At 38.9% G+C, this 144,179-nt stretch overlaps 8 protein-coding genes and 1 long non-coding RNA gene across 14 annotated transcripts in view; 4 read left to right on the top strand and 5 right to left on the bottom strand.

The window, feature by feature from the left end:
• Nucleotides 1–17,501, bottom strand: part of pof1b (POF1B actin binding protein) — an 18,759-nt gene extending 1,258 nt beyond the window's left edge. Inside the window, exons 1-13 of the mRNA XM_056731929.1 lie at nt 16,985–17,501; nt 16,138–16,209; nt 8,182–8,393; nt 6,328–6,361; nt 6,077–6,157; nt 4,781–4,873; nt 3,391–3,504; nt 3,129–3,281; nt 2,805–2,924; nt 2,548–2,679; nt 1,031–1,101; nt 602–716; nt 1–119 (exon numbers count right to left, since the gene is read on the bottom strand). The exon at nt 1–119 is cut by the window's left edge and continues 1,258 nt beyond it. Coding sequence (XP_056587907.1) covers nt 114–119; nt 602–716; nt 1,031–1,101; nt 2,548–2,679; nt 2,805–2,924; nt 3,129–3,281; nt 3,391–3,504; nt 4,781–4,873; nt 6,077–6,157; nt 6,328–6,361; nt 8,182–8,393; nt 16,138–16,209; nt 16,985–17,377 — 1,596 coding nt within the window. The 5' untranslated portion in view covers nt 17,378–17,501 and the 3' untranslated portion in view covers nt 1–113. The remainder of the gene's footprint in view (nt 120–601; nt 717–1,030; nt 1,102–2,547; nt 2,680–2,804; nt 2,925–3,128; nt 3,282–3,390; nt 3,505–4,780; nt 4,874–6,076; nt 6,158–6,327; nt 6,362–8,181; nt 8,394–16,137; nt 16,210–16,984) is intronic.
• Nucleotides 17,502–21,613: 4,112 nt separating this feature from the next.
• slc25a14 (solute carrier family 25 member 14) lies at nt 21,614–32,013 on the bottom strand. 3 transcript variants are annotated; one of them, XM_056731630.1, is made up of 9 exons: nt 31,857–32,013; nt 31,182–31,280; nt 30,333–30,471; nt 28,069–28,163; nt 26,988–27,073; nt 26,797–26,892; nt 24,511–24,635; nt 24,205–24,418; nt 21,614–23,852 (listed from the first exon to the last, which is right to left on the bottom strand). In XM_056731630.1, exons 2-9 carry the CDS (start codon nt 31,243–31,245, stop codon nt 23,811–23,813), a joined length of 861 nt encoding a protein of 286 aa, XP_056587608.1. In that variant the 5' UTR covers nt 31,246–31,280; nt 31,857–32,013; the 3' UTR covers nt 21,614–23,810. The 3 variants fall into 3 exon arrangements, with proteins under 3 accessions (XP_056587608.1, XP_056587609.1, XP_056587607.1); XM_056731631.1 differs by having other exon boundaries at nt 31,182–31,277; nt 31,857–31,998; XM_056731629.1 differs by lacking the exon at nt 31,857–32,013 and having other exon boundaries at nt 31,182–31,412.
• Nucleotides 32,014–35,126: 3,113 nt separating this feature from the next.
• On the top strand, nt 35,127–38,205 carry LOC130407617 (glucose-dependent insulinotropic receptor). The gene is made up of 2 exons (XM_056730685.1): nt 35,127–37,788; nt 38,110–38,205. Exon 1 carries the CDS (start codon nt 35,822–35,824, stop codon nt 36,929–36,931), a length of 1,110 nt encoding a protein of 369 aa, XP_056586663.1. The 5' UTR covers nt 35,127–35,821; the 3' UTR covers nt 36,932–37,788; nt 38,110–38,205.
• rbmx2 (RNA binding motif protein X-linked 2) lies at nt 38,186–41,166 on the top strand. Its single transcript, XM_056730686.1, has 6 exons — nt 38,186–38,235; nt 38,807–38,922; nt 39,666–39,717; nt 39,842–39,971; nt 40,076–40,262; nt 40,567–41,166. Exons 1-6 carry the CDS (start codon nt 38,231–38,233, stop codon nt 41,055–41,057), a joined length of 981 nt encoding a protein of 326 aa, XP_056586664.1. The 5' UTR covers nt 38,186–38,230; the 3' UTR covers nt 41,058–41,166.
• A 2,653-nt stretch (nt 41,167–43,819) lies between these two features.
• On the bottom strand, nt 43,820–68,710 carry siah2l (seven in absentia homolog 2 (Drosophila)-like). The gene is given in 3 exon segments (XM_056730687.1): nt 43,820–45,992; nt 68,138–68,460; nt 68,463–68,710. Coding segments are annotated over 3 exon segments (978 nt in total). The 5' UTR covers nt 68,566–68,710; the 3' UTR covers nt 43,820–45,440.
• Nucleotides 68,711–71,310: 2,600 nt separating this feature from the next.
• taf9 (TAF9 RNA polymerase II, TATA box binding protein (TBP)-associated factor) lies at nt 71,311–75,747 on the bottom strand. The gene is made up of 7 exons (XM_056731203.1): nt 75,647–75,747; nt 75,165–75,246; nt 72,988–73,124; nt 72,758–72,892; nt 72,288–72,369; nt 71,760–71,870; nt 71,311–71,657 (listed from the first exon to the last, which is right to left on the bottom strand). The coding sequence occupies exons 1-7, from the start codon at nt 75,680–75,682 to the stop codon at nt 71,494–71,496; spliced, it is 747 nt and encodes a 248-aa protein (XP_056587181.1). The 5' UTR covers nt 75,683–75,747; the 3' UTR covers nt 71,311–71,493.
• Nucleotides 75,748–75,944: 197 nt separating this feature from the next.
• rab24 (RAB24, member RAS oncogene family) lies at nt 75,945–79,795 on the top strand. The gene is made up of 9 exons (XM_056731049.1): nt 75,945–76,435; nt 76,697–76,838; nt 77,465–77,533; nt 77,611–77,689; nt 77,818–77,885; nt 77,970–78,069; nt 78,174–78,224; nt 78,318–78,377; nt 78,645–79,795. Exons 2-9 carry the CDS (start codon nt 76,722–76,724, stop codon nt 78,707–78,709), a joined length of 609 nt encoding a protein of 202 aa, XP_056587027.1. The 5' UTR covers nt 75,945–76,435; nt 76,697–76,721; the 3' UTR covers nt 78,710–79,795.
• An 824-nt stretch (nt 79,796–80,619) lies between these two features.
• nsd1b (nuclear receptor binding SET domain protein 1b) lies at nt 80,620–99,136 on the bottom strand. 3 transcript variants are annotated; one of them, XM_056731386.1, is made up of 23 exons: nt 99,050–99,136; nt 97,749–98,306; nt 96,010–96,151; nt 95,747–95,919; nt 93,795–95,652; nt 93,605–93,717; nt 93,179–93,464; nt 92,835–92,935; nt 90,268–90,307; nt 89,584–89,753; nt 88,343–88,471; nt 88,145–88,268; nt 87,858–88,058; nt 87,282–87,461; nt 86,604–86,760; nt 85,572–85,777; nt 85,379–85,491; nt 85,032–85,301; nt 84,826–84,942; nt 83,901–84,042; nt 83,702–83,808; nt 83,033–83,231; nt 80,620–82,945 (listed from the first exon to the last, which is right to left on the bottom strand). In XM_056731386.1, the coding sequence occupies exons 2-23, from the start codon at nt 98,112–98,114 to the stop codon at nt 82,479–82,481; spliced, it is 5,661 nt and encodes a 1,886-aa protein (XP_056587364.1). In that variant the 5' UTR covers nt 98,115–98,306; nt 99,050–99,136; the 3' UTR covers nt 80,620–82,478. The 3 variants fall into 3 exon arrangements, with proteins under 3 accessions (XP_056587364.1, XP_056587365.1, XP_056587363.1); XM_056731387.1 differs by lacking the exon at nt 99,050–99,136 and adding an exon at nt 98,841–98,971 and having other exon boundaries at nt 97,776–98,306; XM_056731385.1 differs by lacking the exon at nt 99,050–99,136 and adding an exon at nt 98,841–98,971.
• Nucleotides 99,137–99,615: 479 nt separating this feature from the next.
• Nucleotides 99,616–110,196, top strand: LOC130408002 (uncharacterized). 2 transcript variants are annotated; one of them, XR_008904713.1, is made up of 5 exons: nt 99,616–99,727; nt 100,260–100,417; nt 101,826–101,988; nt 108,521–108,650; nt 109,977–110,196. It is a non-coding gene; the product is annotated as an uncharacterized LOC130408002 (long non-coding RNA). The 2 variants fall into 2 exon arrangements; XR_008904714.1 differs by lacking the exons at nt 99,616–99,727; nt 108,521–108,650; nt 109,977–110,196 and having other exon boundaries at nt 100,278–100,417; nt 101,826–102,324.
• Nucleotides 110,197–144,179: the final 33,983 nt, after the last annotated feature.

Below are 144,179 nucleotides of genomic sequence, written 5' to 3' on the forward strand. Positions count from 1 at the left end.
TCTAAATGTCAGAGTCATCAGCAGGAGGAGGCACTGAGGCGAGCGACTGGGGAGGCTTGAAGGCGAGAAAAAAGGAATGAGCGAGAACGAGGACTCGCAGGTCTCCCTTCTATTCAGTACTGTAAGAAAAATGCAGTTTAAAAATTATGATTTTAAGGCCAAAACAGAAGAACAAAGTATTCTGTGCATCTTATTCACTAACCATGAGCTATTCAGTTTCTATTCAGTTTGTCATTATTTTTTTATGCACAGACACCCTTTTATGTGATTCAGGAATATGGCGACTAGTCGCAAAACTTTGATGTATTTGCATGCTGCATTAGGCATTCACTCATTTTAACCCAAATAATGCAGGTAATATGCAAACACTGCATGCAAAGTTCCGTGTACACATTTACAATATCTATATTTACAAGTCTTGTCTGTGTTTCAGTTTTGATTATCTTGCTGTCACAGCGACATAAATAGTTGAGAAGTGTATTTTAGATATGATAAAACAGATTTTTTCTGAATATATGATTCTATATTATTCCTTACATTATAGATTTACATTAAACATGTCCCCTGCCCGAAAAAGTTCTTATGTTGCAGTTTAGATTACCCGTTTGGTTGAATGTCCCGTCGTCTCGATGACAACAGTCCTGCCCTCTTTAATGGGTGGGGTGTACTTGTAATCATCACTCAACAGACCCAGAAGAGGGTACTGGGTGTCGTATCTATTCCACATTAAGAGAACAGAGAACATATCAGATTATTCATTGCATTTAGCAGACACTTTTATCCAAAGCGACAACAATGAGAAAAACAATGAAGCAATTCATCAGGGAAATCATATGAGAAGTGCTACAAAGGTACAAAGTGTCAACAACTCGGAAACTTTCGGAAACTTTTATCAGAGGAAAAATGTTATTGATATAGTCATTCATCACCACTCTGCGAATGTGTGAAACTAGCAATTCAAAACTCAAGATTTTGTGTTAGGATAAAAAAAACATCCAAATTGTGCATGGAAGGAAAATCTCATACACACCTTTTGGTAACAATAGTTTTGCTAGTGCTGCTGGAGCTGTCACTCTTCTGCTGTTTGAGTCGTCTGATCTCCTGAGGGGGCAAGGTCAAAGGTCAGAATGAAGTGCTCCATTGGGAATGTGAAGAAGAATTTGTATTTCACACTTCCGGGTTTTTGACTTACAAAAACCCGGTCAAAAACCCATTGTTTCCGGGTTCGGGAAACAATGGGTAAACAATGTTCCTGTTACAGCAGTACCCAAGTCTAACAAGGGTGTTTGGATTAAATGCCTTTGTATAAATAATGTAAACAAGCTTAATACCTTATTACTACCTGTTTAAAGTTAAGATCTTAACATAAAACCCCCTGCAGATAAGAGGGGGGTCTAGTACTGAAGGATTGTCTTAATTTAAGGTTTGTACTGTTTATGGGACAGCAACCTGAAGCAGGTACTTAACTAACTTTAATGAACTGCGTATAATATATCCAGTGATGATGTTCTCTGTCTTATTTTATTTTTTATGACTGTCTGGTTTGGTTCTGCATTATATCGATAAAATAAATACAGTAAACAGTAAAGGGAGCACATTGTCCTGGAAAAACATCTCCCAATCCTTCCTGTCAGACACGCATCACACTTTCTGATTCAGAAAATTACAAAAAATGTCTTCTGTTGTGTGTTCTCGCTAGTGCTTCCGACATTATCAATAAATAAAATACTGTAAAATATATTGTATCAGATGTTTACACGCGTACATTGGATCATTGCCGCGCATTATGTATGGGTGTTTTATTAGGTCTGCTCTGTGTTATGTGATAGGGAAGTGAATAATTGTTTATGGATACAGTATGTTATAATAAACAGAAGACCATGATTATTCAGGAACATTAGAATCTTAGTGCCGTATTGAAAGCGACCCATTAAAACATCGGAGAAGGAAAATACAGCTGTTTATGGTAAGAATTTTATAATAAGGTCTAATTTATTAACATTAGTTAGAGCGCAATGCAATACGTATTCTTAACCTTGATTATTTTAAAGTTCTACATTTATTACATTTTTGTAACGTCATCAACGATAACTATCGCTCATGTCGCCGGCTCTTCATTGAAATTAATGACATCTGTCTAATAACTAATAACTACAATTATTAACTTAACATAATTAAACCCAAAATCTAAAAATGAAACAAAAATGAACGTATATATGAATATAAAAAATAATCAAATATTACATGATCATAATAAAATCACAAAAATTTTAACTAATATTAACATGATAGCAGAAAATATAAAAACAAGGCCAATTTAAAAAAAAAACAGTATACAAAATTACAATAAAACTGAAAACAAAACTATAATACCTGCTTCTCAGGTGTTTTTCAAAATGGCACATGTTTCATATGAAATATGAAAACGAAAGAGTTCTTAAATTTTTCCAGCAGGCCTCCGAGGTGTTTCTAGAGATTGAATGGCTGTTTTTTTAGGTTACTGAAAAAAGCCATACAAGGAATTGGTGCTCTTTGTAGTTAACGTACCTCCTCCTGGTGTCTGATCGTGGTCTCATGCTTCTCCATGCTGGCAAGAAGCTCTTTGATGTGCATCTCCAAGCCGCTGGTGTCAGTAGTGTGTGTTATGGTCCGCTCAGACTGGATCTTAATAATCTGAGACTAAAAAACACACACAAACGCTACATTACTCTAAACCGAAGCGTTTTAAAATGAGCAAAATAAATGACAGAATGTTTGAAATGTTGTTTGTTGGGACAGTGTGAACGTATCATTTTTTTCATTACCCGCAGGCTCTTGAGCTCTCTTTCCTTCTCCTCCCGGAGATCATTCAGCATCTGTTCGTAGTGTTTGGTCATCTCCTGTGTTTTGATCTGAACAGTGGAACTGCTGCACTGTCCTGCCAGCTGCGATAGAGACACCCGACCAACACATGAGAACAAAAAGAGGAAACAATTCAATTATATAAATTTCCATTGCATGATCTCTAGCTTCCTGTTTACAAGGAAGTTGTACGAAGAGACAACAGGAATTTACAGGATCTATTTACAGAAAACGACAGCACGCAAAAATGTTCTGTAACAATTTGTAAATGTAAAGTTCCAGCGCACCTTCTTCCTCAGGAGCTCATTCTCATGCTCAAGTGCTATCCTGCTGCCCTCCAGCTCTTTGATCTGGAAGTCTTTGCTGGGGTCTTTGCTCTGGAACATGATCAGCTGAGTCTCTAGTGAACGTTGAGCACTGTTACTCTCTTTTAGAGACGCCTAAGAAAGAAAGATGATTTTTTTTTCTGCAGCAGAAAATACAGTGTATCGTGCTAATACTATAACAATAGGAAAGTGATCAAGTTTGCTTTATAGTGACGCCCCCTACCTGCAGTTGTCTGTTGTGCTCACGGACGGTCTCCAGGAGTTTGTCATACTGCATGCCCTGATCTGCTTTAAAGCTCAGATCTCTCTCCAGTTCCTCCTTCTCGCTCTCCAACCGCTGAAAAACACACAGAACATATATCACTTATATAAAATCGATCATGGTTTATAATAGTCAAGGAACAAATTTTACACTTGTTTGTGCAGGTGTATCGAAAAGAGCTTGAATTTGTTAAGCTAACCTACCAATCGTTTCTTTAAATTGCGTGTAATATTTTTTCAGTAACACATGCAAGTTCATATAAAGATGCTAGTCATAACTTTTCTGGTTCGAAAGAGAACAAAAATCAGCTGAGCAAGACTGCACATTAAAAAATCTGTTACCTTAGCTCAAATCATTACAGGGATTTTATAATAATGTTTTTAATTTGAGCTGCTGGGTACAGTTTGCTGGTACAGTGTAAGTTTGACTTCATTTTATCAACCCACATAAAAAACATAAATACTCAAATAACCAGCATTTTTACGTTTGGCGAAAATAGGCAAAAGTGACCAATTTAATGATTAAGATATAATTATTGGATAAAATGAGTTAATTGGTTGTCCTTAATCCAGATAATCCATGATCAGACTCTTTAACTGAGTCTGATCATGCAACATCTGATGAGTAAACACTCGACTGGACGTCAGATTACAGCTTTATATATTTTGTCTACAATATTTACAGCTTTATATACTTATGCTTTACTTTATATATTTATAATATAAATAAATAAGTAAACTTTAGTCTATTATTGAAGTGAGTATTTTGCGATATGTGGAACAGGACTTGCAAGCCGCACTAATTGACAAAACCAGTTGACGTAGTTGCTATAAATCTGCCGCAATTTTTGGCAGAAGTGGTTGCTTTACCGGCTGAAAACATTCTTTTGGCGGCACTTCAAGGCTTTAAATTAAACAGAAAACGGTCCTTTGCTGATCGAATTTACCAAGAAAGCAGGCAGAATTTTTTATGTATACTTTCACGCTAATGTGAACGTGTAATAGTGTATCCTAGTAAAATATGCATGTATTATGTAATAATAAATAAAAACATCTTCTTTAATTCTTTTTTACAGCATGTCACACGCTTGTGAAACTTCATGCCAAAACAGAACATACACGCTCTTATAATGTTGAATGGCTGGGGGCTGAGGTGCAGATGTCACATCATACCCTTGAATCTGATTAAACAGGCATCACACCTTCAAAAACACAAGGTCAGCTCAAAAAAACAAACACATGCCCCCCAGGATGAGAGCTGATATGTTTCCTCATTGTATCTTCAGTGGAAACTGGGAAACTGGGAGATGTGAACTAGACATGATGCTGTTGGATGCAGATGTATTTCGTACCCTCAGATCGTCCTGCAGATGAACCAGCTCTTCACGCAGGCTGCTGAATGTGGTCAACAACAGACGCATGGCCTTATCAGCCGTCAAACGAGTCTAGACACAACAGAGGGAAAGATAGATGGAGAGAGTATTTAAAGAATTAAAAGGGAACACTTGAGATTGTAGGCTTTGTGTTAAAGAAACTATTTTATTTATTCAACCTCATTGTGTTTCAAACCAGTTTAAATGTTGTTGTTTTGCTGAACACAAAGAAAGATAATTGGAAGAATGTTTATAACCAAACAGTTCTGGGGCGCCATTGATTATTATAGTACAAATAACAACTGCAATGGTAGTCAATGGTGCCCCAAAACTGTTTGGTGTCCCACATTCTTAAAAATATCTTATTTTGTGTTCAACAGTTCAAAGAAATTTAAACACTAAATCACTTTTCCAATTTTGGGTGAAATATCCCACGTTTGTACTCAGTTAAACCTACTTATTTTTATGCTGATACAATATATTTGACACATGCACTTTCCAGCACTACAAACGGAACAGAACGTTGCAACATTTTAACTTACAGAGCTGCAAGTGCTTATCAATGTACACTGTATTGAGGAAAAACATTAATTACATTTATTCCGTTGTATTTATTTGTATATAATTACATCTCTCTACATCTGTTTGTATATCTATGTAAAGCTTTTGCATTCAACAATGCAAAATTGTAACCGTTATAAATAACTATACTATAAACTATACAAATTATAAAAAGTTTGAATCTAACAAAATTATCAACGTTTATTATATTATTAACCATGCATTTATAAAAAATAAATAAGATATATTTATAAGATATATGCCTGTCATAAGATATAAAACCCCCCCACAAATAATCTTGTTTTGTACATTTGAATTTGCTCATATAAATATGAAGAAACAAACACATGACACGTTCTGGGACCTCCCTTTTAATTTAGTCCATTTGTTCAATGCATTAACTTCCTCTTTTAAATGCGCTTGCTAGTTTACTTTCCCCATCGTCTTTCATTCCTAAGGTGTTAAACCACCTGTTTCGTTTGTTCAACTTCCTGTTAATGTATGCAAACATTTCCTGTAAATTCCCATCGGCGTTTATCATACTTTCCTTGTAAAATAAACAAAATGAGTATATGCCTCCGCTGAGCCTGCAGGGACATGTGTTCAGGGACAGGTTTATAATCTAAATAATAAATGTGTCTGTCTAAGGGTGGGGTGTACAGAGAGACGGGTGGGGCTGAGTGGGAGTAGATACTGCGACCGTGACGATCTCACCTGCAGCAGGTAGCGGATCTGTTGCTTAGTCAGTTCGGACACTCCTTTGGGAATAAGAGCCTCTATTTCTTCTTTCTCCACCTGTTTGGCACATGCATGGACAAGAATACGCGTGTTTAAAATCGATATAATTATGACACACTTTGATATATTTTGAAACAAAATTTAAGAGATTTTCCAAATTTGGCTAAAACACAAGATTATCACTTTCAGTAGACGCTACAGGATCTTAAGAACACGCCACTCCCTACCTTGTAGTCAATGGTGGGGTCCAAAAGGTGTTTCCTGTAGGAACAGAACAATACTAATGAGTCAAAATGGAGAAGCAGCCTTAAAGCGGAGGCGTCTAAAACTCTTACTGTTCTCACAATGAGTTGTAAGATGTTAGGCAGAAGATCTATTAACACATGAATCACCAGAGTGAACATTGCTTTGGACAAGATGTAGACTCATTTGAGAAAGTGCCTGTATTGTTCTCAGTCCATCATCAGATCATATGTCTGATCAGATAGTGATATCTTGCAGACTTGAATAGCTTTTCCCACACAATATTTGCCAGGCCTTCATTCATCTAGATAGCTGTTGACAGGTTTATTGGGCTGTTAAGGCATATCTGCAACTCCATCAAGACACGCGGCGAGATGTTACCGAAGATGGATGGTGCCTGTTGAATGCGTTGTTCAATCGCACGTGGTTCCAGCATTGTCATAGGACCTGAGGTTTCCCGCTAAAGGAATTACACACCGGGTAATGCCAAAAACACCCTACCGTGACATGACATACTTTAGAGTACTCCCTTGCTTCACCACAGACACCTGAATCAGCTCTTAAAATACTGAAAGAATGCCAGGCTACGCCTCATGTCTGGATGTGTTCCTTGTCATAGCGTTCATCTACATCATCATTTCATCATTATTTGATAAATTGTTGCCGTTTTTGCACTTCCGTCAGACAAACTACGACAAAAAATAATGCTTTTTTGTGTATCACTAGAAGGAAGGTAGTTATAATCCACGTGAAATTGAAGTTTTGTTGCTTTTAGTGCGAGTGTGTTAGCATTTAATAGTGTGCTCACCTAAGATCACAAAAATGACATTTGTATGATTTATTCACCCTCATGTCATTCAGAACCTGTTTGTGTCTCTTTCTTCTGTTGAACAAAGAAGATTTTTTTAAAATGTCTCAGTGGTTTTGTGTTTATAGGCTCCAATGGAAGTCAATTGGGGCCGATGTTGTTTGGATAGCAACCTTCTTTAAAATATTGTCTTTTGTGTTCTGAAGAAGTAAGAAAGTAATACAGGCTTGAAATGACATGAGGGGGGAAAAAATATGAAGGATTTTCATTTTTGGGTGCGTATTGAGAAGACTAAGGATGTTCAAATGTTGTCAGGCTGTGAAGCTAGTTATTTTAAAAAGAGGAGGAGCTACCCGATGCTTCCTGTTTCATTGAAATTTAGTCTTTGTCTTTGCTCGAAAATTTGTCATGAATTTTCTTTTTTAACACAGCGTAGAGACTCTCAATAATACAGCCGTGGAAAAAACTAAACATTTAAAATATATATATTTTAATGATTTCCTATTCATAGAAATGTGATTATGTAAAATCATTTTTGTTTCATTCAGTGAACTACTAACAATATTTCTCCCAAATTTCAAATAAAAATATTGTTTCTATTTTCATTTATTTGTAGAAAATGAAACCTGGAGAAACAGGTCAAAATAACACAAAATATACTCTGTATTTTTTCAGATCCAAAATACTGCAAAGAAGTTCGACTAATTCTTAAGCGATATAACAGTAGTATTTGTACATGTATTTAGGAAAACTTTTTTCCGTGTGAAAACCTTGATTTTCACCACAGTTTTTATGTGTCTTGTCACACTGTCTGTCATTCACAGTGCTCTTGGATGACTTTGTGTCACTCCTGAGGTTAGACTTTTTTTCTAATTCAACAGACAGTGGACTGGAATGACCAGAATACATCTAGAAAATTAAATCCTGAATAATAAAAATTGGGAATCCTCTCTTAGTTTTCCCCACGGCTGTATATTGTATTATGTACTGTATAGTCATGCTACATTGTAAATATAAAAGAAGCCTGCACCTTCCCCGGATCTTGGACACATGCTCTGAGATGCAAGTGTGAATGTCAATGTTCTTGCGGTAGACATCGGCAAGAAGCTCGCCAAAGAAGCGGTTGTCCATCTTGGCAAGAGGCTCCGACTCAATAAACTCAGTCATGTGAGTGTTCACGCTGCTCTTCCCATCATACTCCACGGTCTCCTCGTAGTGGCTGGAGGTCTCCACCAGATCGATCTGAAAAGAGCAAGACAGGATGTGTTTGCGTGACTCAACATTGGGTCGCGAATCCAATTCGCATCTCACATGAATTATTAAAAGCTTCGTGTCGAATGCAATATGAGATGAGTTTCCTCAGATACAATCCATTCAGTTCATATTATCCACCCGAGTAAACAAATGAGACACGTGATTACAACTACTCTTACCTGACGTGTGCAAAACATGTGACTCTTACATAACAGCACGTGGTTTGTGCATATTAGTTCAAACGGAGGAACAAGAGAGGCTAACTTCAGGAAATAATTATGTGATCCCCTACTGATTTTGTAAGTTTGCCTGCTTACATAAAAATAAAGGGTCTATCATTTTTATGGTAGGTTGATTTTAACTAAAACGGACATAATATAAAAATAATCAGGGGGAAAAAAGTTATATAAAGGATATAAATTGATTTGCATTTCAGTAAGTGAAATAAGTTTTTGATCCCCTACCAACCAGAAACAATTCTGGCTTCACAGATGGGTTATGTGCCTATATGGACCACAGATTAGTCCTGTCACTTGAAGAAAGTACTCCTAAATCAGCTTGTTATGTATATAAAAGATGTCTGCCAACAGAATCTGTATCTTCCATTCAACCTCTCAACAACCATGGTCCAGACCAAATCGGTTTTAAAGGATGTCTGGGACAATATTTTAGACCTGCACAAACCTTGAATAGGCTACAGACATAAGCTTGGTGAGGAGACAACTTATTGGTGCTATTATTTGGAAATAAAAGAAATGCAAAATAACTATCAAATGCCCTTGTTCTGGAGCTCCCTGCAAGATTTCCCCAATGGGGTAAAGATGATCACGAGAAAGGTTAAAGATCAGCCCAGAATTACATGGGAGAAGCTTGTAAATGAGTTTGAGAACCTAGTAAGCAAGCAAACCATTGGTAACACGCTACGCCACAATAGATTGAAATCCTGAAGCACTCGCAAGGTCCTCCTTCCCAAGGAGGCCCGTCTGTCTCGTCTGAAGTTTGACAATGAACATCAAGATGATTCAGAAAAGGTCTGGAGAAAGTGATGTGAGTCTAGGCATGGGCTGGTATGAGATTTTGATGGTACGGTAACCTTGAGCCAAACTATCACGGTTTCGGTGAGACCAAAATTGACTTTCTTCTTTGGGGGGAGAGAAATGCTGACTATTACCCCAACAAAAACCATCCCTACTGAGAAGCCCAGTGTTGGAAACATTATGCTTTAGGGCTTTATCTCTGCCACGGGTACAGGATGACTTCACCGCATTGAGGGGTTGAGGGTCGGGCAAGTGTACCGTAAAATCTTGAACGAGACCCTCCTCCCCCTAACTAGATCACTGAAAATGTGTCGTAGATGTGCCTTTAACATGACAAAGACCCAAAACATATTGCCAAGATAACCAAAGAGTGGCTTAAGGAGAAGCACATTAAATGTCATAGCCAGTCTCTTGACCCTAGTCCTATAGAAAATCTGTGAAGGAGCTAAAACTCCAATTTGTTGAGCGACAGCCAAGAAACCTTAAAGATTTATAGAGGAGTGGACTAAAATGTATCCTGACACATGTGCAAACCTGGTGACCAACTATCAGAAATGTCTTACCTCTGAGCTTGCCAACAAGGGTTTCTCCTTCAAGTACAAAGTTATGTTTTGCCCGGGGATCAAATACTTATATCACTGACTGAAATGCTAATCAATTTATGACCTTTATATAAAAAATCCCCAGATTTTTTTAATATTTTGTCTCTATCAGTTAAAAAAAAACTACCATAAAAATGATAGACCCTTCATTTCTTTGTAAGCAGGCAAACTTACAAAATCAGCAGGGGATCAAATAATTATTTCCCTCACTTTATAGACTGTAATGCATGCTGCATGAAACATGCGTCGGTCCACACCTTGACGTATAGTAAGATAACCACCACACCTCTCGATGAGATACTCCTGACTGACTTTTTAGACAAAGCTTATAAAAGCAGCACTTAAACATGTTATGCGCAATACTGAAGAGTTTAAAAGGTCATGACTTTGCATTGGTTGCATTGTGATATAGTGAATTAAGTTGTGAATGAATTTCTCCAATCACACCGATCAATTCAGATATAAATATAAAAATCTTCATCCATAACCTTCATTTGTTCGCAAACTGTACAGAAGTATTGTTGTTTTTGTTGGTTCAACTTTAAATGGTTGCCTTCAAATTTTAAGTTAATCTAAATCAATGAGCTCAATGAATTTCTCGATGAGTTGACAAAACTTGTTAAGTTGACTCATATTCTTTAATTGAACTAACTCTAAATTTTAAGGCAACCAGGTAACTTCTTTTTTTGAGTTGAACCAACATTTTTTTTTACATTGCAATCTAATCAGGATTGAGAGAAAGTTTAGCTTTCTTTTTATTAAATATGCATTTGTCAAAATATGAGAGCGACACATTACAACATCTTATATCCAAATTCACAATCAAATCTTTTTTAAAGATTTATTAATTTGATCATCATAATGATCATTCCTCATAAATCTTATCTTGGCTATTTGTCTTTTATTGCTATGTGTCTATCTAATATTTGAGATTGACTGATGGCATTGCATTCTATTAGCATTTACATTGGTTTTCTAAGACCGATTGATAGTGTAGAAGTGAAGCAAGACAGTGATGAACAGTTTTGTCAGTCCTGTGCTAAAGTTGAGAGCTGGGGGCGCGTTGAAGCGGTTGAGCTGGATTCCACTCATCTGTGACAGCCAATCAGATCAAGACAATTCATGCACGGTCTGGTTTCATCCAGGTTTATACAGGATCTTAGATGTAATTGTTAGTTACGCCCACATTACTTTAAATCATTAACTCAAGTGACAAATTTCATCTGTTTAATCACTTATTGGTTGAATTTTGATGTGAGGTGGGTTGTCATTAAATGCTGCAAACTATGTGAATGGTACTAATAAAAAGTCTCAATTAAATTAATATTTTTTAATTTTGGATAAAACAAATACACTTTCTTGACAGGATTTATCGCATTGACCTTAATGTCACAGCCGAAGGCTCTGTTAGGGCTGTGAATTCTCATGAATGCTGTTGTCATAACACAAGATGACCCCGAGGTACGAAACACCAAAACAAAAAAATGTACAAAAACAACCAAAATAGACAGAATATTACTGCAACTATTTTGCGTTTTAGCGAATATACTGTACATATGTCTGATGGTGTGACAGTAAAAATTTGGAAAATAGTTAATTATACATTATTTGATATAATTATTATATGGGTAGATGACGAATAAATCCTACATGTGTCCTATGGTGTGGCATATCAAATTTAGAAAAAAAACTGTTAATAGGTTTTATGTTACTAATATTTATCATATAAAACAGTATAAGAGAGACTTATCTTCAATGTTAGTTTTTTTCCAAAATGTTTGCCATCACAACATACCCAACTACCCATTTATATTTATCATATAAAATAGCATAAGAGAGATTTCATTGTAAGTGTTTTTATTTTTGCTGCCATAGATTAGAACAAATGTACAGTATTTTCAACTACCCAATCCAAATGCGTACAATTCACATCATACAAAACAAAACAGACACTTTTTTAGTGAATTTAAAACCGTGACTTCTCCAAACTGTGTTATACCTTGGGACCGGTATTGGAACCAATGCAAACTACAGTACACAAACTAAAGTTCTTATTTTACCAGCCTGTGTGTTCTCTGGGAATTAAACCAGTGATGTTTGCGTTGCTTTTGGCTTCTGAAGCTTATGAATGCATAGACAAGTTCTGTCCCATAAACCCAGTGAAATATGTGCAACACTTGCTAGGTTTTATAAGTATGTAAAACTGACCCAGAAGTTTGCAGGTGTCAGAAGATGTTATTGTACGCTTAGAGAGCATTATCATTAAGACAAGTGGTGGGTGTTTTTTTAAGGTGGGTGTGACAGACCTTGGGAACATTCCACACATTCTGTGACAGATCAAGCAAAACGCACCAATGACAGTGTCAACTGGGTGTGTGGACTTCAAACTGAAACCGGTTTGAAGTTGCAACAACAAAGGGCCGAGCCCAGTGTTTCTCCTGTTACCAAACTTGCAATCTTTTCCAGCAGGATTAACACAGCATGAATGTAGTTATGCATGAATTAAAGATTGTATCTGGGTGTGTATAGAAGATTAGAAAGATAAGAAATTATCAATGTTCATGAGCTGTACTTTGGACACTGGTTAGTTTTAGCGCCTGACAAGCCGCAGCATGTGGTGCACGCGGCAAGCAAGGACACATTAGAGCTTAACGCTTCCAGTTTTAGTGCCAGCAGCAAAACTAGCTAATTACGAAAACCAAATACTGCATATTTGAATTTTGACATATGCAATTACAAGAGTATGCACTTGTTTTTGTGCATCACATGGTTATATGGGTTATGGGCTTCAAACAAGATTTCAAGCAAAATTCCCATGGCCTGAACTCTGTTATATGCAAATTTCACATAGTTGTAAAAGTAACATTCCCACAGCACAGATGAGTAATTCAATATGTGGTTCCTCACTGCTAAAACACAGGTAGTATCTATCTACCTACCTGCCTAACTACCGTCTGTCTGTCTATCTATTTATCGAAAACATCTAATAAAAACGGGGAATCTCATCCCACAAAAAGTTGAGCAACCAGCTGTGTCTTCCATGTCCCTTCGGATGAGGAAATTCCAAAGGATTATGAGAAGACATTGTATAAAGACATTCATTCACTGAACCTGTGGTATGTCCTTTCTGGGCTATTGCTTCGTCCACAATACCTCACTGTCTGCAAAAATAGGTCAACGTGTGAGCCAAAAGCTTCTCTGTTTAAGTGTCAGGACAGCAGGTCAATGCTCTGGTCTACGGCATAATGTTTTCTGGATACAGAAAGCCGCTGAAGAGAGACTAAAGATTTATGACCTTAACTGTGGTTCTCAAAGGGGGGTGTTGAAAAGGGCCCTATGAAAAGGGTCTTCTCATGCTTAACATGGTCAACTTTTCAAAAATGAGTTGCGCGTATTACGTAGTATTTCTGTACTCGGTACACTCCCCAGCGATCGTACGTGATTCGGAAAGTTTTTTTCAAACATTTAAAACTGTTTTGTAACAACGTTTCTTAGTCCCTTATTGGGCAATTCTCCCGGAAAAAGCATGTGGCGCGGCCACGCGGCAGCAAGGAGAGCAGCAGGAGCATGTGAAGACGTCACTTCAATTGTAAGCAGGAGTGAGAGAGAGCATATGTTTGCGAATCTCAGGTGTTTGTTTGTTCACTGCATTTGGGTGATGAATGTTATATAAACTGTGGATATAACGCTGGATTTGGAGATTGTTTGAAACTGATGTCTGGAGCTGTCCTAGCGCTAAAAGATGCCGGACATGCGGTGAGTGAAACTGATCTCTGTGTTTTGCTGACAATGGGTGCACACGTGCTTTGGTTCAGCCTACCCCTCCCCGTATATTTTCGGAAACACTCGTAAATCTGTATCTATCTTTAATAAATGTGATCAAACTGAATACTCTTCGAAGATACGAAGTATGCAACACTAATCTTTAGGTACTCAAGATTAATATGAGATTGGCAGAAACCCTATGTGTTACCCCCGCTTTAAGCAATTCATTAGGTAACAGGGCATTTTTTTCTTGTCTAGAACGTTTTCGAGCAAACTGCTGGAACAAATATTATAAATGAAATATAGTGAGGGACATTTTTTGAAATATTGTCTGTTTTAATGATTAAACAATATCAATGAATGTGCCTCACGAGCACAATTTTTTTTGATGCACCCTAGTATGTCCCTGAAATTGCTGCTGTACCGACCAACCCTAAAATTAAACAAATCCTCTCAAACGCAGAATCTGACATGCATATTTCACACTTTCGTGACAAATTTCTCTACAAGTGCCACTCCACCACAATTACGTCTGAGGTTGTTTGGTTCAGGTCACAAGTCTATCGTTCACATGTCTATTTACATTCTTTATCTAAACGTTTAAAGGGATTCTTTACCCAAAAATTAAAATTCTGTCATCATTTAACTCACCTCCGAGTCATTCCAAAACTGAAAAAAAAAAAATTCTGATGAATACAGAGATATTTGAAAGAATGCTTATAACAAGACAGACTTTCCCCCCCATTGCCTACCATAGTAGGAAAAATACAATGGTAGTCAAAAGTGCCCCAGAACTGATTGCTGTCCGACATTCTTCAAATTGTCTTTTGTGTTCAACAGAACAAAAAAAACAAGATTGTTTTCTACTATGGGAGTCAATGGGGGGCAAAATCTGTCTGCCTATAAGCATTCTTCTAAATATCTTTCTCTGATTTCATCAGAACAAGGACATTCATTCAGATTTGGAACAACTCGAAGGTGAGTCATTTTTGGTTGAAGTATCCCTTTAAATGAATAAGATTTATACTAACTCAGTATTATGGGCATTTAGATTCTGTTGAAATCTGCACGTGTATTCTGCCAATAAGATTACTTCACATTAGTTCTTTTTACGGTACATGAATATTTTGCATATTTTCCTAAACTCTGTATTATGAAGCAACACAATTCAATTTCATAAAAAGACTACAACTGTATCCAAAAAAAGCATCTGCTTCTAAAATTGATGATCCCAGATGCATTCACTACACTCAATGCTTTTTTGCTTTCATGATCGTTCATACTCCGGTTACCGCAGAACGATGACATCATCATGATGACATCACATCGCAATTCCGCCATTTAAGACGAGTGCATAATTTCTAAACCAAATTTGTGTACGAAACTGCACACAGATCGTGGCCTCACAGCTCTTGTCCCAGCATGCCCACAAGCACAGCCTCACAATGACAACGGTCTCCACATCACAGCCTTGCTTTTCAAACTTGAGGAGAGGCCGACTCAAAGCTTGATGATTCATCCGCGTGTGGAAGACGCTACACCTCCATACGCTTAAACTGCAGGAGAGAACTGGCAGTGCCCTATACACAGATGATGTTTTAGGAATAAAACCTATAGAAATATCCTACATTTGATATATTAACCTTAATAAATAATCTCTTAAATTGAATGCATTTATTACTTAAACAGAATACAGATTGCTAATAGAATCAGAATGACCCCTGAACTTGACATCGCTTGCCAGTTAAGCGACAATAACCGTACCACCGTCTATTACTAATACTTTTAGGAATACACACATTAACACATTTCCAACATACACCAGTCAAACCACCTATCTGAAAGTTAACAGTTGCGATTTAAGGGCACTCCCTCAAACTGTTTTTTTTTTGCTAAATTATTGCAACTATTGCCAGACCCATATGGGCGTCGCACAGTCTCCTCTGGGAATTAGCAAGTCCATTCTTTCTGTAAGACACACCCTTAACCCTACAGGTACTGTACTTTCACTCAAACTCATAAATTATTATAACACTAGCTTGTGCGTGCGACCAGACACATGCTCAAGCCTGGCTAACACTTAAGCTGGTTCTCTCAGCCCAAGCCACAAGTATGAAAAACTGTTTTTATACATAGGTGAGAAATGCTTGTGGTCTACAGTACAGTATTTCTTAGTAAAAGCATGATGTCATCCATCTGGGTGTGTATGTTTGAGCGCTGCACCATACTAACCCTATGCATGCATGCAAGCTTGAACTGTTACCGCATGGGTCACTCACACCGAATGTGTCTGTACTGTATGTGTGCAATGTTGATTTTTAATGTTACCTCGGAAGGTTCAGGGCTCTTGACCGAACTGGAGGTGTGGCTGACGACAGATGAGGATTGTCCATTTGTTGTCTGAATACAGGACAGGAAACACAAATAAATCAGAAATGTAGATATACACCTAGAACACAAACTGTACTACTGCGCAACCCGTATGAATAAGACAGCGGTATACTCTAGTATTACTATAGCGCTGAATTAAAATTCATACTGTAGTGTTTTTAACATTACTATAATAAATATTAAAGTGTGCTATGGTAATTACTTGTTTATCAATTAACTATAGTTAATACTTCTGGAGTATATTTTAAAAAAGTTTGAAAGTTACTCTAACATACTTCAGCTTCTTATAGTAAATACTAAAGTAAAGTTGGCTACTGCAATACTTCATGTGTGAAGTAATATAACGTTTCTCCTTTAATGTTTCCAGAAAACAGCTGCACAGTAAATAATGACAGATCTTTTATTCTGATTCGTATTTACTCATATTCTATTGTTCATATATAACTAAATACTGTAAATGAATGTTTCAGTGCATTATTATATTTAGTGCATTAAATATTTTATTGTACATTACCTATTGACCTTTAATGGTGCATTTGGCATTAATTGATATTATACGGATTGATACTTTTATTTTGTAGTACAAATTAATTACACGTAATGCCACCGTCGCATTGTTTTTACTTAATATATTATAGACGTAATCCCTAAATAGGATGAGGAATTAAATTAAATAAACAACATTATCTCAAGTCAAAACATCTTAACTTTTACTCACACATTCATCTTTAAATATAATATGTCTAAATACATTATAATTTCGGTTAATATAAATGTTGCTTACAGTTTGTCTGTATTCAGTGTCGACGCTGCTGATGGTCACAGGCTGCACGTTCTGGACGTTCTGGACGTACACCGGTTGAACGTATCGCGTTGCTTGAGTATATTGCGGCGCTTGACTATAGTATATAACCTGCTGCTCCGGTGCGCGCTGTTGCACGGGTACCAGGTAACGCGCGCCCCCGTACATAACGTTCCCTTCCATCCCGCTGTTAATGTACTGAACTGGCTGCATCTGAGCTCCCGTGTAGTTTACCGTCCGGTAAGTCGTCGTACCTTCGCCGAACCCGACCGGAGCGGACGAGATGGTCGGTGAAGTCAAGACGTTCGGTGAGTTCTGCTCCGCGACGTTCATGGTTTTGAGAGTCGTTACGGTTTGGCTGTACGGAAAACTCATTCTTGCGGTGGCAAACTAAAGAGTAACTAACATGGATGTAGCAAAAGGTTGTGTGCCGTTAGTAAAGGTGTTGTTTCGATATGCGCACCGAAACCTAACTTCTGAAGTGTACAGGAGAGGAGGTGTTTAAATGAGAGGAGGCGGCTTCTCGCTACAGACCTCCCTCAGATCAAATGTCTGACAGCAACATATGGAGGTAAATCAGTCGCAAAATTTGCGAGCATGTAGATTTTAATTTGGAAACTTGTAAAGTAAGTTTGTGTGTTGTGTACCGTAATCTCAGTAAGGATGTGCACATCGATGCTGCAGTATCGATATATCGATACTCAAAAGATGCTATTTAGGTATCGATATTTTCACAAAAGTATCGATTATCTGGTTAATTACATCAATAGTTTCAGCGTAACTAAATGTTGTGAGCTCTGTGCATGCCGGTCAGTGACACTATGACTATGTTATGAAAGTACTAGCTCGCGCGAGAGTTTGACGTCACACACGGATCGGTCTCCGGCTGCGCAGCGCGGTCACATGGACGTGCTATTCAGCTACGTAACTTACACATACACAACACGCATGCATTGCACACCTCCGCATTAAACAGAGGAGAGAATTGCAAGATGGCTTAGAGGAAGGGCAAAAGTTAAGTTAATGTATGCACAGTTTATATGGTTTGTAATTGTATTAATTGTATTAAGATTTTTGTTAGTTAAACAATATTTTTTTCTTCAAAATACAGTATATTACAATACAAACAAAATGTTAAAGCCTAAGAAAAAAGGCCTGTTTAAAAATAAGACGGCAGTGAAAATATGCAGTTTTGTTGGTGGTATTTTTGTTTATTTTATTAAGATTTATGTTATTTAATCAATATTTTTGTAAGAAGGTTGTTAAAACATTTTATTTATTTGTTTAAATTACTTTTTTAGTAAATTTGTTATTAATAGCTAGTACAAGTATGTAAGTTTTCTTTAATTGTAATTATGTTTCTATTTTTAAAATATATATATATATATATATATATATATATATATAAAATAATCTTCATCATCAGTATCGATATCGGTATCGGTATCGGTACAATTTCAAGAAAAGTATCGGTATCGTATCGCATCAAAAAAAGGTGGTATCGCCCATCCCTAAATCTCAGCCATAGACGTCTGATGCATATTGCGCACTTTTTGGACACTTCAGCACCTTCGAAGTCGTTATCTGATTGGTTAAATTTCATAGGATTTCCGGTAGATGTGCGTATCGCGTTCTTTTATGGATCGCCTGGGCCCAGTTTTTCAAAAAAATTCATCTGGATCAAATTGATCCGGATTTGGAAATCCTATGTTTTGCTATCCAGGATCATGTGATCCATCTTACTTTCGTGCCAGTTTTTTAAACGAACATTGGATTGGATCACTGTGATCTAAATACCAATTTTCAGGATTACCAAATCCTGTTTACCAGAGCCTTAAATAAAACCAACAGTGTAGCCTACTGGTTTACCAAAGAACAACATGTAGGCAATATACCGGCGGTCACAAATAGCTGTTGTTTTTATTAATTGTGAGAAATAGAAACACTGTAATAAACAGAAATATGTTACATTCCTTATTTTGTTTAAATGTTAAATAACAAAACAATAATAATACTATCCAATATTTTATTATAATAAAATAATTTACAGGACAGATAGCAGCTCTTTCCATCTCTTCCTTTAGGAGATGTATTTCCATCTGCACATTTTTCTAGAAGCAACTCATATCCGTCACCACCCTGTTTTGTAGCTGAGAAACGTTATATGATGTATATATCATCAGTAAACATTGGTTTTGTGATCATTCACTTAAAAAAACCTCTCTGATTTTATTTGGTTTGAAAAATCACAACTGAATCCACCCTTCTGATGGGATCAGGATAATCCTGTTTTTTTTAAATCAAATAGATCTCAAACCAAGTCAAAAGTTTTGAAAAACCCAAAGGGCAGGTTTGGTCCAGATCAAATGTTAGATCGGATTACATGATCTGATTTTAGTTCGGAATCCCTCTTTTGCTTTTAAAAATCCATTTCCAAAAGTATACAAGGTTCACAGCAATCATTTTGTTGCTGCTAATTTATGGCAGGTTCGTGAATTTACACCGGTCTGTTACTATGGGGACATTTCCACGCCACTAAACATTAACACGGCTCAAGACGAAACGTGATTGGTTGCTTTGCCTGTCAGTGATATGGTCTATTGTGCGGTCCTTGGCCAAAGAAAGTGGCAATAAGTTCTAGACCTTCCGTATGAAGGTCTCGCGAGACTAGTGTACCTGGGTAGGGTTTCACCAGCCATTCGTAAGTTCTTTCTGAAACGTTAACGTTTAGTCCACACTTGAGGCTAATTTACTTCTAGCTAGTTTGTAACTAAATCTGTATGTTATTCGGTTGCACCATTTGGCAAAACGTAGCTAGTAGTTCGTAAGCTCCCTGTAAAGTAATGCATATGACGTTTACCTTCCACAATCCGCAGATGCTTGTTTTCTGTGTGTCAAAACCAAGTCTGTCACTTACCTAGAAAGCATTTGTGGGGTACCCCAAAAAAATGCTGCCCTCAGAATAATCGTTGAAAATTATTTTTTACTGCATTTTATTACAATACGTGCACTTACCCAGCCCCCCCCAAAAAAATTGTGTAATTGGACTAATATATATGTTAGGGATAAGTACAGTACGGGTACCTAGTAATTACACAGTTACGCAGTAAGCACATATTTTGCACGTGTAGAACAGGATTGTTAAATAAAGTGCAACTGAATGATTACTATAATCACATACCATGGTATTTACGTTACTTGAAGGTATGTCAAAAATGACACTTGTTACCTAGTTAAACACTGTTTGACAGTAATACAAATAATCAGTTAAAAACATTTTGTTGGTGTTTAATGCACAAAATTCTGTGGTGCTGGGTAGGGTTGCACCAGCCATTCAAGTTCTTTCTTGAACAAAGTCCACATTAGAGGCTTATTAACTACTAGCTAGTTTGTATCTAAATCTCTATGTTATTTTGTTGCACTACTTGGTCTTAAAGCAGAATGTATCCAGTAGTTCTTAAGTTCTACATAAAGTAATAATGCATAGTCGCATAATATGACGTTAATCTTCAATAGTCCAATAGCAGCCTTTGAATGCGTGAGTAAAAGTTGTGTTGAAACGTTATGAATTTCCAAACGTTTTAGATTTGATTTTACGTAACATAATAGTGATAAAAAAAATGAATTCTAACGTTACCTAATTATGAATAACACAATAGGTATTAAATATTTCAAATGAACAATATTAATAAACAAATGCTTATTAAAAACAATACAGCATAATAAAATCTGAATAAATGACATGTTATAAGTGATTTCATTTGACTGCCAAATGCCGTAATGAAATAAAACAGATGATTTCATTTTGATATGCACAACACAGGCAGATGGATACACACGGAGGCGCACTGGTTCAGTGATTCTGCCATTTTATTCCTACAGTTCAGTTACTCCTGAACGGGAGGCTTCCGTAAATATTTAGTTTATACGTAACGCTACTCTTCAACTAAGTTCAACTAACTCAAAAATATTTAGTGGTGCGTAAGTTGTAACTCAGTGCCCGTTTAAGTGAAAACTAGGTTAAGTTGTATCTTATGCAAAGCTGGTGCAACGGGCCCCAGGTGCAAAAATGCTGAATGTTTAGGCAACTTGTTCGACTTAATGCGGCGCCGCAAGATCCGACAGGCGGATGACATCAAACTCGCTCTCTCTGTACTTTGATGTCGACCGCCTTTTAGATCTTGTGACGCCGCATCAAGTTGATCAAGGCTTTAGTTTTGAAACATCACCCAGCTGATTGACCTAGTTAGACACTATAAAGATGTACAGTGATGTGAAAAGTACTTTGTTTTTTAATATAGACGGTTTCATCGGATGCAAACACATGGACCAAAGTTACCTTACGCTGTGTTTGGTTATCGATTTGGCTATAGCGGCTATTATTTTATTTTATCTTAATTTAAATGAATGAAAATATTTTACTCATAATTTATTACAATTAATATAATCAAAACTAATCAACAGATAGGCCTATAGATTCTTTACGAGGGTCAACCGGACGTTTCGTTTGAGCCACATAACATTCATGTTGTTGTCGCTGAAACTTGTCTGTTCTGATTTTCATGAAAATTGTGTTTTTTTGAGCAGGTTGTAAAGCCAATAAAACAAATATTTAGTGAACATCGTTTTTATTATCAGGGTGCACAGTTACATCAGACTAAGCAAAAAGGCATTCTTTTACAATTCATTGTCTATTCAAGCAACGGACCACAATAAATAATGCTTGTGTTCACCAAAGACCCTTCACCAAGGTGCAAAGACGAAGAAATTCAAAGGCAAATGCAAGCAGACAACTTATCCAGCAAAATAAAGAGCAATGCTGTCATAAATAAGCAAACAAACAAGGACATGAAGTCATTACATGATAGAATCGTTGCTTTGCCAATAACCAGTTTCCAAACTTTCTCTATGTGAAACATTTAAAAACATCAAATTCAGTTATTGATTATCAGATGGTCAATTGGTTTGTCAAATAAAGTTCTAAATGCATCAAATAGCAAACATGACTATGTCAGGTTTGTGACATTCATCATGCCTTGCATTATTCAACCAAATAAATATGAACTGAAAGAAACATTTATATGAAAAAAATATTTTGAGAAGTATTAAAAGCGCCAATAAATAAACCTAAAGAAACAATTCTGAAAACATACTAAACAAAATAAATAGCAAACTAAAAAACAACAGTGAGAGGACACGATTGAAATGATGTTCTCAATGGGCAGCTTAAAGTAAATTGCAGTAAAAACACTGGCACACATGGGTTAATGTGGTTCCTGGTCTTACACAAACATGGATTGAAGAAGTCTTCCAGATAGGAATACATCATGCATCATGCCATAGTCACCAATCTAGCAAAAAGCTACACTTTAAGAAAGGCAGTTCTCCCAAACAGAGAAACTCCCAAAGAACCCTGGCATTACATCTATTAAACCTTTTAAACTGAACCCATTCCAGTCATATAAAAGTTTGCCAATATAATGCAAGCAAACCCAAGAACGCTTGCTTTGTTTACTGTACAATTTGCTTATGATCATGTTAAAGGTTATGAACAACAGAGTACTGTAAATTATACCTGAAATAAAATTCATGTTTGGCTAGCACATCAGGAGGAAGAAACAAACCAGGCAAAGACATATAAAAGCAAGAAAAAGGCATTATATCAAACAGTGATAAATATGTAACCGTACTTCCCCAATAATAGTTTGTCACATTTTGAGAACTGAGCAAAAACAACAGTGCAGTATTGGTTAAATACATTAACACTTTGGCAATTCAACTTTCCCCACAAACTGAAAACAATCAAAATCTTTTACTGTCTTTTGTACAGTTGCAGTATTTACACAATTTGATGCCCGTCAAAATAATTGACAGTTTGCATGTGCTTCTTAGAACACAAACACACACAAACATTAACACTCGCTCTACATACGTGCACATGGCAATAATGATACTGCAGAAGAAAATAAAACGTGAACGTTGTAAATATCTTATGTGCAATATCACAGGTGCTTTTAGTTGTGTGCGCATTAAAATGAACTAAACTCTTGACCAATTCTTAAATGTATTTCAGAGGTAAAGCGCTCATCGGGCCTTATTCATGAAACACAGGCAGCACTGAAACATTCATTAAACCATTTTGCAAACATTTTCGATTTAAATTCAATTTGATTGTTTAAAAAAAAATTACACACAAATTTGTTCTGCTTAAGTTTATAAATAATGATCTCACATCACCTACTGTATAGTTCCCTTGTTATTCACTTACCCTGCAGATTTGAAACGCATCATTACTATCGTATCTGTAGTTTAGGAAAAAGCAAAAAGGCATTGTTCTTACTGAAGCTAATGCCAATAAATATCTTTATAATTTAAGCACCTTTACGTCTAACTTGGAGTGTATTTCCCAAAAATATTTCATGAAACAGCTTCTCCTTTTTACAGCATTCAGTTTAGCACTAACCTATTGCTCTACGTCGCCACCTAGCAGTGAGTCTTCAGTAACTTTCAGTACTACACAAAAACAGATGCCAGTCCCCCAGGCCAATTTCAGAATATTAGGCCTGTGGTTTCCAGTTTACCTCTAAGCACATATTACTTTCCCTAACACGGAGCAGCCAAAAGCTGCCAAGAGTGAAAAATAAACCATTGGGTGCAAAAGGGGTGTCTTAAAATACATCAAGCATGTACACAAATTCTTAAATAAACATACTCGTGGGCGAGTGATGGAGAAGAGATGATGGACACTAAAGGACAGAAGTCTCGCACACACAGACACACAGTCCAGCGAAGCGTCCCAGACTTTCCGCTACAATGAAAGTTTCTTCAGCTGTTCAAAAGTCATGAAGAACTGAAAGTCAAGTCAAGGACAGTACAGATTGTTATGGGCCTAAATTATTGAATCATTATCCATAGATGTTATTTACACACACATGTGTGACTGGACAAAAAATAAGGAGTAAGGACAGAGAATAATGCAACACATCACATCAAAGTGCCAAATATACTAACTTCAGGTGACTATGTAAATGTTAATGGAATACTCAGAGACTAAGTGTTTCTGGAATGCAAGAAGTCAATAATACTGATGTATACTTGGTGTGTGACTGATATAACTTCATTTTGCATTCCACTGACCTCTAGTGGTTGGCCAATGCAAACATCGTACAACTAAGAAACACATTCGCTTCCTGAAAGGATACAATGATGTTCCAGGGCCCCAGACGCAGCCAGTTGGGCCAGAAACCTTTGTAGAGGGCAAAGAAGCCCTCATTTTTCCAGGTCTGCATGAGTCCGTCTAAGGTGCCTTTATACAGCGTATTACCTGCGACAACACGCTGATTCATCATACGTGTCCTTACCACATCCACTGGGTTGGAGGCCAGTGCCCCTGCGAGACCACACGTGAAACTGGAACTACATAGAAGAAACAAGGAGTTTTGTTACTCATGATGTCAATGACAAATCTTTCAAACACAACTGATCAGATCTGGTCTTCAGAGACTTACATGAAATGTGTCAACACAGTGTCTCCCATGATGCCAGAATGAATCAAGTGCTTCTTGGAGATGTCATAGACAGGTAGCTCCACACCCACCACAATGGCCGCCCTTTGAGCTGTAGGAATGACACCCTGAAAAACACTCAAATATCTTAATATCATACACTGCTGGATCTCTGTAACTTCTGTATGTTGACCCATCAACTAACAAAGAACCTCATGACTGATCAGGGATAATCTACATTGGCAGCGAATGACAAAAAGCATCCCACACAGGGAGCTCTGACTCACAGTTTTTATAACAATAAAGTATGTTTATAACAATAAAGTATGTTTATAACAATAAATCTATGAGTCAACCTCTGAGGAACAACGTAGGACCCTACATGGAATTAGTCAAGATTGCACAAACATATCCAGGTCTAAGAGATAATATGTTATGTGAATCGCAGAGTTAGTGCGAGGCAAGCATTTGTATTTAAAAAAGTGTGTACAGTGAGTACATTTCTTCAGAAAATGATAAAAATGTTAATTTGGGGGTAAACTAATCCTTGTACTGAATTTTAACTCATTAGAACCCCATTCACACAGACCGCCGATCCCATTTTTCCCCAAAATTGCCAAAGTGCCTTCTGTGTGAATGCAAACGCATCACGGATTGATCCGAAAAGTGATTCTGGAAAGGGGACCTAGTGACATTAAAAGGATCAGTCCTGTAAAAAAATCTAATTAATAAAAAAACAGATCCGGAAAGCGCCCTGTGTGAACAAAAGGCAGAAACAATGCCGTAAAAGCTGTGTAGCGATGACACGCATCTATAATAAATCGTAACTAATTTGGCTATGAGTTTGGTTCCAACATGAGCTCAAAAATCATGTTTTTTTATTATTATTCCAATAAATATCAATCAAACTGTAGTTGTTTGGTTTTGATTTAAGCCATAATAACAAAAAATAAACCAGCTAACTAACACAAATACATGATAACATTATAAAAAACATGATTTTTGGAAAAAAAAAATCCAGAGTTTTCCATTTTGCCACCAAACTCTTCAAATATAGTTATGAGAGTAATTTTTGTTCATTAGTAAATCGAAAACATAAAAATAGGCCTACTATTTGTTATTAGCTAAATCATGGATGAATGCAAGAGTCCTAATAACCAAACTTAAGGTCAGATGCGAGAATAGTGTTGATACGCAATTACTTTCATCAAAACTATTAACACGAAAATACACAGTGCTTCAATACACTTAATTGCTTATCAACTTTGCTCAACGTGCCGTTAACAGCCTGACTCCAAACTTTCACCCGGACATTAATGTGCTTGTTTTTCTCAACAAAAACATTGTGAACAATATAAACATGATGATCATATATCGACCTAAACGTTTATTTGTGGTTTTTAAAGCATTATGTGCAATATGCTTTAGGCCCTATTTACAGGTTTTAATACGATCTATCTGTGTCAGCTCATTCCGAAATGGTTACAAAATCTAAATGCTAAAAATTTCTCGAACTTTGTTTAAAAAAAAAATTAAACTCACATATATGTACATTACATTAATGAAAAATGATTATACCTTATACCTTGTATTGCAGTTAGGCTATGTTGCAAAAATACTGCTTAATTTTAACTTCACAGCATTCAGTCATATTTTAACATTAAGGCTGTGTAAATTTGCACTGAACAAGACTTAACAATTTGCTATTATTTGTTTACACATGACATTTTTTATTTAGCTTAATCTTGTTGGGCTATAGCCTATCTTGCGTTCTTTTGCCTCATTCCTCTTTATATAAATAAAAAGTTTGTCATTTGCAAAAGGCAACAATATATGTTACAGAATAATAACATAAAAAGAGAGATTAATTAGGTCAATTTGGAACTAAATAAAGGAACGCAGTAAAAATAACAAATTGCGCTATTTAGCCACCTAAAATCGTAAATATCTTTCAGAAATCAACCCTATTTTCACAACAAAAAAAGGCTCATTACATTGCAGTATATAACATCAGAAAATCAGTGGCAGTGTGAATGAACAATCCCTTACGATCCCAGGACAAATTCCTGGACACATTTTCTGTGTATTTTCCAGGATATCTGCGTGAAAAGGCCTTAGGTTTTGTACCTTTTGTAAGCTGTGTCTGGGTCTGATTTAAGAATTTGATATGCAAATGAATGCAAATTCTGAAAAGGCCATTTTAATCGGGCTAGATTAATCACATATGAGCCAACAAGCTCTAAAATCTCATCTCCCAAGTGGACGAGATGTATGAACAGGAGCACTCACCCTCCACAATCCTCGTGTGCCCTCTGTCTGGTAAATGTTGATGAAGTTGGCCATCATACTGCCCTGTAACAGACTGCCTTGAGCCTGCATGCGAATCTGATGGAAATAAACAGCATGTCAGAGAAAAACAAACATGTTGTTGAAGGCAATAACTAATTATGTTTGGCACATCAATTCATTTATCCATTTACCTTCAGCACATCAGTGGGATTTGCCAAAGACGAGGACAGAACTCCAGACACCACCCCACAGAACACATTTATCACCATAGTCTCTTCTGAAAAAAAAACACACCAGCCATTACAATCAAAGGCACAGGAAGAAAGTCAGAAAATATAACACAACAAAAGCTGTTAAAATCAGAGTATTGTAAAAACAAGATTCCTCAATCTTTTACTTTGGATCTAGATTAGAACAGTAAATCCTTGATTGACATGACCAACTGTTAGTGTGGCTGTTCGTTTTGGCAGATGGACGTGCATTAGTACCCCCACAACACCAGGCAAAGCAAAGTCTGTATCACCGTATTTGATAAACAGTGGCTACATCCTTAAACAGCATTCAGACTGAAAGTACCAGCAAAAAAGACGTCCGGATACTTAATGTCTGCTTAATACAATAAAAAATCTTTACTTCTGGTTCGCCTGCAACCTTTCTTTGAGTGGTTATGGAGGAATTCAAGTAATATAGATGTTGTTTGTGGAGAAGAGATGATTCTGCTCCATGTCAGATGAGAATCCATTGGCGCCAGCTCGAGATAAGGTAATGCTCTGTCTGCCTGTCTCTTTGGCACCTTTTGTTTAGACTGCACATTAGTGATGGTGGTTAAACTGTGTTTTGGAAATTTCAGGTATTGGTACAGCTTGCCTTCATTTTTGTTATAGTGGATTTACTAAATCTCATTTTAGGTGTTAAACATAATTATGACTGGATTATGATAGATTTTCCATGCTAAATAAAGTTAAATTCTCTTGAAAACAACCATCTATATCTCAATCCCAACATCCAGAATCACCTACTTCCGCACTATACAGTGAGTGAAAATCAGTATTCTTACTGTATGACCCCAGCCTGCAAAGAATTGGTACAGCTTTTCACTAAAATTGGATTTAACTGTGGGTTACCCAGTGTAGTGCAACCAAATTCATATGTGAAAACATTTTGATGTTAAAGGGAACATCTTTTTATGGATTTACCACCCAAAGCCTTTGTTTACCAAATAATGATGGACAGAAAAAACAAGAGTATGATGAAAAGATTCTGCAAACGCACCTTCAGGGTGGCTGACAAACAGCTTCTTTAGCGTGTTGTATGTACCGATCTTGATCGTCCCGTAGGAAGCCTGCCGGAGGAGCGCAGGTGATATCCTAACAAATGCAGAAAAACATTAAGATAACTTGCAAGTATGCAGACTTGAGTTGAGTAGAAACCAAAACTATTGTATTAAATTAAAATAAATACTTTGTAAAAGGACTGCTCGATTGTGACAAAAATTATAATCATGATTAAATTGGCCAATATTGAGATCACAATTATTTAACATCATTACTTATTAATTTTGTAAACAATTAACAAAGTATTTCATGAATAAAAATAAAAAGCATATAAAATAAAAAAAGTGAAAATAGATCAAAGTATAAATGCATACATTAAAATAAATGAGAAAATCAATTATAAAATCAATTACATCAAGTATAAATGCATACATTGAAAAAACAATAAATTACATAGAAGTAATAATATCACATAAATTATGCCCTGCGATAAATAACTAAAAGTAAATCTGTTAATATTTACATTTATTCATTCAGCAGAATTTGCAGTAACAGTAAGTAAAACAAAACTCCATTGATTAACCATTTATGCATTGTTTATTAAAACTTTTTGCCATCGTTTCATAAAACATTGTCATCTTTATTTTCCTTTTTTCAAAAACAATAAGCAATATTTTGAAAATAATTTTGAAATTCATGCAAACAATTTGTGCTAAACAATTAACAAATTATAACCATTTTCAATAAATGTGCAGTTTATAAAATGGATTAGCATGTAAAATTACACTTAGTTTGTTTTTAGTATGATCTTGTGCATGTCCTGTACTGCCGTCCATAGGCAAAGTACAGTAACTACACATTTGGTCAAAATTGAGTTAAGGTCTACCAGCTGCTTTGTGACACCTGCTCGGTCTTGTGACAATGTCTCCTGGTTCAATCTTATTCCGTTTCTGAGAAACAGGAGTGTTAAAATTGCAGTAACTACAAAATCCAAGCTAATACTGAGGCATTACGCAGTAAGTGAAGTTACTGCGTTGTGGTTTTGTTGGCAGCCATAAAACTCACACAGAACCAACAAGCCACCAGCTAGCCTCCCATGGCACAATCCCGCGGTCAATGATGCTTGAACTTGCGTTAAAACACAAACGTCCAAAGAATATTAACTCCTGGCAAGGCAAATCACAGCTTTATAAAAAGGGTCAAATTAACTAGCCAGCCGCTATATCCACTCAGACACTCTTAACCATAATCCGATTTATAATTGCGTTGATGTTTGTCTATTCGGACATCTTCCAGGCAGATAATCCAATAGTACCGACAAGGGTTGCTCCCTCAAAAGTTAGCTGGCTCTGGTAAAGTTATTGTTATTTGCAAATAGCTAACAATAGCTCGCCTCCTCAGCAAAGTGAAACCCGACATGCACCTGGCATCAACAGAAGTAGCCATCAATCCAACTTTCTTCTTGTGTTTAATGACGAATACCTCCTCAGGATCATTATCACCACCTACTCGTTGTCAAATTAAATTTACATAGACGAGGAGTCTGAATTTTGGATTCAATCCGCCTGTGTTCACGATCCACAATTTGAAAACCCCGTTAGATCACATGATTGAGACAGAATAAGTCAGCCATAATACCCAACTCAATAAAACAATGGAGGCAACCGCTTTTATGATTATAGATTTTATTTCATAATCAGTAAATATAACATAAATGATTATTTTAATTATGATGTCCTGTCATATTTTTTTGGCTGGCTGGTGTAAAAACTTTAAAGGCATTTTTCTCAGTTTCTGTAGTTTCTCAGTTTGCGTAGTTACTGCACTTTGCCTTTGTAGGGCAGTGTAGTTATCTTTAGATTTAAAACTTTTTTTTTTTAAAGATTTAACCTGACGAATACAACAGCAAGTAACTAGTTACAAAATTTCTTGCCAAACACTGTTACATTAATATAAGAGATGATAGTTTGAAAGAAGATGTTCTCTTGTGCATAAATAGCCACCATCAAGTTCAACTTGAGCCATGCTGTTCATGCCGGTGGGCCAGGTTCACTTGACTCAGCCCGTTTACAGACCCAAGGAGATCATGCGTGTTCAATACCATCTATATTTAGTTTATTACACCTATCAGTTTAATTTAACACCCCTAAACCACAGCACAAGTTGTACAAATGTCCCCTTAACTGGAAACTAGATCCTGATATTAGCAGCCCTCAAGCAAAAAACTTGTCATGTAGGAACATGCAAATCATTAGCTCTCACCCAGAGTATAACGCCCGGATTCCCTCTTCCTGGCCGATCCTGAACAAAGCGTGGAACATCCCCCTATAGCGGACCTCCATACAGTGGGTCTGCCCTTGAACCTGAAGCCGTGTTTTTGTAAGATCGATGGGGAAAGTACCTGCAGAATTCAAGCAGATTCATTTTAAACCTTTATTAGTGTAAATATGTTACCTCAGCAATGACCTGATTATGTTCAGAAGTGTCATTTTATATTCCATCAAATCCCATGTTGTGTATTTGTCCTTTGTGCAACGGGACCCACTGATCGACGGGGAATGTTGTTTGACGTGTTCTGTATGTTTTATCACGCTGTACACAGTGTTCTAACAATCCCCCAAACCACTCCCCCAAAACTGGTCCAAAATCAGTTCAGTGTCTAACATATGCTAGTGTAAAAGTTGGACAGCTCTATGTTATTATTAATAACTATTATCATTTTTAACACTATAACATCAACATTTTGGGCGAGACAAAGTTCTAAGTAAAACCATTCATTCATTAAACATGTAAGATTTATACAAGATAACTGGGCCATTTTTCAAAATAAAAGGCTGGAGAGCTCTATACGACAATGCATTTCCAAATTGCAACTTGATATTAACATAAAAAATATAAATTATTAGTAAAAACAACCAGGTTTGTTTGATTCTGCATTACTTTCACCGTAACGCAACAATGTAGATCTGATGCGGACATAAAATACTTATGCATCTGTCAATTCCGATAGATTTTCTTACATTTAGTGGGAAAATGTCAACTATTTGAACGATATCAGAACTGGTTTCTAATACAGAGGAGGATGCGAAAACAGCAGGTGCACAGACTCACCGAATTCTGCGACAATTGAGGCCATCCCCCCAAAGACGAACGGCTTCCAGTTCAGATTTGCCATTTCTGTTGCGGCTCCTTCGACTTGATGGAGTCCTACTAAGAACAACAAAACCCCAAAATGATAACAAATGAGATCTTTTAATCTCACATTGTTGAACATAGCGCTGCCCGTCTGTATTACTGTCATTCCTTTGAGATGCATAGACAAATGTGCACCGGAATAAGACGGAGCCGCATTATAGATTCATTGCGAGCGCCATCGGAAATTTGCGGAAAACCTATTGGTCGGAAATTGTGTCAATCATTTCGTACGAGCTCAAGGTTGGTTGAAGCGACATACAGTTCAACCCATTTTTGTAGCAACACAGGCTGAGTGACAGAAGCAATGGCTCCCCTATTTTCTTCCAACCATATCGTATTTAACTTTTATGGTGGCTGTTTCAAACTAAAAACGAACAAGATATAAGCACCACCTGCACATATATAAGTAAAATAAGTCAATGTCGTAAATGTAGGATCTGAAATCACCGCATCCGGTTCAGTCTTTTACGTCTAGAGATCTAACGGCGTATAACTGTTAGCCAGTTAGAGGAGAACTACTCTTACAATTATAAAGTAGAAAACGGCTTTATAACAACGCTTTAGCCGATATCGCCTTATGAATTCACATACCTCAGACCTGGTGCTTCGGCCGCTTCTGTTACTTTGTTTTTAACTCCATCGTTTCGACCACATATTGGATTATTGTACTTTTCTGAGCGAAACTCAAGGAGCGAGGGCTGCTTTCAGTTTCCCATCATGTGGTTCAAACAGGAACTCATCTCGCTACCGGAAGTTTCCTCCCGGAAGTTTACGAGCGAAAAGAAATCGTGCTAACTATAAAAGTATGGTCTCTATAGTTTAACTACAAGTACCATGTGACACTATGGTAAGAGAAAGATTATAGAAGAGAAAGCCCGACCTGTAATATTTAATTAACAAATTGTAAAAATATATCGATAGTTTTAAATATTTGAATAGGGTTGAGCCTTCATATAAACTATATTTTATTTGGATTTTTTATATTTCATGTTCCGACAGCCGCAGTAAATAAATATAAAAAGTAGATGTACAATGTAAGAATGTAAGATATGTACACAATATTTAGTAAATTTATTTAATTTGTACACATTTTGAATCACAATATATATGATAAAAAAGTCCTTTATAGCACTCTTATCCCCATACACAGGATCAATGTAAATTAAATACAGAAGAAAAAATACTGTTAATTCAAATACTTTTCACAAACTGAAATGTGAACTCGTTTTGTTTGGTTAGTTTTTACTATTCCTTTCTCTTGTATAGCAATTAACCTTCAGAATTATAAAAGGCCATTTCATCGTTTTTTATGTAATTAATTAAACAACATATTATGACTTTCTGGTTTTCAGTGGAGGTTTTTCAGTCATACTTTTCAATACCAAATAATCTTAATCACATTTAGTACAAAGGAGAGTAAAACTCTTTTTTATTTGTAACAATGCCTCTTTGTTCAACCAAATAAAAACTTGTTATTCTTATGGTGTATGTTGGTAACTTTATACTGTTATATAGATCATTGGTTCGGCTTTCATATGGAACTGCATGTTGCATTTTCCTCCCCTGCATGAGACTATTTTCTCACAAAGACATTTGATCATCATCATCATTTGCAGGGAACACTTTGACCTGAAAAGAGATCAAATAAAAATAATATTACCTAACACAAATCAAATGGTGTAACATCTAATATGGTTTTATATAATGTATCCATATACGTAAAACATACAAACAAGCATTTTTTTCTTGTATTTTTTATAGTTCTCACACTCTTATGTATAGTTTTATGTTTTTAATACTGATCTGTCTCTTCATAACTCTGCAGATGATTGTTGTATTTTCACCTTCCCTTTTCAAGGCAGTCTCACAAAGTGGTGCGTGTGAACCTCATCACACGCTGGTACAGCTGCTGAACAACTGACGTCACATTCCTGTAACGTAAAAGAGATGTTGGCTTCCAAAAATGCATGCCTTTATGAGTTTCTACATTTCAAGTCAATCAAGTTACTTACACAATGGATTGACTACTTTGTTGTTCATTATTGTTCCTTAGATTTTTTCTTTAAAAACATTTAATGCTTAAATCTGGCATATGCCTCCCTACACAAAAAAAAGGAAAATGCTGCAATGAATTAAAATGTTGGATTAAAATAAAAAAACATACATCAGTTGCACATACTGTATTAAAGTTATGTTTAGTCAACATACATAAAAAGCAGCGGAAAATAATATATATTGAATTTTGACCAAATCAAACCACAGGAGTGACAGAGTCATCCAACAACAATGTGAAATAATAACAGCATGACAAGGCATAAAAACTATCCAGGCACATATATTTTTTTAAGTTATCCTAAATACACGTGCAAATATTAATGTTAGTGAATATGAAGTTGTTTTCTTTGCAGTATTTGAGGACTGAAACAATATTTTGACCTGTTTCTCTGGATTTTATCTTCTGCAAATAAATGCAAGTAAAAACATTTTTTCAGAAAAACTGAAAATAATTTTGAAATCATTTTTCTGCAGCTCCATATGTATAAGTTGCAAAACCTATGTTTGTAAAATGAACGCGAATTTTATATGTAGAAGGTTTTGATTAAAGTTATTATTATACAATTATTCTGAACATATCATTTTATATTCAAATATTTTTTGGTAATTTTACTTAAAACATTCATTTTATAAGTTAACAAAACAACATGTTTAAAAAAAGAACATAAGGAAATACACCAAAATGAAAACTTACCGGCCACCATGTGAGGCACTGTTATTTCTGTCTGGATGAAGGCAGAAGAGTGATGTAATGCAATACACACAGCACAACAGCATAGAAAGTAGTCTCCTTTTTAAAGACATCTTCTGTCCAGTCCTCTTAACAATCTGAGCTCAGATTCTTAAAACGTCCTTCTTTAGCCTGCACAAGGTAAAGATGGGCAGAGACGTGTTGAGGGATTGGCACACTTCACCACAAACACCACCCAAGAGCCTATGTGGGTATAGTGTAACAGAAGGGCAAAACAACTGCTGCCCAAAAGCTGCTTTGTATAGCAGTGAACAGTCTAGTAAAGGGATGAATAACATTGACACATTGTTGACTGGTGGGTGTCACGCTTTATTATGTAGCAGCGACATAAAAAGATCTTTCCTTCGGTCTGGGTGGAGGTTACTAAAAGAGGCGGCTGTATCATTGCGGTTAAAGGTAAAGTATAATTTTTTCTTTTTTTTTGCCAGCATAATGTACAGAGGTCACTATGCAAACATTTATATTGGTTCAACCGTATGTCATTCCATTCCTGAATGGTTTTCTGTCTTCTGCAGCACACAAAATAATATATTTTGAAGAATGTTTGTAACTTAACAACACTGGCCCTCATTTACTTCCTTTGTTTGGACACAAAACGATTTCTCAAACATTCCGGACATTTCTCAAAATATCTTCTTTGTGTTCTACAGAATAAAGAGCTATATAGTTTTAAAAATAAAATATATATAGTTTTTAACCTCATAAGGGGGAATAAAGAATGAAAGAATTTCTTTTAGGTAAACTTCCCTTCAACCAATGGGGTAGGGGGGGATTTTGCGTGACCAACAAGTGTGAGATGGGTTCATTATATTTCACACTTTCCCTTCAAAGTCAAAATAGGTGCTTCATACAACATATGAAATAAAAAACAAACATATTAGCTGCTATATTCATTTAAGAGGTTTATATTTTATTGTAAATATTAACTCACCCACGAACACGTTTTTATACTTATGGGTAATCACATGATGCTGCAGTCCGCCCACCTTATCAACCCAACCCACTCTCTCTCTTTTTTTATCTCAGTTTCTCTTCCTCTGTATAGTTTGTTCAAAGTTAGTGATCGATAGTTGAATACCACTGATGAACTGTGGAGAGAAGCTATTACAGCCAACAAAATGGACATAACAGCACTTTAGCTCTTTTTTTATTTCTAACTTGGCTTTGTCTTCAGACTAATGCAATCGAGTCAACACAGGAAGATGTCTTGAGAAACACAGAAAACAAGAATGACAACTTTTTTTCTTCTGGACTTTTTTCTTCAGCTAACTCAATTTTTCGGATATTCACGATAAGAATGGTTTTCTTTCATCTGCTTCTTATCACTGTTTCAAACAAAGAACTGTATTAATGCTCAAACAGCTACAGCCTCAAGTTCTTTTGAGGAATTCCTTAAATGAAAGCTTCAGAATGATGATTTACATCATATGATCAGCGTCGTCTTTGCTTTTCGGTAAAGTTTATCGGGTGCTCACAGACGTTCTCCTTCTGTAGGAAATTTGCTCTTGAGATGCATTGATGGAACTTGGAAGACAGCCAGACAGAACAAGGGTCGGATAAAAGAAAGCAGGGCAGCAAAACGGAGACAACATTTTACTTTACCCTATGGGAGCAAACAAAAATCTCCGGCCCATTTCCTCTTCTTTAAACCATCAGTATCTTCATCTGTTTAAAATCATATTCGTAACTTTAAAATGACTTGAGAGTAATGTAACTTTGTTGTGAATCACAGTAAAGTACATGTGTTGCAATGATGAAGCTTTTCAACGTGACTCGAGAGACTTCCGTGGAAAATATGAGAGAGAACTACAGAGCGACACCAGCGAGTCTAATGCTTACAACCCCGGCCATGACTGAAAATGTTTTTTTGTCCATGGGCTATATTCTTAGCGTGGGATCTGTTTTGATCATCTCCACCAACCTTCTAGTAGCCATTGCTCTGGGCCTGCTCATCCACAAGAAGAGCTGCCAGAGCTGGTGCTTTGTCCTATATCTAGCCATTGCTGACATCCTTGTGGGCTTGGCTATCACTGGCCTTGCCGCTGATGCTCTTGAAGGCCGCACGGCCTCCATGCATAAAGGCAAGTGTTTGTTACGCATGTGCTTCATCATTGCACCTTCCACTGCCTCGATCCTCACCTTGTTCTGTATCTCGCTGGACCGCTATGTGGCCATAAAGATGCCACTGCGATATTCGCAGCTAATGAGCAAGAAGATGGTCGTCGGGGCTTTGGTGCCCCTGTGGATGATCTCGGTCACTGTGGGATTCTTGCCTTACATTGTGAAACCAATGCAACGAAAAGACTATGACAGTGTTTGCACGTTCTTCTCAGTCATCGAGCCCCAGGGCATCAGTGTGATCTTCTGCTTGTTTTTCTTCCCTCTACTCTGTGTTTTCATTTATTTCTACATGGACATCTTGAAAATCGCCTGCGGGCATCAGCAGCGCATCTGCAGCAGGCAGGCGGGTTTGAGGTTTCTGCCGCCCAGCCGTTACTGGGGTCACGTAAAAGCCCTGCGGACTGTTGCCTTGCTGGTTGGCTGCTTCACACTCTGCTGGTGCCCTTTCTTTGTGGTCAGTGTTGTGCAGGTTTCATGTCCTAAATGTACACTTTATCACTTTTTGGAGAACCAGCTCTGGCTGCTGGGACTCTCAAACTCCCTTATCAATCCGCTCGTCTATGCCTGCTGGCAGCGGGAGGTGAGGAATCAGATTTGTGGGATCTTCACTAAAGTCAGAATGTGTTGCACGACACGCTCGGAAATGGCAGAGAGATGCCACATAGTCCATATAACCACCAGTCAGACACAATTTCATGGCAAGACGCTGCCCATCGAGTTAAAATACACAATTCCTTAAACATCCGGAAAAACATTCCCAATAGGGTAGAGCTCATTGGAAACTGTATGAGGTCTTTTATGTCCCTTAATGGATTTGGAGCCCTGAGTATCTTCACATGAAATAGAGCAGATGGCTCTGTTTGTTCTTCTTTCTCCCTGCACTCAACACATTCAAAATAACCAAAGCACTTAGCCTAGTTCTTGACCTATTTGGATATGTTTTTTTTCACTATCAGTCGTAAAATACAAACTGCATTAGATAAAACTCATATATACGTCAATGTGCATTATCCAATATGTGCTTAAAGATTTTATCTGTATATCAACAGTAAGTCATAGGTCTCATATAATAATAACAACATGCAACTCTTTTCAACATGGTGGAACTTTTATGTATGAAAAGTAATTGTTTTTTAAATATTTTATTATTAATATTGTTTAGTATTGTAGATTGTTTTGTGTGATTATGCGCATTACAGGTTTCGGCGGCAACAATATAAACAATCGTTATGTGGCCCAAACTTAACTTCCGGTACACATCTGCAAAGAATCAATAACTGTTGAGTATTTTTTTTAATATAATAAATTATTATTATTATTATTAAGTTAATATTACTATAAATTAAAAAAAAGAACATCATACCACAGCCAAACACCATAACCAAACACAGACCGGAAATTAACTACGGGCCAGGCGCCTGCTCCCGTCTTTCCGACAGAAAGCGTAGACGTGTCTGCCATCTTGGAATGGTCCTCTGACGTCACTCAATGTTGACTAGAATGCGCTAACACTAAACTTCACAACCATGGTTATTAAACGAGAGGGATTTCAATTCCCGAGAAATGGGATAGCCTAACCTTAAGTTGCTGTCAAGTGTAAGTGTAGCATATATACTGTTTGAGTGTATACAACAATAAATATAATTTCATAATCATACACAGTCACATGGATTTTGAGCGTTAACGGATCGGCTCGCACCCCTATCCAATATGGCGGACGAACTTTGGGGCCCATAGAAACAGATGCTAAATCAGCATCTACTTTTTAATATGTATTTATATACATTTTTATTTGTGCCAATAAAACTTGAATCTAAATATCAAACATGTCTTAAATATGAATTATTATTGTGCTTAAATTGTAAAATCATTGTAAATTTGAAACAATCGTTTTAAATCATGTGTTTAAATTGTAAGCTCAAGGTTACCGCTAAGGTTTTCTATACAAAAACTACAAATCCCACAATCGCCTTGTTCAAACCGGAAGAGTACCAGCGGAAACAAGTCGGTCGGCGTGACTGACTACGGACTACTCACAATGAAGTAAGTATTGCTTTGAATGTTTACACTTCATTAACAAAACACCCCAATATTTGCTGTCATTAATTTTGAGGATAAATATTTCTGAGATGCAGAGATACAAGGTATCTTATTATTGGTAACGTTAAAGGGTCTGACGGTGAAGTAAACTAGCATCGGTTTAGCAATGGGAAGCTAACCATCCCTGTAGTACAGTTAAGTAAAACAGACAGTGAATTTAAACAAAGGTTAAACAGTAAGTTTATAAAGCACCAACAAATACCAAAAAAATAGCATAATACAAAGTGCTTTGTTTCTTTTTTGGTCACACAGAGTAAATCATTCATTATTAACATACTAGAATAAAATGAACTGTAGAAAGTTTAGAATTCATGATGTCTGTCTAAAATGCACCTACATTAAAAATGTGAGTTAACACAGTTAACCTGTTGTTCTACTTCTAGTTATACACATGATGTTATATTAAATTAAGTTGTTGAATTTGTTATGACATATTATTTTGAAAACAAAGTTACTCTGGAAAACAAATACCCTTAATCCACCGAAACTGAATTTGTGACTCTGCTCAACACAGTCCTCTCACCAAAGTGAAGCTGATCAATGAACTGAATGAAAGAGAAGCTGATTTAGGAATCAAAGAGGCTGTGTCCTGGCATTCGGTGTATAAGGACAGCGCCTGGATCTTTATCGGTGAGTGGCCGGATTGCATTCACCAACTTTAACATTTGGATCGATGTTTTTAAGTGCTCATCCAAAAAACAGAACTTAAGAGCATAATCACACAAGTTCAAGATGCTTTTATAGGCTTCCATATAAATGGATAGTTCACACAAAAACTAAAACTCAGTAAACATACTCACCATGTTTTTGCAGAACCAAAAAGAAGATTTTTTTAAGAATGTAACCCAAACAACTCTGAGACCCATTGACTGAGACATTTCTCAAAATATCTCCTTTTGTCATACAGAAGATAAAAGAAAGAAAGTCATACAGGTTTTAACTAAAATGAGAATAAATGATGAAACAATATTTTGGGCTGAACTGTCCCTATAAAACCCAAATAGAGGTTTCATACTGCCAGATGGTGGCAGCAGTCAACTATTTCACTACCCACAATGCACATGATGCAATGCAATGATCAAAGTATTTCTCTAGGCGTCCTCAAGTGGGTCACGATGTTCAACAATGATTTGACCTTTTGTCATTTTTAGTTGTTTGTTTATAGCTGTTTATAAGTGTTTTTGGTCTCCTTACCTTTTAGCTTACAATCAGCTCAGATGTTTTTTCAAATGTTAGGACAAACCTAAAACAATTTCATGATATACAGAATCATTTAATATGATTTCTGTAAAAACAGAAACACAGAGCCATTTAGTACTGTAAACCTGGCAAGTCGCATTACATATTTAACATGCAAATACGGTCACTTGTAGGTGGATTCCCATACGAGCTGACAGAAGGAGACATCATCTGTGTATTCTCTCAGTAAGTCCTCCTTTAACCCACTTTTTCTTTCTGTATTTTAAAAGTGCACGTTTTTCTTGCCAAAGATGTCAGCATTCTTTTCTTTTCTCCCAGTGTAGCTTTAATCCTACTTTGTGAATCTCAGGTATGGGGAGATTGCCAACATCAACCTAGTCCGAGATAAGAAGACGGGCAAATCCAAAGGATTTTGCTTCCTGTGCTATGAAGATCAAAGGAGCACCATTCTGGCTGTGGATAACTTCAATGGAATCAAGGTAAGGAGCTTTTTCATCTCTTAGTATATTGTGTGATCACTAATAAAATCCATTATTAATCTGAATAGGTCAAATGTTGTTACTTTTTTTGGTGTCCTTCATAGATAAAAGGCCGGACCATACGTGTAGACCACGTTAAAAATTATCGACCACCTAAAGACACAGATGACATTGATGATATCACAAAACAATTGAGAGAGGAGGGCTGCGCTCCTAAAGTACCTCTACCACCTTCTTCTGAGTCCGAGTCTGAGGAAGAACACGCCGTACCTGTGAAAAAGCCCAAAAAAGGTAAAATAGGTTTTATCTTTTCATTATTACATTTTGTATGTATTTAAAATGTTTCCTTTCAATGTTTTTGCTGGTGTCACACGGATAGAAAGACCACCATATTTGGATTTTTCCCTCGTGGATGATTATATGTTTATGTTTATTATATGTAATCGTTTGTGTGACATAACCAAGATGTTCAAAACAGGTCATTTTTGCAGCTCAGTCTCAGTAATGTTCTTTTTGGACTGAAAAGTTAAATCAAAATTGAATGAATTGGATCGTATTCCACTTACTGTAATGGAAAACCTGTTTACTACTTCAGATAAAAAAGAAAAGAAGAAGAAAAAGAAGGAGAAGAAAGAGAAGAAAAAGGCACTTAAGGAGGAGAGACACGAACCACGCACTGAAACATCTTCACCTCCCAGAGTTAAGAAGGAGAGGGAGGATTCGGCGTATGAGAAGTACGTCGTAAGAGGCCCGAATGAGCATAGGAGGGACAGACCCGGACAAGACAGATCGACGGAGGTGGAGAGATTCAGAGAGAGACAAGGTGATGACAGGAGAAGTGAAAGAGACAGACAGACGGGTGAGAGAGACTGGGACAGACAGATGAGCGAGAGAGACTGGGGTAGACAGACGGACAGAAACAGAGAGGGGAAAAGACATGAAGACACACAACAGCGCGACAACAGGGATCGAGGAAGAGGCAGTGATAGAGAGAGAGAACGATATGGAGATAGGGAGAAAGAGCGAGACAGGGAAAGAGAGAGAGACAGGGATAGAGACAGAGGGTTTGCCAAACAGAGATCATAGTTGGGAAAAAGAGAAAAGACTAAACTAAAAAGATTTTTTGCACCCTCGGGTTTATTGGAGATTACTGTTTTTATGTACTTGTAAATAAATGTTAATTGTGTTTTTATAACATGGAATCTGGAATTCTTTCATTCTAATCTATAATATATGATATTTTATGCAAAAAAAATGTTTTACGTTGTAAAGGGCTACTAAACTCAAATTTTAAGCTAACCTCCGCTTCACATTTCTCTTCATTTTGTCAGGTTATATTTGTTATAATGACCGGCTTACTGCATACTTTCTCTTACTAACTAACACGGAATAGACCCATTGCCAAATAAATAAACTTTATTTGAATTTAAATGGTACAAAGTCCAAGAAGTGAACACAAAAATCAAAATGATGCTATCAAAGTACACCAACTATAATAGAGCTCAGTAGTAAAACTATTCGACATTTTAAGTAAGGACAGACGTTTAGTAGAAAATGATTTTTTTTACATCAAACAGATAGGCACATAACCAAGAGCAATTTTCCAATGTGACCCTGGATCCCAAAACCAGTCTTAAGTAGCACGGGAACATTTGTAGTAAATGAGAAAAATACATTGTGTGGGTCAAAATGATCGATTTTTCTTTTATGCCAAAAATCATCGAGATATGAAGTAAAGATCATGTTCCAGGAAGATATTTTGTAAATTTCCTACCTTAAATATATTAAAACTTTATTTTTGGGAGTGGATGGGCAGCCAAAGTGTCCCTGATTAACAACTTCACAGGTAATTTTCTCAATATTTAAATTTTTTCGCACCCTCAGATTTGTGAGTTTTAAACGGTTGTATCTCAGTCAGACATTGTACTATTCTAACAACTCATACATCCATATACAGTTTATTTATTCAGCTTTCAGATTATATAAAAATCTCAATTACGAAAAATTGACCGATAAAACTGGTTTTGTTGTCCAGGGTCACATATATCAATAATCTCTTTAGCCACAACATATTGAATAAACAAGCAAAAGATGAAACAGAACTACATGGGTATACTCCGTATAAATAAACAGAATTCATTAGTCATAAACATTTAGCTGAACATTAAGGTAGAGACGACCAGAAAGTATGACTGATGCATGTTGAATTTGGAAAACTAGCATCTGTTGATTTCTAAAACTGCTTATAAAACCGTATCAAGAGATATTCTTGTTCTTTTTAAAACGATTGAGTTAGATAAAAAGGATCATATAGAAAACCTGCTATAGCCTTTAGTTGTTAACTTCATTGCCAATTAAATAACCCCCAATGGGCCAATCAGGAATCTTTTTCAGACATTACACAACCATGTCAATACTAAAGGTTAAAGGTCAACTTTTTGTTTGAAATGAATTTAACCTTACACCGTGATTCCTCTATTAAAAATACAGATAAAAATGTTCACATCAGTTCATAATGGGACATTACCTGCATCTAAAATATAAACAGCTTCCTTACGTCATCTGGTTTTAGGATGCAGCGGTCTTCTGTAAATATAAGCGGTCTTATTGATATTTAGACATTGTCATGTTCTTTTTTTTTTTACATGAAATCTTTGGATTTTAGTGTCTTGACCATCACAGTATTTACCGAAATAAACCAATAAGTTGTACAAATAAAAATACTTTTTTTTAAAAGTCCACTGTAAAATCATTGTTTAAAAATCTTCATCTACAACAGAAAATAAAAATATATTTTGCTAAGATATCCAAGTCTTGTACATTACAGTAAATGTTATTGCTATAGCTGTGGTTTCAGTGAATTTTTTTATTGTTCCACGTTTTCTAACATCCATATTTTACAAAAAAGTCTCTTATTACAGCAGTACTTTTCGTATAACAAAATATGAAAGAACTTGTGAATAATTTTCGGATTATAAATCATAATTACATCTCTCATCCATTAGGAAGTTATGCATGTTAATGGTCCAACATTGGGTGGCCACAGGAAATACTGGATGAGGCTCACCACTTAACTCTCACACACGTTAAGTATTCTACTCCTTGACAGGAAGTTGTTTATTCACAAGTTCATTAGGATGTGCTACACGATATTGATCCTGATGGCTTGATTGTGAGGCACTGCACACGGCTCTGGAGACCAGCTGCTCACTTCATTGACATGCATTTATTCAGTTTTGAGTTCACTTCTGTTAAAGGGATTCTGAAATGCTGTGAAAGAGACAGATGGTTGGTGCTTTGTTTTAACAAACTATATCTTGTCTGTCACAGAGCCATAAGTAAGGTAGTCATAAATAGATCAAAACTGAATGTATTGTTATACAGTATTTCCTTTGAATTCCATTGGTTATTTCTTTCCTTTTTTGCAGATTGCTTACAAAACAAATTGTTACTCAAACACATTTATAGCACAAGCTTTGTAAGTCAACATTTGCTCTTGACATATTCTGTGCTAGGATCTTCCTTTAGGGGCTGTGATCTACATGCATGTACTCCTACTGTTTAGAACACATCTGCTTTTGTCATACAGCACGCTGAAAGTGCATTCTACACGACTCATATTTTTACAAATTTCAAGTGGAATGATCCATGTGGACTAAAACCATTCATTTCGTAACGGTTATGTAAAAAGCTTCAAAACATGATTTGGATTTGAGATTTAATAAAAGTACAAGAATTTTCTGCTTGGAATTAGCTAGATTTCTCATTAGCATATTTTGTTGCCATGACAACTGTATGTGGAGAGTACCAGCATGAGGGACGAGAGACTGTGGACTTTAGACACTGACCAGAGTGCATGAGCTCAACATTTATATATTTTTCAATGGGTCCATTTCATGTACAAATTTGTCAACAAAGCAGAATACATTTCCTCTATAACATGTGTATAAAACATTTCAGTCGCAGACTGAGAGAGAGCTGAGGGTGTTAAGTTGTGCGTCAAACTTGGGATCTCTTCATGCAACCACCTGTATTCAGGGATATCATTGCTGTTCTCGCACAGACATCAGAGGTATTTCATTGAAGACTCTGTTGGTTATGTACTTCTGTTAAACAGTGTACCTACAACCCCAGCAGGGCCAAATAAGTTGACCGGTGAGTGTGTAATGTCCTTCCAACCCATTAAAACCTCTTTTAGTCTCTTTCGAGTCCTTTCAAGACACTGGAGGTTTGGACTGTGACCTGAATTTGAGACGAAGTCCTGAAAAAAGGCAGACCTTGAAATTTAGACGGAGTTTACAAGCAAGGCATTGTGGGTTTGCTGACCAAAGGAGCAAGTAAACAATTGCTTGCTTCTTGGTGGATTTTGAAAAGAACTCGAATAAACAAAAGTGCAGTCTAGACTAAACGATCAGTTTCGAAGAGACATAACAATAATAGCAAATATCAACAAAACCGGATTTGCTGGTATATTTACAACCTCTGATAAAAGAGAGAAAGTAAACACACTAAACAAGACAACATTGTTTACATGCAGTCACTGGTGACGGGACAACATACACTTAAAAGCCAAAGTGGTACGGAACAAACAAATCAAGTATTAAACACAATATAACCATATTTGTGATGTGGCATTAAAGATCATATGATGGCTATTAGAAGATTTGAAAAAGTTGGCTGTAGCCTTCTGTCAGGTAGCTAATGATCTGCTAACTGAGAATTGAACCAGCTCTCTATTGCAAGTTTCACAAATGATAGCAAAGATGTTTATAAAAAGATCTAATGTCAAATAAGAAATCAAGAGATCAGATTCTAAACATGGTGGCTATACAGGCCTTTTGCAAGTAAATTTTATTTCCACCACACACACTGGGCACGGTTTCATAAAGATATTCGACAAACATGAAATCCAGGAGATTAACATTTACATTGCCATGTACAATTGTCATGGTGCCATCAGCCAATCCGGGGGGAACCTTCAGAGACAAATGTTACTCTTAATGCTTAGACTGTGCCCCAAGTTGCACATCTCTGAGGCCTGATGGATCAGATGATCCTGATTTCTTGTCTTGTCTTGTGGTTTTGGGCATGACGGAGAACTTTCAAGTATGTTATACACAGCCAAAACCTGCTATGGTTGTGATGCGTGTCAGTGACAGTGCAGACAGTGATGCGTGTTCAGGTCATGGTGTCCATGGGGTGTCCAAAAGAAAACCTGAACTGCACCAGCACCTGCACACTTCGCCACACCTCTCTTAAACTCAAAACCTCCTGTCATCCATCTAGCATGCTAACCTACAAGTGAAACTTCAGTTTGCGTAGTTTGAGCGGATGGGTCTTGAACAGAAATATACAAAAATGAATACATCTTCCACCCGTTGTCTTCAAACCCTCTTGTCTGATCGGGAGCAGCAGTTGTCCAGGGTTTCGATCGCTGGAAAAGCTATATTCTGGGATGACACACCAACCTCAGCACATGGAGATTGTGACATTGATACCCAGGTTGCCGTTGTCGGCAAACAAGTGGGCAATAGAAGTATCGAATACGAGACAGTCACTGTTCATGATGGCCGCCGCCACACCATCGTGAATGGACCGTGGAGTGGCCTCCCATGTGAGTCGCCTGCGGTTGCCGTTCAACTCGAGGCGGTAAGCAAAGTTCTCCGCCTGCTTTCTCGTGCCGATGAGCAGCACAATGGCGAAGAACTGCTGGTGTCCTTCGTACTTTTCCTGCTTTTCTAAAACCAGCATGAAGTGGTGGCCAAAGCACGACTGCATCATGACCCAGTCCACGGCCCCCGGCAGGTTGATGTCCGTGGCCAGAAAGACAATGTCCTCCCCCTGTAAGGTGGTAATGGATTTGTGGGCGTGCATGAGATGTGGCATGACGGCCTCCAGGGAGCCCTGCCATTTACAGGAGGCCCCCGGGCAGGGGCAGGTGTATGGGCGGAACTCGCACACCTCCTCGTGCTCCGGCTTTTCGGTGTGGTGCAGAGACAGCAGACATCCGGCCGAGGCATACTGCGGAAACAAAAGAAAGAGATAAGACATGGTTGCAAATGAGCTGGTTTTATAATCCGGGATAAGTAGCGAAACTGGTCAAATTAAGAGTGCAGGGGTAAGTAATGAAAAAAACAGGAAGATTTACTGTTGCTTTTTTTATAAGCCAGGAAGGTCCGAGACACAATTTCTCTTCTAGTCCTGGTCAGTACATAAAACCACATAATAAATAAACACAAAACAAAAATACTAATTAAAATGGAGACATTGTGGCAAGACAGATGAGTGTGTGTAGAGAAATAGCGAGGGTAAGAGAAAAGGGGAAAGGGGGGGAAGGATAAGGGGATTTGAGGAGGGCAGGTGAAGGGTACGGGGGACAGAGAAGAATGTACAGGTAAAAGAAAAGAAGGAACTAGGCCATGTGTCGCGATGTATCAATGTCATTAGAAGCAAATCCATAAATTACACACACTGATCAGTCTATTCATACGTGTCCCTGCCATACAAGCAACATTTCTGCTAACCATGTGTCAGTGCGTAACACAAGCCCCACACCCCCAACGTGTGCGTCCATGTAGCTAAGAAAAATGAGTGGGATGGATCAGGCTGCTTGAAGATGAATAACACAGCAAAGCTCTCTCTTTGATTATCTCAGGAAAGGAATATCAAGAAAGGTCAAATGTATGTCCCCGATCCGCTCACTTCGCTGAAATGGGCACACTGCATGACTTTCATCTCGCACATGAAAATGTATCACCCTGACTAACCTACAGGATTATACCTACATTGACAAAAGATGAAATCCCACAATAGCCTGATAAATGCCCATTTCAGAGAATCCCATCAGCTTCGTTGAGCTGCTTTAAAGAGGATGTTTTCAACTCAAATTGGATAAAGGTTTGCAATTCAAGATTAAAAACAAGAAAGAAAGAAAGAAAATCCCCAAATAGGCTCAAAAAGGGATAAGATATTCTGTTTCTCTAACAAAGGAAAAATGGAACTATGTCTGGACAGTCAATAGGGATAGCGATCACCTCAAAAACGTAGTTCTTTCATTAGCTCACCTTCATGTCATTTCATACCTGTAGGAGTTTCTTCTGAAGAACACAAAAGAAAATATTTTGAAGAATGTTGGTAACCAAACTTTGACCCCATTGACTTCCATTATATAGATAAAAAACTGCAGAGACATTTCTCAAAATATCTTCTTTTGTGCTCCACAGAGGAAAGAAACATGTACATGTTTTGAATGAGATGAGTAGTCTAGCGTTGTTTATTCTAGCATGAAAAACGAATTTTCCCCACCCATCACATGGTAGGGTGTATATTTCCCAACAAATTGTACATAATGGGTCTTCAAAATCTTTTATGACACTGATCCGTTCATGAAGTTTCCAGAAAGTCCATGTAAATCCTATACATTTATATCAATTGCGCCACTAGACCGTCTATTTTTGAGGTTAGCTTATGGTGGCATGGGGGGGTTGCCCCCCTCATGGGTGTGCTTGGCAGTATCTGCCAAATTAATTATTAATCGGAGTGGTAAGTCACTGGCTGCCTTGCAAAAATCAATGAGGGAAAGTCGTTATCCAGGGGTCCAGAGGACTCCAGAGGCTGTAACCGCATTAAGACGCTGACATTTATTGTAAAAAGCCGTTAAGAAACAGCTGTGGAGAAAGAATCATTATACCGCACCTAAACCGCATGACACCGGGTTTCAAAACTATCTTTTCATTAGGACGTGGACCGTGTCCAAATGCCATCAAATTAATTTCTCGAATCCTTCCTCATTGCTCAGCCCTTCTTTCAAAGTCAAACAATCTGATTTCTGGAGGTGTTAAGGGTTTTTTGGCACCTCATCTCTACCCTCCCAATCGGACAGTTATCCTCTTATCCAGCTTTTTAATGAGAGAATGACAGGATTTTGAGGTCTAATCCTGAAGGCCGTGTGCTGGTGATAAAGCTGCTGTCTAGAGCCTGTCGGAGCTGAAGACATGGGGATTTGGGCCGGAAGTGAAGTATTTGCCAGGGGGACGAGATGCACTTGTTGCTCTGGATAAAAGCTAATTAAATTTTGTATTAATGTACTCTGCGTGTATGTAAAGAGATTTTGCTGATTCTTGATTTTTTTTGGCGTACTCTAGAAAATAACCCCATCACGTACATTTTGCACATGTGTCCTTAAAACAAAGAAACGAGCTGTAAATGTTAACACCTCATCAGAACATTGAGACAATGACGGCAGACCTCAAGTGGAAATATGCTCGCAATTAAAAATAACCATTTTAGATTAAGAGCGCAGAGCCAACAAACAAATCTGCCACCGGCTTAAATAAAACGACCAGCCTACCACTCTCATTCATGTTAATTACAATTTCTAATCTAGTATCAGAGTACATGGCTCCAGAAACCCGCCGAAAGAAGTGAAGTGAACCCTTTCTAGTGCACCCTTGACGCTGTGCCAAACAAGCCTGTGGAGACGCACAGATCCCGGGCAGGGAGCTTAGCTGCTAAATTATTTACTCTTTTTACGCATTTAAGTTGCAAATTATATCCTGGCATTTTAGCCGAGAGGGGAACTCACTTGATGTGCTCATTTAGATTAACGATGAGGAATCTTGATATTCTAATAATGGAATTTCTTGCCAGTCGAAATTAAAATAGGGTTTAAATAAACAAATATACATCAAATAAACCTGAGCACTGAAAGGGGCAGTGAAAAAATGATATTCAGGCCCATTATTCTTTTTTATTAAGGCGTTATTCGTGGTTTAAGTCTTGCCTCAGGCTAAAAATGTGCAATTTTCAAAACGGCGTACAGTTTTTCTGCAAACAGGAGATCTGATAGTGGGAATTGTATTACTTGTTCAATGTAAATCTCAAGAAACTGCATACTAAAATGTAGTTCACCGCACTAAATAATTCATTAAATAGACCTTTTCCCCTGTCCTTGTCTTGGCCCTATTTTTACGCCAAGTCCAAACTAGTTAAACCGGCAACATTAACAAAGGGTTCACCATAGAAATATGCTTAACTTGGCAGATAAAAATAAAACACATTGTGCTTGAAGTGCCATTCTGTTCACAGGTACCTTTCCTTTGACCGAATGATGCGTCCGCCTACAAATCTAGACAGCTGGTAGCCCCAACTATCGATGTTTCCCGTACACCTATTTCACAGCAAAATGAATGAGATGCAGACTTATTTCTCCTTCCTTAACAAGCAGGAGGACCTAGAGTTGCCATCACTAAAGTGTCAGTTTAAAAGGATGGTGTCTCCAAGCTCAGATCCCCCGAGACGGAGCTTGGTAAGAGTGAGGAGATCATTACGGCCCCTTTTTTCTCGCTTCCCTCAAGGGCAGGGTGAGCGCATATGAATTTGGCAGGAGAACCATCACCACCATCATCTTGGCCTCTTCTTATGAGGTACGGTGTCTACATGTGACCTCATCTCTGCCGGGAAGAGGCCGGGTCATAATTACAACCGTGTCTGCAGGGCCCTCTCGCACGTCTGTTGCAAGTCTGTGCATCAGCGCTGGGGAATCTGATTTCTCTTGATCAGTGGCGAGCTGTTGCACCCCACCATACCACTGAAATGGAAGCCCAGCCACTCGCTCTTCCACTCAGAAATCAATAGCAATTTAGTTAAAAGTTTCAAAGCTGAAATTGGTCCAGTGAAGGCTGGAGTAATTCGGTTAAGGGGAGGGAAACTGGCTCTGCCTCTCGCTCAGCTATTCAATTACATTTTATGGAGTAATTAGTCTAATGTGTCTGTATGAACACAGTAGAATTACTATTGAGCTGGACGGCTATTGAGAGTGTTGTATTGCAATATAGTATGCCATTTGTTTGGACAAGAAAATAAATAGGCTGAGTGGCAGCTGAAACATATTTAAACATGTAAACAAGCAGGGCTGCACGATAATGAGTCAAACGGTAATCGCAATGATTTTCCTCAGTTTTAATCGCGATTAATAATCACGATTATTCCGTCAGTTTTTACCTAATTGTTCCCCTTTTTCTTGTTTGACCTTATCATTACATGTATAATGTTTTTTGTAATTGCTATTAACACATTAATATAGCAAATATTATGCTTAAATAATCGGTAGGAGGCATAAATAATCATTGTGATTCAAATGTGATTAATCGTGCAGCCTTAAAAACAAGTATTTGTTCCTCAACTGGTAGTTGTGGGAAAGGTTAGGAGTTCAATTTCCATGGAAAAACACATACAAATACAATTTAAACGTTGAATGCACTGAAAATCACTTTTGATGAAAAAATCCATTAATGTAAATGATTTAATGGCAACATGTTACTTGTCCAAACAGCAAATAAACAAGAACTGTAAAACGTTTGGAGACCTAAAAAATCTGGTGTACTACTCACCTTTCTCCCTGGAAGCGGTTTGGTGTGACAAATCGGTCGAGTTGAGCCTGCGACAAAAACCCCTCGTTGCCGCGGCCAACTGAGCAGACATCGTAACTGGGATAAATCCCTCAGGAGCGGGAAACAAGAAGCCGGGCACAACATCACCTCTAATGCAACCCTACAGTAATAGATCCCTTTCTTTGACAAAATAGTTCCCTTTCAAAATCTGGCTAGTCTGGTGTCCAAAATATACCACAGTAATGCTCAGTATACACAAAGAGATTTCACTTCCTCGTGATTACAATATGTTGAGAGTCCTTGCATTCTTATTAGCTGAAGTCTTAAACCGGAGTAATTTAATCATTCAAAATGATCTATTTCTGAATTGTTACCTCATAAAAGCGGAGGAGGCAAACTGAACACACTGTACTAGCTCACTCAAGCAAAACATCAGTCCCAAGAGTGCTCTTGAACAAGTGCGAGTGAGTACGGCAGCGATGAGTAATTACGTTCAATGCCTCTTCAATTACATCCAGTTCTGACACAGATGCCGTTTGTCCGAAGGACACAAGTGAAAGTGAGAAAGCGAGAAAGCTACGCGACTACCGCCAGGATCCGTCAGAGCGTCGCAGCTCCCTCGCCTGACAGACAAACACACAACAACACCGAACACTAAACAATCTATCAATTCAAAACATGCACGGCGGACAGCAGAGTCCTTTCGTGGACTTTCTATGGATCCTCCTGCGATGCGCAAGTCAAACACAGACTGTCACTGAGATCATTAAAATTCCATGCAGATGTCCAAAAAACTGCTTCTCGCAGTTCACGTTTCAAGGTTCTCAGTCAACTCCGATAAAAAAAACAACGGAGCAGGACAGCTCTCAGAGACACAAATAGCCACAGAATCTACAATTCACAGCAACCGGTTAAAATTGACCAGCTTCCAATAAAAGAGCTTTAAAACCCAGTCATCAGGAGAGCTGTCGTAGTCTCTTGTCACAATGTGCCCCAGATACACGGCTGTCCAAGTCACTGCGATCGCTGCAAAACAAACAGGCTTTTTTTCCTTTCTCTCTCTCTCTCTCTCTCTCTCTCTCTCTCTCTCTCTCTGTTGTTGCTGCGCTCCGGTGGGTGACAACTCAGCAGAGCTGCGGACGGGGAAAAACATTCTGGACTGCAGCAGTGGCAGCGCGCTTGCACACGACAGGAGGGAGGAGGGGGAGGAGGAGTGTATATGTGTGGGGATTCTCACCTCCCCATTCCTCTGCTCTCTCTCCCATCTCTCTCTCTCGCTTTTGCCTGTAGTGCAGCCATTTGGGGCTAAAAGCAGGACATAATCTACAGGTCTTATGTTAGATTCGGGCACGTTAATTCCCTTGCGGTACTTTGAAGGGCAGATTTATGAATAAACAGTACGCGAGTGAACGTACACAGGTGAACGAACATGCCGTGAGGGAAAATGAATATAAGGTCAAAGAGTATACCATACATTTTCTATCAAAATAAATAAATAAATGAATAAATAAATTCAAATTTTTATAAATAAATAAATTATTTTATACAAAATCTGGTTTGCTACTGTTGCCTTAGTTAAACTATTGTAATTTTAGTAAAACCATTGTTTATACCAGTTCATAACAGGGGGACCAGCTGACTTTCAAGGGGGCCTCAAGTGGACTTATCATTTTAAATTGGATTATTTGACATTAAAAACGAATTACTGAGTTATTTCTTTTTATTTGGCAAATTTTATAATTAACAGATTTCTTCCAGTTAAAATATAGCTTGAAAATATTCCATTGGGTAGAAATTGAGTTTTTCTGATTTCTTTGAATATTGCTGAATAAAATGGGGGAAATCAAAAGGGTTGAGAACCTTTGGTCTCTACAAATGGTAATCAATATAAAATATGAAAATATAAAAAACATGGCCACTACTAGGGCTGTCACGTTATCAGATTTTCACCACACGATTATTGTGGCTGAAAGAATCTATTGAATTCAAATTAGGCTACTTGTATTTTGAGAGTGATTAATTGGTAAAAAAAAAATGTGTGAGGAGGCAGAGAGAGCGAGTTTGTAACCATTAGGGCTCATAGGCATTTACAATATTACAATATAGGGCTATGCATTTAATCGAAAATGAATGGTAATCGTCAATTTTGGTCTTCAACAATTACCAAAAGAAAATAATCGAGATAAAACAAGGTTATTGTGTCGCATTCCATTTTGCATGGATCCTCTCTTTTCTTGTGGTAGAATAATTTTTTACATTAATATAGCGCTTTTCTGGACACTTAAAGCGCTTTACATGGAAGGGGGAATCTACTCAACCACCAACAATGTGCAGCATCCACCTGGATGATGCGACGGCAGCCATATTGTGCCAGAACGCTCACCACACACCATCTTATTGGTGGAGAGGAGACAGAGTTACGAAGCCAATTAGTACATATGGGAATGATTAGGAGGCAATGATGTATAGAGGCAAATGAGCGAATTTGGCCAGGTAACAGCTCTAGTCTTCTTGGGATTTTGAATGACCACAGAGTCAGGACCTTGTTAACATCTCATCCAAAGGATATTGCTTTTTCGGGGGTATAGTGCCCTGTCACTATACCTGGGCATTAGGACCCACACACCAACGTATTATATGTATTAATATTAGGGCTGTAACAAACGATTCTTTTGATAGTCGATTAATCTAACGATTATAAGACCGATTAATCGACTGATCTTCTATTGTTTCAATGACTAATCGGTATGTTTTTTAATGATTTTTCAGCTTTTGCAACTAGTTAAAACATTGAGTTATACATAATTTACGAACCAACTGATTACTCTCTTTAAGTTTGCTGATTCTGTCCAACTCGAATCACACAAATACTCTCTACAAACTTTTAAATACAAATAAATAATAATAAATAAATAAATCAGGTATATTACAGACCAATTTTTTTTTAAATGTAAAAAAATCTCTCGACAGAAGCATTAAGCAGCATTTCTATGACAACAGTTAAGTTTAATGAAAAAAAAAAAAAAAAAAAAGGCAAGATATAAGACTCCTATCACTTTCGACTCATGTAATATCTAATAATGTTATAATAATCAAAAAAGGCTTGACTCCTAAGCTCCATCAAAGCTTTATACTTTGCAAAACAAATAATAACATTATATGATTATTGTTGTTAATATCATTTCTATTATTATTGCATTCTCTCATAAAAAGATGGAGATCAGTCACCTCTCACCTGCTCCGGGATGTTTCCTTTATAAATGCTCCAATATGCAGGTTGTGCTGCTGTGAAAGGCAAGTTCCGCCTTGCATGCATTGCACACAACCGCATTTTTTTGTTTTCAATTTGGTAAAGCTTTCCCACACTTTACTTGTTCGCATTCGTTTGTAAACCCGCCATAATTCTCGCTGTGTGTCCTTCTACTGCGAGAGCATTTGGGAAAGCTGCATTACACTCTAGCGCTACAGTGCTGTAGCGGTCAAATTGTGATATTGCAGGCCCTTAAATTAAGTCACGTAATCAAACAACTTCTCGACAACAAGAATATTTGACGTTGTCGACAATGTCGACTAATCGTTTCAGCCCTAATTAATATTAATATAACACTCAATAAAGCACTATTCAGCTATGCTATTTCTTTCCATTTATTTTTCAGTTGAATTCACAATTAAAAGGCAAGATTTGATAATACATGTGCACTATTAACACATTATCGATGAACACAGGTTTTAATATTGTCGTTATTGTCAATACAGATTATGGTTATCATCAATGTGTCACCTCTAAGCAAACATATACTAAATATATTGCCAACACTCTATATCACCCAATGGTGATCATTACTGTTCGAGTTTAAACAGCCACACCAAACGGAAAATTCTCTTTATCATGGCTGCTTTGATGCATATGCCAATGAGTTCTCCTCACTGGTCCAGCATACTATGGCTTTTCATCCTTCATTACCCTTTCATCATTCCCACTCTCCACAGCCCTCCCATGACCTCTTTCAATAGCCTTCAGATGAACCTGGACACATTCAAGTCCAGATTCAGCAGTGAGCGCCCCAGGTTTTATTTACACCCATACCATCACAGGCACAGAGAATCTGTCTCACTCCATTGTAAACATCTTTCACTTTCTAGGCGATTGGCCTCACACAAACACACACCTCTCGGCTTCCTCGCAGCGGAAAAGGCCGCCTATTTTTAGACTGACAATGAGTGGCAGCACAATCAGGCACTTACAATTAGAGGGCTGAACGAGAGAGGCTGACACAATCTCATTTCATTACAGCGCTGCTGTGACATGCATGTGCATATGCGCATAAACAAGCGCATACATGGGGGAAAGAGCCGAGGCAGGGTGTACCCCCTCCAGCTAAAAAACCTGATGTGTTTCCATTTGGAGCCCATGATGAAAGATGAAGTATAGCTCGAGACGGGGAATGAGCGAGATAAAGAAAGAGAGGGAGAGACCGGGTTCTCAAAACTAGGCAATTCAATTAAGCGATGGTGCTTGTGGATTTATGGGTCATGCGAGATTGACCCATGATTGCAGTTTAAATTTAATGTTCCCTACGAGAAGATCGAACTGATCTGGCATCGTGGCATAAAGCGCTTTATTTGGCAGGGAAGTGTGGTCGTGATAAAGTCTTGTGTAATTCCAGGAATCATGCAGGTACAGGAATCCATTAGAACTGGATTGAATAAACAGCTTCTTCTTGAACAAAGACAACCTTCTCTTTTTACGTTGGCTACAGCCGGTGCAGTGTCACTGTCAAATACAGACAGCAAGATTAAACAATAGCACTCGATCCAGTGCAGAGTTTGTTATTGCTTTTCTATAGCTGTGTAAACAAAATTAATATTGAGTAACTGACATTTCATATTATAAATCATAGCGATTATTTCCACAAATGTGGTGACTGCAATTTTAATGGAAATATGTTAAATGTTCAATCTTACAGGGTCGCAATAGACATTCAAACATGCTCTCATGTTTAATAGGGTGTGCAACAACATATTAGCAAACAACGCCTTGTGTCTCCAAATGAAGACGTGTTCTGCCCAAGCACTGTTGCCAATAGAGCGTGACAGTGCCCACCCACATTCCAGATATTTTTACTAATCATTTTTCTGTAGAGAATTGCAGCAATTCTTCATTATAAATGCACAAGAAGAAACATTTAATGATCTAAAATACATACAAAAGAAAAGCCATTTAAACATGTTATTTGCCATTTGCCGGATGTTTCAACAATTGACATTACAAGCTGTGAAGCAAAAAATAAAGAAAAATGGAACAGCCATATAAAGCATTGCAAAGCATGTAGTCAAACTACAAATAGAAAAAAAAATGTGGCAAAATAGTCGTTTATCCATAGCGACTAACATTACATTATCCTATACATTTTGTTTCTAAAGCGCAAGTTATAGTTGTGCGTAGGACCTACGCCATAACCTATGGCGTCGCTTACACAGAGCCGCGTACCCTACGCCGTAGCTTGATGCACAACTCTCCAAAACTGTAAATACGAGTCAACTCAACGCAGACCCAACACATACCGTAAGAGCTGGAATTGATCTGTTTGAACTCCTACCTTAGGTCAAAAAAATCTGTGATAGAGTCATGTTAACTCTAACGCCTTTCTGAAAGAATTATCTAAGTAAATTATTTGTTCATCTGAATTTAACATCTCAAGCTGCAACAAATGTGACCATTTACTTGCCACTACTACTATAGGGCTTCTTAAATGAGCTCTGTCTTCTTCGGCTCTTGTCTTTGTTACACAAGTAACGCGCGTGGGCACTGAAGCCTAGTGGTCATTGCCTGTCGACCCGGACAACGATGCATAAGTGTACAAAATAGTCGAATACAATTCGATTAAATTGAAATCGCTTCTTAAGCTCACAATTTCTTTTAAATATGAGTATATCAATAATATATTGTACATTTGTTGCAAAATAGTCCAATATAATTTGAAATCGATTCGTAGGCTCTCGTTTTTTTCTTCTTCGATTATATCAATAATATATTGTACATTTGTTACAAAATAGTCTAAATATAAAAATATAGTTCTTAGGGTCACGATTTCAAAAATCGATTTTCAAACCAAGTGTATATTTGACAGTTTAATCGCATTAAGATGCGAAATTTAAGTTTAAGTACTCACCGATTGAGGACGTCTTTGAGTGCACATGCTAAAACTGTATGTCTGAAGAACAATCGCTTGAAAGTTTAAACTAGCAAGACTTTAAAACACATGCACTATTTATGCTATATATGTGTTCTAAAACATTTGTATGGCTTGTTTGACTTCATGCGGCACTGCACAGACCGATTAAAAAACAAAAGCAAATGATTGAATAGACTGCAATGTTCCAGAGCATCATTCTTGTTTTTTTTGCTTGTTCAATCAAATAAGTGGACTTTCCTGTCGTATACAGTATGTATTTATACACAGGGTTGCTGTGATGTTACAGAGTCTATCCAGACTTGAGGGGCTGTCTAAAAAGCAAACCTTATCACTTGCCTTCCAACAGGCGCAGACTTCTGTCAAAGCTGTACCCCGAAGAGCTCTACAGAGCAGACCACCTGTCAATCAATCATTTATACCCCCCCCAACCCAGAGCACTCAAAGAACGAAGCGAGACGATGATAGGATGAGATTGGCAGACTGCCAGTATGTGCACTCTCAAAAATCATTCCTCTCTCCCATATTTCTGCATACACGCACACACATACTGGAGGGAATACACCAGCTCTTACACAGACATGAGCAGAATGTAAAGGGCTGAGGAACGTGGAAATTTTAGGGTTGGTGGAGTGTAAAATGTAAATGATGGAAACGCTATGAAGGGAATGGAGAACGTGCGGAATAGAGGGAATAAGTTATAGGGTGATAATTAGCCATTAGAATGGATCCTTCTGTGTGGTAATGTTTTGCATTATATACCATTAACCCTTGTAGTGTGTTTGTGTTGTTACTCAGCCAATGTTCCCGAGTCTTCTAAACCCACAGCACTATTTCTTTTTTTAGACATTAATTTATATTTGATCATACTAATAAATATTTGTTCAATTTGTAATTTAATACAGACATAAAATAACCATCTGTAGAGTATTTGTGCAATGTTTTATCCCAATGACAAGCAACATAGACATCATATATGATTCATATTTGTCATTTATTTACCACTGTAAAATAATATTAGTGAAAAAGCGCTAATTATTTAGGGTGAAATGTACAACAAAAAAAGGACAAATCATATGATACGAGTGGAAAAAATAACAAATATGAACAAATATAAATTTCTGAAGTAAAAAAAAATATTTTAGTAAACATTGGACAAAATGGGTAGCAGTGTTCTTGTCTCTGGAACCAATTTTCTAACTAGACTTGTGCCAATACATTTACATTTTTTTCCCTCTAGTATTTTACATTTACAAATTTGGCAGACAATAACACCATATTCTTATTCAGTCCATAATCCTATCCATAGCATATAACATCTATTCTTATTAAATTCCTATTTATTTTCTCCTGTAAAGATGCTTTGGACAAATGCACATTGTGAAAAGCAGCATACAAAATTAAATTGAACTGAATTAACTGGAACAGTTTGATAAATGTCTGGTAAACAGCAGTTTTCTGAAGAAAATCCTTAGCAATGGTTTAAAATTATATATTTGCACATAGTTTGTCTTAAAACATTAAAAACACCACATAAACATATAAATAATATTAAAACTTGATTTTCACTAGGGGGTCTTTAAAGGAAAACTCCGACCAAAAATGAAAATTTTTCCACGAACTACTCAACCTCACGTAGTTTAACATCTGTAGGACCTTCCATATTTCCCCAAAATGCAAATTATGGTAGTTTTGGAAGCTGTCGGACTGCAACACAACCAAACACAGGAGCCACATAACAGTGCATCCGCTGTCAGCATCACTCGACGCATGTAGTGAACTCTGGAAACTTGCACTCAAATCAGGAAGTCTTTTAATATAGTCGTTAGTTTTGTTTGTTTGCGCACAAAAAGTATCCCTGTCGCATACTATTAATTTATACTGAACCAGCGGAGTCGCGTCTAAATTTTACGATGTCTTTACTCACTTTCAGGGATTTGAAGATTGGTTGAGTTGAAATCTAAGAAGTCAGAAAGCTTCCAAATCTAATTTGCGCTTTTGAAAAAAATTTTAACTACTTGAGGGGGGAGTAGTCAATGGCAGAATTTCCTTTTTGGTAGGAGTTACCCTTTAAGATTGAATTTTGTTACAGAGATTTCAAAAATTGAAACAGGAAGTGCTTCTGGACCAGTGTTCAAAACTTTCAATGCAATCTATACTAACCAGAAGTTTAAGTGGTTTTCCAGACGAGGTCATCAATCGATAACACAATGCGTTTCATTAAAAATCAATTTGGATGTTGTTCTTCTGATGTAACATGATCTCGGCCACCCTCAGACTGAAGAATAAACTGGGATTGAACCAGCAACCTTTGATTTACCAGTCAGTGGTTTAACCCACTAGACCACCATCTCCAAGTGTGGGAAGTGTCCAGCATTCCACACTTCAGAATTTTTGGTTAAATGAGCGCATCATTGAGGCATCATTGAGGAATTTTCTACATACGCTATTTACACTACAAAATGGCTCAGTCAGAATAGTGCGTAGGTGCGCAATTTGGGATACCTTCGAATTTTAGTAAAAAAAAACATTTTGTGTTAAAATGTATTTTTTTGTATTTCTATCATACACAGAATGGTACAAAAAGAGCCAACCTGTGTATGGCACCAAAATACAAACTACTGGCTTCAAAACATCTTATTTCTCAACAAAATCCTTATAGGCACATCCTACGTCAATATCTCTCTATTCCTCAAATCCTAATTGGGTGGAACAAGGTTCAATCGTACTTTCATTCAATTTAAGTCCCATTGTATGACAAACTGCACTGTCCCCTTCAGCTCAGCCTCCTGGGAGTGATTCAGTTCAGGCACAATAGTCCAAGCTGCCCGTCCCTCACAGAACGACTTCTGCAAATGGCCCCAGATTAAAAGGCTCCTTTAAGTGAACGAGGAGCGACCGAGGAAGCAGCTGGTTGGAGACAGAACAAAGCTGTAAAGATGAGATACAAACACTTGGTGATTGAAATTGAGACAATTAAACCGTTCCATTAATCCCGCTTGATTTCTTTCACCTCATTCATGCAAAGGTACTGATCTTAGAAGAGAAGAGATTGAGCTATACATTTATCAATAGAAAGGACTGCTGGGTCCTCACTTAGCTTATTTAACCTATCCATGGACTTAATGCAAGCGCTCACTAGTTTATTGGGTTGAGGAAAGGTCACACAGTAAAGGATTAATTGCGGCTGGCTAAAGAGCTCATTGACTCAACTATAATGGACATTAAACAAGGCTTAACCGATGAGGGCTGAAGGTTAAACTAAATAAATTTCAGTAAATGTCCAATGAGTGTTTGCACTCAAACCACCATATACACTTGAGATTTTATCTTGAAGTTTTAGTTAAAAATAAAAAAATCAGCTATGGGTAAGTACTATATTAATTGAATGCGTTTGCGGCTGAAATTTTGGAGGAAATGTCAGTCTGTTTTCTTTTCACTTGAACATGTGAACCTGCTATTTTATGTTTCAAACAGAGAAGGCGATATAGAAACACAAGTTTTGAATTTGATCTTTACTAGCAAACTACACTTTTTTTAACAATGTGTCAAGTTTTTTATCATCCCAACCAACTAGACACAGCAATAATGGCTCAACCAATGGAGTGACATTCAAAAAACCTGCTTCGTAAGTCATCATTTTTGTCCATCCATTTGCTATCACTACAAAATTAAGCAGCTTCCACCAAAGAATCTTTCCCAAAAAAACAATCCTCTATTGAAAGCGTTTCCTAATGCCAAAACTCAGATCTTCGACTTTGCTAAAGGCATGCAGGACCAATGTCCATCAAGAGCTCAATTAACCCATTAACTTGTCAACGATTAATTACTTTTTCTGTGAATCGTTGTACCTCATTTAGCGTCCACAGTGCACCATTTTCCATTTGTCCAAGCCAAAAAACCATTGGAGAGTTGTGTAAAAAGCACAAGTGACATATGCATGGCAGATGTCACATCATTAACCTGAGCGAGCAGCGAGGCAGCCCCGAGGTTCATGCGGTTGAGCATCACTGTGTCCGTCAGTGCAAGTGAACTGTAGGGTGACGCGTCGATGTGTCTGTGAGGCAAAACCTTAATGTTGCTGACACTGGAGGTCAATAGTGTTTTTCACAGACTCGCTCACAGTGCAGCAACAAAGCTGCAAGAAAAGGGTGCATGCAGAGCATTGCATTCCAGCGCATTAGATAATCTCATTATAGGACTGATCCAAGAACGATATTGCTCACAGCGTGGTAAAAAACAATTCTGTTTATTTAAAGCGTCTATACATGAAATTTAATTTGCCTCTTTAACAGAATGTGTTATTACTTCGGGATTGCCTAATGAAGTGGGGGAGGTATACGCACGAAACTGTACAGTCAGACAAAAACACCAGGGTATACCCAGTCAAATGTGGGTATTTTTTGCGCAATGGCAGCAGGTCATTTCGTCAATCTGTCAAACATTGTGGCAATTGACGTGCAATACAACCAAAAATGACAAATGATAATAAATGTTGCTACTTTAAATCAATAATGTACCCTTGAACAAACATTTATTTATGTGTATGTTGTACATGGCTTAAGTCCTTCGCAAACTAGCAGGCGGGGCTAGAGTAGTCGTTGTTGATATTCTTCTGCTGAGGCAGTGTTAAATCTATCAATGACGTTATTGATAGGTGCATTTCAGGACCTGCCTGAAATAGTAATTAATTCAGTGCTAAACACGCTAACTGATGGTTGCAAATGTTAATTGCAACCGTGTTCTGGCTTGACGGCTTTTTTAAACTGCTAGCATCTGTTTTACATAATAATCCTATGGAGTAAACTGTGTTTTTAAAAAACGTACTTCGCACTTTTTTTTTACGCCAGCACCGGCGCCTTTTTGTGCAGCTCAGAGCGTGTGTTGAGATTGAAAAAAGTAAAACTTTTCTGAAAAAAACTCCCTATGTCAAGCTCCCTTTTCACACCCAAGAGACTTGTCGCTTTCATAACCACATGCGAGGAACGTGATTGGTCGAGTAGCCAAGCTCGGAAAAATGAAATGGCGTCCAAAACGCCCGTTGGAGAATAGTTTTCTGTAAATGTAAGTATAGTTTTAACTTTCAACAACTTCTGATTGTATTTCTAGTGAGAAATTAGTATTCTAGTTTTAAAATATGTGATTAGTTAGTGCAAAGACGCTCTATGTTTATAATTCAAATAGACTTCCGTTACGCTGCCTATCTGTTTCTCTGGGCTGCCTTCGCGCACAGACTCCGAAGTCATGGCATTCGGCTGCTAATTGTAACCAAACGCTGCCAGCATTTTTTTAACTTTGTCTTTTTCGACGGGGAAAAGGTTCCAAGGATTAATTTCCTTTGGCCCTGGTGCACAGAGGTGACTCACTAGCTGACTGCTTGCACCAACCGGAGGGGGAGGGGCCACGTGACTCGTAACATGGGATTCCTACACTTTCCTACTTTGATTACGAGTAAAAACTGTTCATACCGCAGGAACAGTCTAACAGGGAATTGTTATGGTTTTGAAACCATGGATTTTCAAAACCGCAGTTTACCGTGAAACCGGTTATCGGCCCATGTCTAGCCTGGTGTCATAAAAGTTGTCATTTCAGTAACAAAGGCGTCTTCAGTTCTGACACTTACAGGTATTTGTTTGAATACGGTGAGCTTTTACATAACAAAAAATAATAATTCTTAATTCGTGAAACCTTAAAAAATTATAAATGGTTAAATATTTGATGATTTTTATTGTCGTTTTCAAATATGCTGCTCATAAAATCTGTTGTTTACAAGCCTCTAACATTATAATCTTAGCCATGTTCTATATGATAACCTCTGTATGTGTTTATGCAATGTCCTCTATAAACACAGGAGAAATCATTATGGGTAAAATGGCGACAATAATTTCATACCATCGACCAGTTGGAACCTTGGAAGTGAGAAATTTGAAGATGACAGTTTCCTACATTATACCTTTGGTGAATGTATACGAGGCTTTAAAAGCATTCTGCATTAACCTCAGCATGTCACTTGGGTCATCCTTTATGCCGTGGCCCTCCAGAGATACTGTCACTCTTTCATTTCTGTCATTCTCTGCGTTCCAATAAAAGACTTTGTCCTCTGAAGTTCACATGTCAATATGCTGACCATGTCCTTTATCGCCACTTCCACGCGAAGAGGCGAGCGAGTCACCCTGTGAGCAACTCATCTGTGAAATTAATTACGGGCCCCTCGCATTCATTCCTCCAGAGATACGATGAAGGATGTTACGCAGGAGGGGGAGGAAACGCTGGGCGGTAAAATGCTCTTTTGATCCACCTCTCTGTGCAACTCATGTGTGAAAACGCTGCTGATTTCCCATTAATCTTAGTTTCTTTTTAATCGCCACAGAGAGCCTGGAGAGATTTCTGCGTGTGTGTGCATTTATCTGATGTGTATGACATATTTGTGTGCATGTCTGATGACAAACTGTATGCTTGTGTTTGTTTCTATATATGAAGTGATTTGTTCCAAAATGAAATGTTTTTTAATTGTGCATTCCAATTAATGTCAATCAAAATGCAGTTGGTTTGTTTTGATTGAAGTCATATTAACTAAAGAAATACAGCTAATTAACACAAAAACAAGATAATAAAAAAACAACCAAAAATTTAACAGTTCTCATTTTGGAACCAAACTCTTCATTTGCACAATTACAGAACATTCATTATTTTAAGCTTTTTGTACAATACTGTATAAAGAAAGAACTGTGGTGGTACAATGGTTTACTGATGTCATCAGATGGCAATACCATAGTGCTAAATGACTGAATCATAATATATCAGGGTATTGCAGCCACACCAATTTTATCGGAATCTGTAACTATTTTATGAGGCGACTAATGTTATTCAAATCAATACGTGGAACCTTATTTGTAAGTTTAAGTACAATTTGCATTCTCGCCAGCGACATTATATTTAGGGGTGGGACAGGGCAGTTTTGATATCCAGCTTTCGCTTCACAATTATTGCGTCATAACGGTACCATATAGATGTATGATCTTTACCAATGTGTATTAAAAAAAATTGGCCATCAGTGAAATTCATTTTTAATTTTGTGTTTTGTATGTTAGTTGGGCAATGGGTCACATTTAAAATAAACGTGTACGAAGGTACAGAGAGAGTTTGTATTGTAACTGTTATGGTGAAATCTTAAATGGGTGCTGTATAGTTTACGATATTATGATGTGTAGAATTAACACGAGTTTGACAATTTTATCTTTTAATATTCCAATTAATATCAATACCGGTATATTGTCACACCCCTAGGGTGGGTGTAGGGTCAGATCTTCAGTACAACTTTTCTAATCATCATATATTTTTGTACGATTCCCATCATTCTCCTTCATACGAATAAGCCACCTCGTGAAATAGTTACGAATTCCCGTGAGATCAGGTCGGGTTGACATAGTACTCAAAATTATATTCAGAAACATATCAACTAATGTATTTTTAATGGGTGATAATGAGAATGCAGAATGCAGCTTTACAAACCTAAAACATGATATATTAATCACGGACAGATAAACACCAAATATTTAATAAATTATGAAGATATTTAAAAGCAATGTTATTAAAGGTACAGTCTCGGAACTTCATATTGAAAATGAATCATAATCGATAATTCTTGTTATCTTAAAGAACTAAAGAGATAATGCATTATAAGGCAGGCTGAACGGCAAGATTTATTAGTGTTGATAAACAAAAAAAAACTGAAATATTGGCCATATATATTATGGGCCGATTATATATAAAAATAATAGTAATAATAATAATAATCTTTATGCAAAATATATATCTTTATTGTTTTATATAAACAGTTTTTTCAAGCAAATCTTTGTTTGTTGTCTTGTTCTAAACAGATGCTTGAAAGTATTACGCTCAAGGTTGCAATCATTGCAGTACATGCGCAGCATCTAGTTGTCACCGCTATTCGCCACACCAGGGAGCTCTCCTCTTTCAATAGGCTATGATGAGGGAAACTGGTAGCGGGATCATTACATGCCTCTAATTTGCAGTGCACCCATCTCTATTCATAGTGACAGCAGCTTGTGTCTTTAACAAACCCACAAAACAGGCTCAAAATAAACTTACACAGCAAAACACGGTCCCAGCCCAAGGGGACTAAGTGTATCCATGTCTAATCTGTTTACGAACGCCAGCCGGACACAGCCGCCCGCCTGGCGTGTGAAGAAAGCTGTTTTTCGACAGCTCAAAGGAACTGCTCCTTTCCTGTCAGACTCTTCAGGCTCTGCTCCAATCAGACATCATACATGAGGTGCTCCAACTAAAGACATCCGAGGAGATATGGCGGCTGAAATCCAATTCATCCATTTCCTTTTCAATTCATCCTGTAGCCTTCCGCTTCTTATAAACCAAATCAAGCATTCTAGAAGGGTTCTGTTAGTAGTTAAGGAATGTGGAAGTGTGGTTTATGTTTCAGAGGTGTAACTCAAGAATATTAATTCTTGAATAACACCTGTTGTGTGCTAACAGTGATCAGAAACCGCCCTGAGAGGAAGATCTGAAAGAACATCCATTGCTGGGTGTTCAAAATTCCAATACCAACTGAATAATATTATACATGTTTTGTTTGCAAAGTGAAGTATTACTATAGTTAACGAATCACAAGCACACATTTTGTGCTACTGACATTAAAGAGACCTTAAATAAGGCATCCATAGGTTTAATTACTTTAACCAGGGATGCGAACACACCGGGGTGAAAAAAAGTTGACAATGATGCAAGACGTATTTCGCTGAAATGTGACAAGTTGGCATCCCTGTTTGACTTAACTTACCATTACTAACAAACAATTTATATTTTTAAACCCAAACATGTGGCCATTAGAATGCTTTATTTCCAACAATGGTTTATGTTAATATCAAAAAATTCACAATGCCAAGTGCATCCGCAGGGGTGGGAGGAAAAAACTATTCACAGATTGCATTGCGATTTGGTCTCCAACAATTCCGGAATCAATCCACAAATTAAATTACATTCATTATTAATGAATCTGGTGTGCGCAATAACATATCGGAGGGCACAGCTGTATTTAAGTTGTGAGCTTATAGTCTAAATTAAATGTGGTGAAGTACAATAACAATCTGCCTTGAAAATAATGCCAAGACACAAAAGCAAGATGGGTTACACTGCTTTGAATAAGTCTGTCTAATTTTCAAATCAAAATCAAAATCTTAAACTTCTGCTTTACAAAACGTGACCTAAACAGTATTGTTTGTTTGGTTGACCAGAGTCCTTCTGTAGGTCAAAATTATTTTATGTCATTTTAGAAGGAAATAAATGTGTTCATTAATATAAAAATAATTTATATCAAACTTTGCACAGAATTTGTCAACAAGCCACCTTAAGATGCTGTGTGTAGTATTAAGGAGGATGTATTGACCTTAGAATTAAATATTTTTACCTACATACACAGCGGGTCCCCTTACATGGAATTAACCATGTTGTTTCCACAGAAGCCCTAAACGGACAAACTGCTCTACAAAGTGCATTTCGTAAATATGTTATCTCCTTCAGCAAAGAAGAGAATCTTTGTCCTGTGAGATCGGCATTAGTGCTTCGAAAAGGAGGGATCAGCAGTTGGTTGCAATTCCTCACAACCTCACCACTAGATCCCGTTAATATCTCCACATTGCTTCTTTAAAGATTTGCATCAGTCAGACACCAAGAATCATAATCCTGACTACCAATCCAGCCCTGGTCCAAAAGTATTATGTAGTTTCAGAAGATTTTAAATACAGTAAACAACCTGTATGAACAATTGTAATGATACTTGTTATTTTGGAGCTTGATGTACTTGTCTTCATTTACTTTTGTGTTGCCAGGATGTTCCTTAGCAAGTTCCGTTTTGTGTTTTAAAGAAGAGCTCAACTCAAAATTCTTTGCATGATTACAGATGTCAATGATGTCAGAATTTTCAGTTTTAAGTGAACTAACTACTGGAACAGCGCATCAAGTAACCACTCCCTTCCTGAAACAACAGTACAACCATCTTTGCTTTCACTACAAACATTAAGGGCTACTTTCTTCAAGTGACGCCTGGTCTCGCTTCAGTACTCACGCTCTAAAGACAGCACTACATCACGTACCAGTCGACATGTCCCGATTACAGCCATTGTGAGGAGGAAACATTACCCCGACGAACAAGAGTGCTGATCAACTTTCACAGACCAGTGATAACATTAGGGATACAAGTTTAATGCAAAGATGATGTAATCGTGGTGATGTTAGGACAGAAGATTCAACCCTAAACTACCATAGTGAAAAGAAATATACAAGTGTAAGAAATATAGAAAAGGGCTTGTCAACGATATTTCAAGGAATGATAAAAGAACTGAATCAGTTTTTCAATGATTTTAATAAGAAAAAGGCTAAAAATGAGTAAATACAGTGGTTTCAAATGCAAATAATCATCAATGAATGATGACCAGCCAAACTAAGACCACCCAAATGTATACCCAAGTGAGGTGGGTCTACCTGTCAGCAAAATTGCTTTGAAACATGATGTTCCAAATATGGTAACAGGCGTTACATTTCCGTCACAAGCTTGCAGTATTCGATCAATCACTACGCACTGGTTAACTGGCCAATCAGAGCACAAGTCGCTTTTCAGAGCGAAGATCTTTGTAAACAATCTGCACGTTTCAGAGAGGCGGGGCAAAGAGGAGATACAAACATGCACGGTATGTGGAAAATACAGCATTTTGAACCTTAAATCGTGTACACACATTGCATTACATCTAAAACAAGCGATAATATTTGTTTCAGCAGTGTCATATCACCCCTTTAAAACCAAGGAAATAAACTCTACCCAAATTAAATAATACTTAGTACCTACTATAGTATACAAAGCATATAACTTAGTATAGTATATTTAATATAGTATACTAAGTATTATCCAGCATTAACCAATGGTAGTAAACATTGTTGTATACTTTAATATTAACCCTTGTGCTGTGTTAGGGTACGTGGGAGCCATTATCAAAGTTAACTAAAGACTGCGCAATGATATTTTTCAACTTTAGACATTTATACTAATTCAAATCAAGCATTTTTTTCCACCAAACGTTGATATCTACGAATTTACTACAGTTTACTGTAGTAAATGCCATCCTCTAGAATTCTGTTGTGTGGGGCACTCATTTACATCACAATTATCAGGAATTTAGTAATGAGGTGTATATATAATCCAAAACACAACCGATGAAGGGAAAGAAGGCTGAAGATATGAAGTTAGAGGATCTATTAATCTCATTGGCTTGATGTAATATGCACCTGTGGCACCTGAGCTTTAGTTACACGCGACACTTCCTTAACTCGCTGCTTACGATCATCACACAGCGTTGAATGACACGTAACTGTGACGGTCATCATTCCTGTGCTTTCATCACTGTTGCTTTCATCATTCACAGAATGAAAAACACGCAACAAAGTTGCTTTCCAATGTTGCACTTGCGTCTCCATTAAACAACATGACGGCAACTTTCGGTTTGTCATGAACGAGTACCTCATCCCGGTGTGAAATGGGGGGAGTTCTTACCTTACACGGAAACGGCAGAGTGGATGCTACTTTTTCCATGGCCAGGTTCCGTATGCTCGGTGTGAGCGGGCCTCGACAGGTCGGGCAACAGCTGAGCTTCTGGCGACACTGGTTACACACCAGGTGCCCTGCCTGGCATTGCAGTATCGGAGGCAGAACATAGTCGAAACACACCGGACACTCGAACAGCGCTGTCAGCTCGGCTGACTGCCCCGGTAGGGTCGCCGTCGGAAGGGCTACAGGGGCCGCGGTGACCGAGCTGGAGCCTACGACAGAGCCGGACACCCCCGCGGCTGCTGCGGCTGCAGCGGCGGCGGCAGCGCAGCCGCGGAGGCGGTCGTTGCTCCGGAGCCTCCGTGCTTACTTCCTCCTGCTTTACCGGCTCCGAGTCCTCCGGCCGCACCACCCGCAGAGGACGGACGGCTCATGACGAGGAGTGCGAATCTGTGATGTGAAACCCACACGAGTTCAAGCCCGCGAACCCCGCCGTGTACTCCCGACTGGAGCCAGACGCTGTTCCGTACGCTCTCCAATCCCCCGCGGATACAACATGGCCGCCACAGTTTGAGAGGAAGCGATGGGTCTATTGGGCGATGAAGCTTTGATTGACATTCTGTTCAGCCAATGAAACGGCTGCTCTAGACGTTTACTTAAGAGACACGGTTATCCACGCAAGAGCATTTGGGATTTGTAGTACAACCGTGAGGAGCCAACTACGAACAGTTGGACTCTTATCTGGCCCCTTAAACATAATACACCAAGAATGATTTATGTTGCTTTCTTATGCAACCAGAATTTAGGGGGCTAACCTTAAACAATAACAAACTATAAATAATGAAAGAATGCAACTGAGGTACAAGTGTAAACAAATTATAAGCATTACGAAGTAAACGGAACACAAAAGCAAGGTTTCACAGACAAGGCTTAGCCTAAACCAGGACTACGCCTTAGTTAAATTAGGATAGTTCAGTTGCTTTTATAAAGATGCCTTAGATAAAAACATACTGGTTTGCATCTTGAGACAAAACAGTGGCACTTACATATTTAGGATATGTCAGGGCAGGCTATTTTTAGTTAAGACAGCACAAACATTCATTTTAATGTGGGACTAACACCCTTGCCTGTGAATCCGGGCAAGAGTTTCTCTAGTCTTCTCCAATGATAAAGTATATTTTTAGTATATTTTATAAGCAAACAACTTGTGTCTGCATGCACACCAAATGGAAAGTGCTTCAACATATAATATGATTGTTATTTAAACGTTACTAATGTTCAAATGATTTAAATCGTCAATTAAGCCCCAATCTTTAAAATACGGATGACATTTAAAGCTTCATGGTTCAGTCAAACCTTGCTTCAGAGGTTAAACTTAGAGTTCCCGAATAAACTATCTCGAAAGGTGATAACAATGAGTAATACCACCTAATATTAGTTTGGTATGCATTTATAAATCGATGCCCATCCACCCTTAAAAGCCCTTTCTTTTATTTGATTGATGTAACGGAAAAGTAAAGTGAGAACAAAATAACTAAACTACCGTTACTTGCTCAATGCCTGGTAATTACTTTTCTCTAAACATGTTGTTGGGCAGTGTACTAAACAGTGTTGGGTAAGTTACTCATTACATATTCAATAGTGTAATTAGATTACTGTCCAAATTAATCTGTCCAAAAAGTATTTAGTTACTCATTACTAATTACTTTCCATATCCTACATCGACCTTGATTAGTTAAGTGATTCAAGGATAGACATGAAACAGCTTATTTAATTCATTCAAATAAATAATATTATTAACTGACCAAAGTATTACAAATGTGAGCACAGATTTTAAAGTAAGACTTTGAATTTTGATGTCAATTACACTATTGCACACGCATATATTTCACAAAGTATTTAGTTTAAGTACATCAAAAGTAACTGTAATTAAATTACAGAAAACATATGAGTAATCCCTTACTTTACTTTTTCCAAGGAAAAAGTAATTAAAATACAGTAACTAATTACTTAGTAACTAGTTACACCCAACACTGGTACTAAACATCTACTATCAGCTAGTCCTGTTCACCAAACCTTCTCTAAATGTGTGGTAAAAGCATGTATGTAAAGAAAAAATGTATACCAGAGCAACAACAAACACGTTTTTTGGTTGAAAGATCATATATTCCTGAGATGAATGTGTATGGGCGTTCTTGTCTAACCGGCTCCCTCTACTGGCATTTCATTCCCTTTAATTGTCACTGTTCCATTATTGGAGGAACACCTTGGTTTACTAAAAATTTCACAACTAAATCTAATCCAATCATGACAAACTATATATCATTGGAAAGGTCTAAGACTCTAGAATACATATTTGACCAGTGTTTTACAAAAATAATTATGTAGGAATAGTAATTTATTCATTTAAGAAAAGAGCAAAAAACTATAAAAACAAACTATGCTGCTTAATGTCACCATTCCAGTGGAACACTGAAGTTAGGCAATATAAAATCCATTTTAGTCCTGACAATCTATATATCATTGGGAAGCTCTAAGAATGTAGTTTTTATATTTTGTAACTCTTTTTGAATTGAAATCACTTTTAATTTTCTCAAATGTCACTGGGCCCATTAGGTACCATTATAAATATGACATATTCTTAATCATATTTTACTATAAACCTAAAAATAAATCTTAAAAACTTCTTTATAATTGAAACACTCCAAGAATGTCCTTCTTACATATATAATGTATATAATAAATTTATTCATTTGTATGCAGTAAACCATCAGAGCCTATATGACACCTAGTGGCCGTTGTTGGTGTAACGATTAAAAGTATCCCAGAAACCACATTTTTTTGTGATATCAGCTTGAAATTTGAAACAAAACTTGTTTAAAAGTATGTCTTCAAATTTGTGGCGTTTTCTCATGTTTTTTTTAAAGATGTTTTAGTAAAATAAAACATTGTTTATTTATTATGTTAAATGCATAATTAAACTGCTATTATTATTACATTTTTCAACTCTAGACACTTTTACAATAAGTATAAAATCTCTTCTTCAAAATCAAGACCAAGATTATTGACAGTTAAGGGTGTCATTTTGTTTACATTAATTAAAGTTTCATTACTGTTCTTAAATTAAGTGTATTGTGTAAAAGGTTCTTGAATGGCTCTAGATTAAAAACTTACCAAAACACTTTTGTCATTCGTTTTTATTATTTTTTACATACAAAAATTGATAATAAATGGCAATGGCATTACTGTTATTGTGTGATAACCTAAACAAGACACGGCTGCTGAAGTAAATTACTCAGAAATAATGACTGCTTATTTACAAAATCACTCTTACATCTCTACTAGTAAGAAAACACAGCAGGTCATGAAGCATCGTAGTCATCCTCATCTTCATGCTTCCTCTTGAGAGAGGAAGAGTCACTAGATGAATTCTGGGACACCATATTGGTAGTGATGAGGATGTTCTTTGAGCCGATGAGGGAGGGGTTTATTAAGACATTCTGAACTGTAGGAGTGGTAGGAGTCGCTGTGAATTCAAACAAACAAAATCATGCAAATTACAATGATGTTTAACATTCTTTCTACATCAACCTAAAGCTAAAACTATGCTTTTGAGATTGGCACTTACCAGTCTTAACAGAAGCAGCCTGTGAGGAGGGAATCTGAACGGTAAAGCGCTGGCCTGTCAGTGACACAGGCGTGCCCACCTTTGTCCCCACTGTCTGCACAGAGGGCGTACCTGTCAGAAGACATTCATATCCACGTTATAGATTCTGCATATGTGGATGAAAATTTACTAAAACTCTATAGCAATATTACTCCTAGCATCATTGTGCACACTTCAAAAATGCAAGTAACAACTATAATGCCAAGTGTTTGAATACTTGATGTCACTAGATTGTTTTTACAATATATGGTGATTTCCCATACATGTTTTAAGACTAGTCCTTGACTAAAATAAATCTTAGAGCTGTCTAAATTGAAAACGGCTTGTACTGACATGTCTTAAAATATAATAGAGGTTCCGTTTCAAAGTTCTGTAGAGTAATGTTCATTTGTAAGGTATGTTTGTAAAAACTACTTAAATGTCCTAGTCCTGACTTGATCTAATCTGTGTCCGGGAAACCGCGCCTATCTGTACAACACTTGAACTGACCAAGTGTTGGAGTGCTTGGCCTGCTGGACACTGGCCCCACACTCAACCGTGGTACTGTTATCCGGCCACCAGATGAAGACACCTAGACAAATGAAAGAGCAAATAAGAGCATTAACAAATGATGCAGATTACCTAATAATAAACAGGTATTTTATTTTATTAGCAGAAGTAAGCCTAAGGCATCACCTAATGTTTTTGTAGTCTGCCCTGTACCAAGTTCTCTCTTCCAAATATCATTGATATTCGCTGATAATGAGTTTAGATGCAGTACATTATTGTATACACTGTACATATTTAAGTGTACTGAAAAAGCATATTTACATATAATGTGTTCCATTACATATATCTATCAATTTATACATCTTCAGAGTATATTGTCAGGACAAGAATCCTGTTCTAGACACAGAATACTCCATAAAACGGACTAATCAGTGGGTTTAGAAATGCCAAGACATTTAGAGCAGCAATACCTTCTTCTGCAAGGACTTAAGCCTGTAGTTTGGTGCGGTCAGACAGTAGCGATCTGGAGGAAGCCTAGGACCAGTATACGGCTTGATCAATGGCAATGGAGTCATGTTCTTCTGCCTTGCTACCTCTAACAGAAACTGAAATGACAGAGCAAACCCAACTGTTGAGCAACTGACATCCCAAATGTGTTACATTTCATGAACAGGCCAATGAAAGAAATCGTCAAACTTACATCTCGTGGTGGTGGAGACGTGAAGGATTGATCCACTCGACACTGAATAGCTAACCTTATATCATCTGCATCCACAGTGGACTTCTTGGCATGGGTGGAGTATATCTTTGCATCCTCAATAATAGTTGTTACATATCCTACAGTACACAAATAATTGACTTGAATATTCACTGCTCAAAAAAATTAAGGGAACACTTGATCATCCAAGTCAGTAAACCTTCAGGAATATCAATTTACCCTGTAAGCATAAGTGATTGTGAACCATTTTTACTTGTTTTAGTGCAAATTTAAGTGACAATAGGTACACAGAAGAGACAACCATAATGGTGGTCTGGGGAGGACCGTACTTAGAGGGTCTCACAGACCTCCAGGTGCTATGAATTATCGCAAAATCCTCAGATCTATTGTCAGATCTTATGCTGGTGCAGGGCAGCTCTCCTGGTGCATGATAATGCCCGACCTCATGTGACCAGAGTCTGTAGGCTCTGGACGATGAAGAAATTGATGCCAATGACTTGCCCTTACGTTCGTGAGACCTAAATCCAGTCGAGAACCTCTGGGATCTCATTAGGGCTGTCACGATTGGTTCGATACAATTGACTGCGTCGATACTGATGATTAGTCGACATCAATATTTTTAATTGACTGGTCGTTTTATATCATGTTACCTTCTAAATTTCTGAGCCTATTCCAGTCTTTGTACGTCAGAAAAGAGCACACACACCTAATGACTGCACCAGACCACACATTTACAGACTCTAAAGTCATGACTGGATATTCTGCTGAACCATCAAGTCTGTCTTTCTATCTATTTACAGACATAGATGGAAAGCTTGAAGTTAAATTCTTGTTTTGTCAAACGCAAGGCAACCAAGATGTTCACAGTTCCTTGATTTTTCAAGGTTATGTGCCTTTTTGTTCAAGCAAGCAAAAAAGGTAAAATATTTTGGTAATGAAAACAAGAGTTAAGAGTTAAATGACTGATTATTATTTGTGAATAATTCCTGAAGTTAGAAAATATTTATCTTTATATTAATGCACACTTGAGAACGCTAAAAGCACTCCATCACTATAAAGGAGACTAGTTAGCTTTACCCTGAAGAAATAAGCAACTTAGTAAGTGGTGAAGCAAGTTTTCCGTTGTTTATGATGAGCATATCCCTGGACTTTTGATCATCCTGTGTATGTATCGCGTTTGCATTACATATTAAGAAACTCAGGATATTTGTGAATACCTATTATAAGTATTAGGACTATGTGGACGAGTAATTCATTTCTGAAAATGCCATATTCTAGCCTAATATATAGTGATTTTTGTTGCATTTGTTTTACAGTTCCAGCATGCACAAATATACTGGTTAATTATATTTCATTTAGACGCCGCTGTGTTCTGTTGTAATTTGTATTGAGGCTTCGTTCAATTGCACTTAACAGCCCAAATAGTGAGCTTTTAATTATTTTCTTCTGACAATCTATATTTATGGCTATTGTCCTCAAAAAAACTCATTGCTGCTTGTCATTCTGCATTTATCAATTAACTACAAAAAGTAAATATTTTTCCTTAAAACGGAAATCTTGGTAATTAAAATGTCAACATTCAAAAAAATTATATTCAATAAGAATAATCGCTTATTTGATAAATTAGTCGATATAAAAACAGTCGTTAGTGGCAGCCCCAGATCTCATATATCCGAAGATGTCAAGTAGCACCATAGACTGAGCACCATAGACCGTCCAGGAGCTCACTTATGCTCTGATCCAGGTATGGGAGGAGATCCACGGGACACCATCTGCCATCTCACCAGGTGTATTTCCAGATGTTGTTGGGAGTTAATTCGGGCACATGGGGTCATTCACATTACAGACTAACATTATGAGTTACTATGATGATATTCAAACAAGTTGAATCAGCCGGTGTTTTCATTGATTTTTTGAGTGATTTTACTGTAATTCCTGCCCTGAATGTGTTTTTGATTTTGTCTTTCATGGACCATTGTCAGATTATTTTGTTCTCACAACAATATGCAAAGTATAGTTTTAGTGCAAAGTTTTAGCTTGAACATTTCGTGCATTGAGATCTAATTCAGTGTGATTTATGTGTTCCCTTAATTTTTTAGCAGTATATATATTGGTAAATATTAATATTGCATCCACACAATATACTGAAGACTACGTACTGTATGTAAACTCCAGCATTTGATTGATGACTCTGGGCTCATAGTCAGTGATTCCCATGTCTTTAAGAATCTGGACCATGACCTTTAATTTAAAAAAAGAAAACAAGAAAGTAAAAATAGCAGTTCGATACAAATAATATGAACCAATAAATGATGGCATGAGTGTAAAAAGGAAATTGTGTAACAATGCACCGGCAGAATTAAAACATTTGTCCTGAAAGTTTAAGATATTCAAATTTTACTATAAAAAAATGTAAATATTCAACAAGCAAAAAATCTGATGAAGAAAAGCCAATTCAAATGCTAAACCATTAAAATGCAGTGAGTTAGCGTGCTAGCGCGTGTGTGCATACTAAAGGTGATAAACAGGATCAAATAAACCACATGACTGCGTGTTAAGCGTAATACCTGATTTACAATTAATTAAGATAAATAAATAGCGCACATCAGACATATAAAATCGTTTATGTTGCTTTTTTTACCTGTGCATCTTTAGGCAGTGTTTTCGGAGACGCCATTTTCACATGAGCTCCGATTCTCCTCCCCTAAAAATCGGGACGTCGCAAAAAAACTACTGAGCTTCCTACCTAGGCAGCATTTTTTTCCAGATAGGCGGGGCAGACACCTCGTAGCCACTCTGCGTGAGCAAGACGTGATTGACGGACCAAAATGACCAAACGTAGAGCGACGTGCTCATATTCAACCAATAGTGACGAGGAACACACATGCGCCATGTGATTCAACTAGCCAATCAGCAGCGGTTTTTAAACGTACTCGCGTAGAGTAGTTAGCTCGCTAGGTTTTGAGACACAGAAAATATCTCCCTGAAGTCATATCCTCCACTATATAAACATAAAAACACACATTAGGTTTTTCCAGTTGAGTCTTCACACAACGGTTCCGCTTTCAGCGAATATCTAACATCTACCCGCTCGTTTTTATCACGTTTCATATGTGGAACACAGAGCTTGTAATGACTAGCTGTGCTGCGTGTAACGTTAGTGATGTTGAAAGCTAACCTTCTCTCTTCTGTCGGCTCAGGGTGGGAAAAGGTTGAATAAACCGCCGCTTATTTTAGTTTTGTACAGTATAACGTGTATTGCTGTGTATGTATTACGTCGTCTTAAATTTTATCACTGGGAGAGTTTGATTCTCAATGGATTTCATGTGGATTGCTAACTGAACCCTTAGCCACCCAGTTACAGTACTTATCTGTCTGTAAAGTTAACGTTACTTTTAAACTCTAAAGTCAACATACACCAAAACCACAGGTAAGTGAAAAATGATTAACTTAATGTAAAATGAGGTGTTTTACATTATATTTTATTGCTGTAACAGTTACATAGATTGGAGTATTAGCAAAAACTAGCCATGCTGAGATTGGTAACCAATTATATATTTAAACTGTTAAAAGTACCATTGTCATTAATACATCATTTATTAAACATGTTCACTAAGTCTTTGCTTTTGTGTATCCCTTTAAGGTCAAGTAATGTCAACCTAATGAACCAATGTTTTTGTCATTTCTATAGTGTATTTTTCCACACACACACAATCATGACTGCCATGAGAGTGGATGCTAAAGTGGTCATGCTTGGCAAAGAGAGCGTGGGCAAAACCAGTCTGGTGGAGAGATGTGTTCATCGCCGCTTTCTTGTGGGCCCGTATCAAAATGTAAGTAATCTCTTAACTGTGTAACATACAGAGTCCGCTTTATAAGATGAGCTGTTTTCATGCAAAGAAAAGATATAGTTGCATATAATATACGTATGGTTGCGGTCCAGCAAATTGAAAGTTAAGAACTTTTAAGAAGAATTAAAGCTGCAAGCAGCGATAAAGGGGCACTCGCACATGTGACACACAGCAACCCGGTGCCACCACTATTTGTTGGCCTCAGGAATGGCGAGCGGTGGACAATCTGCATATAGGGAGTAACATTATAGAAAGACTGTCATTTATTTACACAACCAGATTTCCTGCTGGTTAATATTGACATGTTTAACACGTCTTCCAGGGCATGACTATTATCAAACATGTTAAGTTTGGGGCAGACTTGACAATGGGTCTCATTCACTTCACATGCGTACGCACAATTTTGTGCGGGAAGCCAGCATACAAACATTTCAAGAACAAATCATGATTCAAAAGATCATGATTGGAAACTGTATGATCAGTAATGTCTAGTCTTGTCACAGAAACCAGCTCCACAGGTATGGTCGCCTTCCACTGTTGTCACTTTTGATAACCTGACGCAGTTCAGCTCAACGAAATGTGTTGATCAGATTTGTTTTTGTCCCAAGACTATAGGAGCTGCGTTCGTTGCCAAAGCCCTTAATATCGGTGATAAGGTGGTTACGCTGGGAATATGGGTAAGTAGTTACTGTAAAGGCAAGCCTCACCCTTCCATATGATCATCAAAGATTGATAACTCATGCTTTTATTTTAGGACACTGCTGGATCTGAGCGTTACGAGGCCATGAGCAGAATCTACTACAGAGGAGCCCGTGCTGCTATCGTCTGCTATGGTATATCTTCTCTCTCTCATGCAGAAAATTGTACATAGTTCACACTCTGTGCACATTTGATGTGCTTGCTTAAAAAATGGATGTCTTTATTAATAACTGACCAGCTGTATTTCTATATTTGTTTTTAGATATGACTGACAGCAGCAGTTTTGAAAGGGCCAGGTTTTGGGTGAAGGAGATACAGAGCTGTGAAGAGGTAGAATACGTTTTGTTATTGCAGAAAATGACACATGGATGAATCAATTCTATTTTTATTCACCCATTCTCACTTCATTCTCAGAACTGCAAGATATATTTGTGTGGCACTAAGGCTGACCTCATCGAGGCTGACCGAAGTACACGACAAGTGGACTATCATGATGTACAAGATTTTGCAGATGGCAAGCACTAGTTCTTTTCTCTCTTCCAAAAGAACAGTTGCAATAAAAAAAGTTAAAACAATTAAACAATCGACAATTAAAACAATAAAAACCTTTCTTTGCAGACATCGGTGCACAAAATTTTGAGACCTCTAGCAAAACAGGAAAACATGTTGGTAAGTGATACACCTCAGCATAACTGCTCTACTGAGCGCTACTGACATGTGACCCGAAATCGGATAGCAAGTTTCACTTCTTTTTTTAAACAGATGAGGTGTTTCAGAAGGTTGCTGAGGACTTCAGTAGTTGCGCATTGGAGTTCATGCAAGGTGGGCATTTTGAAGATTACAGCCATTGCGCAATAGGTGCATTATGACATTTTCATAACTCCGTGCTGATAGTTTCTCAACACGTATTACATTCACTTCCCACTTCATGATGTTTATCTAATATACAATAGACAATATTTCCAAATACAGATCTAAACTGATGTGTACTATTGTACAGATAAAGGGATGCACATCAGCTGCTCTTTTTGTATTATAAAAAGACTCAAATTAAGATATGATTTAACTAGATTTTTTTTGTCCACACAGAGGAGAAAGGAGTGGACCTTGGACAAAAGAAGGACTCTTATTTTGCCAACTGCTGCCATAACTGACCTACCGCAGGAAAAAACTGCTGTATCATAATGTCTATTTTGGAATGACTGGAGAATTTTATATCACCTGAACTATCAACCGGATCATCCTGCCTGATTGTGTCTCTCATTTTTTTTCTGTGCATTATGTCCGAATCAGGCTTTATGAAGCCTATTCATATATATATAACATGCTTTTTCTATTTTTGTGTTCAAGCGATGAATGCGCTTTCTTTTCGAGAACACTTGTTTTTGAACCTGAGAATGTTGACTGAAGCAAGTATCCACAATGCATGGCAATACATTTTACCAAAAACAGAAGATGACGGCACTTTGCAAGCTTTAGGGAAATATGCCTTAGTCATTGCCAATGTAAAGGAGTCTGCTTTACAAACAATGCCTTGAGGAATTTGTCACCTTTTATAAATTATTGCATTTTACATGTCTTCTGGGGATCATAATGTTTACAGAAGTTGGTCGCTCAAACTAATGTATGAACAGTTTTGTTTTATTTGTCCACACTAAGCTAGAGTCTTTCAGGTTATACAGATCTGAAATCAATTGAACAGTTTTCTCATAAATATATATATATATGGTCTAGAGCTGAAATGTGCACACAACCAAGAGGAAAACCAAATTAAAGATGCTTGTATTAGTGACTGGAATGATCATGTGTCACATGTAGCCATGTTACGACATTTTAAAGGTGTCTTAATGTGGAACATTCAAATATTACTGCATTTTGTGTATTGTCTGTGCATAAACGCTGCCTGTCAGGAGCACCTTTCACCAGATACTGTTGTCATAGAGCCTGAAGTTTTCTGTGTAGTGTTATGCAATGTTTGACGTTCTTGACATCAAAGATCTTTGTCTTGCTCCGTGCAAAAAGCTAACTGATTTACAGCATTTGACGAATGTGATGATATTGTTTACACCTTTATTTTATTTCATTATTTAATTTGACTTGATATTGTACAACGGGACACTAAGTTGTCAGACGTGAACATATTTGTACATACAGCCTTAGTTTGTTCGGTTTATATTGTGCCTGTATTACATCTAAGAGGCCTGTAGCTAAATATATTGTTGTTCTGGTGAAAATCTGTACATCTAATGTGAACTGAGATTCTTATATTCATTTCTGCTGGCGTCCTTATCAGATATTTGTTTCATTTTTTACACAATTTGCAATATATTAGAGGTTAAATGATTTTTCCTCTGTGTTTGTTTAGGTGACATCAAAGGGGACCGTAAAAACGATTTAATTTACCATTTATTCAGACAAAACTCTTTTTTTATTTACCAATTGTGTGGAATCAAATCAAAGTATATTATAAATGTACAACAAAAGAAGCACACCTAAAATATCAAAACAAAGTAACACAATAAATGCTTTGTGGCAAGTTTATTCAATGTAAAAATCATTGTGCACCACGTGATTGTATTATATATCATCAAACTGAGGAAGAATCAAATACTTATACTGTAAATTATCAATATATAAGATACATATGATTAAATTTAGGAATATTGTATCGATTTTTGCTAGGCTCATCAACATACAGTAAGCTTATCAAAGCTGTCGACACTGTCAGGGGAATGAACTGCATTAAGATTTTTTATTGATTTCTTCTGCGGGAAAACAAGGTATTTTGAAGAATGTTGGTAACCGAACAAAGGCGCTACTCATTGACTTGTGTCCATACAAAAGTACCACTGTTGTTCGGTTATAAACATTCTTCAAAGTATCTCATTTCATGTTCTGCAGAAGAAGAAAGTCCTGCAGGTTTGGAATTTTCATTTGGGATGAAGTGTACATTTAACAATAATGTCATGATATAAAGACATGACCCAGACAGTTGTGACAGAAACGCACCTTTATGTAATTTAAATGTGGTGTCAAGTTCTGCTTATATTTGACTGCAAAACAAAGAAAAAGTGAAGTACATGCAGGTACTGAGAGCAATAAATGTAGCAAACACATTTTGTTATGCTGTTTATTCTGTACAAAGCACTACAGCACAATGACAGTCTTTAATAACAAGGCAGCAGATATTTTTCCCCTTTTGCATGACATTCTGTCTGAAATAAACTGAAGTGGAACGTGGTGTGACTCAGAGCAGCGTTAAACCATATATTTAGTGCAATAATATACACGAGTAGAGCAAAAGGATTGCAGTTCTGCTCACTATTCAGAAGACTCGGTCAGTTCAATAGAAGAGTTCAGGAAACACCAGCAGACCTGTTTCATAACAATCCTAAATCATCCGTCATATAAATTAGCTTCACAAATCGCTATAAAAGACTTTGCTTTGTTGTCAATAATAATGTGACCAGTGTCAGTTCACATTTTTGAACATCACGTCAGATTTGACCTCCTGCCTCATACAATGTCACTTTCTACTATATATCTAAGGTATAAAAAATATATACAATAGTATAGAACAGTCAAGTGAGTTAGGGATGTTTCTGACCAATCGATTAACAAAATCGAAAGATATGTGAACTTAATTGATTAAAACATAAAGTGTTTAGTGCAAAAATAACTAATTTTGCAGCAAGTTGAAGTGCTGACTCAGTAGTGTTCGTAACTCTTCTCCTTGTTTGTTTGAGCAGCCTACGTGTTACATTTTGGCTTATCCAACAGTGTGATTTTGGGGCAGGACAAAAACTTTGTTCAAACAATGATGGGATGGTGTGGGCAGGGTGTGTTTGGGGACTGTTTGGTGCTAAATTTGATACTTAACCTTTAAATTCACAGCAGAATTGAGTGCAGCCAGAAAAAAACGTTAGTATTATACAGTTTTCCTTGTCGGATAGACAAAATCAAAACAGATGAATATTGATCATGGCAATTCCAGCTTAAGCCAATTTGGCTAAAGATGAATTTAAAGAAACATTAGATATTCTTTAAAATATATTAGAAGTACACTTAAAGGGATAGTTCTCCCAAAAATTTAAATTCTGTCATCATTTACTCATCCTCTGTTTGTTCCAAACCTGTATACATCTATTTGGTCTGCTAAACACGAAGGAAGACATTTGGAAGAATGTCCGTAACCAAACAGATTCCCATTGACTCCCATAGTATGTATTTCCTACTATAGGAGTGATTGGGAGATTAAATCTGTTTGGTTAGTGACATTCTTCCGAATATCTTCCTTCGTGTTAAGCAGAACAAGGAAATTATTCTACATAAGTGCTTCAACAAATAGTCTTTCCGTCATTTAACAAATGGCACTATTATATGTAGTAATTGGACTGAGATAATATTTTAATCTTTATCAACTATTCTCTTTTAACCAAATGTACTACTCTAACTCTTCAAAGCAAAATTTAGCCTAATCATTCCAAAAGTCCCCATTTACTCACAATGCAAATGTACAAAAAAGCATGTTTTGATAAAAGATACTTCTTTCTATTTGACATCATCTTTAAAAAAAGACAAAAATGACTTTCTATGTAAAATAAAATGTTACAGAAACAATATACTTCTTTCCCTCAAGAACTTCAATACTGTATTTTCATTCTCTTCACTTTTGCTTTAAGATAATTTCATTAGTGTTGCACAATTCTTGAAATTATTTTTGAAGTGTGCACAATCCCATGATGCCTAGCGATGATGTAACTGTCTATGAAGTGGCTCCTGTTTACTCATATAGTGCTCGAATCCATGCAATAATTTTCATCATTTCTTCCAAAGTGCAATTGTTAAATCCAACTTCATTTTCTTCAGAGATCAACTCCTAAGTGCACTCTTCATTTAAAGTTTCAATAAATATTAAAAATCTCAAACTTCAGTTTTCTCTTTCATTTCTAATTTCTCCACGATATCTCGACTGATGTTCTTCTCTCCCTCACTATCTCCTTCTACCTCCACCAGATCTTCTTTATCTTCTCCATAAGAAGAAATGGGTGAATATGCACAGTTCAAAGAGATGTTCACCGGACTGCTGGAGGGGTCACAGAGGACCTGAGGGGCTACATCAGGAGCCGTGTCCGGGAGAGTGGATTTGTTGTTGGTGTTTATGGAGTACGTGGTAACGGTTTCAGCTGTGAATTCTCGGATCTCACCGGGCTCGAGAGGCTGGGGGCCGCAGGGGTCGTGTTCGCTGCATGACAAGCGGCCGTCCAGCTTGGATATGAATAACATGCCGTCCCGATGTTCCACGCAGTATGAGCTGGGACACATCTCGCAGAAGGAGGCCGCCTCCTGACCGCACAAGTCACATTGATGCCATGGACACTCCCAACGGCCTGAAACATAATAACATGTGACATCAAAGTGATTTGTGGTAAATTTGCAGATGTTAATTAAATAAATGTCAGTGAATGAAGACAGACCAGCAGGTCTCTTGGTGAGATTAAGGCAGTCTGCGTGGTAAACTTTTGGACAGCCTGGCCTCTTGCAGGACACAATCTGTCCCCCATCTCCACAGCTGAAACACTCGTCCTCTCGCTCCTTGATCACTTCCTGGGATTTGCGTTTCATTTGGGATTTCTTCTTTAGTTTGCGGCCCTTATCGTCTGACGGGGGATTGTTCTGAGAGACAGAGATCATGTATTAACCTTTAAAGTAGTAGTTTAACTGCATTATATGAATAATAACCCTGGAAAGCTTTCCTCAAATTGTTTTTGACAGAAGAAATAAACACAAGAACGGCTTGGGAGAGTGAATTATCATGAAATTTTTATTTTATAGTGAACTACTCCTTTAAAATCCAGTTATCAATGCAGAAAGAATCACTGTATTATTGTTAAAAGATTATGCTTTGGCTACAATAACTATTATGTTTTTGTAAACATAATCAAATAAAATATAATTTTTCTTACAACCAATACAGTGTAAATTATTTTTAAGTGACTGAATTGTTTATTTCCAAAATTGTAATATTCCAAAATATTAGGGTTGCCAATTCTGCAGTTTTGGGCTAGTTTTGATTAGCCATAGGATCATTTTGTCCTGTAGATCTGGCAACCCAGTCCCATAGAGCTCTGAGGTTTGACTCTTACTTTTGGTCTCACTCCAAGGAATCCACTGCAGTTAGATGCACCGCATTTACACACCGTCTTCCCGTTGCCCAGACACTCAAGGTTATAGTTAAACGTTAACTCTGTGCCTTTAAAGACAAGAATCAAAACTTCATTTTTGGCAGAGCAGATTAAATGCAAGCATGTAGCCCAATGTGTTTTGAAAGGTGATTCGACTTACCAGCGGGGATATCTGTACGAGCAAAGAGCCCAACACGGGTGTCTCCATTGACTGTCCATTTTTGGGTCTCGCAGTTGGGTTGGCAACTGTGGTTCATGAAACGGGCTTCATTTCCCTTTGGCCCGGCATCAATTATTCGATCCTAGCAGAATAAATATAAAAAATAGAGATGCACTGATCCTTAATTTCACCACCGATACCTGATTGTGAGAGTGATATCTGCCGATATTTTAATATTTATTAACTTTCTGAATGTTATTAATTAATATAATAACTATGTATATTGAACATCAAACTGGTGATGTTTCTTAACATTTTCTATACACAGAGCACAAATTGATTGTATTTTCTTGTCCTCATTTGATTGACAGGATACATCGTCCCCGATCATAGGCTGTTTTTGAACTATTTCATTTTTTGACTTATACATTTCCCAATTATCGATATCGGTCGCTAAAAGATACCGATAATCGGGAGATATATCGGTGCATCTATTCTACATTTTTTTTTTACAAAAAATTCTTTCATAATTCACCCACATGCATATTAAAAATTTGGCGATAACTCATACCTCATCTCAAGACAAGATATTTCATCAGGAGGAGCTCAAGAACCAATGAGATTGAAAAAAGGTTATTGATGTGTAGTCATATTTGAAATTAGAGCTCAGATCCGCTTGGTTTATGTCATTTGAATTACTTTAATGATGGATGGATGAGCTTTTTGGAGAACATAAAACACAGATATTTGTATTATATCGATATGAATAAATATATTTAATTATGCTGAATTTAAAAAAGTAAGTAGTATACAACTGGTATGGTATGTGGATAAATAAATGATGAGAGAATATTATTTTTTTCATGAAATATTCTTTATACTGTGCTCATTCATCCGGAAGATCCGAAAAGTCTTAGAAACTCACCTTGTCCAGTGTGAGCATATAAAAGTTGCCAATATTGTTCTCTTGAGCGTGCTTAATCCGGGCACGGCATTCCTCCTCATCTATCACTTCTCCGACATACTCGTTGACAAAGTCCCCCTTAAGTATTATAACACAGAATCTCAAAAACCAAGTGATAATCAAACCAAAAGACATTAAAGACAAAACTTTAACATATGATCACACACCTTTTTAATATCGTGCATGCAGCGCAGCCCCCAGCCTCGAGACAGCGTCCTGAAGATCTCCACCTGACAGCACTGCCGTTTGGAGAAGCATTGGTTCAGGCAGTGCTCGCCTGCGGGACACACCAGCGGGTGGCACTCGTACAGTAGCATGCGGTTGATGCACTCTGAATCTATACCGCAAGGGTTCTCATCCGTCGCTTTACAGTTGCATCGTGGGATTTCCGAAAGGTCTGCCGAGATGATCTGCACCTTGCCGATTGGTTTGTTCACCTGTGGGATGTGCCTTGTTTAGATTCTCGCTATTGAATCATGTACGGGTGGCATTAACTGTCACTTATGGCCGGTACCTTAATATGTCTGTATGGTGGAGGTTTCTTGTCATTTCGTCTGTCTTCCTGCAGCTGTCGTAGTTCTTTCTCAGCCTGCAGTTCTTTAAACCTGTTTGCAGCTTCATCCAAAGCTGAGTCACAGTTTAAGAAATTTCACTTGCTTTGAACATCATGTGAGCATGGATATACATAAACATATAATCAATTTAACCTTTCTTATATGTAGAATCAACACCCTTTCCCATTTTCTCTTTATTGTTGGCATCGCCCTCCATATAAGGGAAAACACGAGCTTGGTAGGTCCATAGGTAATCATTCGAGCCAAAGAAAAGGACCGGGAACTCTCCGACATCATGTCTCATGCGCTGGATATTCTCAGGAATGCTTTCTGGATGGCTGACCTCTGCCGGCCACCACCTAACAGAGCAAATAAAGGATAATGGTATTCTTATTAGGGATGTAATGATTCACTGTGAGCTGGTTGAAAATCAATTATAATATATGACGATTCAATTAGGCTAACACGTTAAAGAGTACATAACATGAGATCATGAAAATGACATTTCATGCAGCGAGTAATGTAATGTTTGAAAGTAAGCAGTCTGTCAAGTTGTAAACCCAAAGGTGAATGAATAACAAAGTTATTGGCTTGGATAAAAGGGAGTCGACTCTGAATCACGCAAAGAGTCGTCCCTAGTCCGATTCGCGAACCGCCACGGATTAGCGTCACTGCTTATAGTCCCCGCCTACGTTTTGCTAGGTTTGCCTGCGAAAACTTCACTCTTCTACCCCAAACACCGTAGCTCGTAAACCACCAATCACAGAAGACTAGACCATGTGACCAATCACATCAGACTTGGCTAGCGGAAAGGAGGGGATTAGACAGATTAATCTCGGAATAAATCCATTGAGAAGTTAGGAAAGAAAAACTGCCTATGATTATGAAACAATAGCATTTTTACACCTTCTATTTACATAAACGTTGTTTGAAACTCCATAAACCAAAGTAGGACTTTAAAAATCCCTAGTTATGTACTCTTTAAATGAATCGCAATACTTGTTTCGAACAGCAGGGGCTGCTGTGTTTACTACAAACTCTGTAAACGTGGATATGCTGATGTTTCTTAATAAAAAGGTTAGAAGTTAGGAAAAAAAAGGCTTGGTCGATCATATTAAAGAAACTTTTGTAAACAAAGACACATGAGAAAAAAAAGGTTTGCAAGAATTTTTTTTGTGTTCTGACCTGTAACGGCCCACTTTCACCCATACGACCTCCTTGTAGTGCGGTTTCCTTCCGGCTCGACAGTCGTTGCAGTACCAGCTGCCTTCTGGCATGTCGATTTTCAAGCATTCTTTGTGGAACGCGGCAGGACACGATTCACAGCACAGTAGACTTCCACCTGTGAAGAGAAGCGAGACCAAAAGTGTTTCTCTAAATGACCTTGTAAAGGGATAGTTCACGCAAAGATAAACAACCTTTCATCATTTACTCACTCTCATGTCATTTTTGCCCTGTATGACTTTCTGTCTTTTGCAGGACACAAAGGAAGATATTTTGAAGAATGATGGTAACCGAACAACATTGCACTCCATTGAATTCCATGGAATGAACACAAAACCACTAAAACATTTCTCAAAATATTGTCTTTTTGTCTTTTGTGTTCCACAGATGAAAGGCTTATACGGATTTTGAACAACATGAGGATGAATAAATGATAACGTTTTGAATAAAAAGTTGTGCTTTATCAATGTTGAAGCTTCTTCATAATACAAATTCTTCCACATTTTTATTTTTGTTTTCCATGAAGAATAATAAAACATGTTTGAAACAACCGTCATGTCTGAACTATTCCTTTTTATTTATTATAGACCTACAAAATTCTAGATAAGAAATGGTTGCCAGTCACGGCTGGACTCAAACCTTCAGAGCAGACGAAGCACCAGCTGACGTTGACGTGCTCATGGTTGCGGCAGCCCTTGCGCGGTGTGAAGTGATTGGGACACACAATACTGATGTCGGTCAGCGTGACACTTCCAGCAGGTATGCATTGATCATCTGCATGATACGCCACAGGACACCTGATGCAGCAAGTGAGCTGACCTGCGACACAAAATATGTCAAAATTCTGAATAAACAAGCCAAATGCTCTTAAAGGGAAAGTTCATCCAAAAATGAAAATTCTGTCATCGTTTATTTACCCTCATGTCAGTTTAAACCTGTATGACTTTCTTTCTTCTAGAGAAAACAAAAGAAGATCTATGGAAGAATGTTGGTTACAAAACAACATGGAGCCCCACTGACTTCCACCGTATAGACACAAAACCACTGAGACACTTCTCAAAATATCTTCCTTTGTGTACCGCAGAATCAAAATAAAGAGTCATTTTCAGGTTTGAACGCAGAATAATTTTTTTGCTGAATTGCTGAACTGTCCCTTTAAATCTGTGCGAGATTTAATTGAGACAAATATCTCAGCACAAACCTTCAGATACCAACCTTTAGATGTGGATGGGTTGGTAGGGTTGGTAATAAAACACGACAGACACGCGTGAAGAGGGCAGCGGAAGGCCCGGTTCAGAGCCACCGTGGGGCCGTGGTTGGCCACACACTCCCCGTGATAAAACTTCCCACATTCAGGAAGCATGCAACGCCTCACATCCTCACTTAAGCTCTTACAGGAAAAGCAGGAGTGTATGCCTATCAAAACATTTATGAAATAAACGTCAACACACACCAAAAACGTTCCATAGTGTCAACAAGAAAATGATGAAGTCGGGACCCACCAGTTGTGCACTCCTGACACAAAATTGTCTCTCCTGGAGTCTCGCTCAGCCCAGTGCATTGTAGGTGAAATGCCCCGCAGCATTGACCCTCGCACAAAAGCAAATCTCCCTTTTTCTCACACACCTTCAACAAAAAGGACCATTCAACTTACTTTGTTTATTAGCGATAATACAGGTGACCCCAGAAAACAAACCTACCTGACACACGTGTCCCTTGAAGAGGGTGCCGTCATCTTTTTCACCAGAGAGCCTCTTGGTGGCTGAGAGATCATCAGATTGCGATTGACCTTTCGTTTCAGAAGGCAAGCCATCATTGGGAACAAACATCTGAATGTCATATAATAAGATCAGTTAAGGTCTAAAGTATACTTTGTTGCAATCTGTTTTGTGTGTTTAAGTAATGAATACTGCATTTGAGGAGTTCTTAGAAGTCACATTACATATTTTATGCCATTAAAAACAATTCTTCATTAATACTATAAATGTCAGATGCCTTGTGGTCCAATACGGTGTAGTTCAATAATCTGCCAGCAGGGGCTAACCTGCAGTCTTCTGTGTCTTTCACTACAAAGTTGAACCGCAGAAAAAAAGAGTTTCAGTTTTTCTGAATTCACTATTTATAGGTATGCGGAAATCATTCTTTCATGTGATAACCTGGATTTTTATCAGTTTTCATGTGACTTGTCATTGTCATGCTGTCGGTCTTTCACAGTGTTGTTGGATGACTGAATCTCACTCCCGAGGTATCGATTTTGTTAAAATTCAGACACTGGACTTTACATTAAACAATACATATACAATTACATTATATTTTTAATGCTCTCTCATTTTTTCCGCGGCTGTATTGTTTTAGTTATTGCTGCATTTCTGTCATGTTCACATCTGGTGGTGATGATGATGATGATGGTGGTTCCTCTGACCACAGAACTGACACTCGGTATAAACTCTAGAGACTGCTGTGTTCGAAATCATTCAGATATTTGCATTATCAGAATAAAGAGACCAGTGAGTGAATTAAATACTGCATGGCTCTCAGCATACACAAAACAATTTGAACCATCCAATTTTGGCAAAAGGATATGATGTTACACACCATTGCGTCTATTTTTATTACATAATAAATCACAAATAATACTTCTGAATTAGTTGAATCTATGTGTCAAATACCTCTTTGTTTTGCTCTGATTACAACATTGTCTATGATGACAATATAAATTGCAATAATGGTATGTATTCTATTTCATATGTTATGCTATATATAAATTTTTTACTGTTTTATGTAATTTATTTTAAAAAACATTGGAAAAAAGCGCTATAAACAAATCTGAATTGATTTGCAAATACATAGGTCTGAGTGTCAAACTGTAAGTTTGGTGCTGAAAAAAACTTAGTTTTTGTTTGAATAGAGCTTTAAGTTTAGGAAGAATTCTTTTACTGACCTGTGAATTCACAGCATCTGAGTTATTTTCAACTGATTCTGGGTCAGCTGCCTGAGGCACAGCCGGGGAAATGACTGTCTCCATCTCAGGACTTTCAAGGATAGAGGCAGCCGGTGTGTCGATGGACTCGAACGGCTTGTTCTTACTTTTTGATGATTGTTGTCCCACGCCTTTATTTACACAAACATTCAAACAACGCACACAAACATATTAAATAAATCTTTATAATAAAACCTTTTTAACAACAATTTACTTTTGCTGCCGAATGATAAGAGATTTTTATCAGTTTATGAGATAACAATTGTGGGACTGAATTAAACCGGTCAAATGATCAAGCACGAGAAATCTATTATTTTTATTTCCTCCCTAGGAATAAATCCCATGATCTTGGGGTTGCCAGCACAATGTTCAACTAGTTAAGATACCCAAAGCCTATGTGCATTCTCAAGTTTTAGGATAAGCAGAGATATGAACATAGCACGTCTACTGGTGTGGCACCATCTGTGTCTCAATCTTTAAGCACTCCGTTTTAGATGAGTTTAATGTAAGTGATGGGCAGGTGTCTTCTTATATGCTTGTTAAATCGCCTTGAACTCATTCTGACTGTCGGCTATGTTTCTAAAATAACATGCCCTCCCTCATATTTTCAATAAAATGATGAACAGTTTTAAAGGCTTGACAAACCTGAGTTAGCCGCATGTCCAGATGTTTTCTGTGACTTCACCTGTGAATGACAATGACGTTAGCTGGATTCTCTCATATTCTTATATGGCAATTATTAATTTAAATATCGCATATGCCCAAACTTTATTTAGATTTGAAGGAACAGTTTACCCAAAAATGACAATTCTTTCATCATTTACACTGTATGACCTTCTTTCTTGTTTTAAACAATGTTGGTAACCCAGAACAGCTTTGTCCCTATTGACTTCAATTGAAATCACTTATCTCAAAATATCTTGTTTTGTGTTCCACAGAAGAAATTTTTATGCAGGTTATGAATGACTTGAGGGTGAACAAATGATGACATCATTTTTATTTTAGGTGAACAACCCCAGGGGTTCCCAAAGTAGGGGTCAGGACAGGGTCGCGAGATGATTTCCCGAAATCAATTGTTTTTAATTATTAGAAATAGTATTAATAATCATATTATTTTATCAATAAGTGTAACAAGATGTAAAAATATTAGTCAAGTTCAAAATAAAAACATGCAAATAAAAAGCCATCAGCCTTTCGAATTTCCTGACCCTCGATCGTGACCCCTGAGGTGACTACGTCACATTAATGAGCAAACACATGGTTATATGTATTGAGTCAAGCACCACGTTAAACATTCGCATAGGCTATGTCCACGCAGATAATTTTTAAGGCTTTAAGTTTAGTTTTTTTTTGTCGATATGAAACGTTAATATCGACCAAAGACAACGCAGAAAGGCCATAGACATCTGGTACAAGAAGAGGCGATTTGCATAAAGAGGACATCCATCAGAGCTCGAATCAGCCTTATTCCAAGTGCCAAAAGTACAGAGAGGAATTTATCCGGTATTTACATGCGTTATTGTCAACCAAGTACTGCATCCCCAATGTGTTGTCTGCACTGAACTGCTCGCACACGGAAGCCTGTAAAAATGCTACGACACTTGATAACCAAGCATCCCTCTTTTGCTGCTAAACCAGTAGATTTTTGGGGCTTCAAGGTGGGAAGTGATAGACTTCTTCACAATGTTAACACTCTATGAATTCGTCAAGCTTAGAGAACATGTCAATCATGCCCATTTCAACTCGCTCGCTCCAGCGTTCAAGTTTTCTCTTAAATGCATGGATTTTATCCTTAAGTGACATGACGCTTGTGTTTTCACCTTGCAACGACATATTAAGTCCATTTAGTTTTTCAAATATACAAGATAAATATGCAAGCCTTGTTAACCAGTTAGAATCAGTGAGGTGGTCAGCGAGCTGGGACCCATGCTCCATCAGAAATAAGCAGTAATAATTGATGTAGTTGACCGTTTTTATTGAGGTCTCAAGAATACTTTTAAGTTCTGGGTCAAGTGTTTTGCTCTCGGCACTTGCAAGGCTCTTGCTTTAAAGTACCAGTGAAATAAAAAATGACATTCATATATTTTCATGAAATACTGCAGCGTTTATAATAAATAGCATCTCAATGTGGGTCATTTTCTTTTTTAAATTCATGTACCCTCATTATCTTCAGTTAAAATCCGAAAATGCACTTCCGCCCTGAAATGACTTTCCATCTGAAATGAAGTGAATTAGACGGCTTGGGCGGAGCATCAGTTAACCCCTCCCCTTCAACTTTACGTATAATGTGAGTTTCAATTTCAAAGTGTAACAGCTGTTTTTATACATCGAATCAATTTGCAGTGAAAAACGCAGGCCACGCCCACTAATTTTCTCATTTGAAGTTCCTTTTCACTCGAAAATGTGTAACAACGCGATTGCAACTTTCCGTTCACAGGACTTAAATACCATTTTTTACCCAGCATCGCTCCAGCTCCATCGGCACACACACCTATGAACTCGCCCCAAGCCAATCCCTCTTCATCTTGTTTGTTGTCAACTTTTGTGAATATTATAAAACAAATAATATAGGCCTAATGAGTATATTACTAAATAATATCATGTTAGAGTGTGTTCTTTTGTGTTGTCATTATGCGCGAGTAACTGGCACTGTTACTTTGGGGGTCGTGGGCTGGAATGTTTGGGAACCCCTGTACTAGACTTATATAATAACATATTTCCCCTTGATCGTATAGATGTTGCAAAAGAAAGACATTTATTGATTTAGTCATATTGAATTCTATTGGTCTTTTAGGAACAAGAAATAAAAACGTATGATTCTATAACAAAACAACAGGGCTCTGTATGAAGTGAGTAGAATCGAGTGAATTTAAAAGGATAGTTCACCCAGGTTGTTCCAAACCCGTATAAATGTCTTTGTCTGATGAACAACAACAGTATGTCAGTAACTAAACAGATCTCATCCCCCATTTATACCATGGGAGTCGAAGGGGGGTGAGATCTGTTTGGTTACTGACATTCTTCCAAATATCCTCCTTTGTGTTCATCAGACAAAGACATTTATACAAGTTTGGGTGAACTAACCTTTTAAATTCACTCGATTTTACTCACTTATTCAGAGCCCTGTTCTTTTAATATAGAATCATACGTTGATGTATAAAATGACAGATTTTTCATTTTTGGGTGAGCTGTTCGTTTAATCGAGTGAATACCTTTCGTTTAAGCATGAGAATTGGTTCAGCCTCAAGTGAACTTTCCAGAATTTTTTGGGTGGGCTTCCTTTGTCTCTTTGTGCTAAGACACACACCACCACCTATTAAAAATGATGAAAAATAGTGAATATTTTGACTATCCTGACTATTAATAAAAATGTTCTTTAACCATAAATAATTTATATTCAGTGAATAAATAAAATAAGCACTGTTGTTACTCAGCAGTAGGCCAAATACAACAACTTTATCATACCGTTACAGTATCCCATACAGTAATAATGCCAATGAAAAGTAAAGAAAACGGCATTTTCATGAAGCACACTGAATGGGTCACATCTACTCACCAATGGCCAAATCATTTTGACAATGAAGCTGTTCCTTATGAGTTTCAGCACATGGAGATGGTGCTGTTTCAGGAGGAGGAGTCATTGTATCTATAGACAAAACCTGAGCCTCATCATGTTGATCATGTGGAGCGTCTTCGATTGCGGATGTGGTTTTGGACATCTCTTCAGGAGGAGGAGTCTCTACTTCTGGCACGGATTGCGACACACCTTGTTCTCTTGTTTGAGGTGTCTGTGTGGTTCCTGGTGCTTTCTCTAATGGATCACTACAGTTGTGTTTTTCAACCTATGTGCAGTTTACAAAACGCATCAGAATGGTATACTGAGTAAGAGAATATAAAATAACCTTCCAACATCCAGACTGAATCGTGGAAAGTGCATTAGCGTAGCATCAACTTAGCATTAGCGTAGTATAAATGGAACTACCTTAGTAGACGACTGAGGTTTCTTTTTTGATCTCTTCTTAGTGGAAAAGAACTGATCATACTCCTCTGTCCATTCGATGAGTCTTTTGCTAGGTTTTCGAATACGTTTGCGTTCTGCGAAAAAAGACGATATGAAGGTAAAGAAAACCTACATGTTATCTATAGATGACATTATCCACGAATTCCCTTACCTGTGGGGATGTTGTTTATTTGACTGTTGCTTTGAGAAGTCTCTGATGCATTTGTGTTACTCTCCTTCCCAGGGTCTACCGAACTTGACTTGTTTGTGCCATCTATCAAGATGTCACAATTTTCTGAGGACAACTCTGGTAATGGTCCTGCCTCTTGCGTACGATTCCCTTCATCTAGATGTAATTCTCTGTCACTGAATTGGTCGAACTTCTGCCAGCGTTTTTTGGGCACATTTGCAGAAAACTTGGTGTCTGGTTCTGATGATGAAAGCCGGTGTTCAGATATTACTTTACCAAATGGATTTTGAATCATCACTGTGTCCACAGTGGGTGCTCTGGTTTTTGTCTTTCTATTTTCCAGAAATTGAACTTTTTTGCTTTTGCTCTGAGCACTTTTAGAAACTGTGGAAGTGAGATGATTTTCAGAGATAGCACCGCTGTAAGAGGTACCACCTTGTAGGATCTCCATTGCCTTATTTTGTCTAGATTTCCTCCCGCTCTTCTTCTGTTTGGCTGTGAAGTTTTTGGTTTGTTTACATTGTGAAAACACAGTGTTGGTTGTGTCCGACTCGTCCTTTATGTCATTCGTGGGAATCAACGATGGTTCCTCTTTAATAAGATGGTCTTTGGGTAAGGGTTCCATTATCAATGGTTTTCCTTCTTGTTCTCTGCTATCGTGCATATCCTTGAGCACCATTAAGAATGTACTAAACTTATAGTTTACATCAGGCCTAAAACACTTTCCACTATGATCTTTATCAAGTGACTTAAAGGTTATTTCCTTCATGTTTTCAAGATCTTCCATTTTTAAGCACAAAGACGATGCGGAGGAACTTGAAGATAGACCAGAAACACGGTTCTCTTGTTTAAATTTCATTGAAACTGATGGAGATATCCAAGAGGATTCATCTTCAGATTTTACTAAATGTTTATCATCCTTCAGACTTAGATCGGAAGATGACGGAGCATGCGCGTCAATTTTTGAATCCTTTTTGAGATCGTGGCTTGGTGTAGTTGCTGTCTTCTCCTTGGCACCTATTTTTTCAGTTTCTGTAAAATCAGAAGAATTCTGTGCCTCAACATTTGAGGTCGACCCTTGATTTTGGTTGGAGATCTGTGTCTTATTGTGCTCCGCCTCCTCCATCGCCTTCAGCGCTCTAGTCATCAGACGACTGCTTGCAGGAAGGCACTTCACTCTCCTATCGAGGGCCTTCTTGGCTTCAACAGACAAATGCTCTAGTCCTGTGATGTCCTTGGATTTCACGCTTGCTGAATCTGGCATCTTAATTTTACAAGACACCTTTCCAAAAGAGCAGTTAACGGATTTAATTCCTGCACGACCATGTGCCCCATTGACTTGACTCTTCCCTGCTTTGCTGAACCAAAGGCCGCCTTGGTTCTCAACGTTCTTCTTTACTTCAAGATCATTTGTTACAGAATGTTGACTTGAATTTGAGTTTGCCTGTGTATTGGCAACACTTTGCTTTGATATTCGTTCACTGCTTTTGGGACACCTGCGGATCTGAGGAACCGAATCAATGTCAGAGTAGGGACTGTCAGAAGGCTCCACAACCTTGTCCTTCTCATAATTCCATTCCAACTCTTTGACGACGGGTGTTGATAAAGTCTTTTTTAGCTTTTTGGTTATTTTGGTCTTTTGGAGAACTGCCCCGTTGGTGACAGGGCTAACGTTGATGAATCCCACCGAAGACACCCTTTTTTCTTTTCCCATTGTGGTTAAATGAGAGATGTTTTTGGTGAGCTCTGACCGGGGAGTTGTCACCCTTGGCTTCTCTAGAAGAACCGCTTCAGCCTCAGCCACGCTAGCACTCCAAGAGTTGAGAAAACGTTTGGGTATCTGCAAAGTAACAGTAGAGTAACAATTTCACAGGAGGTTTAAAGGTACCAAAATATACTCTTAACTGAGACTTAACATGTGATTCAGAAATTACAGAGTATCTGCGGTTGTCGTCTTTCTGTCGTCCAGTTCCTTTGACAAAAGGAAGATTGTTAAACTGATATCCACCCAGAAATATATGAGTAGATCGCTCTGCAACCCATGCTCGTTCTTCAGGTTCCCCAAATGTCTTGAGGAAATACTGACGACTGGGCCTAACTGGTGGCTCTGAAATACAATCAAACAAAACATTGAACTATTGAGCTTTTTGACACAGTAAATACATGAGGATTTATGTTTGCGGTGTCATGTATTTACCTTTAATTCTGTGGTAAACTCCCTCTGTTGGGTCAACAGTCACCTGACATGGCCACCACGGTCTACGGTTAAATTTTGCCCATATAACTTCACCCTCCAAATATTTAACTGGTGGCAGAGCTTTGGTTTTCTGCTTTTTTGTCTGTTCATAAAGGAAGTTAGGATGAATTCAAAATGCAAACAAAATGGTTAGTAAAATATTTTTTGATAAAAAATAATCCAATTCATAAGAAACATTCTAGTACCTTTTCACCTACGAGATATATTAATATTATTATTAATATGGGATATGACTATATTATTGGTACAAATAGATGAATGAGATATTAAAATACTAACATAATCTTGATTTTGGGACCATTTGGATAAAGTAAATTTCAAAAAGTAAATTTTGAGAAAAGCTCCACCATTATTGGTTTGCAGATGACACGTGGTGTGATATTTAGAATCCAAATATAAAAGATATAAATATTTTGTATTTTTGTGTTGTGCGAAATTGAAACTTTTTGGGGCCACTGTTATTCAATATGTAAACTTTTTTCCATTTGGCTATTTACTTATTAAGTTTAATGCCATTCCATTCCATTTTCTACCGCTTATCCGAACTACCTCGGGTCACGGGGAGGCTGTGCCTATCTCAGGAGTCATCGGGCATCAAGGCAGGATACACCTGGATGGAGTGCCAACCCATCGCAGGGCACACACACTCACTCATTCACTCACGCACTCACACCCTACGGACAATTTTTCCAGAGATGCCAATCAACCTAGCATGCATGTCTTTGGACCAGGGGAGGAAACCGGAGTACCCGGAGGAAACCCCCGAGGCACGGGGAGAACATGCAAACTCCACACACACAAGTCGGAAGCGGGAATCGAACCCCCAACCCTGGAGGTGTGAGGCGAACGTGCTAACCACTAAGCCACCGTGCCCCTCAAGTTTAATGCCACTTCATGCTAAAATGTTTTTTTGCCTAACAAAGATGAACTCCCCATCTAGGCTCTAAACAAAAAGACATAAGAGTTTAAAGGTCGGTCTCCATATTTACGAATGTATCAAATTGGATTTCGGTTGCTGCAGAGTAGGGCTGCCAAATGATTTACCATGATTAATCGCATCTGGAGTCTTTTTACATAAAATATGTCTGTGTATTGTGCATAGTAATTTTGTATTTATAAAAACATATACATACATATTTAGAAAATATTTACATGTATTTATTTATATTTACCAATAATTTAAATGTTTTATATAAATATTAAATGTTTACATTACATTATATCACATACGTATATTATGTAAACACAAACTTTTATTCTAGATGCTTTTAATCGCATTTATTGACAGCCCTACAGCAGAGGTTTTTGTGCTGGTCTGGATTTTTTGGAAATCCATAAAGCTTTTAAAAAATATAATACTATACATTTATTTTAAATAAATAATATGATATTTTAAAGCTTATTCCACTCAAATTTGACCTGTTTTTAAAGACCCAACACATTCAATAACATATTAAACTGTTAATGAATTAAATTTCACTGTGTTAAATCACTGGCCGCTTCAATCTAAACTCAACATAGAACCGGTTTCATTTGTCCCTGTCTTTTTGGCCAAATTTACACTATTTTTTTTATTTTTTAATATGCTGTCTATGTTTAAAGATGGCTAGAGATATAGTGGTGGTAGTAATTTGTAGGGGGAGTTGTGGGGGGTGTGAATTAACTGAACCAGAACTTGCCATTATAATCCCAGCAGGGCTACTCACAAGAGAGGAAAGCCCACCATCACTTTTAGACACGTCTTCAAAGTTGGCTTCTTGGTCCCGGGTTGCAGCAACCTTTGATTTTTTGCTTCTAGTTGGACAAAGCTTGACATCCAATCTTGTCTTTGAACTTGCGTTTGTTGTATGGTCCTTTCTAGATCCCCTCGAGGCCCTTCCCACCAGAGACTCCGACTCGGTGTCCATAGCGTCCTCTTCTTCCTCATCTTCAAACAAAATTGACTCGAAGTGCAGTCCGTTGGCGAAGGGACTGGAGGAATCCAGACTGAAATCAGGACTGGGCGGAGACGTGCAGCTGTCAATCTCAGCCAAACTGCTTTCCATCTTCTAATGGCACACTGAGCCAGACTAGCTCGATCTGCACATCGTCTCGTAAACCTTGTGGCTTTTAAAGGACTACGTTCACGACCAGGCCAACGCTGACCAGGAATGCATCATGCACCTGTGGGCAGGTGCCACATTCTGCAGCATCCCCCAAGTGTGCGCTCACATGGCTAAACTACAGTGTTCCGTTCTCTGAAAAACATACACATGTGTAATATAAACCTGTGGATTATTGCATAGCTTCTATAACGGAAGTTAAATAAGTGACGCTTCGCCTCTAAAAGCCTCGTGTTTCGCAAACAAAACCAATTGGTAAGCGGCGCCCTGCTTTGCTTTCATCACATTCTAGCGTACTGCAAACTACAAAACACTTCAAGCAGTGGCAGTATGGTTGGATGGCAGTATGGTTGGATGGCAATGCGAACATACATGGCGCGGCAGTAATAACACGCGCACACATATGACATAGAGCGCAGTGAACTCTTCCCAACTCATTTCACATGAAGTGAAACATGATGCGATGCGCAATTGACACGCGTGTGAAACTGACAGCGATGTGCCCCCTGTGATAACAAAAAGCACGCGCGCTATTCATGTATAATGCATTGTTATTATTTCAAACAGACACCAGCACGAGTTCACACCGGCCCACTGTTTAACACTTCGTTGTTTTAAAACACATTTAAGATTAAGATCAAGTTCAAGGCAACGCCGACGAAATCTTACCATTTACACGTTGGGCAGAGTCATTCATATTAAAAACTCTCCGTTCGTCCGCGCCAAATGACCCCTTTTCCCAAATTGTGAAAGTGGATGAAGAAAATCCCAGCCGCAGCTGCAGTAGTAGGCCAGAGAACCTGAGAACACATTCGTGCTATCATCACTCTACCCCTCTAATGTAAAAATAGATCAAACACATGCATTGTAACACTCACACAGAGAGGCACCTATCCGACGCGCGACGTCTCAAAGACAACGCACCTCTACGACGCGGACGCCGCACTTTTCATTTTCAATGATTGTTCTGTGCTTTCCTTGCTGTCGACCTGCCCCTGGTTCTGTTTCAAGCCCGTGACTGTATGTGTCTATGAACAGCAGCCAATCGGCACGGCAACCCAACCCCCTGTGTGTGTGAGAGGAGCTCAACTCCCGTGCTTATACTTTATAGCAAAACACAATTATGCATAAATAAGAAAGCGCTTTAATGTTGACGCAAAACGTCCCGACGTTCGTATTTGCTCCCCTCTCACTTGCTGCAACGTGCACGATGAGCCGACATCATAACCCTTAAGTCGTCCATTATCATGTTTTAAACCCTCTAAATGTTATGAAACATACCCAAACAAACACCACAAAGCAGGAAACATTCGTGTTCGTATTGAATACACGCGTTTTCTTTTCAGGTTCAGAGCTCTTGGTATAATTCAAGATGGAGTCGGCTGTTGGCACAGGCCACAAAGTGTTAAATTTCAATTTGAAGCCTTTGTACACTCAAGAAGTTGTGCATTATTTTTCCAACGACGTATTTTTATATTATAGTTATTATATGGGAAGTTCGTGTGAAGACCCGTAGACGTGCTTTCGGCCAACATCAATACTGCGCACGAACACTGGTATATTGGCATATGTTTATGTTTTAAGAGGATTTGGGGTTATAAATGATGAAGGCACGAGCACGACGCACTTCTCCGCTTCATTAAATCACATCTAAGATATAAAAATGACAAGGTGCGTTGGTCGTGAAGACGTTTTGAAGTGTCAGCGTGTAACGTTAAATGGCGCTTTTGTTGTGTTCCTCTGCCGTTTGTTATTTCTGATGAAAGAGAAAATGGTGGAGATCGACATCATCTCTCCGTGTTTACCGGCAGAGTTTAATCTGGTGTGAATGTGACACCGAGGCGCTTTAAAGCGACGAGCGGGCACATTTGACAGCTTTTGATCATTGTTTACATACGTGACAGCGATATATGTACAGCCTCTGGTGCTTAGCAACGTGCCTGTTCAAATTCTGCATCAAGTCAAAAGCATTTACAGTAATACTCCCGTGAGGCATATATTTGGGGGAGGGCGTGTTTGGAGTTAGGGAACTGTCATAATGTCTTTTGGGACGTTGTTAACGTGTTTTATTTTTTGTCACAATATGAGATCACATGCGAAATGTGTAAAGAATTGTCGTGAGGGAGAGAGAGCGCGAGACAGGAGAGAGCGTATCAGCGCGCGCTGTCTCTGGGCCTGCTGCTGTCTGCGTGTGAACAGCGCCTCACCTGACTGACTGAAAAAAACACACCAAATAAACACTGTAGGTAAGTTTCACAACATCACCAATTAATAATCTAGTTTATATGTGTTCTTAAAATTATTCATCAACAGTACTTTGTTTAAAAGAGAGTGATTGACCATTTCAATAACAGAATATTAAACACGTTCAACGTTAGCACGTTTAAAAAACGTTTTGCCTCCCGAAAAGGCATTTAAAGCGATAAACATATAACGAAGTTAAATACATACTCAAATATTAAAAGCAAGAAACATATAAAGAAGTTAAATACATATTCAAATATGTTAATTTCTTGAAAATTCTATTCAACTTTCTCTGTTTTAGCATATTAGATTTGCTGTGTTGAATAGATATACAGAGTGCTTGCACTTGAGAATTGAAGGCTACTTGACATTTTCATAACATTGCATGATAATTTATGTCAAACAATGACGCATATTAGATGACAAACCTTTTTTAGCCGGAAAGTAATTTGGAAGTAAGTTCCACAATAACTTTTCATTAATAAAGATATTTTTACAACTCTACAGATTATAATGCTTTGATACTGAAATTTATTAATTCATTAATCAAAGTGCTTGGCTAGATCACACTTATACTCACCGATTGTTTGCAATAAGTAATATTGCATTTTTCTTTTTAAATAATCGTCTTATTTTTAATGTTGTTCTTTGCTATAATAAATCAGTGTATTCAGTTAACTTACGCCCTCTAGTGGTGACTCGTTTTTGTGTTGACCTATTACCCTCCATCAATCTCTCAGTGGAGAATTTGCTTTGGGTGATTAGAGTACACACCCATTCGGCAGACTATTTTACTTTATTGACATATACATTTAAAAAAATCTTTTTCTTTTCAGATTTTTTTTACTTTGGAGAATGTAAATTGGCTAGTTAAAATGTTCTCGGAAATAGCTAAGCTATACTTAATGTAACATCTTGCCATGTTTGCCATGTATTATTATTGATTTTAAGAAAGTATGTTATAAAATAACATATTTTACAATGTATCAAATTACAAAAATAATCATAGTTTGTTATGAACTGAAATTATAGCCTATTATTTATTAAAACTATTAAATACCCCCGACAGGGGGCAGCACAACCCAACAAATACAAATCGCACAGTGTGGCCCCTGCTTCATGTCCCATAATGCTGTGGATGGGAACTTAATGTGTTGTATCCTTCACTCGTCCATGTCATGAAGTCCAGAATGTTTTAATCATTGTGCAAAACTTTCGTTTCCACCCATTTAACATTTCACAATATCTATTATTCATACTCAATATTGTGATCCTCAGTTTGATTTTATTTATTCATAAACAATTAAGATGGTGGCCAAAAATACAGCAAAATTTGCGATGCATTTCAATTTTTAGTTCCTTTTTAGGCCTTTTTGGATGTATGGCGTTATGATGCTGCCTTTTGCAAAGTCTTTATAGGTGTCCATGGGTATGCGAGCGACTGTGATGGAGAATGCCAAGAGTTTAGGGGGCTGCATCTGAGACTGGCTCCATGGAGTGTCCCCATAACACGGTTGACGAAGGAGGTATCCTGTGCTTCAGATGTTAACGTAAAACAGCTCACGTGTTGAAGGTGACTGCTTGTCACCATCTCTCAAAAAGAGTTCCGGGGGCCGCATGTGTGTGTCTGTGTGTGGAAGTCTTTTCCTGTTGTTTGAGATTCCACTCTCCACCCCCGTTGTTTTCCTCCTTAACCTTTGACCCTCGCCATCCCAGCTGACAGCTGTCTTCATTTGTGACAGCTCTCTCCTTGCTATCTGTCTCCTTCACTACAATTTACATTCCCCTTATTATGCTTCAAGAACAAATTTCTTGAATATTTCAACAATTCAGTGTTACAAATAATGTGAATTGCTATTTGACGACTTTAGAAATACTGAAAGCAATAAATATGCAGTTTTAAATATTATTGTGTCTTGTTTAAACAGACCCTGTAGATTTTCTTAATGTCACCCACACAAAACTATTCACATCTTGGATGAGAAATGTAAACACCAAACCCAAACTCTGACTTCAGACCAAAACATACAGCGTAAGTTTAGACCTATAATTTAACTTAATTTGGATGAGTAAATTGTATTCCACATGCTTCACTTGGCCCAACCGACTGTGACGAATGACATCTTAAGCTAATCATGAACGGGCTACGTCTCATATAGTGTTGAGATATGATTTAGAGCTGTTTCGTAACTGCTACCATGTGTGTCTTCACTCTTTTATCACAGGCCGACACAAACCGAGAGAAATTCTGTCCACTAGATGGAGTCAATCGTTCTTTTATAGATAAAGTTCAACGCCATTGAGACCACCACAGAATGATCATTTTAAGGGGTACAACTGTTGAAGAATTCAAACCATCTACATGTATTCATATTTATTTGTAGATGTGTTCACTTTTTTGTGGCTGTGCAAAACAGAGTTCTGGAATGTGGGGTTGCAAAATCTCCTCATCATTTTATGGCGTAGTCCACTCTGTTTAAACAGCAGGGCCAATGTGATGGTACGTCGCCGTGAAATGAAAACATCACTGACTGCTAAAGCACACTTCTGTTCTCATCACCCAAGCACTCAACCGTCAGTAAAACAACTCTGCAGCTGAATGCCAAACGAGGCACAAAACCACCCAACAGTCCCTATGAACCAACTCCTGGTTCCTGTCATGGGAGACCATTAAAAAGAAAGCCATTTCAATTACTCCCATTCCGCGCCATCCAGAGACCGAGTCTTTCATTACGGACACTGACTCGCACACATGCACGCACATAAAAAAATGTGGTCAAAAGAAGAGGAAGTCTTGAGGACTTTCAAAGCGCCATTGGCGGGGAAAGCCTCTTGTGCCCGAAGAATGGGAGCTAGATGAATAACAAGCACAGGGAAACAGCCGCCCGACCCAAAGTGTACTGGAGTAGTCCATTCTGTCGGGCGAGAGGGTCGACTTTTTGAGGGAGCGAGGGGCGCGGGAGGGATGGGGGGGCGCAGGGGGAGACCCCGGAGCCTCAGGAGCCCAGGACCTGCTCTTAATGAGAAATTCCTGGGGATTTGGAGGGGTGCAGAGGTCTTCATTTTCTCACTGCGCCCACAGGCTCCTGGAAATGGGAGGTGTGGGCTCCTTTTGAGTCTCTGCGGGGTGAAGAAGGGGAGGACTATTGAGATGAGGCTGGGGGGGTGGAGGTATGTGGCGAGATTATGTATATGAGCTCGAGGCTCGCATGCAGACCGCCACCTCTCAGAGCCAGGGTGTAGAAATGTAAAAGGGGGGTTTTCGAGAAGGTGAAGGTGTCGCTCGGAGACCTGATTCTCAGAGTGTCTAATTAAAAGAATAAGCAGGAAAGATGAGAAACCTCATGTGCAGCTGGAGCTCCGCGTGGAGGCCCCGGGGCTCCTTTCTTACTTATCATAGCACCGAGGGCATCTTGGCCCAAGCCTCGAATCGGCGGGGTTGACATTGTGTGAGCTGAAATACAGAGCTTCTACTCGGACCCGGCTCTAATAAACCCCACTGGGGAACTGACGGCTGTCCGTGCCTGGGGATGGAATCCCCCTTTGGGACGCCAACCTGCATGTGGGATGGAGCCAGGCGGTTTGTGAGCCCGAACACAAAGCCTGGCATGGGGCATGCCACGGTTTGCATGAAGGCTCATGACAAGAGAGATTTTGGATTTTAGCGTGGCGCTGTAGGTGGTGAAAAATGCAGGACTAATTTGTAGGATGCAACACCACTGAGAGTCGTAAAATCCATCTTTATTCTTTATTTCCATCCCGGGCTGTTATTTAGACAGTTACTGCTTGGCCTCTATAGTTAACCCAAACCACAAACTTTGAGAAAAGGTCCTTGAAAACCAAGAGACCAGAGTAAGGTCTTCTTTTAGCTTTGTATGCAAATGAAGATTATATCCCCAAGCGTTCCCTTCCCGCTCTTAAAGCCTCTCTGAGTATCCCTTTCTGAGTCATTGTGCGTGTCAAGGAGAGGCGTGTAATTCACAACCTCTCATTTACAAAGCTTGGATGTGTTGTGCTCTTTTGGTCGTGAGAAGATTTCACATCTGCATTAGCTACATCGCAATATACACTCTGTGGACAAGAGTATCCTGATGCCCCCTTCTAAATAAATATCACTATTTCAATTAAAAGTCATTACTATTAAACCAAATATTCATACAACACCATAAAAAAAATAGTTTCCATGTTTGTTGCAACAGTTTTAGAAGAGCTTTTTTTGTGCTCTGAAATGACTGAACCGCTGTGTAGAAGTCATTTGATGGGTTTGGGTGATGAGTGTTTGACTCAAGGGCGTTCTGCTGGGTTGAGGTCTCAGTCAAGTTCTTCCTCACTAGACTGAACCAATCATTTCTTTTGAAATCTTGCTTTGTGCACATGTTGAAATAGAAAAGGGCACACAAATCTCTTAAATGTCATTATATGCTCATTCATGTTAGAAGGGAGTGTCACAGTACTTTTATCCATATCAGATATATTCAGGTACAGAACAAATAGAATGCCCATGTGGTTAACCAACAATACTCAACAAGACTCATGCCTCACAAACAAACCAACCAGAGCAAGTCAATGGTGGCATGTCAATTGAAATGCCTATTGATATCTCTAATCACTCTTATTTGGACGTGCACTTTGCTCTCTTGCTCAGATCTCGGCTGACCTGCTTCGTCAGAGCTTGGCCCATCCCTAGTGTCTGTTCTCCAGGCCAGAGCAAAGGGCAGACCTGCGGGGCAGGATAACCAAGGTGCCTCGGCAACAGTCTGCCTTGCTGGACGAGCCTGTCCAACCCCTCTTCTAAAGACAAAAGCCAGAGGTCTGCGTTTGGCCTCCGTACAAAGGAACTGAGCTACCGCGGCGGCGTTCATCTGGCAGAACTATAAACATCCTCTTCCTTCAAACCCTTGGCGCTGAAGCTCTGAAATAAACAGCGCCAAGACATCTTCCTCTCTTAAATCTCGTACGTCCAATTAATTAGTTTATTAAAGTGGGGGGAAAAGCGTGCGCCTCCTCTCGGTTGTTTCCAGACAGGTTTAATGTGCATTTAAAGCTGGACAATGGGTCGCTCATTCATATGCAAAAGTGGGCTATATGGAGCAAGGCAGTTTTTGTGGGCAATGACTCAGACGGCGATTGAAGGGCAGTGGGGCATGACGAGGGGCCCTCCCCGTTTCTGCCCGTTGGAGCTCTCGCTCATCCAAAATAAAGAAAGGGATGGTCTCACCCCGGTGGGGTAGAGCGGGTGGGGGGAGGACAAAGAGCACTGCCGTGAAATGGTGCTTGTAAAAGACTGGCACCGGCCCCTCATTGAGATGTCAATCTGAATCTCAGTTCTGTTGGATGAGGCCTGTCATATAGCTGTTGATGAGACAGTAGAGGGTTTATAGGCCTCCTCACTGCTGTGCGTGGACCGGGGCCGGACAGAATGGGATGATGCTTAGAGTCTCCTCCCTGCCAGTCTTTGTTCCGAAAAGATTTATACTTTTTATGTTTTGATTTAACAAAATATGTCAGAAAGGTCAATTATTGGTGTTTATAAAAACAATGGACTGTAAAGTGAAGTGAAATAAAAGCATAGATTAAATGGAACCATATTACAGTGCAGTCTAACAGTCTGAGAGCTCTAGTACAAATGTGTCTGTCATTTAATTTTCTGATATGCAAATTTTAATATAGAGATAACAATTGTAAGTCAGAAGTAGGAAAAGGTTAAGGAACAATTAAAAAATCATTGTTTTCCTAATATTCTCAAATTGTGTTTCCCATTTTGCACTAAAGAGAAAAAAACATCTCAAAATGCGAATCATGTGAACAATTATTCATTCAGAACCTGTATGTGACTGTTTCTTCTGTTGAACACAAAAGAAGATATTTAAGAAATGTCTCAGTGATTTTGTGTTCATACAACGAAAGTCAAAGAGGTTCAATGTCGTTTAGCTACCAACATTATTCAAAATATCTTCTTTTGTGTTCTGTAGACGAAAGAAGAAAGTTTGAAATAACGTGGGAGTGACTAAATGATAAAAGAATTTTCATTTTTGGGATGAACTGTCCCTTTAAGCACAGAACTTGACCTGATCATCCATGCTACAAAAAGTACACCATGTGCTTCAATGGATGCAGGAAAGTCAGAACACTGTGTACAAAAGAGTTCAAATGGTCAATGCTATTAATTAACTTTTTCTGATTTAGGAATATAAAAATATGTGACATTTTTTTGACAACTTTCAAAATACTAAGACTTTTTGTTAATGTCTAAAGTGTTGTCTATTTATGTACCTACTTATCACATTCGTTTTCCAGATCATTACTTTTTGCACCTATTGTTCTCCAGAACAATAATGTGAATTTTCATTAATGCATTTTGTGGTATTAAGTATGTGCAATACTCTGGGATCAAACCCACAACTTTGGTGTTATTAACACCATGCTCTTACAGGAAAACATGTGTGAAGATGACCCAGGTAAAAAATTGCACTAATACACTTAAATGTACAGAAAAACATTTAAATGTTAAAAAATGTACATCCAAAAAAAGTTTTTAGTACTTCTTAGGTTAAACCTATAAGATCTAAGTGTACTCAATTGTGTCTTTGTTCTGAAGAATACAAAGAAAGATATATGGAAGCTTGGACCAAACAGTTCTTGGGGCATTATCGACTCCCATAGTAGAAAAAGGCCAGTGGTAGTGAAAAGTGTCCTGGAACTGTAGCTTTCCTACATTCTTCAAAATATCTTCTTTTGTGTTCAACAGAACGAAGACATTTTTAAAGCAAATTTCCTACTATGGTGGTCAATGGTGGCCAAGATCTGTTTGGTTACAAGGATTCTTTCAAATATCTTTCTCTGTACTTTGTGCACCTGGGGAGAAATAGGAATATGAATAACGTCTTTCTCTAGCTAATGCTTAAGTGTCATATTATATGGGCTCTTAATGAATGTAATTTATTTCTGGTTGTTGACTTTCCATGACACTGATTCAGTCCTGAATCCCTCACAGAATCAGTGATTAATATGTGAGCTGTTTTAGACACTTTATTGCAGTGAGATGAGTGGAATCACTAGAGTGTGACTGGGCCTTTGCTTGTGTGTGTGTTTCTGATAGAGACAGAGATGTCACTACCACTTGCTTCAGAATTGAACCTGATGGACAGAGAGACAAAGACACTGTGTGCGTGATTTAGACAGAAAGACAATATAGATGTTCCTTAGGGCTACAGGAGCGGAAGCTGGCCGACAGGAGGAGGAAAGAATGTTGGACAAAAACAATAGAAAAAGGGGCCTTGAAAAAACTCAGAAGTGAAACAAGAATTCATTATGTTACTTTTATGTAAATGTCTTTATTGGTTTAATGGGGAGGGCTGATGGGCTTATTTATAATAAGATAGGGATATAAAAAGCCGGTAAAATGTCAAATATTACCATGCCCTGATGTGCGAGCTGTAGCTTTTATCAACCACACTGTAAAAAACCCACAATTGTACAATATTTTACTGTTTTATTCACAGATTTTTCACGTATTCTTTAAATACAATCAAAAGCCGTCAAATTACAAAAAAAAGACTGAAAACATACATGTACTTTTGTAAAACATGTAATTTTACGGTATATTTCTGGCCCCCAGCTGCCAGAAAATGTCATTTGTCATTTATTCTATTTTTGAAATACAGTCCAAAACCGTCAAATTACAGAAAAGACCGCAAATTTACAGGAGAAACAGAGAAAAAACATGTAATTTTACAAGAAATTTTGCGTAATATTACTGGCGCCCCAGCTGCTGGCAAATTTCTGTGTTTTTACAGGATTTTTTAACCTACAGGTGCTTTTATTTTAAATTGAGAAATTCTTCATTCCGCTAGATTCACAAAGACATGGCTTAACAAAAAGTGCGTAAGCCTCAAGGTGAAAATTTAAACCTTTTTCTTGACATCCGAGTAGACAAAAATGAACACGGCACATAACCCTTTAACCTTACGGAAAAAAATTTCTTGTCCTGTCCTGTTTACCCCACAGCACTAATACTACTTTCTTTCGACATCTCTCCATAATATAGTTTCCTTTTTTTCTGCTGATCTGAGAACAGTTTTGCAAATTCTCTTATATCTTTCAAGGTTTGGCCTGTGGTGGGAAGATCAGGTTCTCGGCCTGCACAAAACTGCAATGTCAATCTCAGCGCTCAGCGCTCACAGCCTTGGACTATGATTTTTGGTCGTGACGGCTATTCATCATGTCACTCATAAGGTTTGTTTCAGGTCATTGTCTCCATTAAAAACAGGGATGGTTCATTGCCCCCCTTCCCTTGTATTCTCTTTCAGGGGCTGTAGGCAGTAATAAGGGGGTATTTAACCACATGCATTGCCTCTTTGTGCACATCGGCCCCAGAGTTTAAACGCTGACAGTTTAGACAAAAAAAGGAAATTCACTAATAATTTACTCATCCTCAAGTCATATTTTTTCGGTTAATAAATATAGATTCAATCTTCAGAATCGGTTATGGCATATATTACTCTTAATAATCGACTATCGATATCGGGGGAGAAATTTAGTATAGGTGCAAATTTAATTACATTTGTAATATTATTAATATTCATATTCATTATTATATAACTAGGCTACATATAATTTAATATTATCATACTAAATTATATTTAAATTCCTATTAATTTTGAACAATGAAATACAAAATTATGCAACATCATATTTATTTACAATAATTATTAACCAAATATTAATATTAAAACATTAAAAAAATATATATTAATCATTAACCAAAATTTTTGATAATACTGTACTTCCTATGCCCTGGCCTTTTGTATTTAGTTAACAAAAAAATCCAAGATGTCGGCTCCAGTAGCTGTGTGTTTAGTGTCCTGGCTTATAATGCCAGTCCCACTCCCCGGTCTCTATCCTATGCTTTCATGTCTGTTCTCCAATTTTCTTTCAAATTAAAGGAAAAGTTCATCTCAAAATCATAATTGTGTTCATTTTTACCCATCCACATGACTGGAGCTTGACAACAACTATAACCACGATGTCTATGAGTAGACCTGGAAATCTCGGATGTCACCTAAAATATCTTTATTTGTGTTCTGAAGACGCCGGCAGGTCATGTGGGTGTGTAAAAAATAACACAATTTTGAACTTTTCCTTTACAGGCAAAAAAACAATATAAAATCCAAGATACCAATTCTTTTCACATTAGGCTTATGATTGTTTGTCTTGTTCTGACTCTTTTGTTTGTGGTCTAAACTGGTGTCAATGCGGTTATTTTTGTTTGCACGATGGTAAAGCCAACCATTTCTGTTTAAGTCATCTCTGAGAAATTTGTATGTTTTTCAAACGTTGTGAATAAATTCATTTTTTCCAGATGGCCAATAAAACCATTTCTGCTTCTCCTTATAAATTAAATTTGCCCCACCAATTTCATCTTGGCAAAATATCTCGAGTAGCAGGAAATGTTGTTGTTGAGTTTTTTGTGGAAACATCTAGTAAACTTTTTAATGGACGTTCAATTTCTATGGCCTTCACTTTTATTGTGACGCCAACTTTCTCTTTATGTCCTCTCAGGAGAATCTGTGACATCTCCACAACAAAATGGTACAAGTGACAAGCGTTTCGAACTAGAACATGTGGAACAACTTTAGTTATGGGCATGAAAACAAAGAATATGTGTTCCTCCTTTTAAAAATGGAAGACCTTTATTTTCGAGTAGGGTTTGGGCCTTCGGGAGCAGCTTGTTTGTTTTGACTGGAGGTAGTAATGTGGTAGAGGGAAACCAGGGAGACATGCGAGGAATGCGGCCAAGGCCTGACTTGGCCCCATCAAAGTCGAGGCCTGCTGCCCAGGACACTGCTGCCCTCTCTGAGCTCTCATCCACCAATTCACGTCTCCATCCACAGAGAAAAAGCCTCTCTTACGGCCTCCATGGAGCCTAATGGCCCCTCAGAGCCTAAACAATGAAGGGTAGTGTGGATGGATGGAGACTGGTAGACTTCAATCTGTTTATGTCTAGCTTTAGGCTAAGGAGGTTCTAGCATAATGAAGCTGTGTGTTAATTGGTGTTTTGTTGTTAGTTACATTTGTATTTTTTTTCAAGCATTCATAAACTATGAAACTACAAGAATTATGTAACATTGTTTGACTATAGTTACCTTATTTTTTTTACTATATTTGTCAAAAAACGGTATTTTTAATCTGTTAGTTTAGAATTGTTAATGAATTCCTTTTGACGAACGCATAAGAAAATATTTTGAAGAATATTGGTAACCAAGCAACAGTGGCCCCCATTGACTTCCCCTGTAAGTCCACAAAACCACAGACATTTCTCAAAATGTCTTATTTTTTGAACGACATGTTGAAAATTACAAATACTATATAATTATATATATATATAATCTTTTAATATATTGGCCACGCAATTGTTCAAACTAGTTCTTTTCTTTTCTTACCGAAGATCTGGCCTAGACAAAACTGTCCCCGACAGTTCTGCTGCCAGCCAAGCTGTCTCATGGCCAACCTGTCTCTCCCCACACGCCAACCGGCCAGCTGAACCTAACCAGTGAATAGGTCAAGGGGGGTCTCCCTTCTCCAGCACTGGAACAGCTAGGGTGTCAAAAAATGATCCATGCTGAAACAGAAGGTTGTGCAAACGCATCTCAAGGTGAAGAGATAACTTTAATCAAACATTCTGTGTGGTGTCTCTCTGACAGTCGAATTCTCAACATCGCTGGCCCAACTGCCACTTCTTGTCTTGACACCGAGTCCACTGGAGTGATGGAGTCAATAGCGTTTGTTTGGCTGAGGCTGTGAAAGCACTGCCAGTTTGTTTTAATTACCCCCATGCTGGGTCTCCTTGCTGGGCTCCGTATGTTAAAGCTGGCTCTCGCCCATCACACGTGATTTCACACCTCTAAGGAAAATAACATTTAATCATGAAATATTTTCTGAATGACTTAATGTCAGTAGATTATATTCTTCTTCCTCTCATTTCTGCATAACATAAAGATGCAGATCAAATAATTTGACCTGGGAAGTAATATCCAGTCCTCATGGGACTATAGATGAGACTTCATGTGGTCTTGCTGTGTAAATCTAAATTGCAGGGGTGGGCTGGCAGTAGCTTTGATATTTGTGGTGATGCTCTGGGATCAAACAAAACCTCACATGCGGCTCATTTGACAAGCTTATCTGACCACTTTGAAACCAGAGCCTTCACTTATATGCTACACTATACTAGCAGAGGTTGCTGTCCAGCATTTCAGTCTTTTTTATAGCATTTAATGTTTTTAATTTCAGCAAGTATCAGTTTTTGCCTTAAAATTGAGTAAAATATTGACTTTTTGTGGAAGACTTGGCAAATCTGTGATCAGATTGTTACATTGTTGAGATCTCTTCTGAAACTGTGAGATGTCTGGGGATCTTTTTTCTCAGTTGAAATATGAATGGTGGATACTGAGAAATAGGAAAAATCTATTTTCTATCAATTAAATCTCACTGCTTTCTATGAAAAATATTTGTATTAATGTTTGCCATTGTGTATTAATAAGTCAAAGTCTATACTTAAGACCAGGCCCAGTGGCTCGACATGCAATCAATCAAAGTTGATGTTTTAACGTTTTTCTGTGAATACATTGACAGATTATTATTTAATAAATAATACAAATTAAAGTATTAATAATAGGATTTTTTTTTGTATTTTAATTGTCTGCTATTTTGGAGGAATATTCTTATGACTAAAAATGACTATTTACTAAATAATTATATAAATCAAACTCAAAAAGTGTATAAGAGATAGAGAGAGAGATAGATATAAAGAGAGAGAGAGAAAGAGAGAGATAGCGAGACAGAGAGAGAGAGAGATAGATATAGAGAGAGAGAGAGAAAGAGAGAGATAGCGAGAGAGAGAGAGAGAGAGAGAGAGAACCTTTGCTAAATTATTTAAGATATTATGATATTTGACACATCAACACATTACTGTTAATAATGGTTCCCTTTCTGTCGGTCTCTCGACGTTGTGTCGAGAACGACAGATGGGGTTCGCCCTTGAGAACCAATCAACTCTGACTACTATAGAAAAGGCCAATGAAATTTGGCGAATGCAATTTGCATGCCGGGCTCCGCCCCCGGAAATCCGGTATAAAAGGAGGCCGGCGTGCAGCATTCACTTACCTTTTGTTCTTCAGAGCCATCGCTCATGAGTACAACTCAGGATTCAATCCTCTACAACTACACGCTGGTGCTACGACGTGTTACAGCGTATCGTCCCTTCCTGCAGCGACCTTCCCCTGGGCGTCTCGGCGGTTCCGGAGGTGTTAGAGATTTTTTCTAAAAGTCCTTTTCAGGACTGACTGAGCATTCTCCAGCGCGGCATGTCCCGCTGTTCTCTTGGGTGCGGCACCCTCATCGAGGAGGGGGATGGACACGATCGCTGCATTAGGTGTCTGGGCGTCCAGAACACTGAAGCAGCGTTCGTTGACACATCTGCCTGCACTGCGGGCAGATTGTCATTCAGAAGTTGCGGTCACGGGTGGCTGTCTTCCTACGGGAACCAGCCACCATTTCGTCTGCTACCCGGGCTGTGACATCTGTGGCTACGGCCCCGATGACCACCCACGTTAGCAGCGTTAGTGATACGGGGAACTCTGCGAACGTAAACCCGCCAGCCAAGTGCTCACGGGCCGATCGCACCCCGATTCGCTCTTCTGAACGTTCCCCAACCGGCGGTGGCATACCGTCCGGATCCTCACGCACACACTCGGAAACGATGTGTGACGTAGATGAGATGTCGCTCGCAGCATCGGAGGGAGACTGGCATCCGACTCTGCCGAATCCAAACTCCACCCCCAGCGGTCGAGTTCAGGAGGAAGCAGAAGTGATGTCATCCGTGCTAACCCGGGGATACGTGGTTCCCGAGGTCGGTGCGCGGTGCAAACCGCGCCCACCCCGGGTGCCATGTTTTTCCCGGAGGTGCATGAGGAGCTGTGTAAAACTTGGAACGCTCCACTCACGGACCGTTCCAGTGAAACCAGCTCCGGCTCCCTTACTTCCCTCGATGGTGAGGCAGCCAAGGACTGCGTCGAGATCCCCCGGGTGGAACGTCCGCCTGCGGTGCACCTGTGCCGCGGACGGCTACCACCTGGGGGGGGATCGACCACTCCTACCGCGTGTCGAAAGCTTGCGATGTTGCGGGCCAGGCTGCCTCCTCTCTCTATGCCTTGGCCATCCTGCAGGTCCGCCAGGCCAGGGCGTTGAGAGGGCTCCACGAGGGTAAGGCCGACCCGGGTATAATGCAGGATCTCCGTGCCACCGCTGACAGCGCTCTACGGGCGACTAAGGCGGCGGCACGGGCCCTGGGTCGGACGATGTCCACGGTAGTGGTCCAGGAGAGACACCCCCGGCTATACCTTGTGCAGAAGAGTGACAGCAAGGAAGTCCGCTTTCTTGATGCACTCATCTCGCAGGGTGGGTTGTTGGTAACACCGTCGAGGACTGCGCTCAGCAGTTTTTTGACGGCGAAGCAGACAGTGGCAATTAACCACATTTTTTTCACGCCGCGACTCGGCCGCCTACAGGCCTCCGAGATCTCACGTGACGTCTGCTTCCCTGCAACCCAGGACCCTTTCGACATCGGCTCCGGTTCCTGTGCCCCCACAGGCGGCACCCCGGAAGCAGAGGTCGAGGGGGAAACCTCCACCCCGTCAGCAACCTCCTCGCGAGAAGGGACACTGACGGGAAGACCCCAGGGAGAACAACATCGGGCCCGAACCTTCACAGCCACGGCTCTGATCGGTCGGTACGGGACGACTCCTGCCTCGTCACCAAAGCCGGGCCCTTGTTAGGGCTTGGCGCCCACTTACTCACTGAGTTTTCTGTTCTCCCCGGGTTTACTTGCAGCCGATCGCACACTCCACTGGACTGTGCTCGGCGAACCGACCTCACACCCTGGCGAGGCGTGAGGTCGTACACATACGACAGCCGTCACCACTCTCAAACCGACAGTGCGTGCCGTTGTCCCGCCAGGCAGGTAAGCAGGCGGAGCAAAAACCTTCCCTCCGGGGACTCCCCGCGACATGGTTAGCTCCGCCAGCCGACGAACCACCCCCCGTGGGAATGATGAAGCAGACCGTCCCCTTGGTCACCCTGTCACAGTCCCTGGGAGCTCGAGAGCTGCCCACACTGTCTCGCTGGCTAATGAGGGCGGTCCGTCTTGGTTACTCGATCCAGTTCGCCAGAGACTCACCCAAGTTTCGGGGCATCATCTCTCCCTCTGTCAGAGGCAGGGACGCCTCCGTACTTCGGGTAGAGGTCACCACCCTTCTGGCAAAACAGGCATCGAGTTCGTCCCTCAAAACCAAGATGTTCAGTGGGTCACCACCCGCACTTCATCGTTCCCAAGAAAGACGGCGGGTTGCCCCCAAAGGCTGCGTACCCTGAACAGAGCACCTTCACAAGCTGCCATTCAGGGTGCTCACACAGAGGCGCGTCCTGACATCTATGAGGTGTCAGGATTGGTTCGTGGCAATCGACCTGAAGGACGCTTACTTTCATGTCTCGATCCTCCTCGACACCGGCCGTTCCCACGGTTCGCGTGCGAGAGGCGGGCATATCAGTACAGAGTCCTCCCTTTCGGTCTGTCCCTGACCGCCCTTTCTCCCTGAGAGGAGGAAGGCGAGCGGGTACTAAACTATCTCAGCGACTGGCCTATCTTGGCACACTCGCGAGATCTGTTATGTACACAAAGGGACCTGGTGCTCCGGCACCTAGGTCGATTGGGACTCCAGGTCAACCAAGAGAGGGGCAAGCTCTCCCCAGTGCAGAGCATCCTCTTTCTCGGTATGGAACTCAACTCTGTCACCATGTCGGCACACCTGTCCGCAGTTGTGCCCAACCAGTGTTGAACTGTCTGAAATGAACATTTTAGGCAGACAGCGGTCCCCCTGAAACAATTCAGAGGCTCCTGGGACACATGGCGTCCTCGCGGGCTAATACCCCTCGAGTTGATGCACATGACACCGCTCCAACACTGGTTTCAGAGTCGAGTTCCGAGGAGAGCGTGGCACACCGGCAGCAGGCGCATGGTGATGCCGCCCTGCTGCCGACGCACCATAACCCCTAGTCTTTATGACTTTTTCGACGGACTCAGGTCCCTCTGAGCAGGTTATGAGGCAGGTCGTGGTGACGACTGAAGTCTCCCTGCAGGGGTGCGGTGTAGTGTGCAACGGGCACGCAGGTGGGGTGTTGGACGAACCCCCGCCTGCGCTGGCATATCAATTGCCAAGAGTTGTGGGCTATGCTACTTGCACTGAGCAGGCTACGGTATCTCGTGCGAGACATACACGTGCTGTTCCGAGGACAGCACTATAGCTGTAGCGAATACAGATCGTCAGGGTGGCGTTCGCACACAGCAGCTAAACACAACTTGCTCGACGCCTCCTCCGGTGGAGTCAACAGGTGACTCGTTCCCTGCAGGCCACACACCCCGGGCAAACTGAACTAGACAGCCGACGTGCTTTCTCGCCAGTTTATGCCTCGTGGAGAGTGGCGACTCCACCCCCGTGCAGTCCAGCTCATTTGGAGGCTGTTCGGGTAGGCCCAGGTAAAACCTGTTCACCTCCCGTAACACCACCATTTGCCCGCTTGATAGTCCCTGCCCTCGGCACGGATATCCTTGCGCACAGCTGGCCGCGGGATGGGCGGAAGCACACCTTCCCCCCCCAGGAGCCTTCTTGTACAGACTCTGTGCAAGGTCAGGGAGCAGGAGCACCAAGTGTTATTGGTTACACCACACCGGTCTAACCGCACTTGGCCTCAGAGCCGATGCTCTGGACAGCGACTCCCCCTGAACCATTCCCCTGACAGAGGACCTGCTCTCTCAGGGGAAGGACACGTTCTGGCATCCCAGATCAGACCTCTGGAACACCCATGTCTGGTCTCTAGACGGGACGAGAAGATCCTAAGATGGCTACTCCCCCTATACGGCTGACACCATCACCCAGGCTAGGGCCCCATCTACTAGGCGGTTACACGCCTCTAGACGGTGCCTCTTCTCGTCCTGGTGTCTTTCTCAACGAGAAAGACCCACTGAGGTGCTTGATCAGGATTGTGTTCCCCTCCTCACGAGACTGGAGACTAACATCTCCCTTCCACACTGAAAGTGTATGTAGTCGCTATTGCCACTCATCACGACTCAGTCGGTGGAAAGTTTCTAGGGCAACACGACCTGGTCACCAGGTTCCTAAGCAGCGAGAGGGCGGAATCCGCCTCATCTCCGCTCCATACCCTCTTGGGACCCTAAGTGGTCCTGGGGAGCCTCAGGGCCCCCCAAAGAGCCCCTCGGAGGTTCCGATCTTCCTCATAGAGTAAGACGGCCCTCCTGACGGCGCTCACTTCCTTCAAGAGGGTAGGGGACCACCGAGCATCCTCCGTGTCCCTGGATTGCATTAAACTCGGCCCTGGAAACTCTCACGTTATCTTGAGACCCAGGCCCGGATGCGTGCCCAAGAAGTTCCCACTACTCCCTCCGGGGCCAAGTGGTGAACTTGCAGGCGCTCCCCATAGGGGAGGAAGACCCAACCCGATTAGTGTTGTGTCCAGTACGTACTGGACCGCACGCAGAGCTCTGAAGCTCTGACCAGCTCCGTGTCTGTTGGAGGACAGCAGAAGGGGAAGGCTGTCTCCAAACAGAGGCTGGCGCACTGGGTCGTGGACGCCGTTACGACGGCATTCCGATCTCAGAATCTCCCATGCCCATTGGCAGTGAGGGCTCACTCCACACGGAGTTTAGCCACCTCCTGGACACTGGCAGAAGCGCCTCTCTAGCAGACATCTGTAGAGCTGCGGGTTGGGCTATGCCCAAACACCTTCGCAAGGGTTAACAACCTTCGCGTAAACCCGGTGTCAGCCCACGTCCTGCGTGGCGACATGTAGGACTGGCATCCGGGGGGGCGTATGCCTGCGAAAGCACCTTTCCACCCTCTAACAGGTTGGGTCAGTGTGCTATTTACCTTTTCTTCTTACCCGAACACATCGCTAAGAAACTGGTACCTCACCAGCCTCCCTTCTTACCCAGACACTGGTTAAGAATAGGCATTCCATCCATCACCAAACAAGCACCCCCTGGGGGCTGGCTGGGCAGAGCAGCCTTCCCCCTTAGGCCGGGATACCATGTGAGCTATCACAGATAGCTCTAACCGGACCTAGTGCTACCGGACGTCTGTAACACCCCCTCCGTGGGCTGTTCCGTCTGATGTATCCTCATGAGAATGGTTCCCACTCCTGGTAACCCATGAGCTTCCCCAGGTGGGCCTCCACCTCGCGGTTAACTACTCAGTCCGCACGTTCCATGCGTTCTCCTCCAAGGACGAGACCATACCTATATCCACCATATTCCTCCCCACGGGTAGGAGGTGGCCTCTGTAGCGCTTCTCTGATTAAGAGTCGCGCTTACCCGGTGTAAACTGATCTGGACGGCCTCTCGCCTATAGAGAGCTAAGGCCCCGTCCGTGAAAGTTACCGGTCAGGGCTGTACCCATCTTTCTCCAAGAAAGCTCTGGAACCCCCCGACCACCACACTGGAAGGTTACAGTCTCACGAAAGCTTCGAGATGACACGCCCAGGCTTGTTACCGTCGCTTCGCTAGAGATTGTGACGCGATACAGCGTTGTGGCGTTTTCCATAGGCAACCCCATCTGTCGTTCTCGACACAACGTCGAGAGACCGACAGAAAGGGAACGTCTTGGTTACGTATGTAACCTCAGTTCCCTGATGGAGGGAACGAGACGTTGTGTCCCTTATGCCACGAACACGTATCGTATTCTGCTGCAGTTTGAGAGGTCTCAGGCTCTTCAGAACAAAGGTAAGTGAATGCTGCACGCCGGCCTCCTTTTATACCGGATTTCCGGGGGCGGAGCCCGGCATGCAAATTGCATTCGCCAAATTTCATTGGCCTTTTCTATAGTAGTCAGAGTTGATTGGTTCTCAAGGGCGAACCCCATCTGTCGTTCTCGACACAACGTCTCGTTCCCTCCATCAGGGAACTGAGGTTACATACGTAACCAAGACGTTTTTAATATTAAGGTTATGGAGAGGCTCAGAAATGAAGTACTTTTGTAGGCTAACCCGAAAGTATGCGCCACGCTGGTCCCCTCGGCCGAAAGCATGCATTTTTCCCAGAGACATTTGAAAGATCGCAAAAAATAAGATCTGCGATTCACAAACGTTCATGATGTTTATGCGTTTTGTTTATCAAGGTAAAATTAACGGATGAACACAATAATTGCTATTTTTATGGCTAAACACAATCAACAGAAGTGAAAAACTAACACAAGGTCATGGGTACGATCCCAGGGATTGCACATACTTAGAAACAAATGTGTAGTATGATGCAATGTAAGTCGCTTCGGATAAAAGCGTCTGCCAAATGCATAAATGTAAATGTAATGTAAATGTACTATGGTCGCTCGGTATAAACGCCACCATCATCAAACCTCTGACAACTTTCTCAAATTTTATTAGAACGTGTTCCCAGGTAAGTAATTACTTACAAGAATACGCATACAAAAATACGTCATATCTGAGCTCCTCCATTAACAAAACCAGTATTTGTGACTTTCATATCCATAGGTTCTTACAGTATTTTGCTCGGTTTTAAGTTTCTACTAAGATCATGCTATAATGCATCACTTCTGAAAAAAGAACAACAAGTCACCAGTTTGGCTATATAGACCCTCTTCAGACCATTTTAGACCTGCAATGACCAGCAAACTCAAGCGCTCTTATCCAGCAGGGATGCTTAAAACTCAAACCCAAACATCTAACCTTATCACTGCGTAAACAGCCTTCATTGATCCTACAAAGTTCCATGTTGTTCACTTCAACACAGTTGCGTTACGTTTTATCTACCCAGAAGTCCCAGCATCCACATGCTTCTCATCACCATACACAGAAGCCATCAGGACCTGGAGTCCATTTACGAATCATTGATGGAATCTAATTGAGACACGGTTCAAAGATCTGGCGTGGATTTTAGTTATAGCCTCACAGGCACTAAACCCCTTATCATATCCTGTCATTTGACCTTCTTTAAATCCAGTTTTACGCACAAGGTGCTGGCCGGCCACTGCGGTTACGCTTGTAGGCGAAAAAAGACGAAGCAGGAACGGGTAACAGCGGCTTCCTGTCCGGTAATTACATGCTGGTATTGGAAACCACACGTTTTGAAATTCAAGTTGTTCACGGGAACAGCCGTGCGGGGAAAAGTGGAAAACTGACGAGCCCCTTTGCTGTTTCCTGTCCTGGCCTGCCAGGCCAGACACATGCGAGTCCAAAACACGCGTCCGGTTTACTGTAACGGCGCTCATTAAGACTGAAGCAAGAACAGGAAACAGGACATCGGGCCGTCTCTCAACATTCTGTTTGTTTAGCGTAGTCTGTTGCCTCTCAGTCACCTAAAGAGACAGCGAGAGAGATTATGCATGTGCGTTGGTGAAAAAAAGCTTCCTGGTTTTAAGCGAATGTGACTATTACCGAGGTATTAATGCCTGCAGATTGCATGCTTGTTTCTGCCCCCGCATCCGCCCGCACTCCTCCATCCACAGCCGTGAAATTGGGACCATGTGTTTCGTGCGCCGCTGCAGTCCAGCAACAAGACACAGGGCTGTTTTTCTTTCTTTTTCCTTCTGCCGGAACTGCGGGCCCAGGAAAACCTTCCGCTAAACAACCCCCCCCCGTCCCCCCAAAAACACACACACCTCCCGCTTCCAACACAACACACAGTGTCACCGTTGTTTTTCTTTAATTTGCGTCAAGGAGTGCATTTATTTATGCATGGACGTTATTGCATTTAGTTGTTTTGGAGAACGTTCGTCATCGTCTCCTGACATCCTCCCTAATGTAAAACTGCAGTTGTGGGATGAACTTTACACTTGTGGTAAATACATCAGTTGTGTGGATAGCTTGGAAGCGTTTGGAACAACACATGCATCATGGGCTCTGCAATACTTTGGCAGTTAAATGCTGGAGATTTGTGATGAAAGCGCATTTAAGGACCGATAGCATCAACTTCCAAAGGGTGTTGTGGGGTAGAAATTTCCCAATTTTATGTATTAAAAACGCTCGATGGGGGGGCGGCGCATTTTTGGAAAGCTAAAGTACGATGAGAATTTGTATCACCGACTCACTTTTCACTCCTCTGGTCACAGGAATGCCGGCAATATTTCTTCCTTAAGCAGCTGTTGATACATCAGGTGTCGTGCTGAGAGTTCAGATTGATGAGTTAATAATCTGGAATGGGAGCGTTGGGTGTATTTGTCCACGGTCACACACTATAGACTTTGATTACACGACTGGTCGTGTCAAGCATTGGTTGTCTTGGGGGAGTGTGGGAAGGCCGAGGTTTCCCAGCCTACCGGGCAGTGATGCACACACACGCATGTACCCACACATGCTGGATTGATGAGCTTCGTAAGTGCACAGTCACCCTCAACCTCTCACCTCTATCTGGTCACATTCTCAAACCATCTTTCTTCCTCTCTTCCCATGGTCCAGGCTACAGTTTCATCGCGGTTTTCTTTTTCAACACGGAATTCGTCTTTTTTTTACCCAGAAACAGGTTTAAGATGGTTTGATTTTTACCAGGAAAATTGTGGGTTAGACAATATGGGATTTGGAGAGTTAATAAAGCTCTTATAAAGCTTTTGATTGGCTGAATTACCCTTGTTATTCGGATAGCTCATGTACCACATGGGTTTATTGATTAAAATCCTTGTTAAATGACGTTGGTGAAAATGTATGATATTTAACCAAGATCAAAGAAAAAATTTAGCCTTTAAAAGTAAAAAAGTATTTATTCATCCTTATGTCATTCATGACTCTTCTTGTATGGCATGCAAAAGAAGATATTTTAAGAAATGTCACACAAAACCCCAGTGCAAAAAACAACTAGTAGGATAACGCAAGTTTTGCACACAGTCTTTTAAAGTAAATGTTAGTTAAAAGAATGTGTAAAGTTTTTGCACACAGTTTTTTTTTATTGAAAATTATTTAAATAATGAATACTTAAGTAAATCCTACTATTTTTTACAGTGTGATTTTGTGTCCATACAATGAAAGTCAATGTTGTTTGCTTATCAACATTCTTCTAAATATCTTCGTTTGTGTTCTGCAGAAGAAAGTCATGCAGCTTTGGATTGACACAAGGGTGAATAAATGATGAAATCATTTTCATTTTTGAGTGACCTATCCCATTAAGGACCATTAAGCTTTTTAATTGTTAATTTTTTTAAGCACATTTTCTTCTTCCCGTCATTACCTCCATGCGTCCAGACATTTACTTTCTGAGTTTTTCTATAATTGTTCTTTTTCTTCAGAAAGAGACAACTTAAGTAATAACATGTTTTTTTTAATCCTCTTCATAAATTGCAATACAACACATTATTTTGTGTTACTGGTTTTGCATTACACTAAAACGAATCCGAAAAGTCAGGCTTAGTTTATAATCGTTTTTAATTTAATAGTTGTTTTCTTGGATTTTGGGGTGAATTCTGACCTGGGCATATTATTGAAAGGTTTTCTGAGATGGTATGTATGGTATGCATACATGATCTCTTTTATGCCTAAATAATACAGTCGATTTGCAATCTCCCACCATGATTCAGAGCACTGTATTATACACATATTCAATATAGCTTTAAGTAAGAGATGAGTCTAGTATTTATCAGGATACATTCTGGAGCTTTGATATGTTCACACAAATGGCTTTTCTCGTGTGACCCTTTCGCTAGATAAGTGAGAGGTCACAGGAGAGCATCTCTCTGGACTCATCAGCCCAGGAGGGAGATGGACGGATAGAAAGATGGATGAATGAGAAAGTGAGAGATTGACCGGGCATCAACTCCCTGAAGCCCAGCGGAGATCTGACTTCTACACCTGGGTAAACATTTAGACTGATCAGGGGGCTGAAGAATTCAGCAACCGAGCGACGTGCAGATAGCGTATTCGGGGGGTCAATTCTCCACAGGAACACTGAGCTATCTGAAGAGTCAAGTTTATTTTTCCTGTTTAGATGGGTGAGGGGGTGCTGGAGATTCAGGAGGGGCAGAGGGGGCAAAAGGTTGGTCAAGGGTTGAGAGAGGGGATTTGAATACGTTCCGGCGAAGATAGGAGATCAGACATTAATGGGGAATGACGTGAGATCATCTGGTCTGAGACAGGATGTAGCCAAACAGGAGATACAACAAGTGCTTCCTACTTAACACATGTCGTGCCTCTTGAATTTATCTCTGTGACAGACGTAAAGCTCTTCTTCAGTCAGTTTAACATTCATCTAATGTCTTTCAAGGACGGTGACCTAAAACAGGTCAGCGCAGACACCTACTTAGCTACTCTGGAAAATGTATTGCATGTGAGATACAATAGGTATTTCAAAAACGGTTTATGTTAAATTTATGTTAAAGTGAAATTCTGTCATTATTTACACAGCCTTTTTGTCATTTCAAACCTGTATGATTGTCTTGCAGAACACCAAAGAGGATATTTTGAAATATGTTGGTAAAAGAAAAGCCAGTCAATGGGGACCAACGGTTTTGGCTACCAACATTTTTCAAAATATCCTCTTTGTTGTTTTGCAGAAGGAAGAAAATCACACAGGATAGAAATGACAACAGGGCGTGTAAATAATGACAGAACTATTCCTTTAACATCAATGGTTGTAAAATGTGGTGTGTGTGAATCGTGTTGTTTGTAAAGGTTCGACCTTTGGATATCATGACACATTTACAAGACCCGCCTGACAATGTACGAAAGCAATTCCAATAAAACAATAAACACATTAAACTATATGTGCAAAGCACAGGCAAGCTTTTTCGCAAACTAACGCTGTTTTTAAACACATCTATACTTTAAACGTTTGGGATCACTTGACTTGAATTGACAAATGTAGAGTGTGAGCATTAGATCTGAAGGCATTTGCTTATATATTTGACATTATTATTGTAGACGAAAATATAATGCTGGGTTTTCTTTCATCAGAAAACTCAATTTTGTTTTTTAAATAAAAATGTTTTGAAATGGATGATTTGGAGTAAATAATGAGGAAAAGACAGCCAATAAGAGAACAGGAGAGATGTGAACTACTTCAATACTGTTATAAAAGCTTTGCAGGCTGAGACCTGAAGAATCTGATACAACTTTGAAGACACTAAATATAACATTTGTTTCAGTTTTCTGTAGTGTCACAATATATATATATATATATATTTTTTTTTTTTTACGTTTTTTTAAATATTCCCCAATCTGGAAAATATGAATAAGGTATGAATGAGTGATGTTAAACGTTTGAACGGTAGTGTTTACTGACTGAGGTGATGCAGATCTTGACCATGAAGGAAAAACTTCCAGCCAACAACTTTCTAGCGGTCAACAGAGTTGTATGCGTATCATTTTTAATCTTTCTGTTATTCAATTTTTCCTACCTAATGACTCCCAATTTCTCATGTATTGGCTCCATTTATATTTATCCTAGAGAGCTCTTAGAAGTAATGTTTGATAAAGAAACAAAACTGACTAACATAGCTAAAACCCCATTCAATTTCCTCCGAGCAATTACACCTAATTCTGGAAAGAATGATTTTTATCCATTCTAAAATTCCCTGAACAATAATGTTTTACGTTGACTTTGCTTTAAAAACAACGTCAGTTATACAGTGAACCCGAGAGCTGAGATTGATGCTATAGGAAGTCTTTTATCGTTAGGTCTCTGAGTGACCACAGCAAAACCCACCGAAGGAAATAAGAGCTTCCTTTGTATAACTCCCATTAAACCAAACCGCCTGCCTGATGTTGTTTTATCCACCTCATCTCCTGTTTATCTAACATCCTATCCCACTGCTATGGATAATGCTGTCCGAAAAAACCTAATCCTGTTCTCCTTTGCCATAGAAATGACATTGGCAGATAAAAACAAAGGCCTATCTACTCCGGGTACCTTGTAAGGCCAGGTCACAGCTCATTTTGGGGCAGTACGAAGGTTGTTTTCCAGGCCTTGAGATAGCACTTTTTGTAGTGTATCAGTGCGGTTCCAGCGCTCTGCAGTGCTTTGACTGAGTCTTTGTTCGGCAGCGGCCCATATCGCTGTTGTGTTTCTAATTAAGAGCCGGGGAGACGGAGACGGAGACAGACCGACTGTTGGTCGCCTGCAACACTCTGGTGTGGCGCTGCTGTAAAAAAATCTACTCCTGACACCTCCTCGCCTACACAATGTCTGTGACCCCGATATTTCATGGAATTCGGCTCTAATGTGTTTACGGGGTTCGATTTTACTTAATTGTTTTTTCAGGGAAAGTTTATTTATGTAACAAATCTCATATGCAAAGTTATACACTATAAAACTCTTTACTTAAAGGGATAGTTCACTCAAAAATAAAATGTCTGACATCATTTATTCACAAAAGAAGATATTTTGAGAAATGTCTCAGTGGTTTTGTGTCTCTCACAGTGGTTAAATGAATCTATGGCATAGTCTGACTTGATCCTAATCCAAGATTGTCAACACCTTGAATGGTGCCACTGCGTCCAGATGCTATAGATAAGGGACACATCAAAAATGTGATTAAGAAAAAAGCTTAATTCGTAAGATCAAAGTTAACAGAATTATGCTAAAACATTTGATGGTTATATAAGCATAAGTGTGAGGACACGTCTATAATAGCATCTCAGATATAGGCCGAATATTTTCCTTTTGCAAATTTAATTAAAAGATTAGAGGTGCTCTCTTTCTTATCCTCTGTCTATGTGTCCTCCCCCATTCCATGCATCAAAGACCCTCTTATCTGCCCCCCTGAGGGTCTGCCACAGGGAAGAAGGCGAGTGGACATACTGCACTTTATCTTGTCAGGTCGGCCGCAGTGATAAGGATATGCTTTCCCACCCATCTGGCCAGCTTCATGCTGACCCTTAAATCTCCCACTGCCCGGCCTGTGTCCCATTAAAATCAAGAGATGGATTGCACAGTATGTCAGCAGATTTCCTTAACTAAACAAAAAAAACTAAATTGATATTATAAAAAATTATGAAAATATAAAAAATAGTTAATATTAAAATAAATGTAAATATTAAATATAAATTTAAATGTTAAAATAAAATGTTAAAATAAAAATGTAATATTGTTTATCCTTTTAATAATAATAATCCATTTCTATACTTAATGCATTAAATGTGATTCATATCAGTTGGGCTGTCTTTGGCATCAAAACCAATAATTATGCAAATATTGTTAAATCTCTCACGTTAAAAAAATAAAAAACATTATTACTTTCTATTTATTATACACACACATTCACACACATATATAATATTTATATAAATAAATAGATCGAACAAATTTTGGGAGACTTCTCATTTTATTAGGGTCTTCATAGCAAGGAAAACGACACCAAATGTCAACTGATAATCAAACCAATTTCACTTGTTTCCCATAAGGCTGAGATGTCTCTGTTGTCTCTTACATGCTCTCTCATATCTCATCCACTCCTCTGAACGACTATCTATCTTGATAAACCTCTGCCGAAGACTTGGAGCCAAATCGTCCCACACAGACTCCCATCCAACCCCAGCGGCCCTGATAAAACGCCACAAACAGAGGGAGGGCAGCAGGACACCAATGATAATGGCCCGGGGGCAGAAGATCACAGTAACACATGCCCTCTTTGATAAAACACGATGTAGTACTGGAGAAGATCACTTACCACGTTCACATATCCTACTGTCCTAGTGACGTAACGGCTGGTCTGAGCTATTATCATCCTGATGAAAAATGTGAGTCTAGGTTGTCTTAAATAAACAAATTACATAATGTAACGTTTAAATTAAGTAATGTTTTTTAAGAAGAGATGATATAGTGTTTAAGTAAAAAAATGTCTCCAAAGTGATGCAAATTGTGAAAACACCACACTAAACAACTACTCGACAGATCTTCAATTTGTTTTTGTGGGCGAAACCAGATGTTGCTCCAAATGACACCGAAAACACACTGAGCTACAGATTATAGTTTACACAGTGACAAAAATAGCCTATTTACTGTGAATAGAGAACTGTTGGAGTCCCACCCATGTTTTATGAGGATTGAGAGAGTGCTGTATTTCATCCCAGAGCCAATAATAACAGAACATGAATTGTTTCTTAAAACGCTCCCAATTAACCGCTCGAACGTCTTAATGCTATACATACTGACATTCGAAGTGTAACTTCATTTTTGTAGAAATCAATTTTAAGGGGGCCTTTAAGTATTCAAGTAGTTAAACTATAAAAGTCTTTAGGTGGGCCAAGAAAAAATTGCTGAAATGTTTGCTGGCAACACTCACCTACAGCAAACCACACAGCTGGGGCTCTGAGAAGGCAACGTCTACACTAGACTAAAGCCACATTCTGGATCTTTCAACATATCGTCTCAGACCATCAGTCTTACCGGCCCGTTCAGTGGTGGGTCCACGTAAAATACACAGAAACTGCCCACAGACGTTGGCTCTGAAATGAGATGGCCTGAGTTGAGCGTTGTATCCAGTCGCTCATCTGCAAGAAATGGCTTGAGTGATTTGCTGTCTTGTAGCTGTGTGAATTAAACCACAAACACCTTGTCTGACCCACAGCACGCACATGTCCCACCTGGTCTCAGAGGAAATAGGTACTTCTGTAGACTTTTTGCAGCGCTACAAAATACGTACCAGCAGGTACATATTTGGAGACACAAAAGTCCACTAGGGGCGCTAAAGAGAAGAAATGTATTGGTCAGCTGTAGAATGAGTGTCAGTAGCTGGGTTTCCATCCAAAGTTGCGAATTAAGCTTATGCGCAAGATTTCTCATAAACATTTACAAATAAGTACCGTTTACATCGAAATAGTCAACCGTCACTTTGTAATAAACTGCCACTAAATATCAGTAAGAAAAGTAAGAAAAGCCACCGAATATAATAATTTTCATACATAATAATACTTGCGGAAGCAGACGATTACTAAACACAAAAAATTCTGTGCTTTTTTTGGCAAACATTGTCTTGACAATTCTAAAAGCGATTGCAGAAACACTTTGACGACTTTGTTCAGGCATTTAAGAATGACTGTAACATTTCTGATGCTGTGTAACAAGATCGTCACTATGGTAAGTCCGGTTACGAGGTCTCATAGTTCAGTTACATGACTTTTCTGAGGAATTAATTGGAATACTTTAATAGATATTTTAGAGCATCAAACCGCACTCCTACCCTAAACCTAAAACTACCCACTTCCCAACCACATAAACAAGCATCAAGGAAAGTCAGACACGGGTATATTAATTACAAACACTTACCAAAAACATTGTGAAAGCATTACAAACAGGTTGCGTTGCAATTCAAGTCTCCTAAAGCCGTACGATATCATATCAGGTGTAAATCGCTGATAATCACGCTCCAGGAACGCACCTAGTCGTGTATTAACGTGTATGCTAAAGTTTAGCGCGTGACGCAATCGGAGCGGGACAGCCAATGCCGTTTAATGAAAGATAGCGTAATGACTTAACCAGTCACAAGACACACGAGAGCCAATGCCATTTCACTGTTGACGCTGACGTAACAGTTCACACACCGGCGGCAATTCACATTGTTGGAAATTGTGATACCGAGTTGCAATATCTACCTGATGGTACATATTTTATGGATCTGCAAAAAGTGTACAGAGGGACGTATTTCCTATAAGACCAGGTTGTTCATGTCACAGACACACAGGTTCTGCAGTATAGTAACACCATTGAACATCAGAATATCCAGAAGAAAACTTTGAGGGAACTCTTCATTTATTCAAGCAAGTATAAGATGCAGACTAGTTTTACCTTTATTTACCTCTATTTACACCAGTGAAGAGCAGAGCATAAGTGCACAACAGTACTTTACTGTTGATGCTGAAATAATGTGCACATTCAGGAATTGGGCAAGAGACTTTGGAATATTCAGATTTATTGGGGCAAATAAATGTCCGGATGCAGTTAATGTCACCTCGTGCAGTTTTACAGACACCATTTACTCAAGCTAATGGAATATTGTCCAGCTAATGAATGTAAAGGTGATGCTCACAGGATGTGTGTTTAAAAGTGATTTTTTTCCAAAGTAAGAGTGCATTCAATACATCCATGAATCGTGTCAACCCAAACAAAACTGAGCTGTTTGAATAACGTCGTAATGCCATTCGGTAAATCGCAAAAATCTGACAATGCAAATGACCTTCTCTCTTTCTATCCATCGTTCCCCTCCCTCTATTCCTGGCCACAAAGGCGCCTTTGAGCCTAATGCGGTGGTCTCTCTTGCCTAAAGTCTGGGGTTGAGGTTCAGGAACTATGAAGACTTTGTGGAGAATCTAGGGAGGGTGAGAGGAAGCAGGGAGAGCTCAGGAGTAGAGAAAGGAAGGCATTTTACTGTTATTTACAGACCTAATAAATCCCCTCTCTTTAGCCTCTAACCCCCATATCTGCCCGTTGGCTCTCTAAAAACATAATCACTCCCTTGCCGCCCCATCGCAGAGTCCTCGCCAGGGCCTACGGCGCACTGACGCCCCATATAAGCCGTACTGTAAAAGCAAACAGCTTCCTCATTATCACCTGTCTGTACTGCCACACCGACCCAAAACATTCCCAGCCCACCCTTGAATGATTTAACTAGATGTGACTGCTCGCTCATCTACTGTATGTCAAAAAGTGCGATCACATTTATCGAACTGGTATAAACGGCAATGGCACCATATTTCAATGGTTCTACGAGAGAGCGAGATGGAAAGTTTGGCGCTGTTTATGTCCTTCTCAAGTTCTGCTGTTTATCTCTAAGCTGTTAAAGAGAGAGAGGGAAGGTTTTCATTAGCGTCTGGCGGGGTCTAGAAGTTCCGCTGGGAAGCGATGAAGATCCAGCAACAAGAGTCACTCCAGCCTCAAACCTCCTGTCGCCAGGCCAGAGGATATCAAAACACCGCAAATAACATTTACCCCTCATCCTGATTGCAGAGACGATTACGGAAATGCAATTATTTTGTGTGGTTTTTGTCATTAGAAGGTCATTGACTTGCCCTCAGAGCACCCTGTGGTTACGGGAGGGGTTTATCTGCCGCACTTCTTTATTCTGAATCTCTTTTACAGCATTTAGACTCACAATGAAAAGGTTCATAAATGATTCACCAAGCAGAGAACGATCATTATTGTGTCCGTACATGAGCAGAAAAGACAAGACAAAACCAAAGGTTTGTGAGCAAGCTGTAGACGAAAAACACAATGAAGAATAGTCAAACACAAAACGGTTTACTTTGCGGTCACTGGGAGACACTTAACTGTGTGGAAACTCAGCTGCCGGAACAAAGGAGAAGTGGAACATAAATCTCTTTAGGTGTCGCGTTCACACTGGGTTTCACAGCCCAGCCAACCATCTAAGACAAACCACAGTTTATAAAACGCGCCAATGTCTCAGTTAGAGTGCGGCGGAAGGGCTGATGACTTATTTCGTGACATCAAAATTTCAGCTAACATGTTCATTAACATTCTCTGCGGGATCTGAGGTCTGTAATTGTTTGACAACAGATCGTGGAGAAAGGACTCAATTGCATGCAATTTCGCTTTGGCTGCGTCAATGCTGCTCATATTCAGAAATCCAACCCCAGAATTTTCCCTCATTTTTCTTTAATGAGGGTCTCGAGGGCATTTTATACACAGACTAAGGTCGCCTTTAATTAGGTGAAATACAGGGTTCAGATGTTACCGTACGTGCTATCTGATATACCGTCTCAACACTGGAGTCTGAGAATTTGACGTCCAGCATCACTAACATCGATCAACACCACAGCATCACATTTTCATCTACACTACATTTACATTTGATCTTTTATCCGAAACGACTAAGTATACATTCGTATCTGAGAATGTGCATTCCATGGGTTCGAACCCATGACCTTGGCATTGCTAGCGCCACGTTCAGAAATCATTCCAAATTTTTATTTAATCAACATTTCTAGATGCATTGTGGTCATTCTTGTCCAGTGTCTGTTAAATTTTACCAAAATGTAATTTCAGGTGTGACACAAAGTCATTCAACGGAAATGTTAAAGATGCTTTGTTAGAAATCCTGCATATCAATTTTTTTTTTTTTACTTTTCCTAAATAGGCTTCATGTAGTATATCTGTTGTATTGCTTAAATGTGAATATGAATTTATTTTCTTTGCAGTATTTTAGGTCTGAAAATAGCATTTTACCAGTTTTACCCGTTTCGCCAGATTTTATTTTTTACAAATAAATGCAAGTAGTGACAATATTTTTGTTTAAAATTTGGTAAAAATATTGTTATAGAATAAACAGAATAAATATTGAACATTTTACCTAAACATACTTATGATTAGTTAATTCAGGAAACTGAAAATAATTTTGAAATTGGTTGTGAATTTGTTCAGTCTAAGTTGTCAATTACGTTAAGGGGTGGAGCTTCATTTTGTTTTTGTTTCTAATAATCATACATTTTTGTGCGATTGACATTGTAGGCCAGTTACTTTTTCCCATGAGATCAGTTTGGACGTTTTAGTCCCCCACTGTTTATATCTGCCAGCTTTGACATATCATCTGTTTATTTGAAGTAGTTGTCTCCAAGCGCCGGCAGTTTTACCAACATGACCCACTGCCAGACCAGACAGTCAGCATGTATATTTGAGAAGCAGATGCAAGCTTTAGAGCACTACAATGACCTAATATGAGCAAACCTAAAAGGATAGTTCACCCAAAAATGAACATTTTCACCCTTTTCTCTCCCTCATGAGATTTTAAACCTGTTTAACATTCTTTGTTATATTTTGAAGAAATTTGGTAACCAAACAACATTCATTGACTTTCATTGTGTGGACACAAAACCACAGAGACACTTCTCAAAATATCTTTTGTGTTCCACAGAAAAAAAATGCATTTACAGGTTTTGAATCGCACGGGGATGAATAATTGTTGCCAGAATATTTTTATAGGTTAATCGTCCTTTTAAGTATTCAAATTTGCAGTGTTACTCATACCACAAGATTTCTTCTGCTGGAGAAATAAATGATACCTGAAATCAAGTGGCTTCTTAAAGGAATAGTATGGTTTAACAATCGTAAAATGCTTTAACAACTACACTGCAACAAGAAAAAAACACTTAGGACACCCTAGCAACCACGACACCCTTGCAACCACTCACAACACCCCAGCAGTGTGACAGTGAGTTTGCGTAGTAATAATGTAAAAATCTATATTCTTAAAGGGGTCATGGTTACACTTTAGATTACGACCCGCACAATACTGTATGATTAAACTGAATTTACCTCATAACTAATTGTAACACTAATGTTCCTCTACAGAACATATCAGTAGGTAACAGGAATAATATGCAAAGTTTGGGGAAAAAATAAGTCATAAAATTCAATAAGATATTTATAATGTAAGTACTTTTTAACTAAAGGGAATATAATGTGTTATGCTTGACCTGCAGTATGCTAAACAACAATCTTAGCGTGAACATACACTGCATTTTTGTGATCACAATGTATCCATAAATAAGCTACTGTGAATATTAATCAAGTATGGGGTTCTACTGTTAATATTATAGCAAATATGAAATAGCGGGAAATTATGTGTTCAGCACGCAGACTGTAACTGTAAATTTGACAGAGTTTTGAATTCAGGAATAATTTTAGAGGCCTTTCACACAAGAAAAATATGTGTTTTGGCTGTCAACTGTCAGTTTACGTTGAAACTGCATTTTTGAAGACTGAAAGTGCAACTTTTTGAAAACCAACTTTTTTGGGGGCATTTTTATTCCATGTAAACTGCAAGACGGAACTTTCTGAAAACAATGACTTCACGTGCATGTGTATAACGCACTCAGTCCGGCGAGTGTGCCAACATCCTGTTTCTTTACACAACATCATCGCCACTCACTGGCCTGGCGTGCATACCACTGCGTTTGTTATCTGTTTTCCTGGATCCCTGTGAATTCAGATCGTTTGTCATGTGTACATGAAACTTTTCACAAACACAAAGGAAAAACTTCAATGTTGATCTTTTGAGACTGTAATCAAGTAGTTCAACCGCAGTTTGATTTAGATGTTTTTATGCATGCAGGTCCCTCATAAATATTTTTTTAACTTCATTCCCCCTTACCCCTATATTCCCCAAACTTTGCATATTGTTCCCTTTCACCTACAGATATGTACTGAAGAGGTACATTATGGTTACGATTAGTTACGCCGGAAATCCTGTTTAATTATGCTGTATATTGCGGGCCATGATTTAAAGCGTTACCGGGGTCATATAGCGTGAACGTGTGTTTTCTGTGTCTTTGGTGTGTTATAAGTTGCCCATGCATGTTTTAGACATGTTCAATTGCAAAAATAAAAGTGTCTGAACAAAAGATGTATTATATCTACAAGCGAATGCTCACCCAGACCTGCCTGAAACGCCTTGTGTAACCACACCCCCACAAATCTACATCAATTTGTGGTATGAGTTGACTAAGATCGCCCAAATGTATACGCAAGTAAGGTGTGACCTGTCAGCACAATTGCTTTTGAACCTAATATAACAAATATGGTAAGATACATTTCTGTTTACATTTCCGTCACGCGCTTGCAGTGATCGACCAATCACTACGTACTGGTTAACTGGCAAATCATATCACACCTCGCTTTTCGGGGTTTTACTGGCTTTTTTAGCACACAGGGCAGTTGTGGCCTAATTGTTAGAGACTCTGACTTGTTATCCAAACATTGTCGGTTCGAGGCTCAGTGCCAGCAGGGATTGTAGGTGGGGGAGTGAATGATCAGCGCTCTCCACCACCTTCAATACCACAGCTGAGATGAGAACCTTGAACGAGGCACCGTTCCCCTCAACTGCTCCCTTGGCGCCGCAGCAATGGGTGTTCACGGTGTGTGTGAGTCACTGATGTGTGTGTGCACTTGGATGGGTTAAATGCAGAGCACAAATTCCGAATGGAACACCATACTTGGCCTCGCATCACTTTCACTTTTCAGAGTTTTGTGAAAAATGTGCACGTTTCAGAGAGGCGGGGCAAAGAGGAGATAAAACATGCAGGGTGTGTGGAAAATACAGCGTTTTTGAACCATAAATTGTGTACACACATTGCATTACATCTAAAACAAACAATAATATTTGTTTCAGCCGTGTCATATCACCCCTTTAAAACTCCTTTTTTTTGCTGCTCAAAGTGGATGTTTAAATTTCTAAAACCCTAAAGCCTGAAAAAAGGTCCTTTTAGCAACCTTTATTCTTATGAGTGTATTGGGATGTACAGTTGTTGTTCCACACAGTATAAAGAAAGGAGATGGATTACATAAATAAGAAGGATAAATGAATCCAAGAGTAATTTTAAGACAGCCAGCGCTTGGCGGCTGCTGCTGTTGAACTGATTTTCTGGTCAGGAGGTATTTGCTCTGCAGAGCCACATGTACAGGGTCACCGTCAGACTGTCTCCCTCGCAGAACGGGGTAACCACAAGCCCCCGGAGCACGACTACCAGGAGACACGCTCACCACAGACGCACACTGAAACCCGCACGCTTATCCAGAACCCGTCCTGATGCTTTGTTCTCTTGCAGGAAGGATTACGTAGTGCTTCTTGACCTTCCGTCGGCCTGCGAGTCTGTTGACATATGAATGAAGTGAAATCAGAAGGTATTCCTGTATCATTCTCAAATTTTACTGGAAGAGAGGGTAAGAAGGCTTACTTTGCCCTCGGTTAGACGGATGAACAGGACAGGAAGTTGTGGAACCTGAGCCAGTTCAGGCTATTCTTGTCCGGATCCTGGTGAGTTTGTGCGTGTGCGGAAGGATCCTCGGGCCGGTTAATTCTCCACACGGATTCCACAAACAGCTGGCACTGCTCTTAAATGTCAGCAGCGTTTATTGGAGAATGAATCTGCTTATTAGTGTCAAACAGGAGCAGTTCTCTGTGGTCTGCTTCACTTCCCTGAACTCACTGTCGCTCTCCTCCAAGACGGTTAGACGAGAAAAATAAGTGAACGTTTGGTTGAACTCAAAATCATGCAGCGACCACATGATGTAGACTGGGATTTATTCTGGGGTCCAAATGCTCTGTGTTCTGTCTGTGATGTATAAGCTACAGACAGTAAAAAAAGATGAAACGTTTTTATATTAGATCTGGTCTGGGGTTAAAATGCTTTGCTTGTGAAGACATTCGTTTTATATTTCATATTTAGACTTTTTGAAACAATTTGTGAATGGTGCAAAACTGGAAAACTTCAAAAAAATTATAGTTCAGCTAAAAATGAAAATGTTGTTAAAGGAACAGTACTCCCCAAAATAAAAATCAACATGTAGGCTTCCTACCCTTTAGTTGTTCCAAATCTGTGTAAATGTCTTTGTTCTGATGAGCACAGAGAAAGATATTCGGACGAATGCTTGTAATTAAAAAGTTCTTGGACCCCATTAACAACCATAGTACGAAAATTAAACTGGGAGTCAAAAGTGCCCCGGAACTGTTTCATTTCCAACATTCTTCAAAATATCTTCTTTTATGTTCAACAGAACAAAGAAATTCATAAAGCCATTTTTCCTACTATGGTGGTCAATGGTGGCCAAGAACTGTTTGGTTACAAGCATTCTTCCAAATATCTTTCTCTGTGTTCATCAGAACAAAGAAATATATACAGATTTGGAACAACTAATGGGCGAGTAAATGTTGATTTTTATTTTGGGATGCACTGTTTCTTTAAAGACACTCTCATTTGCAAGTCACTTTGGATAAAAGCATAACATGTAAACATGATGCACAATTTCTTTTTCTTCAGACCTTAATGCAGACATTGCAAGTTATGATACACCCTTAAACATATCATAAACATATTTAATATCCCTAGGAAAAAAACTGTTCATTTAAAAAGCATTTATTTCATGTAAACACAGTATAAAAAGTATAATTAAAATGTATGAACATATTTACTGACATGAATTACTGATATAAAATTATAATTAAACGTTATTTGGAGAACTATTTATACACAATGCACATTTCTTCATACTTAGCCTGTGTTTGGATTAAAATGTGTTTTAATGTCACTATTGATAAGGATTTTATCATTTTCAATGCAAGATATTTAAAGTGTACTTGAAGCATACTTGCAATAGTTCCACTTTAGCGCAATCAAATGTTAAATATATCTTTAGTATCTCTATTTCTGCACAATTAAAGTATATAAAGTACAACATTTGTTGTTCCAATGTAGCAGACTTCTAACATACCACTTTAGTATACCACAAATACAATCGCAGTGTATTTTCATGAAGTTCATAAGATGTAAATGGATTTGCAATGTACTTAGCATGAAATTAATGTATTTTGAATACATTTTAGTATATTTGTTTTTCACTAGGGATACTGTTATTTTACATTTTGGTCTTGCTGCAGCTATAGTAGTTTTCCTGTAACTCAGTTCCTGGAGTGTTGTGTAAGTGCAAAGGTCGTGGGTGGGATTTCCACGGAACTGACACTGTATTCATTTTGGATAAAAGCCTCTACCAAATTCATAAATATAATAAATGCCATTTAGGAAAAATGTCTGTAAAAACATTTGTCAGATGTGGTGTCATTTTTTTTAATGTGTACTTTTGTGACGCTCATTTTCTTCCAGATTCATAAATGACCCTGGTTTCTGCCAAGAGTCCGGGCCGCTTTGTTCAGTCAACAAGCGAGAATAAAAAGTCGTTCAAAGTGCAGCCAGTGAGGTTTTCATTATATGTCGTCTCCTAAAATGCAAGTCTGTTTTTATTACGCCTCTTTAACACCAGCATCAATAGAATACACGCATGTGAGCTGTCACCTCTGGTGAGCACATGTATGGAAAAAATTAATCCCTCTTTGTGCAATTAAGAAAATTCCGGAACAAGAGGAGAGAGGTTTGTTTGCAAATCTCGCTTTCCCTTCCGATTCCGTGTTTGCTTTGTTAGCCAACACACGAATGTGAGGTTTGCTTTCTCGGAAAGGCTCACACCTCCAATCCACAGTCTAGTTCCGTTGTGAAATACCCCGGATAAAGGAGCTTTACTGCGTGAGTCATCCACACGGAATGACTCCTGGATGACCACTCACCGTCTGTGAGGATGTTGAAACTTCTGTCTAGTTCAATATATGTTGTGTACGAGCTCAACGTCCAAGTGCATCCTAATGTTTTGAATATGTACGCCGTTGGTGACCATTTAAAGGAATACTTCCCCATAAAAATGTTCAACATTTTTAAGAAATGATAATTCCTTAAATAAAGGGCTTTAGAAACTTTTTTGCGTTAAGTCTTTTTTCGGAGAGCCCCCGTCAGCATCTACTTTCATTGTATGAAGGCCAGAAGCTCTGATGTTCTGCACAAATTTTCATTGTTGTAGAACATGTCAACAGAGTTTTATACATCCCGAGGACTAAAAAATAAAAACAGATGTTGCATTTTTGTGTAAACTTTCCCTTCAACAAAAAGTTTGATAACTATTTAACTTCTGCATCCAAACACTTGCTGGCTCACCATGTTTACAAAACATCCAACAGTTCCCAAACACTACTCTCCAGATGTTAAACTTGATTCTTTTCGCCTGTTGCGCAACATAAAGATTAGCAGGTACGCAGTCTGGGTTGAGCTTATCACAACTCTAGATCAGCTTGTAAACGTTCAACAGTCATATTAGTCTCTAAGTTCACCAATTACTTTATCATCAACCTCTCCACTACGTCGGGCAGCACTAAGCATGGGGTCATTTCCTTAAAAGTGGAAGGCGACGTAGCGCTGCAGTCGGCCCGTCTGTCCCCCAGCCCCCAAATTTTCCCCCCGGGGGCCGTTCTCTGGCTGCATGAACAGCACCAACCCCGGCCTTCATATCCAGACACACCCCTCCACTTCCAGAAGTGGAAAGCAGTGCATTGTAATGGATCGACCGGATCCGACGCCGTTTGCCTGCTGACGTTGCCACGGCCCACGTTTATCTTGTTATTAGACAGGACTTTCACTGGACGGGTGTTGAGAGAGGGGCCTCAGACAACCGGCAGCTCGACACTGAGTTTGTGGTTTTAAGGGAGTCCAATAAATTTAAGTGGATACTGGTGGTGCCTCTCAGTCTATGGAGCAGGGACAGCAGGGTCTAGACTTAAACCTTAATAGATACAAGGAGTCTGTACAACAGGATGCAGGGTGAAGTTTTTGGGTCGGCCAGCTAAAGACTCGAGTCATAAATAAGGTTCCGCTCCAATTTGACGAAAATGTAAATGAAGCGTACGAAGGAAATTAAAGGGGTAGATCGGCCACAGAGTGAAAAGCAAATATTTGCCCAGGATTGTCCCAAGTTCATTCGGCTTTCTTCTTCTGTGGCACACAAGAAGAGAAATTTTGACTGGCAAAGTTAAAAACAATGAAAGTATATGGTGACCGAGGCCTAACGTGTCATTTTGTGTTCCCCAGAGGAAATAAATGCACACAGTTTTGAAACAACATGATGGCAAGTAAATGATGACAATACTTTAATGCTAAACTCTTATTTTAGTCCGAAAAGGAAAATGTGGACTTTAAAGGTATTTGGACATATGCGTTTTTTCATATTTGGCTCTGGTTTGTACGGTGTCTCTGAATTGTTAAAAAGGCCGCTCAAAATGCTTGAGGGATGCGTAAAACGCAGAAAATCGAACCCAGTCCAAATTTTTTTATGACGGACGAAAATATCGGAGGCAGTCTTTAAATTTGATTGACAAAATGTGAGGTCGTATTTATTTTTTAACTTGCGGAAATTTCGGACGCGAATTTCGGGCTCAATGTGCAATGCACTACCTGTGGAAGTCCTGTGTTATAAATTCACACCACTCAAAAATGAACCGGATATTAATGATCACACCTTTTGACATATTATTTATTTAATTTATTGAAATATTATAGGGGAAAAAGCTATAACCCGACTAACGTGACTTCAAAATATAAACTTCCACCTCTGTTCCACGTCTTGTCTTGTAAATGTGTAGAAGGAAACCGACAGCACATTGAATGCGATAAGTGTAGCCGAGCAGAACGAGGTGGTGTGCAGGATACACTCCTGCTGTCACAGAAACACAGACAGGAAGTGGGAATTCAAACTGCCGCCTTCAAGGGCCGTTTGAGCTGAAAGGATCCCCACCTGCCCCTCAAACACAATTGCAGGATTCTGACACTGACTCGCTCTTTGGATCGGTAATGCTCATTCAGTGTCTCTCTCTTTCTTTTTGTGATGCTCAGGACAGAGATGAGGACACACGTGTACTGAGGGTTTCAAATGTAAGTAGAGATTTAACAGACACATACAGTGCACTTGTTACGAGTACAATCCCTCTGGATGTATTTGGTGGTAACGCCACATTCCATCCGCTACTTCCATTTCAAATCAGATATTGGATATTCCCACTTGATTTGTTTGACTTCCGAACATAAAGGCATTCCTTTGACTGACGCTTGGAATTGTAGATGAAAAAGTTGCATTGCTTGCATATGGTCTGCAGGTGCGTAAAATGTCAACCAAAAGTACTTGGAAAAGCCAAAGTGCACGACTTTTGTGGGGGAAGCAAAATAAAAATATATGTTAATATATAGGGGAAAATATAATACAATATATTTAAATAACCATTTCAATACAAGGGAACCAAATGCTTACATTTTCAATGAAAAGTTCAATTTCTTATGTATTATTTAAAATAACACATATTAAATGATTTATTTCATTGACCGGTAACATATAGGTAAATATATTTTCTTTTTTTTATCATTTCAAATGCCTCAGACATGTTAAAGAGACATATGACTCAAAAAGTTTTTTGACAGTAAAAGGTATAGTTCAGAACACAAAAGAAGATATTTTGAAGATATTTTGAAGATGTTGAACAACGTTGGACCCCCTTGACATTGAGTTTGTATGGAAACAAAAATAAAGACATTTCTCAAAATATTGCAAAGAACGTCGGTGAATAAATGGTGAAAGAATTTTCATTTTTGCATGAAGTATCCTTTAAAGTCACACTTAGAAATGTGATTTCACAAGATGATCAAATATTAAATTGAATGGCATTTTTCGTAAGTATAGCACAATGACACTTCAAGTCAAATATTTTACTAAAGTACATTTTTTAATTGTTATATATATATATATATAAACATAACACAGGATTGAAAATGAGGAAAGAAAGTATTTGGATACATGCATAGTCAATGTCATAAACTATACCTGTGGTTTCTCTGCTTTCCCACTTATAAGTGTTCACACATGTCAACTTGAAAGTAAATTACTTTAAATACAATTAGAGGTTACTGCAAACATGTATAAAACTTGGAAATAGTTTTTGGTGAAACTGTGCCGTCATTAGTTTGCAGATCCCAATAGTTCAATCTTTTGACATTAATGAATCTTTAAGTATGATTTAAGCTTTCAAACCTGTTATTTTCAAAGCCACTTTTCGTTGAAACATCTCAATTTGTTATTCAAATTCAACAGGAGTTGTACGAAACCAACCAGAGAATAAGATTTATGGTACGTCTGTAAGTGTTTAAATGAACATTTGTACAAATGCATTTGACAGCTCAAGTGCTCTCCGGTTTCTCCTTCCAGGCACCTTTTTCGTTTATTTGCTGTCATCACACGGGAGCGTTAGCACACCGTCCAGCCAATGAGCAGGAAGCTGAGATTTGCCATGCAAAACACAGCAGCTGCCATAACTTAAACGGCACTTTCCCCAAAGTGCATTCGACCAGGGAGACATGCCGTTCTAGTACATTCCAAACAAAACCGGCCTGTGGTGCCATTCGTCCGTTCGAAGCTATTTCACAGATAATTAGTAGACATAATTCCAGATAATCAGTGTAATTAGTGGCTGAATTGAAGGCTTCTTGTGCATTGTACCCTGACTTGCATTTCTAAAACAGCATCACAGTGTATCGCGAACTCCTGGAATCACTTACCGCCGCGCATATGTAAAACAACACAAGATCGAACCCACGGCTCAAGGAAATGACATGGTTTTCTGCTCAGCGGAGATCACAGACCGCTACAGTTCATTCAGGCCGGCTTTCGCTGGCCGCAACTGCACATATAGCTATTTTTAGGTTGGCATCGGTCTGAAGACTGAAGACGGGACATGAATTTCTGCATGAGCTTTCCTTGCTGTAAAGTTGCTGTACATAAAAATATATCAAGTCTTACTGATGTCATTCATTGACAAATTTCAAAACAAGTGTTTTCCATCGCACGGATGAATATTATCCTCTATGGTAAATGTGTCTTCCACAAAGCCACATTTTTCCGTCGGGTCTGTGGTACTGCCAGGGGGGTCATCCTTTTCAGTATGATGAAGAGGGTCTACATCCGGCTGCAGACACCTTTCAGGAGACCCTGGGGTCGGCCCACAGCTGTGGCCCTGTCGGATCTGTCGACAACATATTACACACACTCTCACCTTCTGGCAGTCTGGGGCCCGAGCTGTGTGCACTATGCCTAAAACAAAATACATTTGAGACAGGGGGAAAATGTTGGAGGAATATAAGTGTGTTTAAAGAGGACATAACTACAGATTTTTAAGGTCCTACTTTGGTTTATGGAGTGTCCAACAACAAGTTTATGTGTGTAGAAGGTGTAAAAGCACTATTTTGTAATAATAGGCAGTTATTCTTACCTTACTTCTTGACTGACTCTTCAACGATTTGGTCGACTATTCATCTGTCTAATCCCCTCCTTTCCACTAGCTTAGTGTGATGTGATTGGTCAGATGGTCTCGTCTGCTGTGATTGGTCTATCGCGAATGAGGCTCACGAGCTACAATGTTTCGGGGAGAAGAATGTTTTCACGGGCAGTCCTAGCAAAACGTAGGCGGGGACTATATGTAGTGACGTAGATCCACGTTGGTTCTCGAATCGGACTAGGGACGACTCATTTGCTTGATTCAGAGTCGACTCCCTTTTTTCCAAGCCAATAACTTTGTTATTAATTTCCCTTCGGATTTACAATTTGGCAGACTGCTTACTTTCAAACACGAAAATATAACACACTGCATGAAATGTTATTTTCATCATCTCATGTTGTGTACTCTTTAATAGACTCTTCATTTTTTTAAATGAAATATTACAGAGTGACTTCCGAATGTAGGCAAATTACGACTAAAACAAAACGGGAACAGTATCAATGTTCATCTCGCTGTGTAGATGTTTTCATCGGTAACTTCCGGTCTAGGTTTGGTTATCGTGGCTAGAAATATTACAATTTATTTAAATAAATTAATTTCTAATGAATATTTAGTTATTGTATATTTTATTTTATTTTATTTTATTTGTATTAAATTATATTAAAACCACTCAATAGTTATTCATTCTTTGCAGAGATCTACCGCAAGTTAAAGGTCAAGTGTGTAATTTTCTGGAGGATCTGTTTACAGAAATGCAATATACATAACTCTGTCTTTAGAGGTGTGTACAGACCTTACATAATGAAGCGTTATGTTTTTATTACCTTGGTATGAGCTATTTCTTTCTACATAACCAGCGGGTCCCCTTACACGTAATTCGCCATGTTGTTTCAACAGTAGCCCTAAGCGGACAAACTGCTCTACAGAGTGTGTTTGTAAATACGTTATCTCCTTCAGCAAAGACGCGAAAACGTGAAAACATCTTAGTCCTGTGACTGGTGCCAATCTGCTTCAAGTCTGCCACTTTTTACCTATCCATGATGCCCAAAAAGAACACCTCTTCTTCTAATGAAACTCTATGTCCTGTCCTTCCAGCCACAGGCCACAGATAAGTCTCATTAACCGTGCTTAGCTTGTCACAGTACACTAAGCTGCTTAGCACATATACCTTTAATTTCCTCTTCTCTTTGCTCGGGGGTGTCTCTGTGTCTCGATACCAGAGGGGGCAGGAACCATATTGTGCGAGCTAAAGGCTGCCAGAGTAGAGCCGTAAACCACGCGACAATATATAGCCAGCGCCTAATTGTTCAGTTTAACGCCTGGCGATTACTGAGGCCCGTAAAGTCGGGCGTTTTCCCCCTCTATCTGGGACCACACAGTGCGCGTTCTGTAGATCAGCAAAAGAGCCTTCGCTGTTTCTCATTTCGTAAGCAGGGTGAGGAGAAGGAGCCTCCAGGTGCCCCAGTGCATTTAGGAAGGGCAATAAACACCAGCAGCCAGGGAGATTAATTGACCATTTATGTGGATAGGCCGTGAATCATCGTTTTGTTGTTGGAGAACATTAGCACCTTGTTCTGACGATAGGCTGGTTTATAATCGCCGTCCGGCACTCGGCACCTGCACTAGCTATTCACACTTGTGTCAAGTGTTCTGCTGCTTATATGGAGTAGAAAAGATGATGCATCCATTGTGCGACTGTGGAGGTATAGAAGTGACACATCTTTAATATTTACGCATGTGCATTGCAGAAAAGTAAATGGAACACAAAGGTGTTTCAAGACAACTTACAATGTCATCATCTATTTGTCTGGAAACTGAATCTTTTGTTGGTGCAGCATTGCATTATCGATTTGACGATCACATATTCAATCCAGGTAAATCACTATCTGATAAAAACAATATGTATCAACTCAATGCACCTTAGGTCTTTCCAGATAAAAGCCGAATGCATAATTGTAACCAAATGTTATTTTATTTATATAAAATGTTCGCTGTTTATTGTAAGGAAATACTCATTGTATATGATTTAACAACTTCTCAATGATGTGACCAAATATTTGTGATACATTTGGGAAAAGCTCATGGAAAATCCCAATTGATTCATTGAACCAAGCACCAAAGAAAACACTAGTGCTTCTAGTTTAGGGGTCTCACTACTGGTTAAGGTGACCTGACACCTAAAGTCAAACTTTTATTTATTTTTTATGAGTGAAATCAACTAAAATTTTTTTAATATTTTTCCTTTGATATTTCAAATTCTTATGGAACTTAAATATGGAAAATATTATCTATTATTTCCACTTAATATAATACTAATAATATTATTTCCATTCAATTTATATTGTGGCCAAAAGGTAAAAAATAGGACCATTAAGCATTTTGAATCACATCCATTCGTGATTTTTGTTCATAAAGCAGGTGTCATACAGAACTGATGAAAAATCAGCCAAAAGTGACTGAAGACCACCATGGGTTTAATCACACGAGATGCTTAAACTAACTATTTCAGAAATTTCACTGGCAATTCCTCACCTTTCATTCAAACACAAACAGCTGAAGGAGTCCGAGCACTGTTTTCTCATCTCAAATGTCAACCATGTTTGCTCTTCCCTGAGCAGCTGAGAACATACTAAACACAATGCTGCCAACATCAACCATGGACTTACACATTCCTATATTCTACATCTTTTCTCAAGAAAAGAAAAGGGGCCTACTGGAGAAAGCAATATTATGATTTCGAGAGGAATTTCTTAGGGTTGAGGTTTATCGAAGCGTTTTTGAAGCGTAATTTCGGTTTGGTAAACTGTAGAACAGGAACTGCCATTGAAATGAATGCGTCTCATCCAGGAGCCTGTGGTAATTTGTGGAGTGTATTGTAGTGAAGTCCTCAGCTCTGGCTTGAAGGAGCTCTCATTAATGCAAGAGACGCTGGGCTTCCTTTGTTGTGCTAATCAGGCACAGATGTGGACACCCAAAACTGCGGGAAATCTCGAGGGAGAGGGAATCGACGGTCGAGGTCTAATACATTTATACAGAATGTTTGTTTGTTTTCAATTAA

Source organism: Triplophysa dalaica, chromosome 19, assembly GCF_015846415.1.
Source record: "Triplophysa dalaica isolate WHDGS20190420 chromosome 19, ASM1584641v1, whole genome shotgun sequence".
Taxonomy (NCBI): domain Eukaryota; kingdom Metazoa; phylum Chordata; class Actinopteri; order Cypriniformes; family Nemacheilidae; genus Triplophysa; species Triplophysa dalaica.

Excerpts from the sequence above, each read along its gene's own strand:
- slc25a14 (XM_056731629.1), bottom strand. The coding sequence starts at position 31,386 with ATGCATCTCAAAGGAATGACAGTAATACAGACGGGCAGCGCTATGTTC. Across the intron at positions 24,636-26,796 it reads GCACACGAGGATTGTGGAGG|GGTGTCATTCCTACAGCTCA; the intron begins GTGAGTGCTCCT and ends AGTGTTTTTCAG. Across the intron at positions 24,419-24,510 it reads ACTGTGTTGACACATTTCAT|TTCCAGTTTCACGTGTGGTC; the intron begins GTAAGTCTCTGA and ends TCTTCTATGTAG.
- rbmx2 (XM_056730686.1), top strand. Across the intron at positions 39,972-40,075 it reads ATAACTTCAATGGAATCAAG|ATAAAAGGCCGGACCATACG; the intron begins GTAAGGAGCTTT and ends TGTCCTTCATAG. Across the intron at positions 40,263-40,566 it reads TGTGAAAAAGCCCAAAAAAG|ATAAAAAAGAAAAGAAGAAG; the intron begins GTAAAATAGGTT and ends TTACTACTTCAG.
- nsd1b (XM_056731386.1), bottom strand. The coding sequence starts at position 98,114 with ATGGAAAGCAGTTTGGCTGAGATTGACAGCTGCACGTCTCCGCCCAGT. Across the intron at positions 93,465-93,604 it reads AACCTCAGTCGTCTACTAAG|GTTGAAAAACACAACTGTAG; the intron begins GTAGTTCCATTT and ends AACTGCACATAG. Across the intron at positions 88,472-89,583 it reads CAGATGCTGTGAATTCACAG|ATGTTTGTTCCCAATGATGG; the intron begins GTCAGTAAAAGA and ends TATGACATTCAG.
- rab24 (XM_056731049.1), top strand. The coding sequence starts at position 76,722 with ATGACTGCCATGAGAGTGGATGCTAAAGTGGTCATGCTTGGCAAAGAG. Across the intron at positions 77,534-77,610 it reads TGGTTACGCTGGGAATATGG|GACACTGCTGGATCTGAGCG; the intron begins GTAAGTAGTTAC and ends CTTTTATTTTAG. Across the intron at positions 78,225-78,317 it reads CAAAACAGGAAAACATGTTG|ATGAGGTGTTTCAGAAGGTT; the intron begins GTAAGTGATACA and ends TTTTTTAAACAG.
- LOC130407617 (XM_056730685.1), top strand. The coding sequence starts at position 35,822 with ATGATGAAGCTTTTCAACGTGACTCGAGAGACTTCCGTGGAAAATATG.
- taf9 (XM_056731203.1), bottom strand. The coding sequence starts at position 75,682 with ATGGCGTCTCCGAAAACACTGCCTAAAGATGCACAG. Across the intron at positions 73,125-75,164 it reads AATGCTGGAGTTTACATACA|GATATGTAACAACTATTATT; the intron begins GTACGTAGTCTT and ends TGTGTACTGTAG. Across the intron at positions 72,893-72,987 it reads CGTCTCCACCACCACGAGAT|TTTCTGTTAGAGGTAGCAAG; the intron begins GTAAGTTTGACG and ends CTGTCATTTCAG.